The sequence below is a fragment of the Rutidosis leptorrhynchoides genome, unplaced genomic scaffold, assembly GCF_046630445.1.
Source record: "Rutidosis leptorrhynchoides isolate AG116_Rl617_1_P2 unplaced genomic scaffold, CSIRO_AGI_Rlap_v1 contig1, whole genome shotgun sequence".
NCBI lineage: Eukaryota > Viridiplantae > Streptophyta > Magnoliopsida > Asterales > Asteraceae > Rutidosis > Rutidosis leptorrhynchoides.
In genome coordinates, this window is record NW_027266355.1 from 45,947 (window position 1) to 190,125 (window position 144,179).

Genomic DNA, 144,179 nt, shown 5'->3' on the forward strand with positions numbered 1-144,179 from the left:
TTAATTTTACTCGTCATTGACACCATTGTACCATTCTTGCAATAGTTATGCCACTTTTACTCAATTCCCACACATTATTGACATTCACCTTTTGCAACATTGTACCATTTGTACAATATTAATGATATTATGATTGACACCAGTGTGCCATTCGTGCAATAGTAATGTCATTATTTCTCGAATCCCACACATTATTGACATTTACCATTGACACCATTACAACATTTGTACAATAGAAATGTGAACTTTACTCGTGATTGACACCATTGTACTATTTGTACGATAGACAAGTCATTATTTTCTCTAATCCCACACATTATTGGCATTCACCATTGAAACCATTACACCATTTATACAATAGTAATGTCAATTTTATTCGTGGTTGAAGCCGTTGTACCATTCCTGCAGTACTAGTGTCATTATCTTCTCGAATCCCACACATCATTCACATTCATGATTGACACCATTGTACCATTTGTACAACATGAATGCTAATTTTACTCGTCATTGACACTATTGTACCATTATTGCAATAGCAATGCCATTTGTTTCTCCAATCCCACACATTATTAACATTCACGATTGACACCATTGTACAATTTGAACAACAGTTATGTTAATTTTACTCGTCATTGACACCATTGCACCATTCTTGCAATAGTTATGCCACTTTTAGTCAATTCCCACACATTATTGACATTCACCTTTTACAACATTGTACCATTCGTACAATATTAATGATATTATGATTGACACCTGTGTGCCATTCGTGCAATAGTAATGTCATTATTTCTCGAATCCCACACATTATTGACATTTACCATTGACACCATTACAACATTTGTACAATAGAAATGTGAACTTTACTCGTGATTGACACCATTGTACCATTTGTACGATAGAAATGTCATTATTTTCTTTCATCCCACACATTATTGACATTCACCATTGTAACCATTACACCATTTATACAATAGTAATGTCAATTTTATTCGTGGTTGAAGCCGTTGTACCATTCCTGCAATAGTAGTGTCATTATTTTCTAGAATCCCACACATCATTCACAGTCACGATTGACACCATTGTACCATTTGTACAACAGTAATGTTAATTTTACTCGTCACTGACACCATTGTACCATTCTTGCAACATTAATGTTAATTGTTTCTCCATCCCACACATTATTGACATCCACCATTGACAACATTGTACCATTTGTAGAATATTAATGATATTTTACTCGTGATTGACACCATTGTACCATTCGTGCAATAGTAGTGTCATTATTTTCTCGAATCCCACACATTATTCACATTCACGATTGACATCATTGTTCAATTTTTACAATAGTAATGTTAATTTTACACGTCATTGACACCATTGTACCATTCTTTTAATAGTAATGCCATTTGTTTCTCCAATCCCACACATTATTAACATTCACGATTGACACCATTGTACAATTTGAAGAACAGTTATGTTAATTTTACTCGTCATTGACACCATTGTACCATTCTTGCAATAGTTATGCCACTTTTACTCAATTCCCACACATTATTGACATTCACCTTTTACAACATTGTACCATTTGTACAATATTAATGATATTTTACTCATGATTGACACCAGTGTGCCATTCGTGCAATAGTAATGTCATTATTTCTCCAATCCCACACATTATTGACATTCACCATTGACACCATTACAACATTTGTACAATAGAAATGTGAACTTTACTCGTGATTGCCACCATTGTACCATTTGTACGATAGAAATGTCATTATTTTCTCTAATCCCAGACATTATTGACATTCACCATTGTAACCATTACACAATTTATACAATAGCAATGTCAATTTTATTCGTGGTTGAAGCCGTTGTACCATTCCTGCAATAGTAGTGTCATTATTTTCTCGAATCCCACACATCATTCACAGTCACGATTGACACCATTGTACCATTTGTACAACAGTAATGTTAATTTTACTCGTCACTGACACCATTGTACCATTCTTGCAACATTAATGTTAATTGTTTCTCCATCCCACACATTATTGACATCCACCATTGACAACATTATACCATTTGTAGAATATTAATGATATTTTACTCGTGATTGACACCATTGTACCATTCGTGCAATAGTAGTGTCATTATTTTCTCGAATCCCACACATTATTCACATTCACGATTGACATCATTGTTCAATTTTTACAATAGTAATGTTAATTTTACACGTCATTGACACCATTGTACCATTCTTTTAATAGTAATGCCATTTGTTTTTCCAATCCCACACATTATTCACATTCACGATTGACACCATTGTACCATTCTTTTAATAGTAATGCCATTTGTTTCTCCAATCCCACACATTATTAACATTCACGATTGACACCATTGTACAATTTGAAGAACAGTTATGTTAATTTTACTCGTCATTGACACCATTGTACCATTCTTGCAATAGTTATGCCACCTTTACTCAATTCCCCACACATTATTGACATTCACCTTTTACAACATTGTACCATTTGTACAATATTAATGATATTTTACTCATGATTGACACCAGTGTGCCATTCGTGCAATAGTAATGTCATTATTTCTCCAATCCACACATTATTGACATTCACCATTGACACCATTACAACATTTGTACAATAGAAATGTGAACTTTACTCGTGATTGCCACCATTGTACCATTTGTACGATAGAAATGTCATTATTTTCTCTAATCCCAGACATTATTGACATTCACCATTGTAACCATTACACAATTTATACAATAGCAATGTCAATTTTATTCGTGGTTGAAGCCGTTGTACCATTCCTGCAATAGTAGTGTCATTATTTTCTCGAATCCCACACATCATTCACAGTCACGATTGACACCATTGTACCATTTGTACAACAGTAATGTTAATTTTACTCGTCACTGACACCATTGTACCATTCTTGCAACATTAATGTTAATTGTTTCTCCATCCCACACATTATTGACATCCACCATTGACAACATTATACCATTTGTAGAATATTAATGATATTTTACTCGTGATTGTCACCATTGTACCATTCGTGCAATAGTAGTGTCATTATTTTCTCGAATCCCACACATTATTCACATTCACGATTGACACCATTGTTCAATTTTTACAATAGTAATGTTAATTTTACACGTCATTGACACCATTGTACCATTCTTTTAATTTTAATGCCATTTGTTTCTCCAATCCCACACATTATTAACATTCACGATTGACACCATTATACAATTTGAACAACAGTTATGTTAATTTTACTCGTCATTGACACCATTGTACCATTCTTGCAATAGTTATGCCACTTTTACTCCAATCCCACACATTATTGACATTCTCCTTTTACAACATTGTACCATTTGTACAATATTAATGATATTTTATTCGTGATTGACACCATTGTACCATTTGTACGATAGAAATGTCATTATTTTCTCTAATCCCAGACATTATTGACATTCACCATTGAAACCCTTACACCATTTATACAATAGTAATGTCAATTTTATTCGTGGTTGAAGCCGTTGTACCATTCCTGCAATAGTAGTGTCATTATTTTCTCGAATCCCACACATCATTCACAGTCACGATTGACACCATTGTACCATTTGTACAACAGTAATGTTAATTTTACTCGTCACTGACACCATTGTACCATTCTTGCAACTTTAATGTTAATTGTTTCTCCATCCCACACATTATTGACATCCACCGTTGACAACATTGTACCATTTGTAGAATATTAATGATATTTTACTCGTGATTGACACCATTGTACCATTCGTGCAATAGTAGTGTCATTATTTTCTCGAATCCCACACATTATTCACATTCACGATTGACATCATTGTTCAATTTTTACAATAGTAATGTTAATTTTACACGTCATTGACACCATTGTACCATTCTTTTAATAGTAATGCCATTTGTTTTTCCAATCCCACACATTATTCACATTCACGATTGACACCATTGTACCATTCTTTTAATAGTAATGCCATTTGTTTCTCCAATCCCACACATTATTAACATTCACGATTGACACCATTGTACAATTTGAAGAACAGTTATGTTAATTTTACTCGTCATTGACACCATTGTACCATTCTTGCAATAGTTATGCCACTTTTACTCAATTCCCACACATTATTGACATTCACCTTTTACAACATTGTACCATTTGTACAATATTAATGATATTTTACTCATGATTGACACCAGTGTGCCATTCGTGCAATAGTAATGTCATTATTTCTCCAATCCCACACATTATTGACATTCACCATTGACACCATTACAACATTTGTACAATAGAAATGTGAACTTTACTCGTGATTGCCACCATTGTACCATTTGTACGATAGAAATGTCATTATTTTCTCTAATCCCAGACATTATTGACATTCACCATTGTAACCATTACACAATTTATACAATAGCAATGTCAATTTTATTCGTGGTTGAAGCCGTTGTACCATTCCTGCAATAGTAGTGTCATTATTTTCTCGAATCCCACACATCATTCACAGTCACGATTGACACCATTGTACCATTTGTACAACAGTAATGTTAATTTTACTCGTCACTGACACCATTGTACCATTCTTGCAACATTAATGTTAATTGTTTCTCCATCCCACACATTATTGACATCCACCATTGACAACATTATACCATTTGTAGAATATTAATGATATTTTACTCGTGATTGTCACCATTGTACCATTCGTGCAATAGTAGTGTCATTATTTTCTCGAATCCCACACATTATTCACATTCACGATTGACACCATTGTTCAATTTTTACAATAGTAATGTTAATTTTACACGTCATTGACACCATTGTACCATTCTTTTAATTTTAATGCCATTTGTTTCTCCAATCCCACACATTATTAACATTCACGATTGACACCATTATACAATTTGAACAACAGTTATGTTAATTTTACTCGTCATTGACACCATTGTACCATTCTTGCAATAGTTATGCCACTTTTACTCCAATCCCACACATTATTGACATTCTCCTTTTACAACATTGTACCATTTGTACAATATTAATGATATTTTATTCGTGATTGACACCATTGTACCATTTGTACGATAGAAATGTCATTATTTTCTCTAATCCCAGACATTATTGACATTCACCATTGAAACCCTTACACCATTTATACAATAGTAATGTCAATTTTATTCGTGGTTGAAGCCGTTGTACCATTCCTGCAATAGTAGTGTCATTATTTTCTCGAATCCCACACATCATTCACAGTCACGATTGACACCATTGTACCATTTGTACAACAGTAATGTTAATTTTACTCGTCACTGACACCATTGTACCATTCTTGCAACTTTAATGTTAATTGTTTCTCCATCCCACACATTATTGACATCCACCGTTGACAACATTGTACCATTTGTAGAATATTAATGATATTTTACTCGTGATTGACACCATTGTACCATTCGTGCAATAGTAGTGTCATTATTTTCTCGAATCCCACACATTATTCACATTCACGATTGACATCATTGTTCAATTTTTACAATAGTAATGTTAATTTTACACGTCATTGACACCATTGTACCATTCTTTTAATAGTAATGCCATTTGTTTTTCCAATCCCACACATTATTCACATTCACGATTGACACCATTGTACAATTTGAAGAACAGTTATGTTAATTTTACTCGTCATTGACACCATTGTACCATTCTTGCAATAGTTATGCCACTTTTACTCAATTCCCACACATTATTAACATTCACCTTTTACAACATTGTACCAGTTGTACAATGGTAATGTCAGTTTTACTCGTGATTGACACCAGTGTGCCATTCGTGCAATAGTAATGTCATTATTTTCTTCAATCCCACACATTATTGACATTCACCATTGAAACCATTGTACCAGTTGTACAATGGTAATGTCAATTTTACTCTTTATTGACACCATTGTACCATTCGTGCAATGGTAATGTCATTATTTCTCCAATCCCACACATTATTGACATTCACCATTGACACCATTGCACCATTTGTACAATAGAAATGTAAACTTTACTCGTGATTGACACCATTGTACCATTTGTACGATAGACAAGTCATTATTTTCTCTAATCCCACACATTATTGGCATTCACCATTGAAACCATTACACCATTTATACAATAGTAAGGTCAATTTTATTCGTGGTTGAAGCCGTTGTACCATTCCTGCAGTACTAGTGTCATTATCTTCTCGAATCCCACACATCATTCACATTCATGATTGACACCATTGTACCATTTGTACAACATGAATGCTAATTTTACTCGTCATTGACACTATTGTACCATTATTGCAATAGCAATGCCATTTGTTTCTCCAATCCCACACATTATTAACATTCACGATTGACACCATTGTACAATTTGAACAACGGTTATGTTAATTTTACTCGTCATTGACACCATTGTACCATTCTTGCAATAGTTATGCCACTTTTACTCAATTCCCACACATTATTGACATTCACCTTTTGCAACATTGTACCATTTGTACAATATTAATGATATTATGATTGACACCAGTGTGCCATTCGTGCAATAGTAATGTCATTATTTCTCGAATCCCACACATTATTGACATTTACCATTGACACCATTACAACATTTGTACAATAGAAATGTGAACTTTACTCGTGATTGACACCATTGTACTATTTGTACGATAGACAAGTCATTATTTTCTCTAATCCCACACATTATTGGCATTCACCATTGAAACCATTACACCATTTATACAATAGTAATGTCAATTTTATTCGTGGTTGAAGCCGTTGTACCATTCCTGCAGTACTAGTGTCATTATCTTCTCGAATCCCACACATCATTCACATTCATGATTGACACCATTGTACCATTTGTACAACATGAATGCTAATTTTACTCGTCATTGACACTATTGTACCATTATTGCAATAGCAATGCCATTTGTTTCTCCAATCCCACACATTATTAACATTCACGATTGACACCATTGTACAATTTGAACAACAGTTATGTTAATTTTACTCGTCATTGACACCATTGCACCATTCTTGCAATAGTTATGCCACTTTTAGTCAATTCCCACACATTATTGACATTCACCTTTTACAACATTGTACCATTTGTACAATATTAATGATATTATGATTGACACCTGTGTGCCATTCGTGCAATAGTAATGTCATTATTTCTCGAATCCCACACATTATTGACATTTACCATTGACACCATTACAACATTTGTACAATAGAAATGTGAACTTTACTCGTGATTGACACCATTGTACCATTTGTACGATAGAAATGTCATTATTTTCTCTAATCCCACACATTATTGACACTAACCATTGAAACCACTACACCATTTATACAATAGTAATGTCAATTTTATTCGTGGTTGAAGCCGTTGTACCATTCCTGCAATAGTAGTGTCATGATTTTCTAGAATCCCACACATCATTCACAGTCACGATTGACACCATTGTACCATTTGTACAACAGTAATGTTAATTTTACTCGTCACTGACACCATTGTACCATTCTTGCAACATTAATGTTAATTGTTTCTCCATCCCACACATTATTGACATCCACCATTGACAACATTGTACCATTTGTAGAATATTAATGATATTTTACTCGTGATTGACACCATTGTACCATTCGTGCAATAGTAGTGTCATTATTTTCTCGAATCCCACACATTATTCACATTCACGATTGACATCATTGTTCAATTTTTACAATAGTAATGTTAATTTTACACGTCATTGACACCATTGTACCATTCTTTTAATAGTAATGCCATTTGTTTCTCCAATCCCACACATTATTAACATTCACGATTGACACCATTGTACAATTTGAAGAACAGTTATGTTAATTTTACTCGTCATTGACACCATTGTACCATTCTTGCAATAGTTATGCCACCTTTACTCAATTCCCACACATTATTGACATTCACCTTTTACAACATTGTACCATTTGTACAATATTAATGATATTTTACTCATGATTGACACCAGTGTGCCATTCGTGCAATAGTAATGTCATTATTTCTCCAATCCCACACATTATTGACATTCACCATTGACACCATTACAACATTTGTACAATAGAAATGTGAACTTTACTCGTGATTGCCACCATTGTACCATTTGTACGATAGAAATGTCATTATTTTCTCTAATCCCAGACATTATTGACATTCACCATTGTAACCATTACACAATTTATACAATAGCAATGTCAATTTTATTCGTGGTTGAAGCCGTTGTACCATTCCTGCAATAGTAGTGTCATTATTTTCTCGAATCCCACACATCATTCACAGTCACGATTGACACCATTGTACCATTTGTACAACAGTAATGTTAATTTTACTCGTCACTGACACCATTGTACCATTCTTGCAACATTAATGTTAATTGTTTCTCCATCCCACACATTATTGACATCCACCATTGACAACATTATACCATTTGTAGAATATTAATGATATTTTACTCGTGATTGTCACCATTGTACCATTCGTGCAATAGTAGTGTCATTATTTTCTCGAATCCCACACATTATTCACATTCACGATTGACACCATTGTTCAATTTTTACAATAGTAATGTTAATTTTACACGTCATTGACACCATTGTACCATTCTTTTAATTTTAATGCCATTTGTTTCTCCAATCCCACACATTATTAACATTCACGATTGACACCATTATACAATTTGAACAACAGTTATGTTAATTTTACTCGTCATTGACACCATTGTACCATTCTTGCAATAGTTATGCCACTTTTACTCCAATCCCACACATTATTGACATTCTCCTTTTACAACATTGTACCATTTGTACAATATTAATGATATTTTATTCGTGATTGACACCATTGTACCATTTGTACGATAGAAATGTCATTATTTTCTCTAATCCCAGACATTATTGACATTCACCATTGAAACCCTTACACCATTTATACAATAGTAATGTCAATTTTATTCGTGGTTGAAGCCGTTGTACCATTCCTGCAATAGTAGTGTCATTATTTTCTCGAATCCCACACATCATTCACAGTCACGATTGACACCATTGTACCATTTGTACAACAGTAATGTTAATTTTACTCGTCACTGACACCATTGTACCATTCTTGCAACTTTAATGTTAATTGTTTCTCCATCCCACACATTATTGACATCCACCATTGACAACATTGTACCATTTGTAGAATATTAATGATATTTTACTCGTGATTGACACCATTGTACCATTCGTGCAATAGTAGTGTCATTATTTTCTCGAATCCCACACATTATTCACATTCACGATTGACATCATTGTTCAATTTTTACAATAGTAATGTTAATTTTACACGTCATTGACACCATTGTACCATTCTTTTAATAGTAATGCCATTTGTTTTTCCAATCCCACACATTATTCACATTCACGATTGACACCATTGTACAATTTGAAGAACAGTTATGTTAATTTTACTCGTCATTGACACCATTGTACCATTCTTGCAATAGTTATGCCACTTTTACTCAATTCCCACACATTATTAACATTCACCTTTTACAACATTGTACCAGTTGTACAATGGTAATGTCAGTTTTACTCGTGATTGACACCAGTGTGCCATTCGTGCAATAGTAATGTCATTATTTTCTTCAATCCCACACATTATTGACATTCACCATTGAAACCATTGTACCAGTTGTACAATGGTAATGTCAATTTTACTCTTTATTGACACCATTGTACCATTCGTGCAATGGTAATGTCATTATTTCTCCAATCCCACACATTATTGACATTCACCATTGACACCATTGCACCATTTGTACAATTGAAATGTAAACTTTACTCGTGATTGACACCATTGTACCATTTGTACGATAGAAATCTCATTATTTTCTCCAATCCCACACATTATTGGCATTCACCATTGAAACCATTACAACATTTATACAATAGTAAGGTCAATTTTATTCGTGGTTGAAGCCGTTGTACCATTCCTGCAGTACTAGTGTCATTATCTTCTCGAATCCCACACATCATTCACATTCATGATTGACACCATTGTACCATTTGTACAACATGAATGCTAATTTTACTCGTCATTGACACTATTGTACCATTATTGCAATAGCAATGCCATTTGTTTCTCCAATCCCACACATTATTAACATTCACGATTGACACCATTGTACAATTTGAACAACAGTTATGTTAATTTTACTCGTCATTGACACCATTGTACCATTCTTGCAATAGTTATGCCACTTTTACTCAATTCCCACACATTATTGACATTCACCTTTTACAACATTGTACCATTTGTACAATATTAATGATATTATGATTGACACCAGTGTGCCATTCGTGCAATAGTAATGTCATTATTTCTCGAATCCCACACATTATTGACATTTACCATTGACACCATTACAACATTTGTACAATAGAAATGTGAACTTTACTCGTGATTGACACCATTGTACTATTTGTACGATAGACAAGTCATTATTTTCTCTAATCCCACACATTATTGTCATTCACCATTGAAACCATTACACCATTTATACAATAGTAATGTCAATTTTATTCGTGGTTGAAGCCGTTGTACCATTCCTGCAGTACTAGTGTCATTATCTTCTCGAATCCCACACATCATTCACATTCATGATTGACACCATTGTACCATTTGTACAACATGAATGCTAATTTTACTCGTCATTGACACTATTGTACCATTATTGCAATAGCAATGCCATTTGTTTCTCCAATCCCACACATTATTAACATTCACGATTGACACCATTGTACAATTTGAACAACAGTTATGTTAATTTTACTCGTCATTGACACCATTGTACCATTCTTGCAATAGTTATGCCACTTTTAGTCAATTCCCACACATTATTGACATTCACCTTTTACAACATTGTACCATTTGTACAATATTAATGATATTATGATTGACACCTGTGTGCCATTCGTGCAATAGTAATGTCATTATTTCTCGAATCCCACACATTATTGACATTTACCATTGACACCATTACAACATTTGTACAATAGAAATGTGAACTTTACTCGTGATTGACACCATTGTACCATTTGTACGATAGAAATGTCATTATTTTCTTTCATCCCACACATTATTGACATTCACCATTGTAACCATTACACCATTTATACAATAGTAATGTCAATTTTATTCGTGGTTGAAGCCGTTGTACCATTCCTGCAATAGTAGTGTCATGATTTTCTAGAATCCCACACATCATTCACAGTCACGATTGACACCATTGTACCATTTGTACAACAGTAATGTTAATTTTACTCGTCACTGACACCATTGTACCATTCTTGCAACATTAATGTTAATTGTTTCTCCATCCCACACATTATTGACATCCACCATTGACAACATTGTACCATTTGTAGAATATTAATGATATTTTACTCGTGATTGACACCATTGTACCATTCGTGCAATAGTAGTGTCATTATTTTCTCGAATCCCACACATTATTCACATTCACGATTGACATCATTGTTCAATTTTTACAATAGTAATGTTAATTTTACACGTCATTGACACCATTGTACCATTCTTTTAATAGTAATGCCATTTGTTTATCCAATCCCACACATTATTAACATTCACGATTGACACCATTGTACAATTTGAAGAACAGTTATGTTAATTTTACTCGTCATTGACACCATTGTACCATTCTTGCAATAGTTATGCCACTTTTACTCAATTCCCACACATTATTGACATTCACCTTTTACAACATTGTACCATTTGTACAATATTAATGATATTTTACTCATGATTGACACCAGTGTGCCATTCGTGCAATAGTAATGTCATTATTTCTCCAATCCCACACATTATTGACATTCACCATTGACACCATTACAACATTTGTACAATAGAAATGTGAACTTTACTCGTGATTGCCACCATTGTACCATTTGTACGATAGAAATGTCATTATTTTCTCTAATCCCAGACATTATTGACATTCACCATTGTAACCATTACACAATTTATACAATAGCAATGTCAATTTTATTCGTGGTTGAAGCCGTTGTACCATTCCTGCAATAGTAGTGTCATTATTTTCTCGAATCCCACACATCATTCACAGTCACGATTGACACCATTGTACCATTTGTACAACAGTAATGTTAATTTTACTCGTCACTGACACCATTGTACCATTCTTGCAACATTAATGTTAATTGTTTCTCCATCCCACACATTATTGACATCCACCATTGACAACATTATACCATTTGTAGAATATTAATGATATTTTACTCGTGATTGTCACCATTGTACCATTCGTGCAATAGTAGTGTCATTATTTTCTCGAATCCCACACATTATTCACATTCACGATTGACACCATTGTTCAATTTTTACAATAGTAATGTTAATTTTACACGTCATTGACACCATTGTACCATTCTTTTAATTTTAATGCCATTTGTTTCTCCAATCCCACACATTATTAACATTCACGATTGACACCATTATACAATTTGAACAACAGTTATGTTAATTTTACTCGTCATTGACACCATTGTACCATTCTTGCAATAGTTATGCCTTTTTTACTCCAATCCCACACATTATTGACAATTTCCTTTTACAACATTGTACCATTTGTACAATATTAATGATATTTTATTCGTGATTGACACCATTGTACCATTTGTACGATAGAAATGTCATTATTTTCTCTAATCCCAGACATTATTGACATTCACCATTGAAACCCTTACACCATTTATACAATAGTAATGTCAATTTTATTCGTGGTTGAAGCCGTTGTACCATTCCTGCAATAGTAGTGTCATTATTTTCTCGAATCCCACACATCATTCACAGTCACGATTGACACCATTGTACCATTTGTACAACAGTAATGTTAATTTTACTCGTCACTGACACCATTGTACCATTCTTGCAACATTAATGTTAATTGTTTCTCCATCCCACACATTATTGACATCCACCATGATGGCGGACCATCCCGGTCGATTTCTCAGATTCGTTTAAGGAAAATAGAGCCAAGGACGTCGCACATGAAAAAGCAAGAGTTAGAGGATCAAACTGTCAGCCGCAGAAAGTGTTCAGTTCTACGGCAAGGACGTCAGCCAGCATGCACAAGTATTCAGGGACCTAAAAGGAAATTCGCTCAAACTTATGCCTGCTTCACAGTTTTACCTAATTTCGTCTTGGTCCTTCATTTACATGTTTTTCAGTTTAGTCCCTAGACTTTATTTATGTATTTACGAGGGCTTGTCCTCTTCTACTACTATATATATGTTATGTAATGAACAATTAAGGGGAGACTTTCATGAAATTAAAATATGGGATTGCTTGTTACGAGCTTCGTGTAAAATGTGTGCTTTGTGCCCTTTGTATCATTAATTTCGTGTAGCATACAAAATACAACAAACCCTAGTTTCTTTCATCTTCTGCCGTCACCCTCATCCCCACAACACCTTCTCTGCCACTGACCCTCTTCTTTGACAGCCACCACCACCCTTCACCTCTGCTCTACCTCTTCTCCGACCACCATCAAACCCCAGCTCCCTCTCGTCACTCCCTGCCTCTCACACGCCCAGCCACACACACAAACACAAGCCATCCCCTCTATCTCTGCCACCAGTCCATCTCCAACCACCACCCACAATCCGCCACTCTCAGCCCTCCCAAAGCATCTCTTCTCCCCAAAAGCTCTATCCTTTCACGCTTGAATCAGTCGGAATCCGAGCTCCACCTGCTTTTCCGACCAAGCTTCGTCGACGGCGACTCCGTGCGCCATCACACCATTGACAACATTGTACCATTTGTAGAATATTAATGATATTTTACTCGTGATTGACACCATTGTACCATTCGTGCAATAGTAGTGTCATTATTTTCTCGAATCCCACACATTATTCACATTCACGATTGACATCATTGTTCAATTTTTACAATAGTAATGTTAATTTTACACGTCATTGACACCATTGTACCATTCTTTTAATAGTAATGCCATTTGTTTTTCCAATCCCACACATTATTCACATTCACGATTGACACCATTGTACAATTTGAAGAACAGTTATGTTAATTTTACTCGTCATTGACACCATTGTACCATTCTTGCAATAGTTATGCCACTTTTACTCAATTCCCACACATTATTAACATTCACCTTTTACAACATTGTACCAGTTGTACAATGGTAATGTCAGTTTTACTCGTGATTGACACCAGTGTGCCATTCGTGCAATAGTAATGTCATTATTTTCTTCAATCCCACACATTATTGACATTCACCATTGAAACCATTGTACCAGTTGTACAATGGTAATGTCAATTTTACTCTTTATTGACACCATTGTACCATTCGTGCAATGGTAATGTCATTATTTCTCCAATCCCACACATTATTGACATTCACCATTGACACCATTGCACCATTTGTACAATAGAAATGTAAACTTTACTCGTGATTGACACCATTGTACCATTTGTACGATAGAAATCTCATTATTTTCTCCAATCCCACACATTATTGGCATTCACCATTGAAACCATTACACCATTTATACAATAGTAAGGTCAATTTTATTCGTGGTTGAAGCCGTTGTACCATTCCTGCAGTACTAGTGTCATCATCTTCTCGAATCCCACACATCATTCACATTCATGATTGACACCATTGTACCATTTGTACAACATGAATGCTAATTTTACTCGTCATTGACACTATTGTACCATTATTGCAATAGCAATGCCATTTGTTTCTCCAATCCCACACATTATTAACATTCACGATTGACACCATTGTACAATTTGAACAACAGTTATGTTAATTTTACTCGTCATTGACACCATTGTACCATTCTTGCAATAGTTATGCCACTTTTACTCAATTCCCACACATTATTGACATTCACCTTTTACAACATTGTACCATTTGTACAATATTAATGATATTATGATTGACACCAGTGTGCCATTCGTGCAATAGTAATGTCATTATTTCTCGAATCCCACACATTATTGACATTTACCATTGACACCATTACAACATTTGTACAATAGAAATGTGAACTTTACTCGTGATTGACACCATTGTACTATTTGTACGATAGACAAGTCATTATTTTCTCTAATCCCACACATTATTGGCATTCACCATTGAAACCATTACACCATTTATACAATAGTAATGTCAATTTTATTCGTGGTTGAAGCCGTTGTACCATTCCTGCAGTACTAGTGTCATTATCTTCTCGAATCCCACACATCATTCACATTCATGATTGACACCATTGTACCATTTGTACAACATGAATGCTAATTTTACTCGTCATTGACACTATTGTACCATTATTGCAATAGCAATGCCATTTGTTTCTCCAATCCCACACATTATTAACATTCACGATTGACACCATTGTACAATTTGAACAACAGTTATGTTAATTTTACTCGTCATTGACACCATTGTACCATTCTTGCAATAGTTATGCCACTTTTAGTCAATTCCCACACATTATTGACATTCACCTTTTACAACATTGTACCATTTGTACAATATTAATGATATTATGATTGACACCTGTGTGCCATTCGTGCAATAGTAATGTCATTATTTCTCGAATCCCACACATTATTGACATTTACCATTGACACCATTACAACATTTGTACAATAGAAATGTGAACTTTACTCGTGATTGACACCATTGTACCATTTGTACGATAGAAATGTCATTATTTTCTTTCATCCCACACATTATTGACATTCACCATTGTAACCATTACACCATTTATACAATAGTAATGTCAATTTTATTCGTGGTTGAAGCCGTTGTACCATTCCTGCAATAGTAGTGTCATGATTTTCTAGAATCCCACACATCATTCACAGTCACGATTGACACCATTGTACCATTTGTACAACAGTAATGTTAATTTTACTCGTCACTGACACCATTGTACCATTCTTGCAACATTAATGTTAATTGTTTCTCCATCCCACACATTATTGACATCCACCATTGACAACATTGTACCATTTGTAGAATATTAATGATATTTTACTCGTGATTGACACCATTGTACCATTCGTGCAATAGTAGTGTCATTATTTTCTCGAATCCCACACATTATTCACATTCACGATTGACATCATTGTTCAATTTTTACAATAGTAATGTTAATTTTACACGTCATTGACACCATTGTACCATTCTTTTAATAGTAATGCCATTTGTTTTTCCAATCCCACACATTATTCACATTCACGATTGACACCATTGTACAATTTGAAGAACAGTTATGTTAATTTTACTCGTCATTGACACCATTGTACCATTCTTGCAATGGTTATGCCACTTTTACTCAATTCCCACACATTATTAACATTCACCTTTTACAACATTGTACCAGTTGTACAATGGTAATGTCAGTTTTACTCGTGATTGACACCAGTGTGCCATTCGTGCAATAGTAATGTCATTATTTTCTTCAATCCCACACATTATTGACATTCACCATTGAAACCATTGTACCAGTTGTACAATGGTAATGTCAATTTTACTCTTTATTGACACCATTGTACCATTCGTGCAATGGTAATGTCATTATTTCTCCAATCCCACACATTATTGACATTCACCATTGACACCATTGCACCATTTGTACAATAGAAATGTAAACTTTACTCGTGATTGACACCATTGTACCATTTGTACGATAGACAAGTCATTATTTTCTCTAATCCCACACATTATTGGCATTCACCATTGAAACCATTACACCATTTATACAATAGTAAGGTCAATTTTATTCGTGGTTGAAGCCGTTGTACCATTCCTGCAGTACTAGTGTCATTATCTTCTCGAATCCCACACATCATTCACATTCATGATTGACACCATTGTACAATTTGAACAACGGTTATGTTAATTTTACTCGTCATTGACACCATTGTACCATTCTTGCAATAGTTATGCCACTTTTACTCAATTCCCACACATTATTGACATTCACCTTTTACAACATTGTACCATTTGTACAATATTAATGATATTATGATTGACACCATTGTACCATTCGTGCAATGGTAATGTCATTATTTCTCCAATCCCACACATTATTGACATTCACCATTGACACCATTGCACCATTTGTACAATAGAAATGTAAACTTTACTCGTGATTGACACCATTGTACCATTTGTACGATAGAAATCTCATTATTTTCTCCAATCCCACACATTATTGGCATTCACCATTGAAACCATTACACCATTTATACAATAGTAAGGTCAATTTTATTCGTGGTTGAAGCCGTTGTACCATTCCTGCAGTACTAGTGTCATCATCTTCTCGAATCCCACACATCATTCACATTCATGATTGACACCATTGTACCATTTGTACAACATGAATGCTAATTTTACTCGTCATTGACACTATTGTACCATTATTGCAATAGCAATGCCATTTGTTTCTCCAATCCCACACATTATTAACATTCACGATTGACACCATTGTACAATTTGAACAACAGTTATGTTAATTTTACTCGTCATTGACACCATTGTACCATTCTTGCAATAGTTATGCCACTTTTACTCAATTCCCACACATTATTGACATTCACCTTTTACAACATTGTACCATTTGTACAATATTAATGATATTATGATTGACACCAGTGTGCCATTCGTGCAATAGTAATGTCATTATTTCTCGAATCCCACACATTATTGACATTTACCATTGACACCATTACAACATTTGTACAATAGAAATGTGAACTTTACTCGTGATTGACACCATTGTACTATTTGTACGATAGACAAGTCATTATTTTCTCTAATCCCACACATTATTGGCATTCACCATTGAAACCATTACACCATTTATACAATAGTAATGTCAATTTTATTCGTGGTTGAAGCCGTTGTACCATTCCTGCAGTACTAGTGTCATTATCTTCTCGAATCCCACACATCATTCACATTCATGATTGACACCATTGTACCATTTGTACAACATGAATGCTAATTTTACTCGTCATTGACACTATTGTACCATTATTGCAATAGCAATGCCATTTGTTTCTCCAATCCCACACATTATTAACATTCACGATTGACACCATTGTACAATTTGAACAACAGTTATGTTAATTTTACTCGTCATTGACACCATTGTACCATTCTTGCAATAGTTATGCCACTTTTAGTCAATTCCCACACATTATTGACATTCACCTTTTACAACATTGTACCATTTGTACAATATTAATGATATTATGATTGACACCTGTGTGCCATTCGTGCAATAGTAATGTCATTATTTCTCGAATCCCACACATTATTGACATTTACCATTGACACCATTACAACATTTGTACAATAGAAATGTGAACTTTACTCGTGATTGACACCATTGTACCATTTGTACGATAGAAATGTCATTATTTTCTTTCATCCCACACATTATTGACATTCACCATTGTAACCATTACACCATTTATACAATAGTAATGTCAATTTTATTCGTGGTTGAAGCCGTTGTACCATTCCTGCAATAGTAGTGTCATGATTTTCTAGAATCCCACACATCATTCACAGTCACGATTGACACCATTGTACCATTTGTACAACAGTAATGTTAATTTTACTCGTCACTGACACCATTGTACCATTCTTGCAACATTAATGTTAATTGTTTCTCCATCCCACACATTATTGACATCCACCATTGACAACATTGTACCATTTGTAGAATATTAATGATATTTTACTCGTGATTGACACCATTGTACCATTCGTGCAATAGTAGTGTCATTATTTTCTCGAATCCCACACATTATTCACATTCACGATTGACATCATTGTTCAATTTTTACAATAGTAATGTTAATTTTACACGTCATTGACACCATTGTACCATTCTTTTAATTTTAATGCCATTTGTTTCTCCAATCCCACACATTATTAACATTCACGATTGACACCATTATACAATTTGAACAACAGTTATGTTAATTTTACTCGTCATTGACACCATTGTACCATTCTTGCAATAGTTATGCCACTTTTACTCCAATCCCACACATTATTGACATTCTCCTTTTACAACATTGTACCATTTGTACAATATTAATGATATTTTATTCGTGATTGACACCATTGTACCATTTGTACGATAGAAATGTCATTATTTTCTCTAATCCCAGACATTATTGACATTCACCATTGAAACCCTTACACCATTTATACAATAGTAATGTCAATTTTATTCGTGGTTGAAGCCGTTGTACCATTCCTGCAATAGTAGTGTCATTATTTTCTCGAATCCCACACATCATTCACAGTCACGATTGACACCATTGTACCATTTGTACAACAGTAATGTTAATTTTACTCGTCACTGACACCATTGTACCATTCTTGCAACTTTAATGTTAATTGTTTCTCCATCCCACACATTATTGACATCCACCATTGACAACATTGTACCATTTGTAGAATATTAATGATATTTTACTCGTGATTGACACCATTGTACCATTCGTGCAATAGTAGTGTCATTATTTTCTCGAATCCCACACATTATTCACATTCACGATTGACATCATTGTTCAATTTTTACAATAGTAATGTTAATTTTACACGTCATTGACACCATTGTACCATTCTTTTAATAGTAATGCCATTTGTTTTTCCAATCCCACACATTATTCACATTCACGATTGACACCATTGTACAATTTGAAGAACAGTTATGTTAATTTTACTCGTCATTGACACCATTGTACCATTCTTGCAATGGTTATGCCACTTTTACTCAATTCCCACACATTATTAACATTCACCTTTTACAACATTGTACCAGTTGTACAATGGTAATGTCAGTTTTACTCGTGATTGACACCAGTGTGCCATTCGTGCAATAGTAATGTCATTATTTTCTTCAATCCCACACATTATTGACATTCACCATTGAAACCATTGTACCAGTTGTACAATGGTAATGTCAATTTTACTCTTTATTGACACCATTGTACCATTCGTGCAATGGTAATGTCATTATTTCTCCAATCCCACACATTATTGACATTCACCATTGACACCATTGCACCATTTGTACAATAGAAATGTAAACTTTACTCGTGATTGACACCATTGTACCATTTGTACGATAGACAAGTCATTATTTTCTCTAATCCCACACATTATTGGCATTCACCATTGAAACCATTACACCATTTATACAATAGTAAGGTCAATTTTATTCGTGGTTGAAGCCGTTGTACCATTCCTGCAGTACTAGTGTCATTATCTTCTCGAATCCCACACATCATTCACATTCATGATTGACACCATTGTACAATTTGAACAACGGTTATGTTAATTTTACTCGTCATTGACACCATTGTACCATTCTTGCAATAGTTATGCCACTTTTACTCAATTCCCACACATTATTGACATTCACCTTTTACAACATTGTACCATTTGTACAATATTAATGATATTATGATTGACACCATTGTACCATTCGTGCAATGGTAATGTCATTATTTCTCCAATCCCACACATTATTGACATTCACCATTGACACCATTGCACCATTTGTACAATAGAAATGTAAACTTTACTCGTGATTGACACCATTGTACCATTTGTACGATAGAAATCTCATTATTTTCTCCAATCCCACACATTATTGGCATTCACCATTGAAACCATTACACCATTTATACAATAGTAAGGTCAATTTTATTCGTGGTTGAAGCCGTTGTACCATTCCTGCAGTACTAGTGTCATCATCTTCTCGAATCCCACACATCATTCACATTCATGATTGACACCATTGTACCATTTGTACAACATGAATGCTAATTTTACTCGTCATTGACACTATTGTACCATTATTGCAATAGCAATGCCATTTGTTTCTCCAATCCCACACATTATTAACATTCACGATTGACACCATTGTACAATTTGAACAACAGTTATGTTAATTTTACTCGTCATTGACACCATTGTACCATTCTTGCAATAGTTATGCCACTTTTACTCAATTCCCACACATTATTGACATTCACCTTTTACAACATTGTACCATTTGTACAATATTAATGATATTATGATTGACACCAGTGTGCCATTCGTGCAATAGTAATGTCATTATTTCTCGAATCCCACACATTATTGACATTTACCATTGACACCATTACAACATTTGTACAATAGAAATGTGAACTTTACTCGTGATTGACACCATTGTACTATTTGTACGATAGACAAGTCATTATTTTCTCTAATCCCACACATTATTGGCATTCACCATTGAAACCATTACACCATTTATACAATAGTAATGTCAATTTTATTCGTGGTTGAAGCCGTTGTACCATTCCTGCAGTACTAGTGTCATTATCTTCTCGAATCCCACACATCATTCACATTCATGATTGACACCATTGTACCATTTGTACAACATGAATGCTAATTTTACTCGTCATTGACACTATTGTACCATTATTGCAATAGCAATGCCATTTGTTTCTCCAATCCCACACATTATTAACATTCACGATTGACACCATTGTACAATTTGAACAACAGTTATGTTAATTTTACTCGTCATTGACACCATTGTACCATTCTTGCAATAGTTATGCCACTTTTAGTCAATTCCCACACATTATTGACATTCACCTTTTACAACATTGTACCATTTGTACAATATTAATGATATTATGATTGACACCTGTGTGCCATTCGTGCAATAGTAATGTCATTATTTCTCGAATCCCACACATTATTTACATTTACCATTGACACCATTACAACATTTGTACAATAGAAATGTGAACTTTACTCGTGATTGACACCATTGTACCATTTGTACGATAGAAATGTCATTATTTTCTTTCATCCCACACATTATTGACATTCACCATTGTAACCATTACACCATTTATACAATAGTAATGTCAATTTTATTCGTGGTTGAAGCCGTTGTACCATTCCTGCAATAGTAGTGTCATGATTTTCTAGAATCCCACACATCATTCACAGTCACGATTGACACCATTGTACCATTTGTACAACAGTAATGTTAATTTTACTCGTCACTGACACCATTGTACCATTCTTGCAACATTAATGTTAATTGTTTCTCCATCCCACACATTATTGACATCCACCATTGACAACATTGTACCATTTGTAGAATATTAATGAAATTTTACTCGTGATTGACACCATTGTACCATTCGTGCAATAGTAGTGTCATTATTTTCTCGAATCCCACACATTATTCACATTCACGATTGACATCATTGTTCAATTTTTACAATAGTAATGTTAATTTTACACGTCATTGACACCATTGTACCATTCTTTTAATAGTAATGCCATTTGTTTCTCCAATCCCACACATTATTAACATTCACGACTGACACCATTGTACAATTTGAAGAACAGTTATGTTAATTTTACTCGTCATTGACACCATTGTACCATTCTTGCAATAGTTATGCCACTTTTACTCAATTCCCACACATTATTGACATTCACCTTTTACAACATTGTACCATTTGTACAATATTAATGATATTTTACTCATGATTGACACCAGTGTGCCATTCGTGCAATAGTAATGTCATTATTTCTCCAATCCCACACATTATTGACATTCACCATTGACACCATTACAACATTTGTACAATAGAAATGTGAACTTTACTCGTGATTGACACCATTGTACCATTTGTACGATAGAAATGTCATTATTTTCTCTAATCCCACACATTATTGACATTCACCATTGTAACCATTACACCATTTATACAATAGTAATGTCAATTTTATTCGTGGTTGAAGCCGTTGTACCATTCCTGCAATAGTAGTGTCATTATTTTCTTGAATCCCACACATCATTCACAATCACGATTGACACCATTGTACCATTTGTACAACAGTAATGTTAATTTTACTCGTCATTGACACCATTGTACCATTCTTGCAACATTATTGTTAATGATTTCTCCATCCCACACATTATTGACATCCACCATTGACAACATTGTACCATTTGTAGAATATTAATGATATTTTACTCGTGATTGACACCATTATACCATTCGTGCAATAGTAGTGTCATTATTTTCTCGAATCCCACACATTATTCACATTCACGATTGACATCGTTGTTCAATTTTTACAATAGTAATGTTAATTTTACACGTCATTGACACCATTGTACCATTCTTTTAATAGTAATGCCATTTGTTTCTCCAATCCCACACATTATTAACATTCACGATTGACACCATTGTACGATTTGAAGAACAGTTATGTTAATTTTACTCGTCATTGACACCATTGTACCATTCTTGCAATAGTTATGCCACCTTTACTCAATTCCCACACATTATTAACATTCACCTTTTACAACATTCTACCAGTTGTACAATGGTAATGTCAGTTTTACTCGTGATTGACACCAGTGTGCCATTCGTGCAATAGTAATGTCATTATTTTCTTCAATCCCACACATTATTGACATTCACCGTTGAAACCATTGTACCATTTGTACAATAGTAATGTCAATTTTACTCATGATTGACACCATTGTACCATTAGTACAATAGTAGTGTCATTATTTTTTCCAATCCCACACATTATTCATATTCACGATTGACACCATTGTACCATTTGTACAATAGTAATGTCAATTTTACTCGTGATTGACACCGTCGTAGCATTCTTGCAACAGTAATGCCACTTTTTTCTCCAATCCCACACATTATTGAAATTCACGATTGACACCATTGTACCAGTTGTACAATGGTAATGTCAGTTTTACTCGTGATTGACACCAGTGTGCCATTCGTGCAATAGTAATGTCATTATTTTCTTCAATCCCACGCATTATTGACATTCACCGTTGAAACCATTGTACCAGTTGTACAATGGTAATGTCAATTTTACTCTTTATTGACACCATTGTACCATTCTTTTAATAGTAATGCCATTTGTTTCTCCAATCCCACACATTATTAACATTCACGGTTGACACCATTGTACAATTTGAACAACAGTTATGTTAATTTTACTCGTCATTGACACCATTGTACCATTCTTGCAATAGTTATGCCACTTTTACTTAATTCCCACACATTATTGACATTCACCTTTTACAACATTGTACCATTTGTACAATATTAATGATATTTTACTCATGATTGACACCAGTGTGCCATTCGTGCAATAGTAATGTCATTATTTCTCGAATCCCACACATTATTGACATTTACCATTGACACCATTACATTATTTGTACAATAGAAATGTGAACTTTACTCGTGATTCACACCATTGTACCATTTGTACGATAGAAATGTCATTATTTTCTCTAATCCGACACATTATTGACATTCACCATTGTAACCATTACACCATTTATACAATAGTAATGTCAATTTTATTCGTGGTTGAAGCCGTTGTACCATTCCTGCAATAGTAGTGTCATTATTTTCTCGAATCCCACACATCATTCACATTCATGATTGACACCATTGTACCATTTGTACAACATGAATGTTAATTTTACTCGTCATTGACACCATGGTACAATTCTTGCAACATTAATGTTAATTTTTTCTCCATCCCACACATTATTGACATTCACCATTGACAACATTGCACCATTTGTAGAATATTAATGATATTTTACTCGGGATTGATACCATTGTACCATTCCTGCAATAGTAGTGTCATTATTTTCTCGAATCCCACACATTATTCACATTCACGATTGACATCGTTGTTCAATTTTTACAATAGTAATGTTAATTTTACACGTCATTGACACCATTGTACCATTCTTTTAATAGTAATGCAATTTGTTTCTCCAATCCCACACATTATTAACATTCACGATTGACACCATTGTACAATTTGAAGAACAGTTATGTTAATTTTACTCGTCATGGACACCATTGTACCATTCTTGCAATAGTTATGCCACTTTTACTCAATTCCCACACATTATTAACATTTACCTTTTACAACATTGTACCAGTTGTACAATGGTAATGTCAGTTTTACTCGTGATTGACACCAGTGTGCCATTCCTGCAATAGTAATGTCATTATTTTCTTCAATCCCACACATTATTGACATTCACCGTTGAAACCATTGTACCAGTTGTACAATGGTAATGTCAATTTTACTCTTTATTGACACCATTGTACCATTCTTTTAATAGTAATGCCATTTGTTTCTCCAATCCCACACATTATTAACATTCACGGTTGACACCATTGTACAATTTGAACAACAGTTATGTTAATTTTACTCGTCTTTGACACCATTGTACCATTCTTGCAATAGTTATGCCACTTTTACTCAATTCCCACACATTATTGACATTCACCTTTTACAACATTGTACCATTTGTACAATATTAATGATATTTTACTCATGATTGACACCAGTGTGCCATTCGTGCAATAGTAATGTCATTATTTCTCCAATCCCACACATTATTTACATTCACCATTGACACCATTACAACATTTGTACAATAGAAATGTGAACTTTACTCGTGATTGACACCATTGTACCATTTGTATGATAGAAATGTTATTATTTTCTCTAATCCCAAACATTATTGACATTCACCATTGTAACCATTACACCATTTATACAATAGTAATGTCAATTTTATTCGTGGTTGAAGCCGTTGTACCATTCCTGCAATAGTAGTGTCATTATTTTCTCGAATCCCACACATCATTCACATTCATGATTGACACCATTGTACCATTTGTACAACATGAATGTTAATTTTACTCGTCATTGACACCATGGTACCATTCTTGCAACATTAATGTTAATTTTTTCTCCATCCCACACATTATTGACATTCACCATTGACAACATTGCACCATTTGTAGAATATTAATGATATTTTACTCGGGATTGATACCATTGTACCATTCCTGCAATAGTAGTGTCATTATTTTCTCGAATCCCACACATTATTCACATTCACGATTGACATCGTTGTTCAATTTTTACAATAGTAATGTTAATTTTACACGTCATTGACACCATTGTACCATTCTTTTAATAGTAATGCCATTTGTTTCTCCAATCCCACACATTATTAACATTCACGATTGACACCATTGTACAATTTGAAGAACAGTTATGTTAATTTTACTCGTCATTGACACCATTGTACCATTCTTACAATAGTTATGCCACTTTTACTCAATTCCCACACATTATTAACATTTACCTGTTACAACATTGTACCAGTTGTACAATGGTAATGTCAGTTTTACTCGTGATTGACACCAGTGTGCCATTCCTGCAATAGTAATGTCATTATTTTCTTCAATCCCACACATTATTGACATTCACCGTTGAAACCATTGTACCAGTTGTACAATGGTAATGTCAATTTTACTCTTTATTGACACCATTGTACCATTCTTTTAATAGTAATGCCATTTGTTTCTCCAATCCCACACATTATTAACATTCACGGTTGACACCATTGTACAATTTGAACAACAGTTATGTTAATTTTACTCGTCTTTGACACCATTGTACCATTCTTGCAATAGTTATGCCACTTTTACTCAATTCCCACACATGATTGACATTCACCTTTTACAACATTGTACCATTTGTACAATATTAATGATATTTTACTCATGATTGACACCAGTGTGCCATTCGTGCAATAGTAATGTCATTATTTCTCCAATCCCACACATTATTTACATTCACCATTGACACAATTACAACATTTGTACAATAGAAATGTGAACTTTACTCGTGATTGACACCATTGTACCATTTGTACGATAGAAATGTCATTATTTTCTCTAATCCCAAACATTATTGACATTCACCATTGTAACCATTACACCATTTATACAATAGTAATGTCAATTTTATTCGTGGTTGAAGCCGTTGTACCATTCCTGCAATAGTAGTGTCATTATTTTCTCGAATCCCACACATCATTCACATTCACGATTGACACCATTGTACCATTTGTACAACAGTAATGTTAATTTTACTCGTCATTGACACCATTGTACCATTCTTGCAACATTAATGTTAATTGTTTCTCCATCCCACACATTATTGACATCCACCATTGACAACATTGTACCATTTGTAGAATATTAATGATATTTTACTCTTGATTGACACCATTGTACCATTCCTGCAATAGTAGTGTCATTATTTTCTCGAATCCCACACATTATTCACATTCACGATTGACATCGTTGTTCAATTTTTACAATAGTAATGTTAATTTTACACGTCATTGACACCATTGTATCATTCTTTTAATAGTAATGCCATTTGTTTCTCCAATCCCACACATTATTAACATTCACGATTGACACCATTGTACAATTTGAAGAACAGTTATGTTAATTTTACTCGTCATTGACACCATTGTACCATTCTTGCAATAGTTATGCCACCTTTACTCAATTCCCACACATTATTAACATTCACCTTTTACAACATTGTACCATTTGTACAATATTAATGATATTTTACTCATGATTGACACCAGTGTGCCATTCGTGCAATAGTAATGTCATTATTTCTCGAATCCCACACATTATTGACATTTACCATTGACACCATTACATTATTTGTACAATAGAAATGTGAACTTTACTCGTGATTCACACCATTGTACCATTTGTACGATAGAAATGTCATTATTTTCTCTAATCCGACACATTATTGACATTCACCATTGTAACCATTACACCATTTATACAATAGTAATGTCAATTTTATTCGTGGTTGAAGCCGTTGTACAATTCCTGCAATAGTAGTGTCATTATTTTCTCGAATCCCACACGTCATTCACATTCATGATTGACACCATTGTACCATTTGAACAACATGAATGTTAATTTTACTCGTCATTGACACCATGGTACCATTCTTGCAACATTAATGTTAATTTTTTCTGACCATTCTTGCAATAGTTATGCCACTTTTACTCAATTCCCACACATTATTGACATTCACCATTGACAACATTGTACCATTTGTAGAATATTAATGATATTTTACTCGTGATTGATACCATTGTACCATTCGTGCAATAGTAGTGTCATTATTTTCTCGAATCCCACACATTATTCACATTCACGATTGACATCGTTGTTCAATTTTTACAATAGTAATGTTAATTTTACACGTCATTGACACCATTGTACCATTCTTTTAATAGTAATGCCATTTGTTTCTCCAATCCCACACATTATTAACATTCACGATTGACACCATTGTACAATTTGAACAACAGTTATGTTAATTTTACTCGTCATTGACACCATTGTACCATTCTTGAAATAGTTATGCCACTTTTACTCAATTCCCACACATTATTGACATTCACCTTTTACAACATTGTACCATTTGTACAATATTAATGATATTTTACTCATGATTGACACCAGTGTGCCATTCGTGCAATAGTAATGTCATTATTTGTCGAATCCCACACATTATTGACATTTACCATTGACACCATTACATTATTTGTACAAAAGAAATGTGAACTTTACTCTTGATTGACACCATTGTACCATTTGTACGATAGAAATGTCATTATTTTCTCTAATCCGACACATTATTGACATTCACCATTGTAACCATTACACCATTTATACAATAGTAATGTCAATTTTATTCGTGGTTGAAGCCGTTGTACCATTCCTGCAATAGTAGTGTCATTATTTTCTCGAATCCCACACGTCATTCACATTCATGATTGACACCATTGTACCATTTGTACAACATGAATGTTAATTTTACTCGTCATTGACACCATGGTACCATTCTTGCAACATTAATGTTAATTTTTTCTGACCATTCTTGCAATAGTTATGCCACTTTTACTCAATTCCCACACATTATTGACATTCACCATTGACAACATTGTACCATTTGTAGAATATTAATGATATTTTACTCGTGATTGATACCATTGTACCATTCGTGCAATAGTAGTGTCATTATTTTCTCGAATCCCACACATTATTCACATTCACGATTGACATCGTTGTTCAATTTTTACAATAGTAATGTTAATTTTACACGTCATTGACACTATTGTACCATTCTTTTAATAGTAATGCCATTTGTTTCTCCAATCCCACACATTATTAACATTCACGATTGACACCATTGTACAATTTGAAGAACAGTTATGTTAATTTTACTCGTCATGGACACCATTGTACCATTCTTGCAATAGTTATGCCACTTTTACTCAATTCCCACACATTATTAACATTCACCTTTTACAACATTGTACCAGTTGTACAATGGTAATGTCAGTTTTACTCATGATTGACACCAGTGTGCCATTCGTGCAATAGTAATGTCATTATTTTCTTCAATCCCACACATTATTAACATTCACCGTTGAAACCATTGTACCAGTTGTACAATGGTAATGTCAATTTTACTCTTTATTGACACCATTGTATCATTCTTTTAATAGTAATGCCATTTGTTTCTCCAATCCCACACATTATTAACATTCACGATTGACACCATTGTACAATTTGAACAACAGTTATGTATATTTTACTCGTCATTGACACCATTGTACCATTCTTGCAATAGTTATGCCACTTTTACTCAATTCCCACACATTATTGACATTCACCTTTTACAACATTGTACCATTTGTACAATATTAATGATATTTTACTCATGATTGACACCAGTGTGCCATTCGTGCAATAGTAATGTCATTATTTCTCGAATCCCACACATTATTGACATTTACCATTGATACCATTACATTATTTGTACAATAGAAATGTGAACTTTACTCGTGATTGAAACCATTGTACCATTTGTACGATAGAAATGTCATTATTTTCTCTAATCCGACACATTATTGACATTCACCATTGTAACCATTACACCATTTATATAATAGTAATGTCAATTTTATTCGTGGTTGAAGCCGTTGTACCATTCCTGCAATAGTAGTGTCATTATTTTCTCGAATCCCACACGTCGTTCACATTCACGATTGACACCATTGTACCATTTGTACAACATGAATGTTAATTTTACTCGTCATTGACACCATGGTCCCATTCTTGCAACATTAATGTTAATTGTTTCACCATCCCACACATTATTGACATCCACCATTGACAACATTGTACCATTTGTAGAATATTAATGATATTTTACTCGTGATTGACACCATTGTACCATTCGTGCAATAGTAGTGTCATTATTTTCTCGAATCCCACACATTATTCACATTCACGATTGACATCGTTGTTCAATTTTTACAATAGTAATGTTAATTTTACACGTCATTGACACCATTGTACCATTCTTTTAATAGTAATGCCATTTGTTTCTCCAATCCCACACATTATTAACATTCACGATTGACACCATTGTACAATTTGAACAGCAGTTATGTTAATTTTACTCGTCATTGACACCATTGTACCATTCTTACAATAGTTATGCCACTTTTACTCAAATCCCACACATTATTGACATTCACCTTTTACAACATTCTACCATTTGTAGAATATTAATGATATTTTACTCGTGATTGACACCATTGTACCATTCGTGCAATAGTAGTGTCATTATTTTCTCGAATCCCACACATTATTCACATTCACGATTGACACCATTGTTCAATTTTTACAATAGTAATGTTAATTTTACACGTCATTGACACCATTGTACCATTCTTTTAATAGTAATGCCATTTGTTTCTCCAATCCCAAACATTATGAACATTCACGATTGACACCATTGTACAATTTGAACAGTTATGTTTATTTTACTCGTCATTGACACCATTGTACCATTCTTGCAATAGTTATGCCACTTTTACTCCAATCCCACACATTATTTACATTCACCTTTTACAACATTGTACCATTTGTACAATATTAATGATATTTTACTCGTGATTGACACCATTGTACCATTCGTGCAATAGTAGAGTCATTATTTTCTCGAATCCCACACATTATTCACATTCACGATTGACACCATTGTTAAATTTTTACAATAGTAATGTTAATTTTACACGTCATTGACACCATTGTACCATTCTTTTAATAGTAATGCCTTTTGTTTCTCCAATCCCAAACATTATTAACATTCACGATTGACACCTTTGTACAATTTGAACAACAGTTATGTTTATTTTACTCGTCATTGACACCATTGTACCATTCTTGCAATAGTTATGCCACTTTTACTCCAATCCCACACATTATTGACATTCACCTTTTACCACATTCTACCATTTGTATTATATTAATGATATTTTACTCGTGATTGACACCATTGTACCATTCGTGCAATAGTAGAGTCATTATTTTCTCGAATCCCACACATTATTCACATTCACGATTGACACCATTGTACAATTTTTACAATAGTAATGTTAATTTTACACGTCATTGACACCATTGTACCATTCTTTTAATAGTAATGCCTTTTGTTTCTCCAATCCCAAACATTATGAACATTCACGATTGACACCATTGTACAATTTGAACAGTTATGTTTATTTTACTCGTCATTGACACCATTGTACCATTCTTGCAATAGTTATGCCACTTTTACTCCAATCCCACACATTATTTACATTCACCTTTTACAACATTGTACCATTTGTACAATATTAATGATATTTTACTCGTGATTGACACCATTGTACCATTCGTGCAATAGTAGAGTCATTATTTTCTCGAATCCCACACATTATTCACATTCACGATTGACACCATTGTTAAATTTTTACAATAGTAATGTTAATTTTACACGTCATTGACACCATTGTACCATTCTTTTAATAGTAATGCCATTTGTTTCTCCAATCCCAAACATTATGAACATTCACGATTGACACCATTGTACAATTTGAACAGTTATGTTTATTTTACTCGTCATTGACACCATTGTACCATTCTTGCAATAGTTATGCCACTTTTACTCCAATCCCACACATTATTCACATTCACCTTTTACAACATTCTACCATTTGTACAATATTAATGATATTTTACTCGTGATTGACACCATTGTACCATTCGTGCAATAGAAGTGTCATTATTTTCTCGAATCCCACACATTATTCACATTCACGATTGACACCATTGTTCAATTTTTACAATAGTAATGTTAATTTTACACGTCATTGACACCATTGTACCATTCTTTTAATAGTAATGCCATTTGTTTCTCCAATCCCAAACATTATTAACATTCACGATTGACACCATTGTACAATTTGAACAACAGTTATGTTTATTTTACTCGTCACTGACACCATTGTACCATTCTTGCAATAGTTATGCCACTTTTACTCAACTCCCACACATTATTGACATTCACCTTTTACAACATTGTACCATTTGTAGAATATTAATGATATTTTACTCGTGATTGACACCATTGTACCATTCGTGCAATAGTAGTGTCATTATTTTCTCGAATCCCACACATTATTCACATTCACGATTGACACCATTGTTCAATTTTTACAATAGTAATGTTAATTTTACACGTCATTGACACCCTTGTACCATTCTTTTAATAGTAATGCCATTTGTTTCTCCAATCCCAAACATTATTAACATTCACGATTGACACCATTGTACAATTTGAACAACAGTTATGTTTATTTGACTCGTCATTGACACCATTGTACCATTCTTGCAATAGTTATGCCACTTTTACTCAAATCCCACACATTATTGACATTCACCTTTTACAACATTCTACCATTTGTACAATATTAATGATATTTTACTCGTGATTGACACCATTGTACCATTCGTGCAATAGTAGTGTCATTATTTTCTCGAATCCCACACATTATTCACATTCACGATTGACACCATTGTTCAATTTTTACAATAGTAATGTTAATTTTACACGTCATTGACACCCTTGTACCATTCTTTTAATAGTAATGCCATTTGTTTCTCCAATCCCAAACATTATTAACATTCACGATTGACACCATTGTACAATTTGAACAACAGTTATGTTTATTTTACTCGTCATTGACACCATTGTACCATTCTTGCAATAGTTATGCCACTTTTACTCAAATCCCACACATTATTGACATTCACCTTTTACAACATTCTACCATTTGTACAATATTAATGATATTTTACTCGTGATTGACACCATTGTACCATTCGTGCAATAGTAGTGTCATTATTTTCTCGAATCCCACACATTATTAACATTCACAATTGACACCATTGTTCAATTTTTACAATAGTAATGTTAATTTTACACGTCATTGACACCATTGTACCATTCTTTTAATAGTAATGCCATTTGTTTCTCCAATCCCAAACATTATTAACATTCACGATTGACACCATTGTACAATTTGAACAACAGTTATGTTTATTTTACTCGTCATTGACACCATTGTACCATTCTTGCAATAGTTATGCCACTTTTACTCAAATCCCACACATTATTGACATTCACCTTTTACAACATTCTACCATTTGTACAATATTAATGATATTTTACTCGTGATTGACACCATTGTACCATTCGTGCAATAGTAGTGTCATTATTTTCTCGAATCCCACACATTATTCACATTCACAATTGACACCATTGTTCAATTTTTACAATAGTAATGTTAATTTTACACGTCATTGACTCCATTGTACCATTCTTTTAATAGTAATGCCATTTGTTTCTCCAATCCCAAACATTATTAACATTCACGATTGACACCATTGTACAATTTGAACAACAGTTATGTTAATTTTACTCGTCATTGACACCATTGTACCATTCTTGCAATAGTTATGCCACTTTTACTCAAATCCCACACATTATTGACATTCACCTTTTACAACATTCTACCATTTGTACAATATTAATGATATTTTACTCGTGATTGACACCATTGTACCATTCGTGCAATAGTAGTGTCATTATTTTCTCGAATCCCACACATTATTCACATTCACGATTGACACCATTGTTCAATTTTTACAATAGTAATGTTAATTTTACACGTCATTGACACCCTTGTACCATTCTTTTAATAGTAATGCCATTTGTTTCTCCAATCCCAAACATTATTAACATTCACGATTGACACCATTGTACAATTTGAACAACAGTTATGTTTATTTTACTCGTCATTGACACCATTGTACCATTCTTGCAATAGTTATGCCACTTTTACTCAAATCCCACACATTATTGACATTCACCTTTTACAACATTCTACCATTTGTACAATATTAATGATATTTTACTCGTGATTGACACCATTGTACCATTCGTGCAATAGTAGTGTCATTATTTTCTCGAATCCCACACATTATTAACATTCACAATTGACACCATTGTTCAATTTTTACAATAGTAATGTTAATTTTACACGTCATTGACACCATTGTACCATTCTTTTAATAGTAATGCCATTTGTTTCTCCAATCCCAAACATTATTAACATTCACGATTGACACCATTGTACAATTTGAACAACAGTTATGTTTATTTTACTCGTCATTGACACCATTGTACCATTCTTGCAATAGTTATGCCACTTTTACTCAAATCCCACACATTATTGACATTCACCTTTTACAACATTCTACCATTTGTACAATATTAATGATATTTTACTCGTGATTGACACCATTGTACCATTCGTGCAATAGTAGTGTCATTATTTTCTCGAATCCCACACATTATTCACATTCACAATTGACACCATTGTTCAATTTTTACAATAGTAATGTTAATTTTACACGTCATTGACTCCATTGTACCATTCTTTTAATAGTAATGCCATTTGTTTCTCCAATCCCAAACATTATTAACATTCACGATTGACACCATTGTACAATTTGAACAACAGTTATGTTAATTTTACTCGTCATTGACACCATTGTACCATTCTTGCAATAGTTATGCTACTTTTACTCCAATCCCACACATTATTGACATTCACCTTTTACAACATTCTACCATTTGTACAATATTAATGATATTTTACTCATGATTGACACCAATGTGCCATTCGTGCAATAGTAATGTCTTTATTTTCTTCAATCCCACATATTATTGACATTCACCTTTTACAACATTGTACCATTTGTACAATAATAATGATATTTTACTCATGATTGACAACAGTGTGCCATTCGTGCAATGGTAATGTCATTATTTCTCCAATCCTACACATTATTGACATTCACCATTGACAACATTGTACCATTTGTAGAATATTAATGATATTTTACTCGTGATTGACACCATTGTACCATTCGTGCAATAGTAGTATCATTATTTTCTCGAATCCCACACATTATTCACATTCACGATTGACACCATTGTTAAATTTTTACAATAGTAATGTTAATTTTACACGTCATTGACACCATTGTACCATTCTTTTAATAGTAATGCCATTTGTTTCTCCAATCCCACACATTATCAACATTCACGATTGACACCATTGTACAATTTGAACAGTTATTTTTATTTTACTCGTCATTGACACCATTGTACCATTCTTGCAATAGTTATGCCACTTTTACTCCAATCCCACACATTATTGACATTCACCTTTTACAACATTGTACCATTTGTACAATATTAATGATATTTTACTCGTGATTGACACCATTGTACCATTCGTGCAATAGTAGAGTCATTATTTTCTCGAATCCCACACATTATTCACATTCACGATTGACACCATTGTTAAATTTTTACAATAGTAATGTTAATTTTACACGTCATTGACACCATTGTACCATTCTTTTAATAGTAATGCCTTTTGTTTCTCCAATCCCAAACATTATTAACATTCACGATTGACACCATTGTACAATTTGAACAACAGTTATGTTTATTTTACTCGTCATTGACACCATTGTACCATTCTTGCAATAGTTATGCCACTTTTACTCCAATCCCACACATTATTGACATTCACCTTTTACAACATTCTACCATTTGTATTATATTAATGATATTTTACTCGTGATTGACACCATTGTACCATTTGTGCAATAGTAGTGTCATTATTTTCTGGAATCCCACACATTATTCACATTCACGATTGACACCATTGTTCAATTTTTACAATAGTAATGTTAATTTTACACGTCATTGACACCTTTGTACCATTCTTTTAATAGTAATGCCATTTGTTTCTCCAATCCCAAACATTATTAACATTCACGATTGACACCATTGTACAATTTGAACAACAGTTATGTTTATTTGACTCGTCATTGACACCATTGTACCATTCTTGCAATAGTTATGCCACTTTTACTCAAATCCCACACATTATTGACATTCACCTTTTACAACATTCTACCATTTGTACAATATTAATGATATTTTACTCGTGATTGACACCATTGTACCATTCGTGCAATAGTAGTGTCATTATTTTCTCGAATCCCACACATTATTCACATTCACGATTGACAGCATTGTAAAATTTTTACAATAGTAATGTTAATTTTACACGTCATTGACACCCTTGGACCATTCTTTTAATAGTAATGCCATTTGTTTCTCCAATCCCACACATTATTAACATTCACGATTGACACCATTGTACAATTTGAACAACAGTTATGATAATTTTACTCGTCATTGACACCATTGTACCATTCTTGCAATAGTTATGCCACTTTTACTCAACTCCCACACATTATTGACATTCACCTTTTACAACATTGTACCATTTGTACAATATTAATGATATTTTACTCGTGATTGACACCATTGTACCATTCGTGCAATAGTAGTATCATTATTTTCTCGAATCCCACACATTATTCACATTCACGATTGACACCATTGTTAAATTTTTACAATAGTAATGTTAATTTTACACGTCATTGACACCATTGTACCATTCTTTTAATAGTAATGCCATTTGTTTCTCCAATCCCAAACATTATTAACATTCACGATTGACACCATTGTACAATTTGAACAACAGTTATGCTAATTTTACTCGTCATTGACACCATTGTACCATTCTTGCAATAGTTATGCCACTTTTACTCAACTCCCACACATTATTGACATTCACCTTTTACAACATTGTACCATTTGTACAATATTAATGATAGTTTACTCGTGATTGACACCATTGTACCATTCGTGCAATAGTAGTGTCATTATTTTCTCGAATCCCACACATTATTCACATTCACGATTGACACCATTGTACAATTTTTACAATAGTAATGTTAATTTTACACGTCATTGCCACCCTTGGACCATTCTTTTAATAGTAATGCCATTTGTTTCTCCAATCCCACACATTATTAACATTCACGATTGACACCATTGTACAATTTGAACAACAGTTATGCTAATTTTACTCGTCATTGACACCATTGTACCATTCTTGCAATAGTTATGCCACTTTTACTCCAATCCCACACATTATTGACATTCACCTTTTACAACATTCTACCATTTGTAGAATATTAATGATATTTTACTCGTGATTGACACCATTGTACCATTCGTGCAATAGTAGTGTCATTATTTTCTCGAATCCCACACATTATTCACATTCACGATTGACACCGTTGTACAATTTTTACAATAGTAATGTTAATTTTACACGTCATTGACACCCTTGGACCATTTTTTTAATAGTAATGCCATTTGTTTCTCCAATCCCACACATTATTAACATTCACGATTGACACCATTGTACAATTTGAACAACAGTTATGCTAATTTTACTCGTCATTGACACCATTGTACCATTCTTGCAATAGTTATGCCACTTTTACTCAACTCCCACACATTATTGACATTCACCTTTTACAACATTGTACCATTTGTACAATATTAATGATATTTTACTCGTGATTGACACCATTGTACCATTCGTGCAATAGTAGTGTCATTATTTTCTCGAATCCCACACATTATTCACATTCACGATTGACACCATTGTACAATTTTTACAATAGTAATGTTAATTTTACACGTCATTGACACCCTTGGACCATTTTTTTAATAGTAATGCCATTTGTTTCTCCAATCCCACACATTATTAACATTCACGATTGACACCATTGTACAATTTGAACAACAGTTATGCTAATTTTACTCGTCATTGACACCATTGTACCATTCTTGCAATAGTTATGCCACTTTTACTCAACTCCCACACATTATTGACATTCACCTTTTACAACATTGTACCATTTGTACAATATTAATGATATTTTACTCGTGATTGACACCATTGTACCATTCGTGCAATAGTAGTATCATTATTTTCTCGAATCCCACACATTATTCACATTCACGATTGACACCATTGTTAAATTTTTACAATAGTAATGTTAATTTTACACGTCATTGACACCATTGTACCATTCTTTTAATAGTAATGCCATTTGTTTCTCCAATCCCAAACATTATTAACATTCACGATTGACACCATTGTACAATTTGAACAACAGTTATGCTAATTTTACTCGTCATTGACACCATTGTACCATTCTTGCAATAGTTATGCCACTTTTACTCAACTCCCACACATTATTGACATTCACCTTTTACAACATTGTACCATTTGTACAATATTAATGATAGTTTACTCGTGATTGACACCATTGTACCATTCGTGCAATAGTAGTGTCATTATTTTCTCGAATCCCACACATTATTCACATTCACGATTGACACCATTGTACAATTTTTACAATAGTAATGTTAATTTTACACGTCATTGCCACCCTTGGACCATTCTTTTAATAGTAATGCCATTTGTTTCTCCAATCCCACACATTATTAACATTCACGATTGACACCATTGTACAATTTGAACAACAGTTATGCTAATTTTACTCGTCATTGACACCATTGTACCATTCTTGCAATAGTTATGCCACTTTTACTCCAATCCCACACATTATTGACATTCACCTTTTACAACATTCTACCATTTGTAGAATATTAATGATATTTTACTCGTGATTGACACCATTGTACCATTCGTGCAATAGTAGTGTCATTATTTTCTCGAATCCCACACATTATTCACATTCACGATTGACACCGTTGTACAATTTTTACAATAGTAATGTTAATTTTACACGTCATTGACACCCTTGGACCATTTTTTTAATAGTAATGCCATTTGTTTCTCCAATCCCACACATTATTAACATTCACGATTGACACCATTGTACAATTTGAACAACAGTTATGCTAATTTTACTCGTCATTGACACCATTGTACCATTCTTGCAATAGTTATGCCACTTTTACTCAACTCCCACACATTATTGACATTCACCTTTTACAACATTGTACCATTTGTACAATATTAATGATATTTTACTCGTGATTGACACCATTGTACCATTCGTGCAATAGTAGTGTCATTATTTTCTCGAATCCCACACATTATTCACATTCACGATTGACACCATTGTACAATTTTTACAATAGTAATGTTAATTTTACACGTCATTGACACCCTTGGACCATTCTTTTAATAGTAATGCCATTTGTTTCTCCAATCCCACACATTATTAACATTCACGATTGACACCATTGTACAATTTGAACAACAGTTATGCTAATTTTACTCGTCATTGACACCATTGTACCATTCTTGCAATAGTTATGCCACTTTTACTCAACTCCCACACATTATTGACATTCACCTTTTACAACATTGTACCATTTGTACAATATTAATGATATTTTACTCGTGATTGACACCATTGTACCATTCGTGCAATAGTAGTATCATTATTTTCTCGAATCCCACACATTATTCACATTCACGATTGACACCATTGTTAAATTTTTACAATAGTAATGTTAATTTTACACGTCATTGACACCATTGTACCATTCTTTTAATAGTAATGCCATTTGTTTCTCCAATCCCAAACATTATTAACATTCACGATTGACACCATTGTACAATTTGAACAACAGTTATGCTAATTTTACTCGTCATTGACACCATTGTACCATTCTTGCAATAGTTATGCCACTTTTACTCAACTCCCACACATTATTGACATTCACCTTTTACAACATTGTACCATTTGTACAATATTAATGATAGTTTACTCGTGATTGACACCATTGTACCATTCGTGCAATAGTAGTGTCATTATTTTCTCGAATCCCACACATTATTCACATTCACGATTGACACCATTGTACAATTTTTACAATAGTAATGTTAATTTTACACGTCATTGCCACCCTTGGACCATTCTTTTAATAGTAATGCCATTTGTTTCTCCAATCCCACACATTATTAACATTCACGATTGACACCATTGTACAATTTGAACAACAGTTATGCTAATTTTACTCGTCATTGACACCATTGTACCATTCTTGCAATAGTTATGCCACTTTTACTCCAATCCCACACATTATTGACATTCACCTTTTACAACATTCTACCATTTGTAGAATATTAATGATATTTTACTCGTGATTGACACCATTGTACCATTCGTGCAATAGTAGTGTCATTATTTTCTCGAATCCCACACATTATTCACATTCACGATTGACACCGTTGTACAATTTTTACAATAGTAATGTTAATTTTACACGTCATTGACACCCTTGGACCATTTTTTTAATAGTAATGCCATTTGTTTCTCCAATCCCACACATTATTAACATTCACGATTGACACCATTGTACAATTTGAACAACAGTTATGCTAATTTTACTCGTCATTGACACCATTGTACCATTCTTGCAATAGTTATGCCACTTTTACTCAACTCCCACACATTATTGACATTCACCTTTTACAACATTGTACCATTTGTACAATATTAATGATATTTTACTCGTGATTGACACCATTGTACCATTCGTGCAATAGTAGTGTCATTATTTTCTCGAATCCCACACATTATTCACATTCACGATTGACGCCATTGTACAATTTTTACAATAGTAATGTTAATTTTACACGTCATTGACACCCTTGGACCATTCTTTTAATAGTAATGCCATTTGTTTCTCCAATCCCACACATTATTAACATTCACGATTGACACCATTGTACAATTTGAACAACAGTTATGCTAATTTTACTCGTCATTGACACCATTGTACCATTCTTGCAATAGTTATGCCACTTTTACTCAACTCCCACACATTATTGACATTCACCTTTTACAACATTGTACCATTTGTACAATATTAATGATATTTTACTCGTGATTGACACCATTGTACGATTCGTGCAATAGTAGTGTCATTATTTTCTCGAATCCCACACATTATTCACATTCACCATTGACACCATTGTACAATTTTTACAATAGTAATGTTAATTTTACACGTCATTGACACCCTTGGACCATTCTTTTAATAGTAATGCCATTTGTTTCTCCAATCCCACACATTATTAACATTCACGATTGACACCATTGTACAATTTGAACAACAGTTATGATAATTTTACTCGTCATTGACACCATTGTACCATTCTTGCAATAGTTATGCCACTTTTACTCAACTCCCACACATTATTGACATTCACCTTTTACAACATTGTACCATTTGTACAATATTAATGATATTTTACTCGTGATTGACACCATTGTACCATTCGTGCAATAGTAGTATCATTATTTTCTCGAATCCCACACATTATTCACATTCACGATTGACACCATTGTTAAATTTTTACAATAGTAATGTTAATTTTACACGTCATTGACACCATTGTACCATTCTTTTAATAGTAATGCCATTTGTTTCTCCAATCCCAAACATTATTAACATTCACGATTGACACCATTGTACAATTTGAACAACAGTTATGCTAATTTTACTCGTCATTGACACCATTGTACCATTCTTGCAATAGTTATGCCACTTTTACTCAACTCCCACACATTATTGACATTCACCTTTTACAACATTGTACCATTTGTACAATATTAATGATATTTTACTCGTGATTGACACCATTGTACCATTCGTGCAATAGTAGTGTCATTATTTTCTCGAATCCCACACATTATTCACATTCACGATTGACACCATTGTACAATTTTTACAATAGTAATGTTAATTTTACACGTCATTGCCACCCTTGGACCATTCTTTTAATAGTAATGCCATTTGTTTCTCCAATCCCACACATTATTAACATTCACGATTGACACCATTGTACAATTTGAACAACAGTTATGCTAATTTTACTCGTCATTGACACCATTGTACCATTCTTGCAATAGTTATGCCACTTTTACTCCAATCCCACACATTATTGACATTCACCATTTACAACATTCTACCATTTGTAGAATATTAATGATATTTTACTCGTGATTGACACCATTGTACCATTCGTGCAATAGTAGTGTCATTATTTTCTCGAATCCCACACATTATTCACATTCACGATTGACACCGTTGTACAATTTTTACAATAGTAATGTTAATTTTACACGTCATTGACACCCTTGGACCATTTTTTTAATAGTAATGCCATTTGTTTCTCCAATCCCACACATTATTAACATTCACGATTGACACCATTGTACAATTTGAACAACAGTTATGCTAATTTTACTCGTCATTGACACCATTGTACCATTCTTGCAATAGTTATGCCACTTTTACTCAACTCCCACACATTATTGACATTCACCTTTTACAACATTGTACCATTTGTACAATATTAATGATATTTTACTCGTGATTGACACCATTGTACGATTCGTGCAATAGTAGTATCATTATTTTCTCGAATCCCACACATTATTCACATTCACGATTGACACCGTTGTACAATTTTTACAATAGTAATGTTAATTTTACACGTCATTGACACCCTTGGACCATTTTTTTAATAGTAATGCCATTTGTTTCTCTAATCCCACACATTATTAACATTCACGATTGACACCATTGTACAATTTGAACAACAGTTATGCTAATTTTACTCGTCATTGACACCATTGTACCATTCTTGCAATAGTTATGCCACTTTTACTCAACTCCCACACATTATTGACATTCACCTTTTACAACATTGTACCATTTGTACAATATTAATGATATTTTACTCGTGATTGACACCATTGTACCATTCGTGCAATAGTAGTGTCATTATTTTCTCGAATCCCACACATTATTCACATTCACGATTGACACCATTGTACAATTTTTACAATAGTAATGTTAATTTTACACGTCATTGACACCCTTGGACCATTCTTTTAATTGTAATGCCATTTGTTTCTCCAATCCCACACATTATTAACATTCACGATTGACACCATTGTACAATTTGAACAACAGTTATGCTAATTTTACTCGTCATTGACACCATTGTACCATTCTTGCAATAGTTATGCCACTTTTACTCCAATCCCACACATTATTGACATTCACCTTTTACAACATTCTACTATTTGTAGAATATTAATGATATTTTACTCGTGATTGACACCATTGTACCATTCGTGCAATAGTAGTGTCATTATTTTCTCGAATCCCACACATTATTCACATTCACGATTGACACCATTGTACAATTTTTACAATAGTAATGTTAATTTTACACGTCATTGACACCCTTGGACCATTCTTTTAATAGTAATGCCATTTGTTTCTCCAATTCACACATTATTAACATTCACGATTGACACCATTGTACAATTTGAACAACAGTTATGCTAATTTTACTCGTCATTGACACCATTGTACCATTCTTGCAATAGTTATGCCACTTTTACTCAACTCCCACACATTATTGACATTCACCTTTTACAACATTGTACCATTTGTACAATATTAATGATATTTTACTCGTGATTGACACCATTGTACCATTCGTGCAATAGTAGTGTCATTATTTTCTCGAATCCCACACATTATTCACATTCACGATTGACACCATTGTACAATTTTTACAATAGTAATGTTAATTTTACACGTCATTGCCACCCTTGGACCATTCTTTTAATAGTAATGCCATTTGTTTCTCCAATCCCACACATTATTAACATTCACGATTGACACCATTGTACAATTTGAACAACAGTTATGCTAATTTTACTCGTCATTGACACCATTGTACCATTCTTGCAATAGTTATGCCACTTTTACTCAACTCCCACACATTATTGACATTCACCTTTTACAACATTGTACCATTTGTACAATATTAATGATATTTTAGTCGTGATTGACACCATTGTACCATTCGTGCAATAGTAGTATCATTATTTTCTCGAATCCCACACATTATTCACATTCACGATTGACACCATTGTTAAATTTTTACAATAGTAATGTTAATTTTACACGTCATTGACACCATTGTACCATTCTTTTAATAGTAATGCCATTTGTTTCTCCAATCCCAAACATTATTAACATTCACGATTGACACCATTGTACAATTTGAACAACAGTTATGCTAATTTTACTCGTCATTGACACCATTGTACCATTCTTGCAATAGTTATGCCACTTTTACTCAACTCCCACACATTATTGACATTCACCTTTTACAACATTATACCATTTGTACAATATTAATGATATTTTACTCGTGATTGACACCATTGTACCATTCGTGCAATAGTAGTGTCATTATTTTCTCGAATCCCACACATTATTCACATTCACGATTGACACCATTGTACAATTTTTACAATAGTAATGTTAATTTTACACGTCATTGACACCCTTGGACCATTCTTTTAATAGTAATGCCATTTGTTTCTCCAATCCCACACATTATTAACATTCACGATTGACACCATCGTACAATTTGAACAACAGTTATGCTAATTTTTACAATAGTAATGTTAATTTTACACGTCATTGACACCCTTGGACCATTCTTTTAATAGTAATGCCATTTGTTTCTCCAATCCCACACATTATTAACATTCACGATTGACACCATTGTACAATTTGAACAACAGTTATGCTAATTTTACTCGTCATTGACACCACTGTACCATTCTTGCAATAGTTATGCCACTTTTACTCAAATCCCACACATTATTGACATTCACCTTTTACAACATTCTACTATTTGTAGAATATTAATGATATTTTACTCGTGATTGACACCATTGTACCATTCGTGCAATAGTAGTGTCATTATTTTCTCGAATCCCACACATTATTCACATTAACAATTGACACCGTTGTACAATTTTTACAATAGTAATGTTAATTTTACACGTCATTGACACCCTTGGACCATTCTTTTAATTGTAATGCCATTTGTTTCTCCAATCCCACACATTATTAACATTCACGATTGACACCATTGTACAATTTGAACAACAGTTATGCTAATTTTACTCGTCATTGACACCATTGTACCATTCTTGCAATAGTTATGCCACTTTTACTCCAATCCCACACATTATTGACATTCACCTTTTACAACATTCTACTATTTGTAGAATATTAATGATATTTTACTCGTGATTGACACCATTGTACCATTCGTGCAATAGTAGTGTCATTATTTTCTCGAATCCCACACATTATTCACATTCACGATTGACACCATTGTACAATTTTTACAATAGTAATGTTAATTTTACACGTCATTGACACCCTTGGACCATTCTTTTAATAGTAATGCCATTTGTTTCTCCAATCCCACACATTATTAACATTCACGATTGACACCATTGTACAATTTGAACAACAGTTATGCTAATTTTACTCGTCATTGACACCATTGTACCATTCTTGCAATAGTTATGCCACTTTTACTCAAATCCCACACATTATTGACATTCACCTTTTACAACATTGTACCATTTGTACAATATTAATGATATTTTACTCGTGATTGACACCATTGTACCATTCGTGCAATAGTAGTGTCATTATTTTCTCGAATCCCACACATTATTCACATTCACGATTGACACCATTGTACAATTTTTACAATAGTAATGTTAATTTTACACGTCATTGACACCCTTGGACCATTCTTTTAATAGTAATGCCATTTGTTTCTCCAATCCCACACATTATTAACATTCACGATTGACACCATTGTATAATTTGAACAACAGTTATGCTAATTTTTACAATAGTAATGTTAATTTTACTCGTCATTGACACCATTGTACCATTCTTGCAATAGTTATGCCACTTTTACTCAACTCCCACACATTATTGACATTCACCTTTTACAACATTGTACCATTTGTACAATATTAATGATATTTTACTCGTGATTGACACCATTGTACCATTCGTGCAATAGTAGTATCATTATTTTCTCGAATCCCACACATTATTCACATTCACGATTGACACCATTGTTAAATTTTTACAATAGTAATGTTAATTTTACACGTCATTGACACCATTGTACCATTCTTTTAATAGTAATGCCATTTGTTTCTCCAATCCCAAACATTATTAACATTCACGATTGACACCATTGTACAATTTGAACAACAGTTATGCTAATTTTACTCGTCATTGACACCATTGTACCATTCTTGCAATAGTTATGCCACTTTTACTCAACTCCCACACATTATTGACATTCACCTTTTACAACATTATACCATTTGTACAATATTAATGATATTTTACTCGTGATTGACACCATTGTACCATTCGTGCAATAGTAGTATCATTATTTTCTCGAATCCCACACATTATTCACATTCACGATTGACACCATTGTTCAATTTTTACAATAGTAATGTTAATTTTACACGTCATTGACACCATTGTACCATTCTTTTAATAGTAATGCCATTTGTTTCTCCAATCCCAAACATTATTAACATTCACGATTGACACCATTGTACAATTTGAACAACAGTTATGCTAATTTTACTCGTCATTGACACCATTGTACCATTCTTGCAATAGTTATGCCACTTTTACTCAACTCCCACACATTATTGACATTCACCTTTTACAACATTGTACCATTTGTACAATATTAATGATATTTTACTCGTGATTGACACCATTGTACCATTCGTGCAATAGTAGTATCATTATTTTCTCGAATCCCACACATTATTCACATTCACGATTGACACCATTGTTCAATTTTTACAATAGTAATGTTAATTTTACACGTCATTGACACCATTGTACCATTCTTTTAATAGTAATGCCATTTGTTTCTCCAATCCCAAACATTATTAACATTCACGATTGACACCATTGTACAATTTGAACAACAGTTATGTTTATTTTACTCGTCATTGACACCATTGTACCATTCTTGCAATAGTTATGCCACTTTTACTCCAATCCCACACATTATTGACATTCACCATTTACAACATTCTACCATTTGTAGAATATTAATGATATTTTACTCGTGATTGACACCATTGTACCATTCGTGCAATAGTAGTGTCATTATTTTCTCGAATCCCACACATTATTCACATTCACGATTGACACCGTTGTACAATTTTTACAATAGTAATGTTAATTTTACACGTCATTGACACCCTTGGACCATTTTTTTAATAGTAATGCCATTTGTTTCTCCAATCCCACACATTATTAACATTCACGATTGACACCATTGTACAATTTGAACAACAGTTATGCTAATTTTACTCGTCATTGACACCATTGTACCATTCTTGCAATAGTTATGCCACTTTTACTCCAATCCCACACATTATTGACATTCACCTTTTACAACATTGTACCATTTGTACAATATTAATGATATTTTACTCGTGATTGACACCATTGTACCATTCGTGCAATAGTAGTGTCATTATTTTCTCGAATCCCACACATTATTCACATTCACGATTGACACCATTGTACAATTTTTACAATAGTAATGTTAATTTTACACGTCATTGCCACCCTTGGACCATTCTTTTAATAGTAATGCCATTTGTTTCTCCAATCCCACACATTATTAACATTCACGATTGACACCATTGTACAATTTGAACAACAGTTATGCTAATTTTACTCGTCATTGACACCATTGTACCATTCTTGCAATAGTTATGCCACTTTTACTCAAATCCCACACATTATTGACATTCACCTTTTACAACATTGTACCATTTGTACAATATTAATGATATTTTACTCGTGATTGACACCATTGTACCATTCGTGCAATAGTAGTGTCATTATTTTCTCGAATCCCACACATTATTCACATTCACGATTGACACCATTGTACAATTTTTACAATAGTAATGTTAATTTTACACGTCATTGACACCCTTGGACCATTCTTTTAATAGTAATGCCATTTGTTTCTCCAATCCCACACATTATTAACATTCACGATTGACACCATTGTACAATTTGAACAACAGTTATGCTAATTTTACTCGTCATTGACACCATTGTACCATTCTTGCAATAGTTATGCCACTTTTACTCAAATCCCACACATTATTGACATTCACCTTTTTCAACATTGTACCATTTGTACAATATTAATGATATTTTACTCGTGATTGACACCATTGTACCATTCGTGCAATAGTAGTGTCATTATTTTCTCGAATCCCACACATTATTCACATTCACGATTGACACCATTGTACAATTTTTACAATAGTAATGTTAATTTTACACGTCATTGACACCATTGGACCATTCTTTTAATAGTAATGCCATTTGTTTCTCCAATCCCACACATTATTAACATTCACGATTGACACCATTGTACAATTTGAACAACAGTTATGCTAATTTTACTCGTCATTGACACCATTGTACCATTCTTGCAATAGTTATGCCACTTTTACTCAACTCCCACACATTATTGACATTCACCTTTTACAACATTGTACCATTTGTACAATATTAATGATATTTTACTCGTGATTGACACCATTGTACCATTCGTGCAATAGTAGTATCATTATTTTCTCGAATCCCACACATTATTCACATTCACGATTGACACCATTGTTAAATTTTTACAATAGTAATGTTAATTTTACACGTCATTGACACCATTGTACCATTCTTTTAATAGTAATGCCATTTGTTTCTCCAATCCCAAACATTATTAACATTCACGATTGACACCATTGTACAATTTGAACAACAGTTATGCTAATTTTACTCGTCATTGACACCATTGTACCATTCTTGCAATAGTTATGCCACTTTTACTCAACTCCCACACATTATTGACATTCACCTTTTACAACATTGTACCATTTGTACAATATTAATGATATTTTACTCGTGATTGACACCATTGTACCATTCGTGCAATAGTAGTATCATTATTTTCTCGAATCCCACACATTATTCACATTCACGATTGACACCATTGTTCAATTTTTACAATAGTAATGTTAATTTTACACGTCATTGACACCATTGTACCATTCTTTTAATAGTAATGCCATTTGTTTCTCCAATCCCAAACATTATTAACATTCACGATTGACACCATTGTACAATTTGAACAACAGTTATGTTTATTTTACTCGTCATTGACACCATTGTACCATTCTTGCAATAGTTATGCCACTTTTACTCCAATCCCACACATTATTGACATTCACCATTTACAACATTCTACCATTTGTAGAATATTAATGATATTTTACTCGTGATTGACACCATTGTACCATTCGTGCAATAGTAGTGTCATTATTTTCTCGAATCCCACACATTATTCACATTCACGATTGACACCGTTGTACAATTTTTACAATAGTAATGTTAATTTTACACGTCATTGACACCCTTGGACCATTTTTTTAATAGTAATGCCATTTGTTTCTCCAATCCCACACATTATTAACATTCACGATTGACACCATTGTACAATTTGAACAACAGTTATGCTAATTTTACTCGTCATTGACACCATTGTACCATTCTTGCAATAGTTATGCCACTTTTACTCCAATCCCACACATTATTGACATTCACCTTTTACAACATTCTACTATTTGTAGAATATTAATGATATTTTACTAGTGATTGACACCATTGTACCATTCGTGCAATAGTAGTGTCATTATTTTCTCGAATCCCACACATTATTCACATTCACGATTGACACCATTGTACAATTTTTACAATAGTAATGTTAATTTTACACGTCATTGACACCATTGGACCATTCTTTTAATAGTAATGCCATTTGTTTCTCCAATCCCACACATTATTAACATTCACGATTGACACCATTGTACAATTTGAACAACAGTTATGCTAATTTTACTCGTCATTGACACCATTGTACCATTCTTGCAATAGTTATGCCAGTTTTACTCAAATCCCACACATTATTGACATTCACCTTTTACAACATTGTACCATTTGTACAATATTAATGATATTTTACTCGTGATTGACACCATTGTACCATTCGTGCAATAGTAGTGTCATTATTTTCTCGAATCCCACACATTATTCACATTCACGATTGACACCATTGTACAATTTTTACAATAGTAATGTTAATTTTACACGTCATTGACACCCTTGGACCATTCTTTTAATAGTAATGCCATTTGTTTCTCCAATCCCACACATTATTAACATTCACGATTGACACCATCGTACAATTTGAACAACAGTTATGCTAATTTTTACAATAGTAATGTTAATTTTACACGTCATTGACACCCTTGGACCATTCTTTTAATAGTAATGCCATTTGTTTCTCCAATCCCACACATTATTAACATTCACGATTGACACCATTGTACAATTTGAACAACAGTTATGCTAATTTTACTCGTCATTGACACCACTGTACCATTCTTGCAATAGTTATGCCACTTTTACTCAAATCCCACACATTATTGACATTCACCTTTTACAACATTCTACTATTTGTAGAATATTAATGATATTTTACTCGTGATTGACACCATTGTACCATTCGTGCAATAGTAGTGTCATTATTTTCTCGAATCCCACACATTATTCACATTAACAATTGACACCGTTGTACAATTTTTACAATAGTAATGTTAATTTTACACGTCATTGACACCCTTGGACCATTCTTTTAATTGTAATGCCATTTGTTTCTCCAATCCCACACATTATTAACATTCACGATTGACACCATTGTACAATTTGAACAACAGTTATGCTAATTTTACTCGTCATTGACACCATTGTACCATTCTTGCAATAGTTATGCCACTTTTACTCCAATCCCACACATTATTGACATTCACCTTTTACAACATTCTACTATTTGTAGAATATTAATGATATTTTACTCGTGATTGACACCATTGTACCATTCGTGCAATAGTAGTGTCATTATTTTCTCGAATCCCACACATTATTCACATTCACGATTGACACCATTGTACAATTTTTACAATAGTAATGTTAATTTTACACGTCATTGACACCCTTGGACCATTCTTTTAATAGTAATGCCATTTGTTTCTCCAATTCACACATTATTAACATTCACGATTGACACCATTGTACAATTTGAACAACAGTTATGCTAATTTTACTCGTCATTGACACCATTGTACCATTCTTGCAATAGTTATGCCACTTTTACTCAACTCCCACACATTATTGACATTCACCTTTTACAACATTGTACCATTTGTACAATATTAATGATATTTTACTCGTGATTGACACCATTGTACCATTCGTGCAATAGTAGTGTCATTATTTTCTCGAATCCCACACATTATTCACATTCACGATTGACACCATTGTACAATTTTTACAATAGTAATGTTAATTTTACACGTCATTGCCACCCTTGGACCATTCTTTTAATAGTAATGCCATTTGTTTCTCCAATCCCACACATTATTAACATTCACGATTGACACCATTGTACAATTTGAACAACAGTTATGCTAATTTTACTCGTCATTGACACCATTGTACCATTCTTGCAATAGTTATGCCACTTTTACTCAACTCCCACACATTATTGACATTCACCTTTTACAACATTGTACCATTTGTACAATATTAATGATATTTTACTCGTGATTGACACCATTGTACCATTCGTGCAATAGTAGTATCATTATTTTCTCGAATCCCACACATTATTCACATTCACGATTGACACCATTGTTAAATTTTTACAATAGTAATGTTAATTTTACACGTCATTGACACCATTGTACCATTCTTTTAATAGTAATGCCATTTGTTTCTCCAATCCCAAACATTATTAACATTCACGATTGACACCATTGTACAATTTGAACAACAGTTATGCTAATTTTACTCGTCATTGACACCATTGTACCATTCTTGCAATAGTTATGCCACTTTTACTCAACTCCCACACATTATTGACATTCACCTTTTACAACATTATACCATTTGTACAATATTAATGATATTTTACTCGTGATTGACACCATTGTACCATTCGTGCAATAGTAGTATCATTATTTTCTCGAATCCCACACATTATTCACATTCACGATTGACACCATTGTTCAATTTTTACAATAGTAATGTTAATTTTACACGTCATTGACACCATTGTACCATTCTTTTAATAGTAATGCCATTTGTTTCTCCAATCCCAAACATTATTAACATTCACGATTGACACCATTGTACAATTTGAACAACAGTTATGCTAATTTTACTCGTCATTGACACCATTGTACCATTCTTGCAATAGTTATGCCACTTTTACTCAACTCCCACACATTATTGACATTCACCTTTTACAACATTGTACCATTTGTACAATATTAATGATATTTTACTCGTGATTGACACCATTGTACCATTCGTGCAATAGTAGTATCATTATTTTCTCGAATCCCACACATTATTCACATTCACGATTGACACCATTGTTCAATTTTTACAATAGTAATGTTAATTTTACACGTCATTGACACCATTGTACCATTCTTTTAATAGTAATGCCATTTGTTTCTCCAATCCCAAACATTATTAACATTCACGATTGACACCATTGTACAATTTGAACAACAGTTATGTTTATTTTACTCGTCATTGACACCATTGTACCATTCTTGCAATAGTTATGCCACTTTTACTCCAATCCCACACATTATTGACATTCACCATTTACAACATTCTACCATTTGTAGAATATTAATGATATTTTACTCGTGATTGACACCATTGTACCATTCGTGCAATAGTAGTGTCATTATTTTCTCGAATCCCACACATTATTCACATTCACGATTGACACCGTTGTACAATTTTTACAATAGTAATGTTAATTTTACACGTCATTGACACCCTTGGACCATTTTTTTAATAGTAATGCCATTTGTTTCTCCAATCCCACACATTATTAACATTCACGATTGACACCATTGTACAATTTGAACAACAGTTATGCTAATTTTACTCGTCATTGACACCATTGTACCATTCTTGCAATAGTTATGCCACTTTTACTCCAATCCCACACATTATTGACATTCACCTTTTACAACATTGTACCATTTGTACAATATTAATGATATTTTACTCGTGATTGACACCATTGTACCATTCGTGCAATAGTAGTGTCATTATTTTCTCGAATCCCACACATTATTCACATTCACGATTGACACCATTGTACAATTTTTACAATAGTAATGTTAATTTTACACGTCATTGCCACCCTTGGACCATTCTTTTAATAGTAATGCCATTTGTTTCTCCAATCCCACACATTATTAACATTCACGATTGACACCATTGTACAATTTGAACAACAGTTATGCTAATTTTACTCGTCATTGACACCATTGTACCATTCTTGCAATAGTTATGCCACTTTTACTCAAATCCCACACATTATTGACATTCACCTTTTACAACATTGTACCATTTGTACAATATTAATGATATTTTACTCGTGATTGACACCATTGTACCATTCGTGCAATAGTAGTGTCATTATTTTCTCGAATCCCACACATTATTCACATTCACGATTGACACCATTGTACAATTTTTACAATAGTAATGTTAATTTTACACGTCATTGACACCCTTGGACCATTCTTTTAATAGTAATGCCATTTGTTTCTCCAATCCCACACATTATTAACATTCACGATTGACACCATCGTACAATTTGAACAACAGTTATGCTAATTTTACTCGTCATTGACACCATTGTACCATTCTTGCAATAGTTATGCCACTTTTACTCAATTCCCACACATTATTGACATTCACCTTTTACAACATTCTACCATTTGTAGAATATTAATGATATTTTACTCGTGATTGACACCATTGTACCATTCGTGCAATAGTAGTGTCATTATTTTCTCGAATCCCACACATTATTCACATTCACTATTGACACCATTGTACAATTTTTACAATAGTAATGTTAATTTTACACGTCATTGACACCCTTGGACCATTCTTTTAATAGTAATGCCATTTGTTTCTCCAATTCACACATTATTAACATTCACGATTGACACCATTGTACAATTTGAACAACAGTTATGCTAATTTTACTCGTCATTGACACCATTGTACCATTCTTGCAATAGTTATGCCACTTTTACTCAACTCCCACACATTATTGACATTCACCTTTTACAACATTGTACCATTTGTACAATATTAATGATATTTTACTCGTGATTGACACCATTGTACCATTCGTGCAATAGTAGTGTCATTATTTTCTCGAATCCCACACATTATTCACATTCACGATTGACACCATTGTACAATTTTTACAATAGTAATGTTAATTTTACACGTCATTGCCACCCTTGGACCATTCTTTTAATAGTAATGCCATTTGTTTCTCCAATCCCACACATTATTAACATTCACGATTGACACCATTGTACAATTTGAACAACAGTTATGCTAATTTTACTCGTCATTGACACCATTGTACCATTCTTGCAATAGTTATGCCACTTTTACTCAACTCCCACACATTATTGACATTCACCTTTTACAACATTGTACCATTTGTACAATATTAATGATATTTTACTCGTGATTGACACCATTGTACCATTCGTGCAATAGTAGTATCATTATTTTCTCGAATCCCACACATTATTCACATTCACGATTGACACCATTGTTAAATTTTTACAATAGTAATGTTAATTTTACACGTCATTGACACCATTGTACCATTCTTTTAATAGTAATGCCATTTGTTTCTCCAATCCCAAACATTATTAACATTCACGATTGACACCATTGTACAATTTGAACAACAGTTATGCTAATTTTACTCGTCATTGACACCATTGTACCATTCTTGCAATAGTTATGCCACTTTTACTCAACTCCCACACATTATTGACATTCACCTTTTACAACATTCTACTATTTGTAGAATATTAATGATATTTTACTAGTGATTGACACCATTGTACCATTCGTGCAATAGTAGTGTCATTATTTTCTCGAATCCCACACATTATTCACATTCACGATTGACACCATTGTACAATTTTTACAATAGTAATGTTAATTTTACACGTCATTGACACCATTGGACCATTCTTTTAATAGTAATGCCATTTGTTTCTCCAATCCCAAACATTATTAACATTCACGATTGACACCATTGTACAATTTGAACAACAGTTATGCTAATTTTACTCGTCATTGACACCATTGTACCATTCTTGCAATAGTTATGCCACTTTTACTCCAATCCCACACATTATTGACATTCACCATTTACAACATTCTACCATTTGTAGAATATTAATGATATTTTACTCGTGATTGACACCATTGTACCATTCGTGCAATAGTAGTGTCATTATTTTCTCGAATCCCACACATTATTCACATTCACGATTGACACCGTTGTACAATTTTTACAATAGTAATGTTAATTTTACACGTCATTGACACCCTTGGACCATTTTTTTAATAGTAATGCCATTTGTTTCTCCAATCCCACACATTATTAACATTCACGATTGACACCATTGTACAATTTGAACAACAGTTATGCTAATTTTACTCGTCATTGACACCATTGTACCATTCTTGCAATAGTTATGCCACTTTTACTCCAATCCCACACATTATTGACATTCACCTTTTACAACATTGTACCATTTGTACAATATTAATGATATTTTACTCGTGATTGACACCATTGTACCATTCGTGCAATAGTAGTGTCATTATTTTCTCGAATCCCACACATTATTCACATTCACGATTGACACCATTGTACAATTTTTACAATAGTAATGTTAATTTTACACGTCATTGCCACCCTTGGACCATTCTTTTAATAGTAATGCCATTTGTTTCTCCAATCCCACACATTATTAACATTCACGATTGACACCATTGTACAATTTGAACAACAGTTATGCTAATTTTACTCGTCATTGACACCATTGTACCATTCTTGCAATAGTTATGCCACTTTTACTCAAATCCCACACATTATTGACATTCACCTTTTACAACATTGTACCATTTGTACAATATTAATGATATTTTACTCGTGATTGACACCATTGTACCATTCGTGCAATAGTAGTGTCATTATTTTCTCGAATCCCACACATTATTCACATTCACGATTGACACCATTGTACAATTTTTACAATAGTAATGTTAATTTTACACGTCATTGACACCCTTGGACCATTCTTTTAATAGTAATGCCATTTGTTTCTCCAATCCCACACATTATTAACATTCACGATTGACACCATCGTACAATTTGAACAACAGTTATGCTAATTTTACTCGTCATTGACACCATTGTACCATTCTTGCAATAGTTATGCCACTTTTACTCAATTCCCACACATTATTGACATTCACCTTTTACAACATTGTACCATTTGTAGAATATTAATGATATTTTACTCGTGATTGACACCATTGTACCATTCGTGCAATAGTAGTGTCATTATTTTCTCGAATCCCACACATTATTCACATTCACTATTGACACCATTGTACAATTTTTACAATAGTAATGTTAATTTTACACGTCATTGACACCCTTGGACCATTCTTTTAATAGTAATGCCATTTGTTTCTCCAATCCCAAACATTATTAACATTCACGATTGACACCATTGTACAATTTGAACAACAGTTATGGTTATTTTACTCGTCATTGACACCATTGTACCATTCTTGCAATAGTTATGCAACTTTTACTCCAATCCCACACATTATTGACATTCACCTTTTACAACATTCTACCATTTGTAGAATATTAATGATATTTTACTCGTGATTGACACCATTGTACCATTCGTGCAATAGTAGTGTCATTATTTTCTCGAATCCCACACATTATTCACATTCACGATTGACACCATTGTACAATTTTTACAATAGTAATGTTAATTTTAAACGTCATTGCCACCCTTGGACCATTCTTTTAATAGTAATGCCATTTGTTTCTCCAATCCCACACATTATTAACATTCACGATTGACACCATTGTACAATTTGAACAACAGTTATGCTAATTTTACTCGTCATTGACACCATTGTACCATTCTTGCAATAGTTATGCCACTTTTACTCAATTCCCACACATTATTGACATTCACCTTTTACAACATTCTACCATTTGTAGAATATTAATGATATTTTACTCGTGATTGACACCATTGTACCATTCGTGCAATAGTAGTGTCATTATTTTCTCGAATCCCACACATTATTCACATTCACTATTGACACCATTGTACAATTTTTACAATAGTAATGTTAATTTTACACGTCATTGACACCATTGGACCATTCTTTTAATAGTAATGCCATTTGTTTCTCCAATCCCACACATTATTAACATTCACGATTGACACCATTGTACAATTTGAACAACAGTTATGTTTATTTTACTCGTCATTGACACCATTGTACCATTCTTGCAATAGTTATGCCACTTTTACTCCAATCCCACACATTATTGACATTCACCTTTTACAACATTCTACTATTTGTAGAATATTAATGATATTTTACTAGTGATTGACACCATTGTACCATTCGTGCAATAGTAGTGTCATTATTTTCTCGAATCCCACACATTATTCACATTCACGATTGACACCATTGTACAATTTTTACAATAGTAATGTTAATTTTACACGTCATTGACACCATTGGACCATTCTTTTAATAGTAATGCCATTTGTTTCTCCAATCCCACACATTATTAACATTCACGATTGACACCATTGTACAATTTGAACAACAGTTATGCTAATTTTACTCGTCATTGACACCATTGTACCATTCTTGCAATAGTTATGCCACTTTTACTCAACTCCCACACATTATTGACATTCACCTTTTACAACATTGTACCATTTGTACAATATTAATGATATTTTACTCGTGATTGACACCATTGTACCATTCGTGCAATAGTAGTGTCATTATTTTCTCGAATCCCACACATTATTCACATTCACGATTGACACCATTGTACAATTTTTACAATAGTAATGTTAATTTTACACGTCATTGCCACCCTTGGACCATTCTTTTAATAGTAATGCCATTTGTTTCTCCAATCCCACACATTATTAACATTCACGATTGACACCATTGTACAATTTGAACAACAGTTATGCTAATTTTACTCGTCATTGACACCATTGTACCATTCTTGCAATAGTTATGCCACTTTTACTCAACTCCCACACATTATTGACATTCACCTTTTACAACATTGTACCATTTGTACAATATTAATGATATTTTACTCGTGATTGACACCATTGTACCATTCGTGCAATAGTAGTATCATTATTTTCTCGAATCCCACACATTATTCACATTCACGATTGACACCATTGTTAAATTTTTACAATAGTAATGTTAATTTTACACGTCATTGACACCATTGTACCATTCTTTTAATAGTAATGCCATTTGTTTCTCCAATCCCAAACATTATTAACATTCACGATTGACACCATTGTACAATTTGAACAACAGTTATGCTAATTTTACTCGTCATTGACACCATTGTACCATTCTTGCAATAGTTATGCCACTTTTACTCAACTCCCACACATTATTGACATTCACCTTTTACAACATTGTACCATTTGTACAATATTAATGATATTTTACTCGTGATTGACACCATTGTACCATTCGTGCAATAGTAGTATCATTATTTTCTCGAATCCCACACATTATTCACATTCACGATTGACACCATTGTTCAATTTTTACAATAGTAATGTTAATTTTACACGTCATTGACACCATTGTACCATTCTTTTAATAGTAATGCCATTTGTTTCTCCAATCCCAAACATTATTAACATTCACGATTGACACCATTGTACAATTTGAACAACAGTTATGTTTATTTTACTCGTCATTGACACCATTGTACCATTCTTGCAATAGTTATGCCACTTTTACTCCAATCCCACACATTATTGACATTCACCATTTACAACATTCTACCATTTGTAGAATATTAATGATATTTTACTCGTGATTGACACCATTGTACCATTCGTGCAATAGTAGTGTCATTATTTTCTCGAATCCCACACATTATTCACATTCACTATTGACACCATTGTACAATTTTTACAATAGTAATGTTAATTTTACACGTCATTGACACCATTGGACCATTCTTTTAATAGTAATGCCATTTGTTTCTCCAATCCCACACATTATTAACATTCACGATTGACACCATTGTACAATTTGAACAACAGTTATGTTTATTTTACTCGTCATTGACACCATTGTACCATTCTTGCAATAGTTATGCCACTTTTACTCCAATCCCACACATGATTGACATTCACCATTTACAACATTCTACCATTTGTAGAATATTAATGATATTTTACTCGTGATTGACACCATTGTACCATTCGTGCAATAGTAGTGTCATTATTTTCTCGAATCCCACACATTATTCACATTCACTATTGACACCATTGTACAATTTTTACAATAGTAATGTTAATTTTACACGTCATTGACACCATTGGACCATTCTTTTAATAGTAATGCCATTTGTTTCTCCAATCCCACACATTATTAACATTCACGATTGACACCATTGTACAATTTGAACAACAGTTATGTTTATTTTACTCGTCATTGACACCATTGTACCATTCTTGCAATAGTTATGCCACTTTTACTCCAATCCCACACATGATTGACATTCACCATTTACAACATTCTACCATTTGTAGAATATTAATGATATTTTACTCGTGATTGACACCATTGTACCATTCGTGCAATAGTAGTGTCATTATTTTCTCGAATCCCACACATTATTCACATTCACAATTGACACCATTGTACAATTTTTACAATAGTAATGTTAATTTTACACGTCATTGACACCCTTGGACCATTCTTTTAATAGTAATGCCATTTGTTTCTCCAATCCCACACATTATTAACATTCACGATTGACACCATTGTACAATTTGAACAACAGTTATGCTAATTTTACTCGTCATTGACACCATTGTACCATTCTTGCAATAGTTATGCCACTTTTACTCAATTCCCACACATTATTGACATTCACCTTTTACAACATTCTACCATTTGTAGAATATTAATGATATTTTACTCGTGATTGACACCATTGTACCATTCGTGCAATAGTAGTGTCATTATTTTCTCGAATCCCACACATTATTCACATTCACGATTGACACCGTTGTACAATTTTTACAATAGTAATGTTAATTTTACACGTCATTGACACCCTTGGACCATTCTTTTAATAGTAATGCCATTTGTTTCTCCAATCCCACACATTATTAACATTCACGATTGACACCATTGTACAATTTGAACAACAGTTATGCTAATTTTACTCGTCATTGACACCATTGTACCATTCTTGCAATAGTTATGCCACTTTTACTCAAATCCCACACATTATTGACATTCACCTTTTACAACATTCTACCATTTGTAGAATATTAATGATATTTTACTCGTGATTGACACCATTGTACCATTCGTGCAATAGTAGTGTCATTATTTTCTCGAATCCCACACATTATTCACATTCACGATTGACAGCATTGTACAATTTTTACAATAGTAATGTTAATTTTACACGTCATTAACACCCTTGGAACATTCTTTTAATAGTAATGCCATTTGTTTCTCCAATCCCACACATTATTAACATTCACGATTGACACCATTGTACAATTTGAACAACAGTTATGCTAATTTTACTCGTCATTGACACCATTGTACCATTCTTGCAATAGTTATGCCACTTTTACTCAATTCCCACACATTATTGACATTCACCTTTTACAACATTGTACCATTTGTACAATATTAATGATATTTTACTCGTGATTGACACCATTGTACCATTCGTGCAATAGTAGTGTCATTATTTTCTCGAATCCCACACATTATTCACATTCACGATTGACACCATTGTACAATTTTTACAATAGTAATGTTAATTTTACACGTCATTGACACCCTTGGACCATTCTTTTAATAGTAATGCCATTTGTTTCTCCAATCCCACACATTATTAACATTCACGATTGACACCATTGTACAATTTGAACAACAGTTATGCTAATTTTACTCGTCATTGACACCATTGTACCATTCTTGCAATAGTTATGCCACTTTTACTCCAATCCCACACATTATTGACATTCACCTTTTACAACATTCTACTATTTGTAGAATATTAATGATATTTTACTCGTGATTGACACCATTGTACCATTCGTGCAATAGTAGTGTCATTATTTTCTCGAATCCCACACATTATTCACATTCACGATTGACACCATTGTACAATTTTTACAATAGTAATGTTAATTTTACACGTCATTGACACCATTGGACCATTCTTTTAATAGTAATGCCATTTGTTTCTCCAATCCCACACATTATTAACATTCACGATTGACACCATTGTACAATTTGAACAACAGTTATGCTAATTTTACTCGTCATTGACACCATTGTACCATTCTTGCAATAGTTATGCCACTTTTACTCAAATCCCACACATTATTGACATTCACCTTTTACAACATTGTACCATTTGTACAATATTAATGATATTTTACTCGTGATTGACACCATTGTACCATTCGTGCAATAGTAGTGTCATTATTTTCTCGAATCCCACACATTATTCACATTCACGATTGACACCATTGTACAATTTTTACAATAGTAATGTTAATTTTACACGTCATTGACACCCTTGGACCATTCTTTTAATAGTAATGCCATTTGTTTCTCCAATCCCACACATTATTAACATTCACGATTGACACCATTGTACAATTTGAACAACAGTTATGCTAATTTTACTCGTCATTGACACCATTGTACCATTCTTGCAATAGTTATGCCACTTTTACTCAATTCCCACACATTATTGACATTCACCTTTTACAACATTGTACCATTTGTACAATTTTAATGATATTTTACTCGTGATTGACACCATTGTACCATTCGTGCAATAGTAGTGTCATTATTTTCTCGAATCCCACACATTATTCACATTCACGATTGACACCGTTGTACAATTTTTACAATAGTAATGTTAATTTTACACGTCATTGACACCCTTGGACCATTCTTTTAATAGTAATGCCATTTGTTTCTCCAATCCCACACATTATTAACATTCACGATTGACACCATTGTACAATTTGAACAACAGTTATGCTAATTTTACTCGTCATTGACACCATTGTACCATTCTTGCAATAGTTATGCCACTTTTACTCAAATCCCACACATTATTGACATTCACCTTTTACAACATTCTACCATTTGTAGAATATTAATGATATTTTACTCGTGATTGACACCATTGTACCATTCGTGCAATAGTAGTGTCATTATTTTCTCGAATCCCACACATTATTCACATTCACGATTGACAGCATTGTACAATTTTTACAATAGTAATGTTAATTTTACACGTCATTAACACCCTTGGAACATTCTTTTAATAGTAATGCCATTTGTTTCTCCAATCCCACACATTATTAACATTCACGATTGACACCATTGTACAATTTGAACAACAGTTATGCTAATTTTACTCGTCATTGACACCATTGTACCATTCTTGCAATAGTTATGCCACTTTTACTCAATTCCCACACATTATTGACATTCACCTTTTACAACATTGTACCATTTGTACAATATTAATGATATTTTACTCGTGATTGACACCATTGTACCATTCGTGCAATAGTAGTGTCATTATTTTCTCGAATCCCACACATTATTCACATTCACGATTGACACCATTGTACAATTTTTACAATAGTAATGTTAATTTTACACGTCATTGACACCCTTGGACCATTCTTTTAATAGTAATGCCATTTGTTTCTCCAATCCCACACATTATTAACATTCACGATTGACACCATTGTACAATTTGAACAACAGTTATGCTAATTTTACTCGTCATTGACACCATTGTACCATTCTTGCAATAGTTATGCCACTTTTACTCCAATCCCACACATTATTGACATTCACCTTTTACAACATTCTACTATTTGTAGAATATTAATGATATTTTACTCGTGATTGACACCATTGTACCATTCGTGCAATAGTAGTGTCATTATTTTCTCGAATCCCACACATTATTCACATTCACGATTGACACCATTGTACAATTTTTACAATAGTAATGTTAATTTTACACGTCATTGCCACCCTTGGACCATTCTTTTAATAGTAATGCCATTTGTTTCTCCAATCCCACACATTATTAACATTCACGATTGACACCATTGTACAATTTGAACAACAGTTATGCTAATTTTACTCGTCATTGACACCATTGTACCATTCTTGCAATAGTTATGCCACTTTTACTCAATTCCCACACATTATTGACATTCACCTTTTACAACATTCTACCATTTGTAGAATATTAATGATATTTTACTCGTGATTGACACCATTGTACCATTCGTGCAATAGTAGTGTCATTATTTTCTCGAATCCCACACATTATTCACATTCACGATTGACACCATTGTACAATTTTTACAATAGTAATGTTAATTTTACACGTCATTGACACCATTGTACCATTCTTTTACTAGTAATGCCATTTGTTTCTCCAATCCCAAACATTATTAACATTCACGATTGACACCATTGTACAATTTGAACAACAGTTATGCTAATTTTACTCGTCATTGACACCATTGTACCATTCTTGCAATAGTTATGCCACTTTTACTCAACTCCCACACATTATTGACATTCACCTTTTACAACATTGTACCATTTGTACAATATTAATGATATTTTACTCGTGATTGACACCATTGTACCATTCGTGCAATAGTAGTATCATTATTTTCTCGAATCCCACACATTATTCACATTCACGATTGACACCATTGTTCAATTTTTACAATAGTAATGTTAATTTTACACGTCATTGACACCATTGTACCATTCTTTTAATAGTAATGCCATTTGTTTCTCCAATCCCAAACATTATTAACATTCACGATTGACACCATTGTACAATTTGAACAACAGTTATGTTTATTTTACTCGTCATTGACACCATTGTACCATTCTTGCAATAGTTATGCCACTTTTACTCCAATCCCACACATTATTGACATTCACCATTTACAACATTCTACCATTTGTAGAATATTAATGATATTTTACTCGTGATTGACACCATTGTACCATTCGTGCAATAGTAGTGTCATTATTTTCTCGAATCCCACACATTATTCACATTCACGATTGACACCGTTGTACAATTTTTACAATAGTAATGTTAATTTTACACGTCATTGACACCCTTGGACCATTTTTTTAATAGTAATGCCATTTGTTTCTCCAATCCCACACATTATTAACATTCACGATTGACACCATTGTACAATTTGAACAACAGTTATGCTAATTTTACTCGTCATTGACACCATTGTACCATTCTTGCAATAGTTATGCCACTTTTACTCCAATCCCACACATGATTGACATTCACCATTTACAACATTCTACCATTTGTAGAATATTAATGATATTTTACTCGTGATTGACACCATTGTACCATTCGTGCAATAGTAGTGTCATTATTTTCTCGAATCCCACACATTATTCACATTCACAATTGACACCATTGTACAATTTTTACAATAGTAATGTTAATTTTACACGTCATTGACACCCTTGGACCATTCTTTTAATAGTAATGCCATTTGTTTCTCCAATCCCACACATTATTAACATTCACGATTGACACCATTGTACAATTTGAACAACAGTTATGCTAATTTTACTCGTCATTGACACCATTGTACCATTCTTGCAATAGTTATGCCACTTTTACTCAATTCCCACACATTATTGACATTCACCTTTTACAACATTGTACCATTTGTACAATTTTAATGATATTTTACTCGTGATTGACACCATTGTACCATTCGTGCAATAGTAGTGTCATTATTTTCTCGAATCCCACACATTATTCACATTCACGATTGACACCATTGTACAATTTTTACAATAGTAATGTTAATTTTACACGTCATTGACACCCTTGGACCATTCTTTTAATAGTAATGCCATTTGTTTCTCCAATCCCACACATTATTAACATTCACGATTGACACCATTGTACAATTTGAACAACAGTTATGCTAATTTTACTCGTCATTGACACCATTGTACCATTCTTGCAATAGTTATGCCACTTTTACTCAAATCCCACACATTATTGACATTCACCTTTTACAACATTCTACCATTTGTAGAATATTAATGATATTTTACTCGTGATTGACACCATTGTACCATTCGTGCAATAGTAGTGTCATTATTTTCTCGAATCCCACACATTATTCACATTCACGATTGACAGCATTGTACAATTTTTACAATAGTAATGTTAATTTTACACGTCATTAACACCCTTGGAACATTCTTTTAATAGTAATGCCATTTGTTTCTCCAATCCCACACATTATTAACATTCACGATTGACACCATTGTACAATTTGAACAACAGTTATGCTAATTTTACTCGTCATTGACACCATTGTACCATTCTTGCAATAGTTATGCCACTTTTACTCAATTCCCACACATTATTGACATTCACCTTTTACAACATTGTACCATTTGTACAATATTAATGATATTTTACTCGTGATTGACACCATTGTACCATTCGTGCAATAGTAGTGTCATTATTTTCTCGAATCCCACACATTATTCACATTCACGATTGACACCATTGTACAATTTTTACAATAGTAATGTTAATTTTACACGTCATTGACACCCTTGGACCATTCTTTTAATAGTAATGCCATTTGTTTCTCCAATCCCACACATTATTAACATTCACGATTGACACCATTGTACAATTTGAACAACAGTTATGCTAATTTTACTCGTCATTGACACCATTGTACCATTCTTGCAATAGTTATGCCACTTTTACTCCAATCCCACACATTATTGACATTCACCTTTTACAACATTCTACTATTTGTAGAATATTAATGATATTTTACTCGTGATTGACACCATTGTACCATTCGTGCAATAGTAGTGTCATTATTTTCTCGAATCCCACACATTATTCACATTCACGATTGACACCATTGTACAATTTTTACAATAGTAATGTTAATTTTACACGTCATTGCCACCCTTGGACCATTCTTTTAATAGTAATGCCATTTGTTTCTCCAATCCCACACATTATTAACATTCACGATTGACACCATTGTACAATTTGAACAACAGTTATGCTAATTTTACTCGTCATTGACACCATTGTACCATTCTTGCAATAGTTATGCCACTTTTACTCAATTCCCACACATTATTGACATTCACCTTTTACAACATTCTACCATTTGTAGAATATTAATGATATTTTACTCGTGATTGACACCATTGTACCATTCGTGCAATAGTAGTGTCATTATTTTCTCGAATCCCACACATTATTCACATTCACGATTGACACCATTGTACAATTTTTACAATAGTAATGTTAATTTTACACGTCATTGACACCATTGTACCATTCTTTTACTAGTAATGCCATTTGTTTCTCCAATCCCAAACATTATTAACATTCACGATTGACACCATTGTACAATTTGAACAACAGTTATGCTAATTTTACTCGTCATTGACACCATTGTACCATTCTTGCAATAGTTATGCCACTTTTACTCAACTCCCACACATTATTGACATTCACCTTTTACAACATTGTACCATTTGTACAATATTAATGATATTTTACTCGTGATTGACACCATTGTACCATTCGTGCAATAGTAGTATCATTATTTTCTCGAATCCCACACATTATTCACATTCACGATTGACACCATTGTTCAATTTTTACAATAGTAATGTTAATTTTACACGTCATTGACACCATTGTACCATTCTTTTAATAGTAATGCCATTTGTTTCTCCAATCCCAAACATTATTAACATTCACGATTGACACCATTGTACAATTTGAACAACAGTTATGTTTATTTTACTCGTCATTGACACCATTGTACCATTCTTGCAATAGTTATGCCACTTTTACTCCAATCCCACACATTATTGACATTCACCATTTACAACATTCTACCATTTGTAGAATATTAATGATATTTTACTCGTGATTGACACCATTGTACCATTCGTGCAATAGTAGTGTCATTATTTTCTCGAATCCCACACATTATTCACATTCACGATTGACACCGTTGTACAATTTTTACAATAGTAATGTTAATTTTACACGTCATTGACACCCTTGGACCATTTTTTTAATAGTAATGCCATTTGTTTCTCCAATCCCACACATTATTAACATTCACGATTGACACCATTGTACAATTTGAACAACAGTTATGCTAATTTTACTCGTCATTGACACCATTGTACCATTCTTGCAATAGTTATGCCACTTTTACTCCAATCCCACACATTATTGACATTCACCTTTTACAACATTCTACTATTTGTAGAATATTAATGATATTTTACTAGTGATTGACACCATTGTACCATTCGTGCAATAGTAGTGTCATTATTTTCTCGAATCCCACACATTATTCACATTCACGATTGACACCATTGTACAATTTTTACAATAGTAATGTTAATTTTACACGTCATTGACACCATTGGACCATTCTTTTAATAGTAATGCCATTTGTTTCTCCAATCCCACACATTATTAACATTCACGATTGACACCATTGTACAATTTGAACAACAGTTATGCTAATTTTACTCGTCATTGACACCATTGTACCATTCTTGCAATAGTTATGCCACTTTTACTCAAATCCCACACATTATTGACATTCACCTTTTACAACATTGTACCATTTGTACAATATTAATGATATTTTACTCGTGATTGACACCATTGTACCATTCGTGCAATAGTAGTGTCATTATTTTCTCGAATCCCACACATTATTCACATTCACGATTGACACCATTGTACAATTTTTACAATAGTAATGTTAATTTTACACGTCATTGACACCCTTGGAACATTCTTTTAATAGTAATGCCATTTGTTTCTCCAATCCCACACATTATTAACATTCACGATTGACACCATTGTACAATTTGAACAACAGTTATGCTAATTTTACTCGTCATTGACACCATTGTACCATTCTTGCAATAGTTATGCCACTTTTACTCAATTCCCACACATTATTGACATTCACCTTTTACAACATTGTACCATTTGTACAATATTAATGATATTTTACTCGTGATTGAATCCATTGTACCATTCGTGCAATAGTAGTATCATTATTTTCTCGAATCCCACACATTATTCACATTCACGATTGACACCATTGTTCAATTTTTACAATAGTAATGTTAATTTTACACGTCATTGACACCCTTGGACCATTCTTTTAATAGTAATGCCATTTGTTTCTCCAATCCCAAACATTATTAACATTCACGATTGACACCATTGTACAATTTGAACAACAGTTATGGTTATTTTACTCGTCATTGACACCATTGTACCATTCTTGCAATAGTTATGCAACTTTTACTCCAATCCCACACATTATTGACATTCACCTTTTACAACATTCTACCATTTGTAGAATATTAATGATATTTTACTCGTGATTGACACCATTGTACCATTCGTGCAATAGTAGTGTCATTATTTTCTCGAATCCCACACATTATTCACATTCACGATTGACACCATTGTACAATTTTTACAATAGTAATGTTAATTTTACACGTCATTGACACCCTTGGAACATTCTTTTAATAGTAATGCCATTTGTTTCTCCAATCCCACACATTATTAACATTCACGATTGACACCATTGTACAATTTGAACAACAGTTATGCTAATTTTACTCGTCATTGACACCATTGTACCATTCTTGCAATAGTTATGCCACTTTTACTCAATTCCCACACATTATTGACATTCACCTTTTACAACATTGTACCATTTGTACAATATTAATGATATTTTACTCGTGATTGAATCCATTGTACCATTCGTGCAATAGTAGTATCATTATTTTCTCGAATCCCACACATTATTCACATTCACGATTGACACCATTGTTCAATTTTTACAATAGTAATGTTAATTTTACACGTCATTGACACCCTTGGACCATTCTTTTAATAGTAATGCCATTTGTTTCTCCAATCCCAAACATTATTAACATTCACGATTGACACCATTGTACAATTTGAACAACAGTTATGGTTATTTTACTCGTCATTGACACCATTGTACCATTCTTGCAATAGTTATGCAACTTTTACTCCAATCCCACACATTATTGACATTCACCTTTTACAACATTCTACCATTTGTAGAATATTAATGATATTTTACTCGTGATTGACACCATTGTACCATTCGTGCAATAGTAGTGTCATTATTTTCTCGAATCCCACACATTATTCACATTCACGATTGACACCATTGTACAATTTTTACAATAGTAATGTTAATTTTACACGTCATTGCCACCCTTGGACCATTCTTTTAATACTAATGCCATTTGTTTCTCCAATCCCAAACATTATTAACATTCACGATTGACACCATTGTACAATTTGAACAACAGTTATGCTAATTTTACTCGTCATTGACACCATTGTACCATTCTTGCAATAGTTATGCCACTTTTACTCAACTCCCACACATTATTGACATTCACCTTTTACAACATTGTACCATTTGTACAATATTAATGATATTTTACTCGTGATTGACACCATTGTACCATTCGTGCAATAGTAGTGTCATTATTTTCTCGAATCCCACACATTATTCACATTCACGATTGACACCATTGTACAATTTTTACAATAGTAATGTTAATTTTACACGTCATTAACACCCTTGGAACATTCTTTTAATAGTAATGCCATTTGTTTCTCCAATCCCACACATTATTAACATTCACGATTGACACCATTGTACAATTTGAACAACAGTTATGCTAATTTTACTCGTCATTGACACCATTGTACCATTCTTGCAATAGTTATGCCACTTTTACTCAATTCCCACACATTATTGACATTCACCTTTTACAACATTGTACCATTTGTACAATATTAATGATATTTTACTCGTGATTGACACCATTGTACCATTCGTGCAATAGTAGTGTCATTATTTTCTCGAATCCCACACATTATTCACATTCACGATTGACACCATTGTACAATTTTTACAATAGTAATGTTAATTTTACACGTCATTGACACCCTTGGACCATTCTTTTAATAGTAATGCCATTTGTTTCTCCAATCCCACACATTATTAACATTCACGATTGACACCATTGTACAATTTGAACAACAGTTATGCTAATTTTACTCGTCATTGACACCATTGTACCATTCTTGCAATAGTTATGCCACTTTTACTCAAATCCCACACATTATTGACATTCACCTTTTACAACATTCTACCATTTGTAGAATATTAATGATATTTTACTCGTGATTGACACCATTGTACCATTCGTGCAATAGTAGTGTCATTATTTTCTCGAATCCCACACATTATTCACATTCACGATTGACACCATTGTACAATTTTTACAATAGTAATGTTAATTTTACACGTCATTGCCACCCTTGGACCATTCTTTTAATACTAATGCCATTTGTTTCTCCAATCCCACACATTATTAACATTCACGATTGACACCATTGTACAATTTGAACAACAGTTATGCTAATTTTACTCGTCATTGACACCATTGTACCATTCTTGCAATAGTTATGCCACTTTTACTCAATTCCCACACATTATTGACATTCACCTTTTACAACATTCTACCATTTGTAGAATATTAATGATATTTTACTCGTGATTGACACCATTGTACCATTCGTGCAATAGTAGTGTCATTATTTTCTCGAATCCCACACATTATTCACATTCACGATTGACACCATTGTACAATTTTTACAATAGTAATGTTAATTTTACACGTCATTGACACCATTGTACCATTCTTTTACTAGTAATGCCATTTGTTTCTCCAATCCCAAACATTATTAACATTCACGATTGACACCATTGTACAATTTGAACAACAGTTATGCTAATTTTACTCGTCATTGACACCATTGTACCATTCTTGCAATAGTTATGCCACTTTTACTCAACTCCCACACATTATTGACATTCACCTTTTACAACATTGTACCATTTGTACAATATTAATGATATTTTACTCGTGATTGACACCATTGTACCATTCGTGCAATAGTAGTATCATTATTTTCTCGAATCCCACACATTATTCACATTCACGATTGACACCATTGTTCAATTTTTACAATAGTAATGTTAATTTTACACGTCATTGACACCATTGTACCATTCTTTTAATAGTAATGCCATTTGTTTCTCCAATCCCAAACATTATTAACATTCACGATTGACACCATTGTACAATTTGAACAACAGTTATGTTTATTTTACTCGTCATTGACACCATTGTACCATTCTTGCAATAGTTATGCCACTTTTACTCCAATCCCACACATTATTGACATTCACCATTTACAACATTCTACCATTTGTAGAATATTAATGATATTTTACTCGTGATTGACACCATTGTACCATTCGTGCAATAGTAGTGTCATTATTTTCTCGAATCCCACACATTATTCACATTCACGATTGACACCGTTGTACAATTTTTACAATAGTAATGTTAATTTTACACGTCATTGACACCCTTGGACCATTTTTTTAATAGTAATGCCATTTGTTTCTCCAATCCCACACATTATTAACATTCACGATTGACACCATTGTACAATTTGAACAACAGTTATGCTAATTTTACTCGTCATTGACACCATTGTACCATTCTTGCAATAGTTATGCCACTTTTACTCCAATCCCACACATTATTGACATTCACCTTTTACAACATTCTACTATTTGTAGAATATTAATGATATTTTACTAGTGATTGACACCATTGTACCATTCGTGCAATAGTAGTGTCATTATTTTCTCGAATCCCACACATTATTCACATTCACGATTGACACCATTGTACAATTTTTACAATAGTAATGTTAATTTTACACGTCATTGACACCATTGGACCATTCTTTTAATAGTAATGCCATTTGTTTCTCCAATCCCACACATTATTAACATTCACGATTGACACCATTGTACAATTTGAACAACAGTTATGCTAATTTTACTCGTCATTGACACCATTGTACCATTCTTGCAATAGTTATGCCACTTTTACTCAAATCCCACACATTATTGACATTCACCTTTTACAACATTCTACCATTTGTAGAATATTAATGATATTTTACTCGTGATTGACACCATTGTACCATTCGTGCAATAGTAGTGTCATTATTTTCTCGAATCCCACACATTATTCACATTCACGATTGACACCATTGTACAATTTTTACAATAGTAATGTTAATTTTACACGTCATTAACACCCTTGGAACATTCTTTTAATAGTAATGCCATTTGTTTCTCCAATCCCACACATTATTAACATTCACGATTGACACCATTGTACAATTTGAACAACAGTTATGCTAATTTTACTCGTCATTGACACCATTGTACCATTCTTGCAATAGTTATGCCACTTTTACTCAATTCCCACACATTATTGACATTCACCTTTTACAACATTGTACCATTTGTACAATATTAATGATATTTTACTCGTGATTGACACCATTGTACCATTCGTGCAATAGTAGTGTCATTATTTTCTCGAATCCCACACATTATTCACATTCACGATTGACACCATTGTACAATTTTTACAATAGTAATGTTAATTTTACACGTCATTGACACCCTTGGACCATTCTTTTAATAGTAATGCCATTTGTTTCTCCAATCCCACACATTATTAACATTCACGATTGACACCATTGTACAATTTGAACAACAGTTATGCTAATTTTACTCGTCATTGACACCATTGTACCATTCTTGCAATAGTTATGCCACTTTTACTCCAATCCCACACATTATTGACATTCACCTTTTACAACATTCTACTATTTGTAGAATATTAATGATATTTTACTCGTGATTGACACCATTGTACCATTCGTGCAATAGTAGTGTCATTATTTTCTCGAATCCCACACATTATTCACATTCACGATTGACACCATTGTACAATTTTTACAATAGTAATGTTAATTTTACACGTCATTGCCACCCTTGGACCATTCTTTTAATAGTAATGCCATTTGTTTCTCCAATCCCACACATTATTAACATTCACGATTGACACCATTGTACAATTTGAACAACAGTTATGCTAATTTTACTCGTCATTGACACCATTGTACCATTCTTGCAATAGTTATGCCACTTTTACTCAATTCCCACACATTATTGACATTCACCTTTTACAACATTCTACCATTTGTAGAATATTAATGATATTTTACTCGTGATTGACACCATTGTACCATTCGTGCAATAGTAGTGTCATTATTTTCTCGAATCCCACACATTATTCACATTCACGATTGACACCATTGTACAATTTTTACAATAGTAATGTTAATTTTACACGTCATTGACACCATTGTACCATTCTTTTACTAGTAATGCCATTTGTTTCTCCAATCCCAAACATTATTAACATTCACGATTGACACCATTGTACAATTTGAACAACAGTTATGCTAATTTTACTCGTCATTGACACCATTGTACCATTCTTGCAATAGTTATGCCACTTTTACTCAACTCCCACACATTATTGACATTCACCTTTTACAACATTGTACCATTTGTACAATATTAATGATATTTTACTCGTGATTGACACCATTGTACCATTCGTGCAATAGTAGTATCATTATTTTCTCGAATCCCACACATTATTCACATTCACGATTGACACCATTGTTCAATTTTTACAATAGTAATGTTAATTTTACACGTCATTGACACCATTGTACCATTCTTTTAATAGTAATGCCATTTGTTTCTCCAATCCCAAACATTATTAACATTCACGATTGACACCATTGTACAATTTGAACAACAGTTATGTTTATTTTACTCGTCATTGACACCATTGTACCATTCTTGCAATAGTTATGCCACTTTTACTCCAATCCCACACATTATTGACATTCACCATTTACAACATTCTACCATTTGTAGAATATTAATGATATTTTACTCGTGATTGACACCATTGTACCATTCGTGCAATAGTAGTGTCATTATTTTCTCGAATCCCACACATTATTCACATTCACGATTGACACCGTTGTACAATTTTTACAATAGTAATGTTAATTTTACACGTCATTGACACCCTTGGACCATTTTTTTAATAGTAATGCCATTTGTTTCTCCAATCCCACACATTATTAACATTCACGATTGACACCATTGTACAATTTGAACAACAGTTATGCTAATTTTACTCGTCATTGACACCATTGTACCATTCTTGCAATAGTTATGCCACTTTTACTCCAATCCCACACATTATTGACATTCACCTTTTACAACATTCTACTATTTGTAGAATATTAATGATATTTTACTAGTGATTGACACCATTGTACCATTCGTGCAATAGTAGTGTCATTATTTTCTCGAATCCCACACATTATTCACATTCACGATTGACACCATTGTACAATTTTTACAATAGTAATGTTAATTTTACACGTCATTGACACCATTGGACCATTCTTTTAATAGTAATGCCATTTGTTTCTCCAATCCCACACATTATTAACATTCACGATTGACACCATTGTACAATTTGAACAACAGTTATGCTAATTTTACTCGTCATTGACACCATTGTACCATTCTTGCAATAGTTATGCCACTTTTACTCAAATCCCACACATTATTGACATTCACCTTTTACAACATTCTACCATTTGTAGAATATTAATGATATTTTACTCGTGATTGACACCATTGTACCATTCGTGCAATAGTAGTGTCATTATTTTCTCGAATCCCACACATTATTCACATTCACGATTGACACCATTGTACAATTTTTACAATAGTAATGTTAATTTTACACGTCATTAACACCCTTGGAACATTCTTTTAATAGTAATGCCATTTGTTTCTCCAATCCCACACATTATTAACATTCACGATTGACACCATTGTACAATTTGAACAACAGTTATGCTAATTTTACTCGTCATTGACACCATTGTACCATTCTTGCAATAGTTATGCCACTTTTACTCAATTCCCACACATTATTGACATTCACCTTTTACAACATTGTACCATTTGTACAATATTAATGATATTTTACTCGTGATTGACACCATTGTACCATTCGTGCAATAGTAGTGTCATTATTTTCTCGAATCCCACACATTATTCACATTCACGATTGACACCATTGTACAATTTTTACAATAGTAATGTTAATTTTACACGTCATTGACACCCTTGGACCATTCTTTTAATAGTAATGCCATTTGTTTCTCCAATCCCACACATTATTAACATTCACGATTGACACCATTGTACAATTTGAACAACAGTTATGCTAATTTTACTCGTCATTGACACCATTGTACCATTCTTGCAATAGTTATGCCACTTTTACTCCAATCCCACACATTATTGACATTCACCTTTTACAACATTCTACTATTTGTAGAATATTAATGATATTTTACTCGTGATTGACACCATTGTACCATTCGTGCAATAGTAGTGTCATTATTTTCTCGAATCCCACACATTATTCACATTCACGATTGACACCATTGTACAATTTTTACAATAGTAATGTTAATTTTACACGTCATTGCCACCCTTGGACCATTCTTTTAATAGTAATGCCATTTGTTTCTCCAATCCCACACATTATTAACATTCACGATTGACACCATTGTACAATTTGAACAACAGTTATGCTAATTTTACTCGTCATTGACACCATTGTACCATTCTTGCAATAGTTATGCCACTTTTACTCAATTCCCACACATTATTGACATTCACCATTTACAACATTCTACCATTTGTAGAATATTAATGATATTTTACTCGTGATTGACACCATTGTACCATTCGTGCAATAGTAGTGTCATTATTTTCTCGAATCCCACACATTATTCACATTCACGATTGACACCGTTGTACAATTTTTACAATAGTAATGTTAATTTTACACGTCATTGACACCCTTGGACCATTTTTTTAATAGTAATGCCATTTGTTTCTCCAATCCCACACATTATTAACATTCACGATTGACACCATTGTACAATTTGAACAACAGTTATGCTAATTTTACTCGTCATTGACACCATTGTACCATTCTTGCAATAGTTATGCCACTTTTACTCAATTCCCACACATTATTGACATTCACCTTTTACAACATTGTACCATTTGTACAATTTTAATGATATTTTACTCGTGATTGACACCATTGTACCATTCGTGCAATAGTAGTGTCATTATTTTCTCGAATCCCACACATTATTCACATTCACGATTGACAGCATTGTACAATTTTTACAATAGTAATGTTAATTTTACACGTCATTAACACCCTTGGAACATTCTTTTAATAGTAATGCCATTTGTTTCTCCAATCCCACACATTATTAACATTCACGATTGACACCATTGTACAATTTGAACAACAGTTATGCTAATTTTACTCGTCATTGACACCATTGTACCATTCTTGCAATAGTTATGCCACTTTTACTCAATTCCCACACATTATTGACATTCACCTTTTACAACATTGTACCATTTGTACAATATTAATGATATTTTACTCGTGATTGACACCATTGTACCATTCGTGCAATAGTAGTGTCATTATTTTCTCGAATCCCACACATTATTCACATTCACGATTGACACCATTGTACAATTTTTACAATAGTAATGTTAATTTTACACGTCATTGACACCCTTGGACCATTCTTTTAATAGTAATGCCATTTGTTTCTCCAATCCCACACATTATTAACATTCATGATTGACACCATTGTACAATTTGAACAACAGTTATGCTAATTTTACTCGTCATTGACACCATTGTACCATTCTTGCAATAGTTATGCCACTTTTACTCCAATCCCACACATTATTGACATTCACCTTTTACAACATTCTACTATTTGTAGAATATTAATGATATTTTACTCGTGATTGACACCATTGTACCATTCGTGCAATAGTAGTGTCATTATTTTCTCGAATCCCACACATTATTCACATTCACGATTGACACCATTGTACAATTTTTACAATAGTAATGTTAATTTTACACGTCATTGCCACCCTTGGACCATTCTTTTAATAGTAATGCCATTTGTTTCTCCAATCCCACACATTATTAACATTCACGATTGACACCATTGTACAATTTGAACAACAGTTATGCTAATTTTACTCGTCATTGACACCATTGTACCATTCTTGCAATAGTTATGCCACTTTTACTCAATTCCCACACATTATTGACATTCACCTTTTACAACATTCTACCATTTGTAGAATATTAATGATATTTTACTCGTGATTGACACCATTGTACCATTCGTGCAATAGTAGTGTCATTATTTTCTCGAATCCCACACATTATTCACATTCACGATTGACACCATTGTTCAATTTTTACAATAGTAATGTTAATTTTACACGTCATTGACACCATTGTACCATTCTTTTACTAGTAATGCCATTTGTTTCTCCAATCCCAAACATTATTAACATTCACGATTGACACCATTGTACAATTTGAACAACAGTTATGCTAATTTTACTCGTCATTGACACCATTGTACAATTTGAACAACAGTTATGCTAATTTTACTCGTCATTGACACCATTGTACCATTCTTGCAATAGTTATGCCACTTTTACTCAACTCCCACACATTATTGACATTCACCATTTACAACATTGTACCATTTGTACAATATTAATGATATTTTACTCGTGATTGACACCATTGTACCATTCGTGCAATAGTAGTGTCATTATTTTCTCGAATCCCACACATTATTCACATTCACGATTGACACCGTTGTACAATTTTTACAATAGTAATGTTAATTTTACACGTCATTGACACCCTTGGACCATTCTTTTACTAGTAATGCCATTTGTTTCTCCAATCCCAAACATTATTAACATTCACGATTGACACCATTGTACAATTTGAACAACAGTTATGCTAATTTTACTCGTCATTGACACCATTGTACCATTCTTGCAATAGTTATGCCACTTTTACTCAACTCCCACACATTATTGACATTCACCATTTACAACATTGTACCATTTGTACAATATTAATGATATTTTACTCGTGATTGACACCATTGTACCATTCGTGCAATAGTAGTGTCATTATTTTCTCGAATCCCACACATTATTCACATTCACGATTGACACCGTTGTACAATTTTTACAATAGTAATGTTAATTTTACCCGTCATTGACACCCTTGGACCATTCTTTTAATAGTAATGCCATTTGTTTCTCCAATCCCACACATTATTAACATTCACGATTGACACCATTGTACAATTTGAACAACAGTTATGCTAATTTTACTCGTCATTGACACCATTGTACCATTCTTGCAATAGTTATGCCACTTTTACTCAACTCCCACACATTATTGACATTCACCTTTTACAACATTGTACCATTTGTACAATATTAATGATATTTTACTCGTGATTGACACCATTGTACCATTCGTGCAATAGTAGTGTCATTATTTTCTCGAATCCCACACATTATTCACATTCACGATTGACACCATTGTTCAATTTTTACAATAGTAATGTTAATTTTACACGTCATTGACACCATTGTACCATTCTTTTAATAGTAATGCCATTTGTTTCTCCAATCCCAAACATTATTAACATTCACGATTGACACCATTGTACAATTTGAACAACAGTTATGTTTATTTTACTCGTCATTGACACCATTGTACCATTCTTGCAATAGTTATGCCACTTTTACTCCAATCCCACACATTATTGACATTCACCATTTACAACATTCTACCATTTGTAGAATATTAATGATATTTTACTCGTGATTGACACCATTGTACCATTCGTGCAATAGTAGTGTCATTATTTTCTCGAATCCCACACATTATTCACATTCACGATTGACACCGTTGTACAATTTTTACAATAGTAATGTTAATTTTACACGTCATTGACACCCTTGGACCATTTTTTTAATAGTAATGCCATTTGTTTCTCCAATCCCACACATTATTAACATTCACGATTGACACCATTGTACAATTTGAACAACAGTTATGCTAATTTTACTCGTCATTGACACCATTGTACCATTCTTGCAATAGTTATGCCACTTTTACTCAATTCCCACACATTATTGACATTCACCTTTTACAACATTGTACCATTTGTACAATTTTAATGATATTTTACTCGTGATTGACACCATTGTACCATTCGTGCAATAGTAGTGTCATTATTTTCTCGAATCCCACACATTATTCACATTCACGATTGACAGCATTGTACAATTTTTACAATAGTAATGTTAATTTTACACGTCATTAACACCCTTGGAACATTCTTTTAATAGTAATGCCATTTGTTTCTCCAATCCCACACATTATTAACATTCACGATTGACACCATTGTACAATTTGAACAACAGTTATGCTAATTTTACTCGTCATTGACACCATTGTACCATTCTTGCAATAGTTATGCCACTTTTACTCAATTCCCACACATTATTGACATTCACCTTTTACAACATTGTACCATTTGTACAATATTAATGATATTTTACTCGTGATTGACACCATTGTACCATTCGTGCAATAGTAGTGTCATTATTTTCTCGAATCCCACACATTATTCACATTCACGATTGACACCATTGTACAATTTTTACAATAGTAATGTTAATTTTACACGTCATTGACACCCTTGGACCATTCTTTTAATAGTAATGCCATTTGTTTCTCCAATCCCACACATTATTAACATTCACGATTGACACCATTGTACAATTTGAACAACAGTTATGCTAATTTTACTCGTCATTGACACCATTGTACCATTCTTGCAATAGTTATGCCACTTTTACTCCAATCCCACACATTATTGACATTCACCTTTTACAACATTCTACTATTTGTAGAATATTAATGATATTTTACTCGTGATTGACACCATTGTACCATTCGTGCAATAGTAGTGTCATTATTTTCTCGAATCCCACACATTATTCACATTCACGATTGACACCATTGTACAATTTTTACAATAGTAATGTTAATTTTACACGTCATTGACACCCTTGGACCATTCTTTTAATAGTAATGCCATTTGTTTCTCCAATCCCACACATTATTAACATTCACGATTGACACCATTGTACAATTTGAACAACAGTTATGCTAATTTTACTCGTCATTGACACCATTGTACCATTCTTGCAATAGTTATGCCACTTTTACTCAATTCCCACACATTATTGACATTCACCTTTTACAACATTCTACCATTTGTAGAATATTAATGATATTTTACTCGTGATTGACACCATTGTACCATTCGTGCAATAGTAGTGTCATTATTTTCTCGAATCCCACACATTATTCACATTCACGATTGACACCATTGTACAATTTTTACAATAGTAATGTTAATTTTACACGTCATTGACACCATTGTACCATTCTTTTACTAGTAATGCCATTTGTTTCTCCAATCCCAAACATTATTAACATTCACGATTGACACCATTGTACAATTTGAACAACAGTTATGCTAATTTTACTCGTCATTGACACCATTGTACAATTTGAACAACAGTTATGCTAATTTTACTCGTCATTGACACCATTGTACCATTCTTGCAATAGTTATGCCACTTTTACTCAACTCCCACACATTATTGACATTCACCATTTACAACATTCTACCATTTGTAGAATATTAATGATATTTTACTCGTGATTGACACCATTGTACCATTCGTGCAATAGTAGTGTCATTATTTTCTCGAATCCCACACATTATTCACATTCACGATTGACACCGTTGTACAATTTTTACAATAGTAATGTTAATTTTACACGTCATTGACACCCTTGGACCATTCTTTTACTAGTAATGCCATTTGTTTCTCCAATCCCAAACATTATTAACATTCACGATTGACACCATTGTACAATTTGAACAACAGTTATGCTAATTTTACTCGTCATTGACACCATTGTACCATTCTTGCAATAGTTATGCCACTTTTACTCAACTCCCACACATTATTGACATTCACCATTTACAACATTGTACCATTTGTACAATATTAATGATATTTTACTCGTGATTGACACCATTGTACCATTCGTGCAATAGTAGTGTCATTATTTTCTCGAATCCCACACATTATTCACATTCACGATTGACACCGTTGTACAATTTTTACAATAGTAATGTTAATTTTACACGTCATTGACACCCTTGGACCATTCTTTTAATAGTAATGCCATTTGTTTCTCCAATCCCACACATTATTAACATTCACGATTGACACCATTGTACAATTTGAACAACAGTTATGCTAATTTTACTCGTCATTGACACCATTGTACCATTCTTGCAATAGTTATGCCACTTTTACTCAACTCCCACACATTATTGACATTCACCTTTTACAACATTGTACCATTTGTACAATATTAATGATATTTTACTCGTGATTGACACCATTGTACCATTCGTGCAATAGTAGTGTCATTATTTTCTCGAATCCCACACATTATTCACATTCACGATTGACACCATTGTTCAATTTTTACAATAGTAATGTTAATTTTACACGTCATTGACACCATTGTACCATTCTTTTAATAGTAATGCCATTTGTTTCTCCAATCCCAAACATTATTAACATTCACGATTGACACCATTGTACAATTTGAACAACAGTTATGTTTATTTTACTCGTCATTGACACCATTGTACCATTCTTGCAATAGTTATGCCACTTTTACTCCAATCCCACACATTATTGACATTCACCATTTACAACATTCTACCATTTGTAGAATATTAATGATATTTTACTCGTGATTGACACTATTGTACCATTCGTGCAATAGTAGTGTCATTATTTTCTCGAATCCCACACATTATTCACATTCACAATTGACACCATTGTACAATTTTTACAATAGTAATGTTAATTTTACACGTCATTGACACCCTTGGACCATTCTTTTAATAGTAATGCCATTTGTTTCTCCAATCCCACACATTATTAACATTCACGATTGACACCATTGTACAATTTGAACAACAGTTATGCTAATTTTACTCGTCATTGACACCATTGTACCATTCTTGCAATAGTTATGCCACTTTTACTCCAATCCCACACATTATTGACATTCACCTTTTACAACATTCTACTATTTGTAGAATATTAATGATATTTTACTCGTGATTGACACCATTGTACCATTCGTGCAATAGTAGAGTCATTATTTTCTCGAATCCCACATATTATTCACATTCACGATTGACACCATTGTACAATTTTTACAATAGTAATGTTAATTTTACACGTCATTGACACCATTGTACCATTCTTTTACTAGTAATGCCATTTGTTTCTCCAATCCCAAACATTATTAACATTCACGATTGACACCATTGTACAATTTGAACAACAGTTATGCTAATTTTACTCGTCATTGACACCATTGTACCATTCTTGCAATAGTTATGCCACTTTTACTCAACTCCCACACATTATTGACATTCACCATTTACAACATTGTACCATTTGTACAATATTAATGATATTTTACTCGTGATTGACACCATTGTACCATTCGTGCAATAGTAGTGTCATTATTTTCTCGAATCCCACACATTATTCACATTCACGATTGACACCGTTGTACAATTTTTACAATAGTAATGTTAATTTTACACGTCATTGACACCCTTGGACCATTCTTTTAATAGTAATGCCATTTGTTTCTCCAATCCCAAACATTATTAACATTCACGATTGACACCATTGTACAATTTGAACAACAGTTATGCTAATTTTACTCGTCATTGACACCATTGTACCATTCTTGCAATAGGTATGCCACTTTTACTCCAATCCCACACATTATTGACATTCACCTTTTACAACATTGTACTATTTGTAGAATATTAATGATATTTTACTCGTGATTGACACCATTGTACCATTCGTGCAATAGTAGTGTCATTATTTTCTCGAATCCCACACATTATTCACATTCACGATTGACACCATTGTTCAATTTTTACAATAGTAATGTTAATTTTACACGTCATTGACACCATTGGACCATTCTTTTAATAGTAATGCCATTTGTTTCTCCAATCCCACACATTATTAACATTCACGATTGACACCATTGTACAATTTGAACAACAGTTATGCTAATTTTACTCGTCATTGACACCATTGTACCATTCTTGCAATAGTTATGCCACTTTTACTCAACTCCCACACATTATTGACATTCACCATTTACAACATTGTACCATTTGTACAATATTAATGATATTTTACTCGTGATTGACACCATTGTACCATTCGTGCAATAGTAGTGTCATTATTTTCTCGAATCCCACACATTATTCACATTCACGATTGACACCGTTGTACAATTTTTACAATAGTAATGTTAATTTTACACGTCATTGACACCCTTGGACCATTCTTTTACTAGTAATGCCATTTGTTTCTCCAATCCCAAACATTATTAACATTCACGATTGACACCATTGTACAATTTGAACAACAGTTATGCTAATTTTACTCGTCATTGACACCATTGTACCATTCTTGCAATAGTTATGCCACTTTTACTCAACTCCCACACATTATTGACATTCACCATTTACAACATTGTACCATTTGTACAATATTAATGATATTTTACTCGTGATTGACACCATTGTACCATTCGTGCAATAGTAGTGTCATTATTTTCTCGAATCCCACACATTATTCACATTCACGATTGACACCGTTGTACAATTTTTACAATAGTAATGTTAATTTTACACGTCATTGACACCCTTGGACCATTCTTTTAATAGTAATGCCATTTGTTTCTCCAATCCCACACATTATTAACATTCACGATTGACACCATTGTACAATTTGAACAACAGTTATGCTAATTTTACTCGTCATTGACACCATTGTACCATTCTTGCAATAGTTATGCCACTTTTACTCAACTCCCACACATTATTGACATTCACCTTTTACAACATTGTACCATTTGTACAATATTAATGATATTTTACTCGTGATTGACACCATTGTACCATTCGTGCAATAGTAGTGTCATTATTTTCTCGAATCCCACACATTATTCACATTCACGATTGACACCGTTGTACAATTTTTACAATAGTAATGTTAATTTTACACGTCATTGACACCCTTGGACCATTCTTTTAATAGTAATGCCATTTGTTTCTCCAATCCCAAACATTATTAACATTCACGATTGACACCATTGTACAATTTGAACAACAGTTATGCTAATTTTACTCGTCATTGACACCATTGTACCATTCTTGCAATAGGTATGCCACTTTTACTCCAATCCCACACATTATTGACATTCACCTTTTACAACATTGTACTATTTGTAGAATATTAATGATATTTTACTCGTGATTGACACCATTGTACCATTCGTGCAATAGTAGTGTCATTATTTTCTCGAATCCCACACATTATTCACATTCACGATTGACACCATTGTTCAATTTTTACAATAGTAATGTTAATTTTACACGTCATTGACACCATTGGACCATTCTTTTAATAGTAATGCCATTTGTTTCTCCAATCCCACACATTATTAACATTCACGATTGACACCATTGTACAATTTGAACAACAGTTATGCTAATTTTACTCGTCATTGACACCATTGTACCATTCTTGCAATAGTTATGCCACTTTTACTCAACTCCCACACATTATTGACATTCACCATTTACAACATTGTACCATTTGTACAATATTAATGATATTTTACTCGTGATTGACACCATTGTACCATTCGTGCAATAGTAGTGTCATTATTTTCTCGAATCCCACACATTATTCACATTCACGATTGACACCGTTGTACAATTTTTACAATAGTAATGTTAATTTTACACGTCATTGACACCCTTGGACCATTCTTTTACTAGTAATGCCATTTGTTTCTCCAATCCCAAACATTATTAACATTCACGATTGACACCATTGTACAATTTGAACAACAGTTATGCTAATTTTACTCGTCATTGACACCATTGTACCATTCTTGCAATAGTTATGCCACTTTTACTCAACTCCCACACATTATTGACATTCACCATTTACAACATTGTACCATTTGTACAATATTAATGATATTTTACTCGTGATTGACACCATTGTACCATTCGTGCAATAGTAGTGTCATTATTTTCTCGAATCCCACACATTATTCACATTCACGATTGACACCGTTGTACAATTTTTACAATAGTAATGTTAATTTTACACGTCATTGACACCCTTGGACCATTCTTTTAATAGTAATGCCATTTGTTTCTCCAATCCCACACATTATTAACATTCACGATTGACACCATTGTACAATTTGAACAACAGTTATGCTAATTTTACTCGTCATTGACACCATTGTACCATTCTTGCAATAGTTATGCCACTTTTACTCAACTCCCACACATTATTGACATTCACCTTTTACAACATTGTACCATTTGTACAATATTAATGATATTTTACTCGTGATTGACACCATTGTACCATTCGTGCAATAGTAGTGTCATTATTTTCTCGAATCCCACACATTATTCACATTCACGATTGACACCGTTGTACAATTTTTACAATAGTAATGTTAATTTTACACGTCATTGACACCCTTGGACCATTCTTTTAATAGTAATGCCATTTGTTTCTCCAATCCCACACATTATTAACATTCACGATTGACACCATTGTACAATTTGAACAACAGTTATGCTAATTTTACTCGTCATTGACACCATTGTACCATTCTTGCAATAGTTATGCCACTTTTACTCCAATCCCACACATTATTGACATTCACCTTTTACAACATTCTACTATTTGTAGAATATTAATGATATTTTACTCGTGATTGACACCATTGTACCATTCGTGCAATAGTAGTGTCATTATTTTCTCGAATCCCACACATTATTCACATTCACGATTGACACCGTTGTACAATTTTTACAATAGTAATGTTAATTTTACACGTCATTGACACCCTTGGACCATTCTTTTAATAGTAATGCCATTTGTTTCTCCAATCCCACACATTATTAACATTCACGATTGACACCATTGTACAATTTGAACAACAGTTATGCTAATTTTACTCGTCATTGACACCATTGTACCATTCTTGCAATAGTTATGCCACTTTTACTCCAATCCCACACATTATTGACATTCACCTTTTACAACATTCTACTATTTGTAGAATATTAATGATATTTTACTCGTGATTGACACCATTGTACCATTCGTGCAATAGTAGTGTCATTATTTTCTCGAATCCCACACATTATTCACATTCACGATTGACACCATTGTAGAATTTTTACAATAGTAATGTTAATTTTACACGTCATTGACACCCTTGGACCATTCTTTTAATAGTAATGCCATTTGTTTCTCCAATCCCACACATTATTAACATTCACGATTGACACCATTGTACAATTTGAACAACAGTTATGCTAATTTTACTCGTCATTGACACCATTGTACCATTCTTGCAATAGTTATGCCACTTTTACTCCAATCCCACACATTATTGACATTCACCTTTTACAACATTGTACCATTTGTACAATATTAATGATATTTTACTCGTGATTGACACCATTGTACCATTCGTGCAATAGTAGTGTCATTATTTTCTCGAATCCCACACATTATTCACATTCACGATTGACACCATTGTAGAATTTTTACAATAGTAATGTTAATTTTACACGTCATTGACACCATTGTACCATTCTTTTACTAGTAATGCCATTTGTTTCTCCAATCCCAAACATTATTAACATTCACGATTGACACCATTGTACAATTTGAACAACAGTTATGTTTATTTTACTCGTCATTGACACCATTGTACCATTCTTGCAATAGTTATGCCACTTTTACTCAACTCCCACACATTATTGACATTCACCTTTACAACATTGTACCATTTGTACAATATTAATGATATTTTACTCGTGATTGACACCAGTGTACCATTCGTGCAATAGTAGTGTCATTATTTTCTCGAATCCCACATATTATTCACATTCACGATTGACAACATTGTACCATTTTTACAATAGTAATGTAAAATTTACACGTCATTGACACCATTGGACCATTCTTTTACTAGTAATGCCATTTGTTTCTCCAATCCCACACATTATTAACATTCACGATTGACACCATTGTACAATTTGAACAACAGTTATGCTAATTTTACTCGTCATTGACACCATTGTACCATTCTTGCAATAGTTATGCCACTTTTACTCCAATCCCACACATTATTGACATTCACCTTTTACAACATTCTACCATTTGTAGAATATTAATGATATTTTACTCGTGATTGACACCATTGTACCATTCGTGCAATAGTAGTGTCATTATTTTCTCGAATCCCACACATTATTCACATTCACAATTGACACCATTGTACAATTTTTACAATAGTAATGTTAATTTTACACGTCATTGACACCATTGGACCATTCTTTTAATAGTAATGCCATTTGTTTCTCCAATCCCACACATTATTAACATTCACGATTGACACCATTGTACAATTTGAACAACAGTTATGCTAATTTTACTCGTCATTGACACCATTGTACCATTCTTGCAATAGTTATGCCACTTTTACTCAACTCCCACACATTATTGACATTCACCATTTACAACATTCTACCATTTGTAGAATATTAATGATATTTTACTCGTGATTGACACCATTGTACCATTCGTGCAATAGTAGTGTCATTATTTTCTCGAATCCCACACATTATTCACATTCACGATTGACACCGTTGTACAATTTTTACAATAGTAATGTTAATTTTACACGTCATTGACACCCTTGGACCATTCTTTTAATAGTAATGCCATTTGTTTCTCCAATCCCACACATTATTAACATTCACGATTGACACCATTGTACAATTTGAACAACAGTTATGCTAATTTTACTCGTCATTGACACCATTGTACCATTCTTGCAATAGTTAAGCCACTTTTACTCCAATCCCACACATTATTGACATTCACCTTTTACAACATTCTACCATTTGTAAATATTAATGATATTTTACTCGTGATTGACACCATTGTACCATTCGTGCAATAGTAGTGTCATTATTTTCTCGAATCCCACACATTATTCACATTCACCATTGACACCATTGTACAATTTTTACAATAGTAATGTTAATTTTACACGTCATTGACACCATTGGACCATTCTTTTAATAGTAATGCCATTTGTTTCTCCAATCCCACACATTATTAACATTCACGATTGACACCATTGTACAATTTGAACAACAGTTATGCTAATTTTACTCGTCATTGACACCATTGTACCATTCTTGCAATAGTTACGCCACTTTTACTCCAATCCCACACATTATTGACATTCACCTTTTACAACATTCTACCATTTGTAGAATATTAATGATATTTTACTCGTGATTGACACCATTGTACCATTCGTGCAATAGTAGTGTCATTATTTTCTCGAATCCCACACATTATTCACATTCACCATTGACACCATTGTTCAATTTTTACAATAGTAATGTTAATTTTACACGTCATTGACACCATTGTACCATTCTTTTAATAGTAATGCCATTTGTTTCTCCAATCCCACACATTATTAACATTCACGATTGACACCATTGTACAATTTGAACAACAGTTATGTTTATTTTACTCGTCATTGACACCATTGTACCATTCTTGCAATAGTTATGCCACTTTTACTCAAATCCCACACATTATTGGCATTCACCTTTTACAACATTGTACCATTTGTAGAATATTAATGATATTTTACTCGTGATTGACACCATTGTACCATTCGTGCAATAGTAGTGTCATTATTTTCTCGAATCCCACACATTATTCACATTCACAATTGACACCATTGTACAATTTTTACAATAGTAATGTTAAATTTACACGTCATTGACACCCTTGGACCATTCTTTTAATAGTAATGCCATTTGTTTCTCCAATCCCACACATTATTAAAATTCACGATTGACACCATTGTACAATTTGAACAACAGTTATGCTAATTTTACTCGTCATTGACACCATTGTACCATTCTTGCAATAGTTATGCCACTTTTACTCCAATCCCACACATTATTGACATTCACCTTTTACAACATTCTACTATTTGTAGAATATTAATGATATTTTACTCGTGATTGACACCATTGTACCATTCGTGCAATAGTAGAGTCATTATTTTCTCGAATCCCACATATTATTCACATTCACGATTGACACCATTGTACAATTTTTACAATAGTAATGTTAATTTTACACGTCATTGACACCATTGTACCATTCTTTTACTAGTAATGCCATTTGTTTCTCCAATCCCAAACATTATTAACATTCACGATTGACACCATTGTACAATTTGAACAACAGTTATGCTAATTTTACTCGTCATTGACACCATTGTACCATTCTTGCAATAGTTATGCCACTTTTACTCAACTCCCACACATTATTGACATTCACCATTTACAACATTGTACCATTTGTACAATATTAATGATATTTTACTCGTGATTGACACCATTGTACCATTCGTGCAATAGTAGTGTCATTATTTTCTCGAATCCCACACATTATTCACATTCACGATTGACACCGTTGTACAATTTTTACAATAGTAATGTTAATTTTACACGTCATTGACACCCTTGGACCATTCTTTTAATAGTAATGCCATTTGTTTCTCCAATCCCAAACATTATTAACATTCACGATTGACACCATTGTACAATTTGAACAACAGTTATGCTAATTTTACTCGTCATTGACACCATTGTACCATTCTTGCAATAGGTATGCCACTTTTACTCCAATCCCACACATTATTGACATTCACCTTTTACAACATTGTACTATTTGTAGAATATTAATGATATTTTACTCGTGATTGACACCATTGTACCATTCGTGCAATAGTAGTGTCATTATTTTCTCGAATCCCACACATTATTCACATTCACGATTGACACCATTGTTCAATTTTTACAATAGTAATGTTAATTTTACACGTCATTGACACCATTGGACCATTCTTTTAATAGTAATGCCATTTGTTTCTCCAATCCCACACATTATTAACATTCACGATTGACACCATTGTACAATTTGAACAACAGTTATGCTAATTTTACTCGTCATTGACACCATTGTACCATTCTTGCAATAGTTATGCCACTTTTACTCAACTCCCACACATTATTGACATTCACCATTTACAACATTGTACCATTTGTACAATATTAATGATATTTTACTCGTGATTGACACCATTGTACCATTCGTGCAATAGTAGTGTCATTATTTTCTCGAATCCCACACATTATTCACATTCACGATTGACACCGTTGTACAATTTTTACAATAGTAATGTTAATTTTACACGTCATTGACACCCTTGGACCATTCTTTTACTAGTAATGCCATTTGTTTCTCCAATCCCAAACATTATTAACATTCACGATTGACACCATTGTACAATTTGAACAACAGTTATGCTAATTTTACTCGTCATTGACACCATTGTACCATTCTTGCAATAGTTATGCCACTTTTACTCAACTCCCACACATTATTGACATTCACCATTTACAACATTGTACCATTTGTACAATATTAATGATATTTTACTCGTGATTGACACCATTGTACCATTCGTGCAATAGTAGTGTCATTATTTTCTCGAATCCCACACATTATTCACATTCACGATTGACACCGTTGTACAATTTTTACAATAGTAATGTTAATTTTACACGTCATTGACACCCTTGGACCATTCTTTTAATAGTAATGCCATTTGTTTCTCCAATCCCACACATTATTAACATTCACGATTGACACCATTGTACAATTTGAACAACAGTTATGCTAATTTTACTCGTCATTGACACCATTGTACCATTCTTGCAATAGTTATGCCACTTTTACTCAACTCCCACACATTATTGACATTCACCTTTTACAACATTGTACCATTTGTACAATATTAATGATATTTTACTCGTGATTGACACCATTGTACCATTCGTGCAATAGTAGTGTCATTATTTTCTCGAATCCCACACATTATTCACATTCACGATTGACACCGTTGTACAATTTTTACAATAGTAATGTTAATTTTACACGTCATTGACACCCTTGGACCATTCTTTTAATAGTAATGCCATTTGTTTCTCCAATCCCACACATTATTAACATTCACGATTGACACCATTGTACAATTTGAACAACAGTTATGCTAATTTTACTCGTCATTGACACCATTGTACCATTCTTGCAATAGTTATGCCACTTTTACTCCAATCCCACACATTATTGACATTCACCTTTTACAACATTCTACTATTTGTAGAATATTAATGATATTTTACTCGTGATTGACACCATTGTACCATTCGTGCAATAGTAGTGTCATTATTTTCTCGAATCCCACACATTATTCACATTCACGATTGACACCATTGTAGAATTTTTACAATAGTAATGTTAATTTTACACGTCATTGACACCCTTGGACCATTCTTTTAATAGTAATGCCATTTGTTTCTCCAATCCCACACATTATTAACATTCACGATTGACACCATTGTACAATTTGAACAACAGTTATGCTAATTTTACTCGTCATTGACACCATTGTACCATTCTTGCAATAGTTATGCCACTTTTACTCCAATCCCACACATTATTGACATTCACCTTTTACAACATTCTACTATTTATAGAATATTAATGATATTTTACTCGTGATTGACACCATTGTACCATTCGTGCAATAGTAGTGTCATTATTTTCTCGAATCCCACACATTATTCACATTCACAATTGACACCATTGTACAATTTTTACAATAGTAATGTTAATTTTACACGTCATTGACACCCTTGGACCATTCTTTTAATAGTAATGACATTTGTTTCTCCAATCCCACACATTATTAACATTCACGATTGACACCATTGTACAATTTGAACAACAGTTATGCTAATTTTACTCGTCATTGACACCATTGTAACATTCTTGCAATAGTTATGCCACTTTTACTCCAATCCCACACATTATTGACATTCACCTTTTACAACATTCTACCATTTGTACAATATTAATGATATTTTACTCGTGATTGACACCATTGTACCATTCGTGCAATAGTAGTGTCATTATTTTCTCGAATCCCACACATTATTCACATTCACGATTGACACCGTTGTACAATTTTTACAATAGTAATGTTAATTTTACACGTCATTGACACCCTTGGACCATTCTTTTAATAGTAATGCCATTTGTTTCTCCAATCCCACACATTATTAACATTCACGATTGACACCATTGTACAATTTGAACAACAGTTATGCTAATTTTACTCGTCATTGACACCATTGTACCATTCTTGCAATAGTTAAGCCACTTTTACTCCAATCCCACACATTATTGACATTCACCTTTTACAACATTCTACCATTTGTAAATATTAATGATATTTTACTCGTGATTGACACCATTGTACCATTCGTGCAATAGTAGTGTCATTATTTTCTCGAATCCCACACATTATTCACATTCACCATTGACACCATTGTACAATTTTTACAATAGTAATGTTAATTTTACACGTCATTGACACCATTGGACCATTCTTTTAATAGTAATGCCATTTGTTTCTCCAATCCCACACATTATTAACATTCACGATTGACACCATTGTACAATTTGAACAACAGTTATGCTAATTTTACTCGTCATTGACACCATTGTACCATTCTTGCAATAGTTACGCCACTTTTACTCCAATCCCACACATTATTGACATTCACCTTTTACAACATTCTACCATTTGTAGAATATTAATGATATTTTACTCGTGATTGACACCATTGTACCATTCGTGCAATAGTAGTGTCATTATTTTCTCGAATCCCACACATTATTCACATTCACCATTGACACCATTGTACAATTTTTACAATAGTAATGTTAATTTTACACGTCATTGACACCATTGGACCATTCTTTTAATAGTAATGCCATTTGTTTCTCCAATCCCACACATTATTAACATTCACGATTGACACCATTGTACAATTTGAACAACAGTTATGCTAATTTTACTCGTCATTGACACCATTGTACCATTCTTGCAATAGTTATGCCACTTTTACTCAAATCCCACACATTATTGGCATTCACCTTTTACAACATTGTACCATTTGTAGAATATTAATGATATTTTACTCGTGATTGACACCATTGTACCATTCGTGCAATAGTAGTGTCATTATTTTCTCGAATCCCACACATTATTCACATTCACAATTGACACCATTGTACAATTTTTACAATAGTAATGTTAAATTTACACGTCATTGACACCATTGGACCATTCTTTTAATAGTAATGCCATTTGTTTCTCCAATCCCACACATTATTAAAATTCACGATTGACACCATTGTACAATTTGAACAACAGTTATGCTAATTTTACTCGTCATTGACACCATTGTACCATTCTTGCAATAGTTATGCCACTTTTACTCAAATCCCACACATTATTGACATTTACCTTTTACAACATTCTACCATTTGTAGAATATTAATGATATTTTACTCGTGATTGACACCATTGTACCATTCGTGCAATAGTAGTGTCATTATTTTCTCGAATCCCACACATTATTCACATTCACGATTGACACCGTTGTACAATTTTTACAATAGTAATGTTAATTTTACACGTCATTGACACCCTTGGACCATTCTTTTAATAGTAATGCCATTTGTTTCTCCAATCCCACACATTATTAACATTCACGATTGACACCATTGTACAATTTGAACAACAGTTATGCTAATTTTACTCGTCATTGACACCATTGTACCATTCTTGCAATAGTTACGCCACTTTTACTCCAATCCCACACATTATTGACATTCACCTTTTACAACATTCTACCATTTGTAAATATTAATGATATTTTACTCGTGATTGACACCATTGTACCATTCGTGCAATAGTAGTGTCATTATTTTCTCGAATCCCACACATTATTCACATTCACCATTGACACCATTGTACAATTTTTACAATAGTAATGTTAATTTTACACGTCATTGACACCATTGGACCATTCTTTTAATAGTAATGCCATTTGTTTCTCCAATCCCACACATTATTAACATTCACGATTGACACCATTGTACAATTTGAACAACAGTTATGCTAATTTTACTCGTCATTGACACCATTGTACCATTCTTGCAATAGTTACGCCACTTTTACTCCAATCCCACACATTATTGACATTCACCTTTTACAACATTGTACCATTTGTAGAATATTAATGATATTTTACTCGTGATTGACACCATTGTACCATTCGTGCAATAGTAGTGTCATTATTTTCTCGAATCCCACACATTATTCACATTCACAATTGACACCATTGTACAATTTTTACAATAGTAATGTTAAATTTACACGTCATTGACACCATTGGACCATTCTTTTAATAGTAATGCCATTTGTTTCTCCAATCCCACACATTATTAACATTCACGATTGACACCATTGTACAATTTGAACAACAGTTATGCTAATTTTACTCGTCATTGACACCATTGTACCATTCTTGCAATAGTTATGCCACTTTTACTCAAATCCCACACATTATTGACATTTACCTTTTACAACATTCTACCATTTGTAGAATATTAATGATATTTTACTCGTGATTGACACCATTGTACCATTCGTGCAATAGTAGTGTCATTATTTTCTCGAATCCCACACATTATTCACATTCACAATTGACACCATTGTACAATTTTTACAATAGTAATGTTAATTTTACACGTCATTGACACCATTGGACCATTCTTTTAATAGTAATGCCATTTGTTTCTCCAATCCCACACATTATTAACATTCACGATTGACACCATTGTACAATTTGAACAACAGTTATGCTAATTTTACTCGTCATTGACACCATTGTACCATTCTTGCAATAGTTATGCCACTTTTACTCAACTCCCACACATTATTGACATTCACCATTTACAACATTCTACCATTTGTAGAATATTAATGATATTTTACTCGTGATTGACACCATTGTACCATTCGTGCAATAGTAGTGTCATTATTTTCTCGAATCCCACACATTATTCACATTCACGATTGACACCGTTGTACAATTTTTACAATAGTAATGTTAATTTTACACGTCATTGACACCATTGGACCATTCTTTTAATAGTAATGCCATTTGTTTCTCCAATCCCACACATTATTAACATTCACGATTGACACCATTGTACAATTTGAACAACAGTTATGCTAATTTTACTCGTCATTGACACCATTGTACCATTCTTGCAATAGTTACGCCACTTTTACTCCAATCCCACACATTATTGACATTCACCTTTTACAACATTCTACCATTTGTAGAATATTAATGATATTTTACTCGTGATTGACACCATTGTACCATTCGTGCAATAGTAGTGTCATTATTTTCTCGAATCCCACACATTATTCACATTCACCATTGACACCATTGTACAATTTTTACAATAGTAATGTTAATTTTACACGTCATTGACACCATTGGACCATTCTTTTAATAGTAATGCCATTTGTTTCTCCAATCCCAAACATTATTAACATTCACGATTGACACCATTGTACAATTTGAACAACAGTTATGTTTATTTTACTCGTCATTGACACCATTGTACCATTCTTGCAATAGTTATGCCACTTTTACTCCAATCCCACACATTATTGACATTCACCTTTTACAACATTCTACAATTTGTAGAATATTAATGATATTTTACTCGTGATTGACACCATTGTACCATTCGTGCAATAGTAGTGTCATTATTTTCTCGAATCCCACACATTATTCACATTCACCATTGACACCATTGTACAATTTTTACAATAGTAATGTTAATTTTACACGTCATTGACACCATTGGACCATTCTTTTAATAGTAATGCCATTTGTTTCTCCAATCCCACACATTATTAACATTCACGATTGACACCATTGTACAATTTGAACAACAGTTATGCTAATTTTACTCGTCATTGACACCATTGTACCATTCTTGCAATAGTTATGCCACTTTTACTCAAATCCCACACATTATTGACATTCACCTTTTACAACATTCTACCATTTGTAGAATATTAATGATATTTTACTCGTGATTGACACCATTGTACCATTCGTGCAATAGTAGTGTCATTATTTTCTCGAATCCCACACATTATTCACATTCACCATTGACACCATTGTACAATTTTTACAATAGTAATGTTAATTTTACACGTCATTGACACCATTGGACCATTCTTTTAATAGTAATGCCATTTGTTTCTCTAATCCCACACATTATTAACATTCACGATTGACACCATTGTACAATTTGAACAACAGTTATGCTAATTTTACTCGTCATTGACACCATTGTACCATTCTTGCAATAGTTATGCCACTTTTACTCAAATCCCACACATTATTGGCATTCACCTTTTACGACATTCTACCATTTGTAGAATATTAATGATATTTTACTCGTGATTGACACCATTGTACCATTCGTGCAATAGTAGTGTCATTATTTTCTCGAATCCCACACATTATTCACATTCACAATTGACACCATTGTACAATTTTTACAATAGTAATGTTAATTTTACACGTCATTGACACCATTGGACCATTCTTTTAATAGTAATGCCATTTGTTTCTCCAATCCCACACATTATTAACATTCACGATTGACACCATTGTACAATTTGAACAACAGTTATGCTAATTTTACTCGTCATTGACACCATTGTACCATTCTTGCAATAGTTATGCCACTTTTACTCAAATCCCACACATTATTGACATTCACCTTTTACAACATTCTACCATTTGTAGAATATTAATGATATTTTACTCGTGATTGACACCATTGTACCATTCGTGCAATAGTAGTGTCATTATTTTCTCGAATCCCACACATTATTCACATTCACAATTGACACCATTGTACAATTTTTACAATAGTAATGTTAATTTTACACGTCATTGACACCATTGGACCATTCTTTTAATAGTAATGCCATTTGTTTCTCCAATCCCACACATTATTAACATTCACGATTGACACCATTGTACAATTTGAACAACAGTTATGCTAATTTTACTCGTCATTGACACCATTGTACCATTCTTGCAATAGTTATGCCACTTTTACTCAAATCCCACACATTATTGACATTCACCTTTTACAACATTGTACAATTTGTACAATATTAATGATATTTTACTCGTGATTGACACCAGTGTACCATTCGTGCAATAGTAGTGTCATTATTTTCTCGAATCCCACATATTATTCACATTCACGATTGACACCATTGTTCAATTTTTACAATAGTAATGTAAATTTTACACGTCATTGACACCATTGGACCATTCTTTTAATAGTAATGCCATTTGTTTCTCCAATCCCACACATTATTAACATTCACGATTGACACCATTGTACAATTTGAACAACAGTTATGCTAATTTTACTCGTCATTGACACCATTGTACCATTCTTGCAATAGTTATGCCACTTTTACTCAACTCCCACACATTATTGACATTCACCTTTTACAACATTGTACCATTTGTACAATATTAATGATATTTTACTCGTGATTGACACCATTGTACCATTCGTGCAATAGTAGTGTCATTATTTTCTCGAATCCCACACATTATTCACATTCACGATTGACACCATTGTACAATTTTTACAATAGTAATGTTAATTTTACACGTCATTGACACCATTGACCATTCTTTTAATAGTAATGCCATTTGTTTCTCTAATCCACACATTATTAACATTCACGATTGACACCATTGTACAATTTGAACAACAGTTATGCTAATTTTACTCGTCATTGAAACCATTGTACCATTCTTGCAATAGTTATGCCACTTTTACTCAAATCCCACACATTATTAACATTCACCTTTTACAACATTCTACCATTTGTAGAATATTAATGATATTTTACTCGTGATTGACACCATTGTACCATTCGTGCAATAGTAGTGTCATTATTTTCTCGAATCCCACACATCATTCACATTCATGATTGACACCATTGTACCATTTGTACAACAGTAATGTTAATTTTACTCGTCATTGACACCACGGTAACATTCTTGCAACATTAATGTTAATTTTTTCTCCATCCCACACATTATTGACATTCACCATTGACAATATTGTACCATTTGTAGAATATTAATGATACTTTACTCGTGATTGACACCATTGTACCATTCGTGCAATAGTAGTATCATTATTTTCTCGAATCCCACACATTATTCACGTTCATGATTGACACCATTGTTCAATTTTTACAAGAGTAATGTTAATTTTACACGTCATTGACACCATTGTACCATTCTTTTAATAGTAATGCCATTTGTTTCTCCAATCCCAAACATTATTAACATTCAAGATTGACACCATTGTACAATTTGAACAACAGTTATGTTTATTTTACTCGTCATTGACACCATTGTACCATTCTTGCAATAGTTATGCCACTTTTACTCCAATCCCACACATTATTGACATTCACCTTTTACAACATTCTACAATTTGTAGAATATTAATGATATTTTACTCGTGATTGACACCATTGTACCATTCGTCAATAGTAGTGTCATTATTTTCTCGAATCCCACACATTATTCACATTCACCATTGACACCATTGTACAATTTTTACAATAGTAATGTTAATTTTACACGTCATTGACACCATTGGACCATTCTTTTAATAGTAATGCCATTTGTTTCTCCAATCCCACACATTATTAACATTCACGATTGACACCATTGTACAATTTGAACAACAGTTATGCTAATTTTACTCGTCATTGACACCATTGTACCATTCTTGCAATAGTTATGCCACTTTTACTCAAATCCCACACATTATTGACATTCACCTTTTACAACATTCTACCATTTGTAGAATATTAATGATATTTTACTCGTGATTGACACCATTGTACCATTCGTGCAATAGTAGTGTCATTATTTTCTCGAATCCCACACATCATTCACATTCATGATTGACACCATTGTACCATTTGTACAACAGTAATGTTAATTTTACTCGTCATTGACACCACGGTACCATTCTTGCAACATTAATGTTAATTTTTTCTCCATCCCACACATTATTGACATTCACCATTGACAATATTGTACCATTTGTAGAATATTAATGATACTTTACTCGTGATTGACACCATTGTACCATTCGTGCAATAGTAGTATCATTATTTTCTCGAATCCCACACATTATTCACGTTCATGATTGACACCATTGTTCAATTTTTACAAGAGTAATGTTAATTTTACACGTCATTGACACCATTGTACCATTCTTTTAATAGTAATGCCATTTGTTTCTCCAATCCCAAACATTATTAACATTCACGATTGACACCATTGTACAATTTGAACAACAGTTTTGTTTATTTTACTCGTCATTGACACCATTGTACCATTCTTGCAATAGTTATGCCACTTTTACTCCAATCCCACACATTATTGACATTCACCTTTTACAACATTCTACAATTTGTAGAATATTAATGATATTTTACTCGTGATTGACACCATTGTACCATTCGTGCAATAGTAGTGTCATTATTTTCTCGAATCCCACACATTATTCACATTCACCATTGACACCATTGTACAATTTTTACAATAGTAATGTTAATTTTACACGTCATTGATACCATTGGACCATTCTTTTAATAGTAATGCCATTTGTTTCTCCAATCCCACACATTATTAACATTCACGATTGACACCATTGTACAATTTGAACAACAGTTATGCTAATTTTACTCGTCATTGACACCATTGTACCATTCTTGCAATAGTTATGCCACTTTTACTCAAATCCCACACATTATTGACATTCACCTTTTACAACATTCTACCATTTGTAGAATATTAATGATATTTTACTCGTGATTGACACCATTGTACCATTCGTGCAATAGTAGTGTCATTATTTTCTCGAATCCCACACATTATTCACATTCACCATTGACACCATTGTACAATTTTTACAATAGTAATGTTAATTTTACACGTCATTGACACCATTGGACCATTCTTTTAATAGTAATGCCATTTGTTTCTCCAATCCCACACATTATTAACATTCACGATTGACACCATTGTACAATTTGAACAACAGTTATGCTAATTTTACTCGTCATTGACACCATTGTACCATTCTTGCAATAGTTATGCCACTTTTACTCAAATCCCACACATTATTGGCATTCACCTTTTACGACATTCTACCATTTGTAGAATATTAATGATATTTTACTCGTGATTGACACCATTGTACCATTCGTGCAATAGTAGTGTCATTATTTTCTCGAATCCCACACATTATTCACATTCACAATTGACACCATTGTACAATTTTTACAATAGTAATGTTAATTTTACACGTCATTGACACCATTGGACCATTCTTTTAATAGTAATGCCATTTGTTTCTCCAATCCCACACATTATTAACATTCACGATTGACACCATTGTACAATTTGAACAACAGTTATGCTAATTTTACTCGTCATTGACACCATTGTACCATTCTTGCAATAGTTATGCCACTTTTACTCAAATCCCACACATTATTGACATTCACCTTTTACAACATTCTACCATTTGTAGAATATTAATGATATTTTACTCGTGATTGACACCATTGTACCATTCGTGCAATAGTAGTGTCATTATTTTCTCGAATCCCACACATTATTCACATTCACCATTGACACCATTGTACAATTTTTACAATAGTAATGTTAATTTTACACGTCATTGACACCATTGGACCATTCTTTTAATAGTAATGCCATTTGTTTCTCTAATCCCACACATTATTAACATTCACGATTGACACCATTGTACAATTTGAACAACAGTTATGCTAATTTTACTCGTCATTGACACCATTGTACCATTCTTGCAATAGTTATGCCACTTTTACTCAAATCCCACACATTATTGGCATTCACCTTTTACGACATTCTACCATTTGTAGAATATTAATGATATTTTACTCGTGATTGACACCATTGTACCATTCGTGCAATAGTAGTGTCATTATTTTCTCGAATCCCACACATTATTCACATTCACAATTGACACCATTGTACAATTTTTACAATAGTAATGTTAATTTTACACGTCATTGACACCATTGGACCATTCTTTTAATAGTAATGCCATTTGTTTCTCCAATCCCACACATTATTAACATTCACGATTGACACCATTGTACAATTTGAATAACAGTTATGCTAATTTTACTCGTCATTGACACCATTGTACCATTCTTGCAATAGTTATGCCACTTTTACTCAAATCCCACACATTATTGACATTCACCTTTTACGACATTCTACCATTTGTAGAATATTAATGATATTTTACTCGTGATTGACACCATTGTACCATTCGTGCAATAGTAGTGTCATTATTTTCTCGAATCCCACACATTATTCACATTCACAATTGACACCATTGTACAATTTTTACAATAGTAATGTTAATTTTACACGTCATTGACACCATTGGACCATTCTTTTAATAGTAATGCCATTTGTTTCTCCAATCCCACACATTATTAACATTCACGATTGACACCATTGTACAATTTGAACAACAGTTATGCTAATTTTACTCGTCATTGACACCATTGTACCATTCTTGCAATAGTTATGCCACTTTTACTCAAATCCCACACATTATTGACATTCACCTTTTACAACATTGTACCATTTGTACAATATTAATGATATTTTACTCGTGATTGACACCAGTGTACCATTCGTGCAATAGTAGTGTCATTATTTTCTCGAATCCCACATATTATTCACATTCACGATTGACACCATTGTTCAATTTTTACAATAGTAATGTAAATTTTACACGTCATTGACACCATTGGACCATTCTTTTAATAGTAATGCCATTTGTTTCTCCAATCCCACACATTATTAACATTCACGATTGACACCATTGTACAATTTAAACAACAGTTATGCTAATTTTACTCGTCATTGACACCATTGTACTATTCTTGCAATAGTTATGCCACTTTTACTCAACTCCCACACATTATTGACATTCACCTTTTACGACATTGTACCATTTGTACAATATTAATGATATTTTACTCGTGATTGACACCATTGTACCATTCGTGCAATAGTAGTGTCATTATTTTCTCGAATCCCACACATTATTCACATTCACCATTGACACCATTGTACAATTTTTACAATAGTAATGTTAATTTTACACGTCATTGACACCATTGGACCATTCTTTTAATAGTAATGCCATTTGTTTCTCTAATCCCACACATTATTAACATTCACGATTGACACCATTGTACAATTTGAACAACAGTTATGCTAATTTTACTCGTCATTGAAACCATTGTACCATTCTTGCAATAGTTATGCCACTTTTACTCAAATCCCACACATTATTGACATTCACCTTTTACAACATTCTACCATTTGTAGAATATTAATGATATTTTACTCGTGATTGACACCATTGTACCATTCGTGCAATAGTAGTGTCATTATTTTCTCGAATCCCACACATCATTCACATTCATGATTGACACCATTGTACCATTTGTACAACAGTAATGTTAATTTTACTCGTCATTGACACCACGGTAACATTCTTGCAACATTAATGTTAATTTTTTCTCCATCCCACACATTATTGACATTCACCATTGACAATATTGTACCATTTGTAGAATATTAATGATACTTTACTCGTGATTGACACCATTGTACCATTCGTGCAATAGTAGTATCATTATTTTCTCGAATCCCACACATTATTCACGTTCATGATTGACACCATTGTTCAATTTTTACAAGAGTAATGTTAATTTTACACGTCATTGACACCATTGTACCATTCTTTTAATAGTAATGCCATTTGTTTCTCCAATCCCAAACATTATTAACATTCAAGATTGACACCATTGTACAATTTGAACAACAGTTATGTTTATTTTACTCGTCATTGACACCATTGTACCATTCTTGCAATAGTTATGCCACTTTTACTCCAATCCCACACATTATTGACATTCACCTTTTACAACATTCTACAATTTGTAGAATATTAATGATATTTTACTCGTGATTGACACCATTGTACCATTCGTCAATAGTAGTGTCATTATTTTCTCGAATCCCACACATTATTCACATTCACCATTGACACCATTGTACAATTTTTACAATAGTAATGTTAATTTTACACGTCATTGACACCATTGGACCATTCTTTTAATAGTAATGCCATTTGTTTCTCCAATCCCACACATTATTAACATTCACGATTGACACCATTGTACAATTTGAACAACAGTTATGCTAATTTTACTCGTCATTGACACCATTGTACCATTCTTGCAATAGTTATGCCACTTTTACTCAAATCCCACACATTATTGACATTCACCTTTTACAACATTCTACCATTTGTAGAATATTAATGATATTTTACTCGTGATTGACACCATTGTACCATTCGTGCAATAGTAGTGTCATTATTTTCTCGAATCCCACACATCATTCACATTCATGATTGACACCATTGTACCATTTGTACAACAGTAATGTTAATTTTACTCGTCATTGACACCACGGTACCATTCTTGCAACATTAATGTTAATTTTTTCTCCATCCCACACATTATTGACATTCACCATTGACAATATTGTACCATTTGTAGAATATTAATGATACTTTACTCGTGATTGACACCATTGTACCATTCGTGCAATAGTAGTATCATTATTTTCTCGAATCCCACACATTATTCACGTTCATGATTGACACCATTGTTCAATTTTTACAAGAGTAATGTTAATTTTACACGTCATTGACACCATTGTACCATTCTTTTAATAGTAATGCCATTTGTTTCTCCAATCCCAAACATTATTAACATTCACGATTGACACCATTGTACAATTTGAACAACAGTTTTGTTTATTTTACTCGTCATTGACACCATTGTACCATTCTTGCAATAGTTATGCCACTTTTACTCCAATCCCACACATTATTGACATTCACCTTTTACAACATTCTACAAATTGTAGAATATTAATGATATTTTACTCGTGATTGACACCATTGTACCATTCGTGCAATAGTAGTGTCATTATTTTCTCGAATCCCACACATTATTCACATTCACCATTGACACCATTGTACAATTTTTACAATAGTAATGTTAATTTTACACGTCATTGATACCATTGGACCATTCTTTTAATAGTAATGCCATTTGTTTCTCCAATCCCACACATTATTAACATTCACGATTGACACCATTGTACAATTTGAACAACAGTTATGCTAATTTTACTCGTCATTGACACCATTGTACCATTCTTGCAATAGTTATGCCACTTTTACTCAACTCCCACACATTATTGACATTCACCTTTTACGACATTGTACCATTTGTACAATATTAATGATATTTTACTCGTGATTGACACCATTGTACCATTCGTGGAATAGTAGTGTCATTATTTTCTCGAATCCCACACATTATTCACATTCACGATTGACACCATTGTACAATTTTTACAATAGTAATGTTAATTTTACACGTCATTGACACCATTGGACCATTCTTTTAATAGTAATGCCATTTGTTTCTCCAATCCCACACATTATTAACATTCACGATTGACACCATTGTACAATTTGAACAACAGTTATGCTAATTTTACTCGTCATTGACACCATTGTACCATTCTTGCAATAGTTATGCCACTTTTACTCAAATCCCACACATTATTGGCATTCACCTTTTACGACATTCTACCATTTGTAGAATATTAATGATATTTTACTCGTGATTGACACCATTGTACCATTCGTGCAATAGTAGTGTCATTATTTTCTCGAATCCCACACATTATTCACATTCACAATTGACACCATTGTACAATTTTTACAATAGTAATGTTAATTTTACACGTCATTGACACCATTGGACCATTCTTTTAATAGTAATGCCATTTGTTTCTCCAATCCCACACATTATTAACATTCACGATTGACACCATTGTACAATTTGAACAACAGTTATGCTAATTTTACTCGTCATTGACACCATTGTACCATTCTTGCAATAGTTATGCCACTTTTACTCAAATCCCACACATTATTGACATTCACCTTTTACAACATTCTACCATTTGTAGAATATTAATGATATTTTACTCGTGATTGACACCATTGTACCATTCGTGCAATAGTAGTGTCATTATTTTCTCGAATCCCACACATTATTCACATTCACAATTGACACCATTGTACAATTTTTACAATAGTAATGTTAATTTTACACGTCATTGACACCATTGGACCATTCTTTTAATAGTAATGCCATTTGTTTCTCCAATCCCACACATTATTAACATTCACGATTGACACCATTGTACAATTTGAACAACAGTTATGTTTATTTGACTCGTCATTGACACCATTGTACCATTCTTGCAATAGTTATGCCACTTTTACTCCAATCCCACACATTATTGACATTCACCTTTTACAACATTCTACAATTTGTAGAATATTAATGATATTTTACTCGTGATTGACACCATTGTACCATTCGTGCAATAGTAGTGTCATTATTTTCTCGAATCCCACACATTATTCACATTCACCATTGACACCATTGTACAATTTTTACAATAGTAATGTTAATTTTACACGTCATTGATACCATTGGACCATTCTTTTAATAGTAATGCCATTTGTTTCTCCAATCCCACACATTATTAACATTCACGATTGACACCATTGTACAATTTGAACAACAGTTATGCTAATTTTACTCGTCATTGACACCATTGTACCATTCTTGCAATAGTTATGCCACTTTTACTCAACTCCCACACATTATTGACATTCACCTTTTACGACATTGTACCATTTGTACAATATTAATGATATTTTACTCGTGATTGACACCACTGTACCATTCGTGCAATAGTAGTGTCATTATTTTCTCGAATCCCACACATTATTCACATTCACGATTGACACCATTGTACAATTTTTACAATAGTAATGTTAATTTTACACGTCATTGACACCATTGGACCATTCTTTTAATAGTAATGCCATTTGTTTCTCCAATCCCACACATTATTAACATTCACGATTGACACCATTGTACAATTTGAACAACAGTTATGCTAATTTTACTCGTCATTGACACCATTGTACCATTCTTGCAATAGTTATGCCACTTTTACTCCAATCCCACACATTATTAACATTCACCTTTTACAACATTCTACAATTTGTAGAATATTAATGATATTTTACTCGTGATTGACACCACTGTACCATTCGTGCAATAGTAGTGTCATTATTTTCTCGAATCCGACACATTATTCACATTCACAATTGACACCATTGTACAATTTTTACAATAGTAATGTTAATTTTACACGTCATTGACACCATTGGACCATTCTTTTAATAGTAATGCCATTTGTTTCTCCAATCCCACACATTATTAACATTCACGATTGACACCATTGTACAATTTGAACAACAGTTATGCTAATTTTACTCGTCATTGACACCATTGTACCATTCTTGCAATAGTTATGCCACTTTTACTCAACTCCCACACATTATTGACATTCACCTTTTACAACATTCTACAATTTGTAGAATATTAATGATATTTTACTCGTGATTGACACCATTGTACCATTCGTGCAATAGTAGTGTCATTATTTTCTCGAATCCCACACATTATTCACTTTCACCATTGACACCATTGTACAATTTTTACAATAGTAATGTTAATTTTACACGTCATTGATACCATTGGACCATTCTTTTAATAGTAATGCCATTTGTTTCTCCAATCCCACACATTATTAACATTCACGATTGACACCATTGTACAATTTGAACAACAGTTATGCTAATTTTACTCGTCATTGACACCATTGTACCATTCTTGCAATAGTTATGCCACTTTTACTCAACTCCCACACATTATTGACATTCACCTTTTACGACATTGTACCATTTGTACAATATTAATGATATTTTACTCGTGATTGACACCATTGTACCATTCGTGCAATAGTAGTGTCATTATTTTCTCGAATCCCACACATTATTCACATTCACGATTGTCACCATTGTACAATTTTTACAATAGTAATGTTAATTTTACACGTCATTGACACCATTGGACCATTCTTTTAATAGTAATGCCATTTGTTTCTCCAATCCCACACATTATTAACATTCACGATTGACACCATTGTACAATTTGAACAACAGTTATGCTAATTTTACTCGTCATTGACACCATTGTACCATTCTTGCAATAGTTATGCCACTTTTACTCCAATCCCATACATTATTGACATTCACCTTTTACAACATTCTACAATTTGTAGAATATTAATGATATTTTACTCGTGATTGACACCACTGTACCATTCGTGCAATAGTAGTGTCATTATTTTCTCGAATCCGACACATTATTCACATTCACAATTGACACCATTGTACAATTTTTACAATAGTAATGTTAATTTTACACGTCATTGACACCATTGGACCATTCTTTTAATAGTAATGCCATTTGTTTCTCCAATCCCACACATTATTAACATTCACGATTGACACCATTGTACAATTTGAACAACAGTTATGCTAATTTTACTCGTCATTGACACCATTGTACCATTCTTGCAATAGTTATGCCACTTTTACTCAACTCCCACACATTATTGACATTCACCTTTTACAACATTCTACAATTTGTAGAATATTAATGATATTTTACTCGTGATTGACACCATTGTACCATTCGTGCAATAGTAGTGTCATTATTTTCTCGAATCCCACACATTATTCACATTCACCATTGACACCATTGTACAATTTTTACAATAGTAATGTTAATTTTACACGTCATTGATACCATTGGACCATTCTTTTAATAGTAATGCCATTTGTTTCTCCAATCCCACACATTATTAACATTCACGATTGACACCATTGTACAATTTGAACAACAGTTATGCTAATTTTACTCGTCATTGACACCATTGTACCATTCTTGCAATAGTTATGCCACTTTTACTCAACTCCCACACATTATTGACATTCACCTTTTACGACATTGTACCATTTGTACAATATTAATGATATTTTACTCGTGATTGACACCATTGTACCATTCGTGCAATAGTAGTGTCATTATTTTCTCGAATCCCACACATTATTCACATTCACGATTGACACCATTGTACAATTTTTACAATAGTAATGTTAATTTTACACGTCATTGACACCATTGGACCATTCTTTTAATAGTAATGCCATTTGTTTCTCCAATCCCACACATTATTAACATTCACGATTGACACCATTGTACAATTTGAACAACAGTTATGCTAATTTTACTCGTCATTGACACCATTGTACCATTCTTGCAATAGTTATGCCACTTTTACTCCAATCCCACACATTATTGACATTCACCTTTTACAACATTCTACAATTTGTAGAATATTAATGATATTTTACTCGTGATTGACACCACTGTACCATTCGTGCAATAGTAGTGTCATTATTTTCTCGAATCCGACACATTATTCACATTCACAATTGACACCATTGTACAATTTTTACAATAGTAATGTTAATTTTACACGTCATTGACACCATTGGACCATTCTTTTAATAGTAATGCCATTTGTTTCTCCAATCCCACACATTATTAACATTCACGATTGACACCATTGTACAATTTGAACAACAGTTATGCTAATTTTACTCGTCATTGACACCATTGTACCATTCTTGCAATAGTTATGCCACTTTTACTCAACTCCCACACATTATTGACATTCACCTTTTACGACATTGTACCATTTGTACAATATTAATGATATTTTACTCGTGATTGACACCATTGTACCATTCGTGCAATAGTAGTGTCATTATTTTCTCGAATCCCACACATTATTCACATTCACGATTGACACCATTGTACAATTTTTACAATAGTAATGTTAATTTACACGTCATTGACACCATTGGACCATTCTTTTAATAGTAATGCCATTTGTTTCTCTAATCCCACACATTATTAACATTCACGATTGACACCATTGTACAATTTGAACAACAGTTATGCTAATTTTACTCGTCATTGAAACCATTGTACCATTCTTGCAATAGTTATGCCACTTTTACTCAACTCCCACACATTATTGACATTCACCTTTTACGACATTGTACCATTTGTACAATATTAATGATATTTTACTCGTGATTGACACCATTGTACCATTCGTGCAATAGTAGTGTCATTATTTTCTCGAATCCCACACATTATTCACATTCACGATTGACACCATTGTACAATTTTTACAATAGTAATGTTAATTTTACACGTCATTGACACCATTGGACCATTCTTTTAATAGTAATGCCATTTGTTTCTCCAATCCCACACATTATTAACATTCACGATTGACACCATTGTACAATTTGAACAACAGTTATGCTAATTTTACTCGTCATTGACACCATTGTACCATTCTTGCAATAGTTATGCCACTTTTACTCCAATCCCACACATTATTGACATTCACCTTTTACAACATTCTACAATTTGTAGAATATTAATGATATTTTACTCGTGATTGACACCACTGTACCATTCGTGCAATAGTAGTGTCATTATTTTCTCGAATCCCACACATTATTCACATTCACAATTGACACCATTGTACAATTTTTACAATAGTAATGTTAATTTTACACGTCATTGACACCATTGGACCATTCTTTTAATAGTAATGCCATTTGTTTCTCCAATCCCACACATTATTAACATTCACGATTGACACCATTGTACAATTTGAACAACAGTTATGCTAATTTTACTCGTCATTGACACCATTGTACCATTCTTGCAATAGTTATGCCACTTTTACTCAACTCCCACACATTATTGACATTCACCTTTTACGACATTGTACCATTTGTACAATATTAATGATATTTTACTCGTGATTGACACCATTGTACCATTCGTGCAATAGTAGTGTCATTATTTTCTCGAATCCCACACATTATTCACATTCACGATTGACACCATTGTACAATTTTTACAATAGTAATGTTAATTTTACACGTCATTGACACCATTGGACCATTCTTTTAATAGTAATGCCATTTGTTTCTCTAATCCCACACATTATTAACATTCACGATTGACACCATTGTACAATTTGAACAACAGTTATGCTAATTTTACTCGTCATTGAAACCATTGTACCATTCTTGCAATAGTTATGCCACTTTTACTCAAATCCCACACATTATTGACATTCACCTTTTACAACATTCTACCATTTGTAGAATATTAATGATATTTTACTCGTGATTGACACGACCATTCTTTTAATAGTAATGCCATTTGTTTCTCCAATCCCACACATTATTAACATTCACGATTGACACCATTGTACAATTTGAACAACAGTTATGCTAATTTTACTCGTCATTGACACCATTGTACCATTCTTGCAATAGTTATGCCACTTTTACTCAAATCCCACACATTATTGGCATTCACCTTTTACTACATTCTACCATTTGTAGAATATTAATGATATTTTACTCGTGATTGACACCATTGTACCATTCGTGCAATAGTAGTGTCATTATTTTCTCGAATCCCACACATTATTCACATTCACGATTGACACCATTGTACAATTTTTACAATAGTAATGTTAATTTTACACGTCATTGACACCATTGGACCATTCTTTTAATAGTAATGCCATTTGTTTCTCCAATCCCACACATTATTAACATTCACGATTGACACCATTGTACAATTTGAACAACAGTTATGCTAATTTTTACTCGTCATTGACACCATTGTACCATTCTTGCAATAGTTATGCCACTTTTACTCAAATCCCACACATTATTGGCATTCACCTTTTACGACATTCTACCATTTGTAGAATATTAATGATATTTTACTCGTGATTGACACCATTGTACCATTCGTGCAATAGTAGTGTCATTATTTTCTCGAATCCCACACATTATTCACATTCACAATTGACACCATTGTACAATTTTTACAATAGTAATGTTAATTTTACACGTCATTGACACCATTGGACCATTCTTTTAATAGTAATGCCATTTGTTTCTCCAATCCCACACATTATTAACATTCACGATTGACACCATTGTACAATTTGAACAACAGTTATGCTAATTTTACTCGTCATTGACACCATTGTACCATTCTTGCAATAGTTTATGCCACTTTTACTCAAAATCCCACACATTATTGGGCATTCACCTTTTACGACATTCTACCATTTGAAGAATATTAATGATATTTTACTCGTGATTGACACCATTGTACCATTCGTGCAATAGTAGTGTCATTATTTTCTCGAATCCACACATCATTCACATTCATGATTGACACCATTGTACAAGTTTTACAATAGTAATGTTAATTTTACACGTCATTGACACCATTGGACCATTCTTTTAATAGTAATGCCATTTGTTTCTCCAATCCCACACATTATTAACATTCACGATTGACACCATTGTACAATTTGAACAACAGTTATGCTAATTTTACTCGTCATTGACACCATTGTACCATTCTTGCAATAGTTATGCCACTTTTTACTCAACTCCCACACATTATTGACATTCACCTTTTACGACATTGTACCATTTGTACAATATTAATGATATTTTACTCGTGATTGACACCATTGTACCATTCGTGCAATAGTAGTGTCATTATTTTCTCTGGAATCCCACACATTATTCACATTCACGATTGACACCATGTACAATTTTTACAATAGTAATGTTAATTTTACACGTCATTGACACATTGGACCATTCTTTTAATAGTAATGCCATTTGTTTCTCTAATCCCACACATTATTAACATTCACGATTGACACCATTGTACAATTTGAACAACAGTTATGCTAATTTTACTCGTCATTGAAACCATTGTACCATTCTTGCAATAGTTATGCCACTTTTACTCAAATCCCACACATTATTGACATTCACCTTTTACAACATTCTACCATTTGAAGAATATTAATGATATTTTACTCGTGATTGACACCATTGTACCATTCGTGCAATAGTAGTGTCATTATTTTCTCGAATCCCACACATCATTCACATTCATGATTGACACCATTGTACCATTTGTAAAACAGTAATGTTAATTTCACTCGTCATTGACACACGGTACCATTCTTGCAACATTAATGTTAATTTTTTCTCCATCCCACACATTATTGACATTCACCATTGACAATATTGTACCATTTGTAGAATATTAATGATACTTTACTCGTGATTGACACCATTGTACCATTCGTGCAATAGTAGTATCATTATTTTCTCGAATCCCACACATTATTCACGTTCATGATTGACACCATTGTTCAATTTTTACAAGAGTAATGTTAATTTTACACGTCATTGACACCATTGGACCATTCTTTTAATAGTAATGCCATTTGTTTCTCCAATCCCACACATTATTAACATTCACGATTGACACCATTGTACAATTTGAACAACAGTTATGCTAATTTTACTCGTCATTGACACCATTGTACCATTCTTGCAATAGTTATGCCACTTTTACTCAACTCCCACACATTATTGACATTCACCTTTTACGACATTGTACCATTTGTACAATATTAATGATATTTTACTCGTGATTGACACCATTGTACCATTCGTGCAATAGTAGTGTCATTATTTTCTCGAATCCCACACATTATTCACATTCACGATTGACACCATTGTACAATTTTTACAATAGTAATGTTAATTTTACACGTCATTGACACCATTGGACCATTCTTTTAATAGTAATGCCATTTGTTTCTCTAATCCCACACATTATTAACATTCACGATTGACACCATTGTTACAATTTGAACAACAGTTATGCTAATTTTACTCGTCATTGAAACCATTGTACCATTCTTGCAATAGTTATGCCACTTTTACTCAAATCCCACACATTATTGACATTCACCTTTTACAACATTCTACCATTTGAAGAATATTAATGATATTTTACTCGTGATTGACACCATTGTACCATTCGTGCAATAGTAGTGTCATTATTTTCTCGAATCCCACACATCATTCACATTCATGATTGACACCATTGTACCATTTGTACAACAGTAATGTTAATTTTACTCGTCATTGACACCACGGTACCATTCTTGCAACATTAATGTTAATTTTTCTCCATCCCACACATTATTGACATTCACCATTGACAATATTGTACCATTTGTAGAATATTAATGATACTTTACTCGTGATTGACACCATTGTACCATTTCGTGCAATAGTAGTATCATTATTTTCTCGAATCCCACACATTATTCACGTTCATGATTGACACCATTGTTCAATTTTTACAAGAGTAATGTTAATTTTACACGTCATTGACACCATTTGGACCATTCTTTTAATAGTAATGCCATTTGTTTCTCCAATCCCACACATTATTAACATTCACGATTGACACCATTGTACAATTTGAACAACAGTTATGCTAATTTACTCGTCATTGACACCATTGTACCATTCTTGCAATAGTTATGCCACTTTTACTCAACTCCCACACATTATTGACATTCACCTTTTACGACATTGTACCATTTGTACAATATAATGATATTTTACTCGTGATTGACACCATTGTACATTCGTGCAATAGTAGTGTCATATTTTCTCGAATCCCACACATCATTCACATTCACGATTGACACCATTGTACAATTTTTACAATAGTAATGTTAATTTTACACGTCATTGACACCATTGGACCATTCTTTTAATAGTAATGCCATTTGTTTCTCTAATCCCACACATTATTAACATTCACGATTGAACACCATTGTACAATTTGAACAACAGTTATGCTAATTTTACTCGTCATTGAAACCATTGTACCATTCTTGCAATAGTTATGCCACTTTTACTCCAAATCCCACACATTATTGACATTCACCTTTTACAACATTCTACCATTTGAAGAATATTAATGATATTTTACTCGTGATTGACACCATTGTACCATTCGTGCAATAGTAGTGTCATTATTTTCTCGAATCCCCACACATCATTCACATTCATGATTGACACCATTGTACCATTTGTAGAACAGTAATGTTAATTTTACTCGTCATTGACACCACGGCACCATTCTTGCAACATTAATGTTAATTTTTTCTCCATCCACACATTATTGACATTCACCATTTGACAATATTGTACCATTTGTAGAATATTAATGATACTTTACTCGTGATTGACACCATTGTACCATTCGTGCAATAGTAGTATCATTATTTTCTCGAATCCCACACATTATTCACGTTCATGATTGACACCATTGTTCAATTTTTACAAGAGTAATGTTAATTTTACACGTCATTGACACCATTGGACCCATTCTTTTAATAGTAATGCCATTTGTTTCTCCAATCCCACACATTATTAACATTCACGATTGACACCATTGTACAATTTGAACAACAGTTATGCTAATTTTACTCGTCATTGACACCATTGTACCATTCTTGCAATAGTTATGCCACTTTTACTCAACTCCCACACATTATTGACATTCACCTTTTACGACATTGTACCATTTGTACAATATTAATGATATTTTACTCGTGATTGACACCATTGTACCATTCGTGCAATAGTAGTGTCATTATTTTCTCGAATCCCACACATCATTCACATCACGATTGACACCATTGTACAATTTTTACAATAGTAATGTTAATTTTACACGTCATTGACACCATTGGACCATTCTTTTAATAGTAATGCCATTTGTTTCTCTAATCCCACACATTATTAACATTTCACGATTGACACCATTGTACAATTTGAACAACAGTTATGCTAATTTTACTCGTCATTGAAACCATTGTACCATTCTTGCAATAGTTATGCCACTTTTACTCAAATCCCACACATTATTGACATTCACCTTTTACAACATTCTACCATTTGAAGAATATTAATGATATTTTACTCGTGATTGACACCATTGTACCATTCGTGCAATAGTAGTGTCATTATTTTCTCGAATCCCACACATCATTCACATTCATGATTGACACCATTGTACCATTTGTAGAACAGTAATGTTAATTTTACTCGTCATTGACACCACGGCACCATTCTTGCAACATTAATGTTAATTTTTTCTCCATCCCACACATTATTGACATTCACCATTGACAATATTGTACCATTTGTAGAATATTAATGATACTTTACTCGGTGATTGACACCATTGTACCATTCGTGCAATAGTAGTATCATTATTTTCTCGAATCCACACATTATTCACGTTCATGATTGACACCATTGTTCAATTTTTACAAGAGTAATGTTAATTTTACACGTCATTGACACCATTGGACCATTCTTTTAATAGTAATGCCATTTGTTTCTCCAATCCCACACATTATTAACATTCACGATTGACACCATTGTACATTTGAACAACAGTTATGCTAATTTTACTCGTCATTGACACCATTGTACCATTCTTGCAATAGTTATGCCACTTTTACTCAACTCCCACACATTATTGACATTCACCTTTTACGACATTGTACCATTTGTACAATATTAATGATATTTACTCGTGATTGACAACCATTGTACCATTCGTGCAATAGTAGTGTCATTATTTTCTCGAATCCCACACATTATTCACATTCACGATTGACACCATTGTACAATTTTACAATAGTAATGTTAATTTTACACGTCATTGACACCATTGGACCATTCTTTTAATAGTAATGCCATTTGTTTCTCTAATCCCACACATTATTAACATTCACGATTGACACCATTGTACAATTTGAACAACAGTTATGCTAATTTTACTCGTCATTGACACCATTGTACCATTCTTGCAATAGTTATGCCACTTTTACTCAAATCCCACACATTATTGACATTCACCTTTTACAACATTCTACCATTTGTAGAATATTAATGATATTTTACTCGTGATTGACACCATTGTACCATTCGTGCAATAGTAGTGTCATTATTTTCTCGAATCCCACACATTTATTCACATTCACAATTGACACCATTGTTCAATTTTACAATAGTAATGTTAATTTTACACGTCATTGACACCATTGTACATTCTTTTAATAGTAATGCCATTTGTTTCTCCAATCCCAAACATTATTAACATTCACGATTGACACCATTGTACAATTTGAACAACAGTTATGTTTATTTGACTCGTCATTGACACCATTGTACCATTCTTGCAATAGTTATGCCACTTTTACTCCAATCCCACACATTATTGACATTCACCTTTTACAACATTCTACAATTTGTAGAATATTAATGATATTTTACTCGTGATTGACACCATTGTACCATTCGTGCAATAGTAGTGTCATTATTTTCTCGAATCCCACACATTATTCACATTCACAATTGACACCATTGTACAATTTTTACAATAGTAATGTTAATTTTACACGTCATTGACACCATTGGACCATTCTTTTAATAGTAATGCCATTTGTTTCTCCAATCCCACACATTATTAACATTCACGATTGACACCATTGTACAATTTGAACAACAGTTATGCTAATTTTACTCGTCATTGACACCATTGTACCATTCTTGCAATAGTTATGCCACTTTTTACTCAAATCCCACACATTATTGGCATTCACCTTTTACGACATTCTACCATTTGTAGAATATTAATGATATTTTACTCGTGATTGACACCATTGTACCATTCGTGCAATAGTAGTGTCATTATTTCTCGAATCCCACACATTATTCACATTCACAATTGACACCATTGTACAATTTTTACAATAGTAATGTTAATTTTACACGTCATTGACACCATTGGACCATTCTTTTAATAGTAATGCCATTTGTTTCTCCAATCCCACACATTATTAACATTCACGATTGACACCATTGTACAATTTGAACAACAGTTATGCTAATTTTACTCGTCATTGACACCATTGTACCATTCTTGCAATAGTTATGCCACTTTTTACTCAAATCCCACACATTATTGGCATTCACCTTTTACTACATTCTACCATTTGTAGAATATTAATGATATTTTACTCGTGATTGACACCATTGTACATTCGTGCAATAGTAGTGTCATTATTTTCTCGAATCCCACACATTATTCACATTCACGATTGACACCATTGTACAATTTTTACAATAGTAATGTTAATTTTACACGTCATTGACACCATTGGACCATTCTTTAATAGTAATGCCATTTGTTTCTCCAATCCCACACATTATTAACATTCACGATTGACACCATTGTACAATTTGAACAACAGTTATGCTAATTTTACTCGTCATTGACACCATTGTACCATTCTTGCAATAGTTATGCCACTTTTACTCAAATCCCACACATTATTGGCATTCACCTTTTACGACATTCTACCATTTGTAGAATATTAATGATATTTTACTCGTGATTGACACCATTGTACCATTCGTGCAATAGTAGTGTCATTATTTTCTCGAATCCCACACATTAATTCACATTCACAATTGACACCATTGTACAATTTTTACAATAGTAATGTTAATTTTACACGTCATTGACACCATTGGACCATTCTTTTAATAGTAATGCCATTTGTTTCTCCAATCCCACACATTATTAACATTCACGATTGACACCATTGTACAATTTGAACAACAGTTATGCTAATTTTACTCGTCATTGACACCATTGTACCATTCTTGCAATAGTTATGCCACTTTTACTCAAATCCCACACATTATTGGCATTCACCTTTTACGACATTCTACCATTTGAAGAATATTAATGATATTTTACTCGTGATTGACACCATTGTACCATTCGTGCAATAGTAGTGTCATTATTTTCTCGAATCCCACACATCATTCACATTCATGATTGACACCATTGTACAAGTTTTACAATAGTAATGTTAATTTTACACGTCATTGACACCATTGGACCATTCTTTTAATAGTAATGCCATTTGTTTCTCAATCCCACACATTATTAACATTCACGATTGACACCATTGTACAATTTGAACAACAGTTATGCTAATTTTACTCGTCATTGACACCATTGTACCATTCTTGCAATAGTTATGCCACTTTTTACTCAACTCCCACACATTATTGACATTCACCTTTTACGACATTGTACCATTTGTACAATATTAATGATATTTACTCGTGATTGACACCATTGTACCATTCGTGCAATAGTAGTGTCATTATTTTCTCGAATCCCACACATTATTCACATTCACGATTGACACCATTGTACAATTTTTACAATAGTAATGTTAATTTTACACGTCATTGACACCATTGGACCCATTCTTTTAATAGTAATGCCATTTGGTTTCTCTAATCCCACACATTATTAACATTCACGATTGACACCATTGTACAATTTGAACAACAGTTATGCTAATTTTACTCGTCATTGAAACCATTGTACCATTCTTGGCAATAGTTATGCCACTTTTACTCAAATCCCACACATTATTGACATTCCCTTTTACAACATTCTACCATTTGAAGAATATTAATGATATTTTACTCGTGATTGACACCATTGTACCATTCGTGCAATAGTAGTGTCATTATTTTCTCGAATCCCACACATCATTCACATTCATGATTGACACCATTGTACCATTTGTAAAACAGTAATGTTAATTTCACTCGTCATTGACACCACGGTACCATTCTTGCAACATTAATGTTAATTTTTTCTCCATCCCACACATTATTGACATTCACCATTGACAATATTGTACCATTTGTAGAATATTAATGATACTTTACTCGTGATTGACACCATTGTACCATTCGTGCAATAGTAGTATCATTATTTTCTCGAATCCCACACATTATTCACGTTCATGATTGACACCATTGTTCAATTTTTACAAGAGTAATGTTAATTTTACACGTCATTGACACCATTGGACCATTCTTTTAATAGTAATGCCATTTGTTTCTCCAATCCCACACATTATTAACATTCACGATTGACACCATTGTACAATTTGAACAACAGTTATGCTAATTTTACTCGTCATTGACACCATTGTACCATTCTTGCAATAGTTATGCCACTTTTACTCAACTCCCACACATTATTGACATTCACCTTTTACGACATTGTACCATTTGTACAATATTAATGATATTTTACTCGTGATTGACACCATTGTACCATTCGTGCAATAGTAGTGTCATTATTTTCTCGAATCCACACATTATTCACATTCACGATTGACACCATTGTACAATTTTTACAATAGTAATGTTAATTTTACACGTCATTGACACCATTGGACCATTCTTTTAATAGTAATGCCATTTGTTTCTCTAATCCCACACATTATTAACATTCACGATTGACACCATTGTACAATTTGAACAACAGTTATGCTAATTTTACTCGTCATTGAAACCATTGTACCATTCTTGCAATAGTTTATGCCACTTTTACTCAAATCCCACACATTATTGACATTCACCTTTTACAACATTCTACCATTTGAAGAATATTAATGATATTTTACTCGTGATTGACACCATTGTACCATTCGTGCAATAGTAGTGTCATTATTTTCTCGAATCCCACACATCATTCACATTCATGATTGACACCATTGTACCATTTGTACAACAGTAATGTTAATTTTACTCTTCATTGACACCACGGTACCATTCTTGCAACATTAATGTTAATTTTTTCTCCATCCCACACATTATTGACATTCACCATTGACAATATTGTACCATTTGTAGAATATTAATGATACTTTACTCGTGATTGACACCATTGTACCATTCGTGCAATAGTAGTATCATTATTTTCTCGAATCCCACACATTATTCACGTTCATGATTGACACCATTGTTCAATTTTTACAAGAGTAATGTTAATTTTACACGTCATTGACACCATTGGACCATTCTTTTAATAGTAATGCCATTTGTTTCTCCAATCCCACACATTATTAACATTCACGATTGACACCATTGTACAATTTGAACAACAGTTATGCTAATTTTACTCGTCATTGACACCATTGTACCATTCTTGCAATAGTTATGCCACTTTTACTCAACTCCCACACATTATTGACATTCACCTTTTACGACATTGTACCATTTGTACAATATTAATTGATATTTTACTCGTGATTGACACCATTGTACCATTCGTGCAATAGTAGTGTCATTATTTTCTCGAATCCCACACATCATTCACATTCACGATTGACACCATTGTACAATTTTTACAATAGTAATGTTAATTTTACACGTCATTGACACCATTGGACCATTCTTTTAATAGTAATGCCATTTGTTTCTCTAATCCCACACATTATTAACATTCACGATTGACACCATTGTACAATTTGAACAACAGTTATGCTTCGTCATTGAAACCATTGTACCATTCTTGCAATAGTTATGCCACTTTTACTCAAATCCCACACATTATTGACATTCACCTTTTACAACATTCTACCATTTGAAGAATATTAATGATATTTTACTCGTGATTGACACCATTGTACCATTCGTGCAATAGTAGTGTCATTATTTTCTCGAATCCCACACATCATTCACATTCATGATTGACACCATTGTACCATTTGTAGAACAGTAATGTTAATTTTACTCGTCATTGACACCACGGCACCATTCTTGCAACATTAATGTTAATTTTTTCTCCATCCCACACATTATTGACATTCACCATTGACAATATTGTACCATTTGTAGAATATTAATGATACTTTACTCGTGATTGACACCATTGTACCATTCGTGCAATAGTAGTATCATTATTTTCTCGAATCCCACACATTATTCACGTTCATGATTGACACCATTGTTCAATTTTTACAAGAGTAATGTTAATTTTACACGTCATTGACACCATTGGACCATTCTTTTAATAGTAATGCCATTTGTTTCTCCAATCCCACACATTATTAACATTCACGATTGACACCATTGTACAATTTGAACAACAGTTATGCTAATTTTACTCGTCATTGACACCATTGTACCATTCTTGCAATAGTTATGCCACTTTTACTCAACTCCCACACATTATTGACATTCACCTTTTACGACATTGTACCATTTGTACAATATTAATGATATTTTACTCGTGATTGACACCATTGTACCATTCGTGCAATAGTAGTGTCATTATTTTCTCGAATCCCACACATTATTCACATTCACGATTGACACCATTGTACAATTTTTACAATAGTAATGTTAATTTTACACGTCATTGACACCATTGGACCATTCTTTTAATAGTAATGCCATTTGTTTCTCCAATCCCAAACATTATTAACATTCACGATTGACACCATTGTACAATTTGAACAACAGTTATGTTTATTTGACTCGTCATTGACACCATTGTACCATTCTTGCAATAGTTATGCCACTTTTACTCCAATCCCACACATTATTGACATTCACCTTTTACAACATTCTACAATTTGTAGAATATTAATGATATTTTACTCGTGATTGACACCATTGTACCATTCGTGCAATAGTAGTGTCATTATTTTCTCGAATCCCACACATTATTCACATTCACAATTGACACCATTGTACAATTTTTACAATAGTAATGTTAATTTTACACGTCATTGACACCATTGGACCATTCTTTTAATAGTAATGCCATTTGTTTCTCCAATCCCACACATTATTAACATTCACGATTGACACCATTGTACAATTTGAACAACAGTTATGCTAATTTTACTCGTCATTGACACCATTGTACCATTCTTGCAATAGTTATGCCACTTTTACTCAAATCCCACACATTATTGGCATTCACCTTTTACGACATTCTACCATTTGTAGAATATTAATGATATTTTACTCGTGATTGACACCATTGTACCATTCGTGCAATAGTAGTGTCATTATTTTCTCGAATCCCACACATTATTCACATTCACAATTGACACCATTGTACAATTTTTACAATAGTAATGTTAATTTTACACGTCATTGACACCATTGGACCATTCTTTTAATAGTAATGCCATTTGTTTCTCCAATCCCACACATTATTAACATTCACGATTGACACCATTGTACAATTTGAACAACAGTTATGCTAATTTTACTCGTCATTGACACCATTGTACCATTCTTGCAATAGTTATGCCACTTTTACTCAACTCCCACACATTATTGACATTCACCTTTTACGACATTGTACCATTTGTACAATATTAATGATATTTTACTCGTGATTGACACCATTGTACCATTCGTGCAATAGTAGTGTCATTATTTTCTCGAATCCCACACATTATTCACATTCACGATTGACACCATTGTACAATTTTTACAATAGTAATGTTAATTTTACACGTCATTGACACCATTGGACCATTCTTTTAATAGTAATGCCATTTGTTTCTCTAATCCCACACATTATTAACATTCACGATTGACACCATTGTACAATTTGAACAACAGTTATGCTAATTTTACTCGTCATTGACACCATTGTACCATTCTTGCAATAGTTATGCCACTTTTACTCAAATCCCACACATTATTGACATTCACCTTTTACAACATTCTACCATTTGTAGAATATTAATGATATTTTACTCGTGATTGACACCATTGTACCATTCGTGCAATAGTAGTGTCATTATTTTCTCGAATCCCACACATTATTCACATTCACGATTGACACCATTGTACAATTTTTACAATAGTAATGTTAATTTTACACGTCATTGACACCATTGGACCATTCTTTTAATAGTAATGCCATTTGTTTCTCTAATCCCACACATTATTAACATTCACGATTGACACCATTGTACAATTTGAACAACAGTTATGCTAATTTTACTCGTCATTGACACCATTGTACCATTCTTGCAATAGTTATGCCACTTTTACTCAAATCCCACACATTATTGACATTCACCTTTTACAACATTCTACCATTTGTAGAATATTAATGATATTTTACTCGTGATTGACACCATTGTACCATTCGTGCAATAGTAGTGTCATTATTTTCTCGAATCCCACACATTATTCACATTCACAATTGACACCATTGTACAATTTTTACAATAGTAATGTTAATTTTACACGTCATTGACACCATTGGACCATTCTTTTAATAGTAATGCCATTTGTTTCTCCAATCCCACACATTATTAACATTCACGATTGACACCATTGTACAATTTGAACAACAGTTATGCTAATTTTACTCGTCATTGACACCATTGTACCATTCTTGCAATAGTTATGCCACTTTTACTCCAATCCCACACATTATTGACATTCACCTTTTACAACATTCTACAATTTGTAGAATATTAATGATATTTTACTCGTGATTGACACCACTGTACCATTCGTGCAATAGTAGTGTCATTATTTTCTCGAATCCCACACATTATTCACATTCACAATTGACACCATTGTACAATTTTTACAATAGTAATGTTAATTTTACACGTCATTGACACCATTGGACCATTCTTTTAATAGTAATGCCATTTGTTTCTCCAATCCCACACATTATTAACATTCACGATTGACACCATTGTACAATTTGAACAACAGTTATGCTAATTTTACTCGTCATTGACACCATTGTACCATTCTTGCAATAGTTATGCCACTTTTACTCAACTCCCACACATTATTGACATTCACCTTTTACGACATTGTACCATTTGTACAATATTAATGATATTTTACTCGTGATTGACACCATTGTACCATTCGTGCAATAGTAGTGTCATTATTTTCTCGAATCCCACACATTATTCACATTCACGATTGACACCATTGTACAATTTTTACAATAGTAATGTTAATTTTACACGTCATTGACACCATTGGACCATTCTTTTAATAGTAATGCCATTTGTTTCTCTAATCCCACACATTATTAACATTCACGATTGACACCATTGTACAATTTGAACAACAGTTATGCTAATTTTACTCGTCATTGACACCATTGTACCATTCTTGCAATAGTTATGCCACTTTTACTCAAATCCCACACATTATTGACATTCACCTTTTACAACATTCTACCATTTGTAGAATATTAATGATATTTTACTCGTGATTGACACCATTGTACCATTCGTGCAATAGTAGTGTCATTATTTTCTCGAATCCCACACATTATTCACATTCACAATTGACACCATTGTTCAATTTTTACAATAGTAATGTTAATTTTACACGTCATTGACACCATTGTACCATTCTTTTAATAGTAATGCCATTTGTTTCTCCAATCCCAAACATTATTAACATTCACGATTGACACCATTGTACAATTTGAACAACAGTTATGTTTATTTGACTCGTCATTGACACCATTGTACCATTCTTGCAATAGTTATGCCACTTTTACTCCAATCTCACACATTATTGACATTCACCTTTTACAACATTCTACAATTTGTAGAATATTAATGATATTTTACTCGTGATTGACACCATTGTACCATTCGTGCAATAGTAGTGTCATTATTTTCTCGAATCCCACACATTATTCACATTCACAATTGACACCATTGTACAATTTTTACAATAGTAATGTTAATTTTACACGTCATTGACACCATTGGACCATTCTTTTAATAGTAATGCCATTTGTTTCTCCAATCCCACACATTATTAACATTCACGATTGACACCATTGTACAATTTGAACAACAGTTATGCTAATTTTACTCGTCATTGACACCATTGTACCATTCTTGCAATAGTTATGCCACTTTTACTCAAATCCCACACATTATTGGCATTCACCTTTTACGACATTCTACCATTTGTAGAATATTAATGATATTTTACTCGTGATTGACACCATTGTACCATTCGTGCAATAGTAGTGTCATTATTTTCTCGAATCCCACACATTATTCACATTCACAATTGACACCATTGTACAATTTTTACAATAGTAATGTTAATTTTACACGTCATTGACACCATTGGACCATTCTTTTAATAGTAATGCCATTTGTTTCTCCAATCCCACACATTATTAACATTCACGATTGACACCATTGTACAATTTGAACAACAGTTATGCTAATTTTACTCGTCATTGACACCATTGTACCATTCTTGCAATAGTTATGCCACTTTTACTCAAATCCCACACATTATTGGCATTCACCTTTTACTACATTCTACCATTTGTAGAATATTAATGATATTTTACTCGTGATTGACACCATTGTACCATTCGTGCAATAGTAGTGTCATTATTTTCTCGAATCCCACACATTATTCACATTCACGATTGACACCATTGTACAATTTTTACAATAGTAATGTTAATTTTACACGTCATTGACACCATTGGACCATTCTTTTAATAGTAATGCCATTTGTTTCTCCAATCCCACACATTATTAACATTCACGATTGACACCATTGTACAATTTGAACAACAGTTATGCTAATTTTACTCGTCATTGACACCATTGTACCATTCTTGCAATAGTTATGCCACTTTTACTCAAATCCCACACATTATTGGCATTCACCTTTTACGACATTCTACCATTTGTAGAATATTAATGATATTTTACTCGTGATTGACACCATTGTACCATTCGTGCAATAGTAGTGTCATTATTTTCTCGAATCCCACACATTATTCACATTCACAATTGACACCATTGTACAATTTTTACAATAGTAATGTTAATTTTACACGTCATTGACACCATTGGACCATTCTTTTAATAGTAATGCCATTTGTTTCTCCAATCCCACACATTATTAACATTCACGATTGACACCATTGTACAATTTGAACAACAGTTATGCTAATTTTACTCGTCATTGACACCATTGTACCATTCTTGCAATAGTTATGCCACTTTTACTCAACTCCCACACATTATTGACATTCACCTTTTACGACATTGTACCATTTGTACAATATTAATGATATTTTACTCGTGATTGACACCATTGTACCATTCGTGCAATAGTAGTGTCATTATTTTCTCGAATCCCACACATTATTCACATTCACGATTGACACCATTGTACAATTTTTACACTAGTAATGTTAATTTTACACGTCATTGACACCATTGGACCATTCTTTTAATAGTAATGCCATTTGTTTCTCCAATCCCACACATTATTAACATTCACGATTGACACCATTGTACAATTTGAACAACAGTTATGCTAATTTTACTCGTCATTGACACCATTGTACCATTCTTGCAATAGTTATGCCACTTTTACTCAACTCCCACACATTATTGACATTCACCTTTTACAACATTCTACCATTTGAAGAATATTAATGATATTTTACTCGTGATTGACACCATTGTACCATTCGTGCAATAGTAGTGTCATTATTTTCTCGAATCCCACACATTATTCACATTCACGATTGACACCATTGTACCATTTGTACAACAGTAATGTTAATTTTACTCGTCATTGACACCACGGTACCATTCTTGCAACATTAATGTTAATTTTTTCTCCATCCCACACATTATTGACATTCACCTTTTACGACATTGTACCATTTGTACAATATTAATGATATTTTACTCGTGATTGACACCATTGTACCATTCGTGCAATAGTAGTGTCATTATTTTCTCGAATCCCACACATTATTCACATTCACGATTGACACCATTGTACAATTTTTACACTAGTAATGTTAATTTTACACGTCATTGACACCATTGGACCATTCTTTTAATAGTAATGCCATTTGTTTCTCTAATCCCACACATTATTAACATTCACGATTGACACCATTGTACAATTTGAACAACAGTTATGCTAATTTTACTCGTCATTGACTCCATTGTACCATTCTTGCAATAGTTATGCCACTTTTACTCAAATCCCACACATTATTGGCATTCACCTTTTACAACATTCTACCATTTGTAGAATATTAATGATATTTTACTCGTGATTGACACCATTGTACCATTCGTGCAATAGTAGTGTCATTATTTTCTCGAATCCCACACATTATTCACATTCACAATTGACACCATTGTACAATTTTTACAATAGTAATGTTAATTTTACACGTCATTGACACCATTGGACCATTCTTTTAATAGTAATGCCATTTGTTTCTCCAATCCCACACATTATTAACATTCACGATTGACACCATTGTACAATTTGAACAACAGTTATGCTAATTTTACTCGTCATTGACACCATTGTACCATTCTTGCAATAGTTATGCCACTTTTACTCAACTCCCACACATTATTGACATTCACCTTTTACAACATTGTACCATTTGTACAATATTAATGATATTTTACTCGTGATTGACACAAGTGTACCATTCGTGCAATAGTATTGTCATTATTTTCTCGAATCCCACACATTATTCACATTCACAATTGACACCATTGTTCAATTTTTACAATAGTAATGTTAATTTTACACGTCATTGACACCATTGTACCATTCTTTTAATAGTAATGCCATTTGTTTCTCCAATCCCAAACATTATTAACATTCACGATTGACACCATTGTACAATTTGAACAACAGTTATGCTAATTTTACTCGTCATTGACACCATTGTACCATTCTTGCAATAGTTATGCCACTTTTACTCAACTCCCACACATTATTGACATTCACCTTTTACGACATTGTACCATTTGTACAATATTAATGATATTTTACTCGTGATTGACACCATTGTACCATTCGTGCAATAGTAGTGTCATTATTTTCTCGAATCCCACACATTATTCACATTCACGATTGACACCATTGTACAATTTTTACACTAGTAATGTTAATTTTACACGTCATTGACACCATTGGACCATTCTTTTAATAGTAATGCCATTTGTTTCTCTAATCCCACACATTATTAACATTCACGATTGACACCATTGTACAATTTGAACAACAGTTATGCTAATTTTACTCGTCATTGACACCATTGTACCATTCTTGCAATAGTTATGCCACTTTTACTCAAATCCCACACATTATTGGCATTCACCTTTTACAACATTCTACCATTTGTAGAATATTAATGATATTTTACTCGTGATTGACACCATTGTACCATTCCTGCAATAGTAGTGTCATTATTTTCTCGAATCCCACACATTATTCACATTCACAATTGACACCATTGTACAATTTTTACAATAGTAATGTTAATTTTACACGTCATTGACACCATTGGACCATTCTTTTAATAGTAATGCCATTTGTTTCTCCAATCCCACACATTATTAACATTCACGATTGACACCATTGTACAATTTGAACAACAGTTATGCTAATTTTACTCGTCATTGACACCATTGTACCATTCTTGCAATAGTTATGCCACTTTTACTCAAATCCCACACATTATTGACATTCACCTTTTACAACATTCTACCATTTGTAGAATATTAATGATATTTTACTAGTGATTGACACCATTGTACCATTCGTGCAATATCCCACACATTATTCACATTCACGATTGACACCATTGTACAATTTTTACAATAGTAATGTTAATTTTACACGTCATTGACACCATTGGACCATTCTTTTAATAGTAATGCCATTTGTTTCTCCAATCCCACACATTATTAACATTCACGATTGACACCATTGTACAATTTGAACAACAGTTATGCTAATTTTACTCGTCATTGACACCATTGTACCATTCTTGCAATAGTTATGCCACTTTTACTCAACTCCCACACATTATTGACATTCACCTTTTACAACATTGTACCATTTGTACAATATTAATGATATTTTACTCGTGATTGACACCAGTGTACCATTCGTGCAATAGTAGTGTCATTATTTTCTCGAATCCCACACATTATTCACATTCACAATTGACACCATTGTTCAATTTTTACAATAGTAATGTTAATTTTACACGTCATTGACACCATTGTACCATTCTTTTAATAGTAATGCCATTTGTTTCTCCAATCCCAAACATTATTAACATTCACGATTGACACCATTGTACAATTTGAACAACAGTTATGTTTATTTGACTCGTCATTGACACCATTGTACCATTCTTGCAATAGTTATGCCACTTTTACTCCAATCCCACACATTATTGACATTCACCTTTTACAACATTCTACAATTTGTAGAATATTAATGATATTTTACTCGTGATTGACACCATTGTACCATTCGTGCAATAGTAGTGTCATTATTTTCTCGAATCCCACACATTATTCACATTCACAATTGACACCATTGTACAATTTTTACAATAGTAATGTTAATTTTACACGTCATTGACACCATTGGACCATTCTTTTAATAGTAATGCCATTTGTTTCTCCAATCCCACACATTATTAACATTCACGATTGACACCATTGTACAATTTGAACAACAGTTATGCTAATTTTACTCGTCATTGACACCATTGTACCATTCTTGCAATAGTTATGCCACTTTTACTCAACTCCCACACATTATTGACATTCACCTTTTACAACATTGTACCATTTGTACAATATTAATGATATTTTACTCGTGATTGACACCAGTGTACCATTCGTGCAATAGTAGTGTCATTATTTTCTCGAATCCCACATATTATTCACATTCACGATTGACACCATTGTTCAATTTTTACAATAGTAATGTAAATTTTACACGTCATTGACACCATTGGACCATTCTTTTAATAGTAATGCCATTTGTTTCTCCAATCCCACACATTATTCACATTCACGATTGACACCATTGTTCAATTTTTACAATAGTAATGTTAATTTTACACGTCATTGACACCATTGGACCATTCTTTTAATAGTAATGCCATTTGTTTCTCCAATCCCACACATTATTAACATTCACGATTGACACCATTGTACAATTTGAACAACAGTTATGCTAATTTTACTCGTCATTGACACCATTGTACCATTCTTGCAATAGTTATGCCACTTTTACTCAACTCCCACACATTATTGACATTCACCTTTTACGACATTGTACCATTTGTACAATATTAATGATATTTTACTCGTGATTGACACCATTGTACCATTCGTGCAATAGTAGTGTCATTATTTTCTCGAATCCCACACATTATTCACATTCACAATTGACACCATTGTACAATTTTTACAATAGTAATGTTAATTTTACACGTCATTGACACCATTGGACCATTCTTTTAATAGTAATGCCATTTGTTTCTCCAATCCCACACATTATTAACATTCACGATTGACACCATTGTACAATTTGAACAACAGTTATGCTAATTTTACTCGTCATTGACACCATTGTACCATTCTTGCAATAGTTATGCCACTTTTACTCCAATCCCACACATTATTGACATTCACCTTTTACAACATTCTACAATTTGTAGAATATTAATGATATTTTACTCGTGATTGACACCACTGTACCATTCGTGCAATAGTAGTGTCATTATTTTCTCGAATCCCACACATTATTCACATTCACAATTGACACCATTGTACAATTTTTACAATAGTAATGTTAATTTTACACGTCATTGACACCATTGGACCATTCTTTTAATAGTAATGCCATTTGTTTCTCCAATCCCACACATTATTAACATTCACGATTGACACCATTGTACAATTTGAACAACAGTTATGCTAATTTTACTCGTCATTGACACCATTGTACCATTCTTGCAATAGTTATGCCACTTTTACTCAACTCCCACACATTATTGACATTCACCTTTTACGACATTGTACCATTTGTACAATATTAATGATATTTTACTCGTGATTGACACCATTGTACCATTCGTGCAATAGTAGTGTCATTATTTTCTCGAATCCCACACATTATTCACATTCACGATTGACACCATTGTACAATTTTTACAATAGTAATGTTAATTTTACACGTCATTGAAACCATTGTACCATTCTTGCAATAGTTATGCCACTTTTACTCAAATCCCACACATTATTGACATTCACCTTTTACAACATTCTACCATTTGTAGAATATTAATGATATTTTACTCGTGATTGACACCATTGTACCATTCGTGCAATAGTAGTGTCATTATTTTCTCGAATCCCACACATCATTCACATTCATGATTGACACCATTGTACCATTTGTACAACAGTAATGTTAATTTTACTCGTCATTGACACCACGGTACCATTCTTGCAACATTAATGTTAATTTTTTCTCCATCCCACACATTATTGACATTCACCATTGACAATATTGTACCATTTGTAGAATATTAATGATACTTTACTCGTGATTGACACCATTGTACCATTCGTGCAATAGTAGTATCATTATTTTCTCGAATCCCACACATTATTCACGTTCATGATTGACACCATTGTTCAATTTTTACAAGAGTAATGTTAATTTTACACGTCATTGACACCATTGTACCATTCTTTTAATAGTAATGCCATTTGTTTCTCCAATCCCAAACATTATTAACATTCACGATTGACACCATTGTACAATTTGAACAACAGTTTTGTTTATTTTACTCGTCATTGACACCATTGTACCATTCTTGCAATAGTTATGCCACTTTTACTCCAATCCCACACATTATTGACATTCACCTTTTACAACATTCTACAATTTGTAGAATATTAATGATATTTTACTCGTGATTGACACCATTGTACCATTCGTGCAATAGTAGTGTCATTATTTTCTCGAATCCCACACATTATTCACATTCACAATTGACACCATTGTACAATTTTTACAATAGTAATGTTAATTTTACACGTCATTGACACCATTGGACCATTCTTTTAATAGTAATGCCATTTGTTTCTCCAATCCCACACATTATTAACATTCACGATTGACACCATTGTACAATTTGAACAACAGTTATGCTAATTTTACTCGTCATTGACACCATTGTACCATTCTTGCAATAGTTATGCCACTTTTACTCAACTCCCACACATTATTGACATTCACCTTTTACAACATTGTACCATTTGTACAATATTAATGATATTTTACTCGTGATTGACACCAGTGTACCATTCGTGCAATAGTAGTGTCATTATTTTCTCGAATCCCACACATTATTCACATTCACAATTGACACCATTGTTCAATTTTTACAATAGTAATGTTAATTTTACACGTCATTGACACCATTGTACCATTCTTTTAATAGTAATGCCATTTGTTTCTCCAATCCCAAACATTATTAACATTCACGATTGACACCATTGTACAATTTGAACAACAGTTATGTTTATTTGACTCGTCATTGACACCATTGTACCATTCTTGCAATAGTTATGCCACTTTTACTCCAATCCCACACATTATTGACATTCACCTTTTACAACATTCTACAATTTGTAGAATATTAATGATATTTTACTCGTGATTGACACCATTGTACCATTCGTGCAATAGTAGTGTCATTATTTTCTCGAATCCCACACATTATTCACATTCACAATTGACACCATTGTACAATTTTTACAATAGTAATGTTAATTTTACACGTCATTGACACCATTGGACCATTCTTTTAATAGTAATGCCATTTGTTTCTCCAATCCCACACATTATTAACATTCACGATTGACACCATTGTACAATTTGAACAACAGTTATGCTAATTTTACTCGTCATTGACACCATTGTACCATTCTTGCAATAGTTATGCCACTTTTACTCAACTCCCACACATTATTGACATTCACCTTTTACAACATTGTACCATTTGTACAATATTAATGATATTTTACTCGTGATTGACACCAGTGTACCATTCGTGCAATAGTAGTGTCATTATTTTCTCGAATCCCACATATTATTCACATTCACGATTGACACCATTGTTCAATTTTTACAATAGTAATGTAAATTTTACACGTCATTGACACCATTGGACCATTCTTTTAATAGTAATGCCATTTGTTTCTCCAATCCCACACATTATTCACATTCACGATTGACACCATTGTTCAATTTTTACAATAGTAATGTTAATTTTACACGTCATTGACACCATTGGACCATTCTTTTAATAGTAATGCCATTTGTTTCTCCAATCCCACACATTATTAACATTCACGATTGACACCATTGTACAATTTGAACAACAGTTATGCTAATTTTACTCGTCATTGACACCATTGTACCATTCTTGCAATAGTTATGCCACTTTTACTCAACTCCCACACATTATTGACATTCACCTTTTACGACATTGTACCATTTGTACAATATTAATGATATTTTACTCGTGATTGACACCATTGTACCATTCGTGCAATAGTAGTGTCATTATTTTCTCGAATCCCACACATTATTCACATTCACAATTGACACCATTGTACAATTTTTACAATAGTAATGTTAATTTTACACGTCATTGACACCATTGGACCATTCTTTTAATAGTAATGCCATTTGTTTCTCCAATCCCACACATTATTAACATTCACGATTGACACCATTGTACAATTTGAACAACAGTTATGCTAATTTTACTCGTCATTGACACCATTGTACCATTCTTGCAATAGTTATGCCACTTTTACTCCAATCCCACACATTATTGACATTCACCTTTTACAACATTCTACAATTTGTAGAATATTAATGATATTTTACTCGTGATTGACACCACTGTACCATTCGTGCAATAGTAGTGTCATTATTTTCTCGAATCCCACACATTATTCACATTCACAATTGACACCATTGTACAATTTTTACAATAGTAATGTTAATTTTACACGTCATTGACACCATTGGACCATTCTTTTAATAGTAATGCCATTTGTTTCTCCAATCCCACACATTATTAACATTCACGATTGACACCATTGTACAATTTGAACAACAGTTATGCTAATTTTACTCGTCATTGACACCATTGTACCATTCTTGCAATAGTTATGCCACTTTTACTCAACTCCCACACATTATTGACATTCACCTTTTACGACATTGTACCATTTGTACAATATTAATGATATTTTACTCGTGATTGACACCATTGTACCATTCGTGCAATAGTAGTGTCATTATTTTCTCGAATCCCACACATTATTCACATTCACGATTGACACCATTGTACAATTTTTACAATAGTAATGTTAATTTTACACGTCATTGAAACCATTGTACCATTCTTGCAATAGTTATGCCACTTTTACTCAAATCCCACACATTATTGACATTCACCTTTTACAACATTCTACCATTTGTAGAATATTAATGATATTTTACTCGTGATTGACACCATTGTACCATTCGTGCAATAGTAGTGTCATTATTTTCTCGAATCCCACACATCATTCACATTCATGATTGACACCATTGTACCATTTGTACAACAGTAATGTTAATTTTACTCGTCATTGACACCACGGTACCATTCTTGCAACATTAATGTTAATTTTTTCTCCATCCCACACATTATTGACATTCACCATTGACAATATTGTACCATTTGTAGAATATTAATGATACTTTACTCGTGATTGACACCATTGTACCATTCGTGCAATAGTAGTATCATTATTTTCTCGAATCCCACACATTATTCACGTTCATGATTGACACCATTGTTCAATTTTTACAAGAGTAATGTTAATTTTACACGTCATTGACACCATTGTACCATTCTTTTAATAGTAATGCCATTTGTTTCTCCAATCCCAAACATTATTAACATTCACGATTGACACCATTGTACAATTTGAACAACAGTTTTGTTTATTTTACTCGTCATTGACACCATTGTACCATTCTTGCAATAGTTATGCCACTTTTACTCCAATCCCACACATTATTGACATTCACCTTTTACAACATTCTACAATTTGTAGAATATTAATGATATTTTACTCGTGATTGACACCATTGTACCATTCGTGCAATAGTAGTGTCATTATTTTCTCGAATCCCACACATTATTCACATTCACAATTGACACCATTGTACAATTTTTACAATAGTAATGTTAATTTTACACGTCATTGACACCATTGGACCATTCTTTTAATAGTAATGCCATTTGTTTCTCCAATCCCACACATTATTAACATTCACGATTGACACCGTTGTACAATTTGAACAACAGTTATGCTAATTTTACTCGTCATTGACACCATTGTACCATTCTTGCAATAGTTATGCCACTTTTACTCAACTCCCACACATTATTGACATTCACCTTTTACAACATTGTACCATTTGTACAATATTAATGATATTTTACTCGTGATTGACACCAGTGTACCATTCGTGCAATAGTAGTGTCATTATTTTCTCGAATCCCACACATTATTCACATTCACAATTGACACCATTGTTCAATTTTTACAATAGTAATGTTAATTTTACACGTCATTGACACCATTGTACCATTCTTTTAATAGTAATGCCATTTGTTTCTCCAATCCCAAACATTATTAACATTCACGATTGACACCATTGTACAATTTGAACAACAGTTATGCTAATTTTACTCGTCATTGACACCATTGTACCATTCTTGCAATAGTTATGCCACTTTTACTCAACTCCCACACATTATTGACATTCACCTTTTACGACATTGTACCATTTGTACAATATTAATGATATTTTACTCGTGATTGACACCATTGTACCATTCGTGCAATAGTAGTGTCATTATTTTCTCGAATCCCACACATTATTCACATTCACGATTGACACCATTGTACAATTTTTACACTAGTAATGTTAATTTTACACGTCATTGACACCATTGGACCATTCTTTTAATAGTAATGCCATTTGTTTCTCTAATCCCACACATTATTAACATTCACGATTGACACCATTGTACAATTTGAACAACAGTTATGCTAATTTTACTCGTCATTGACACCATTGTACCATTCTTGCAATAGTTATGCCACTTTTACTCAAATCCCACACATTATTGACATTCACCTTTTACAACATTCTACCATTTGTAGAATATTAATGATATTTTACTCGTGATTGACACCATTGTACCATTCGTGCAATAGTAGTGTCATTATTTTCTCGAATCCCACACATCATTCACATTCATGATTGACACCATTGTACCATTTGTACAACAGTAATGTTAATTTTACTCGTCATTGACACCACGGTACCATTCTTGCAACATTAATGTTAATTTTTTCTCCATCCCACACATTATTGACATTCACCATTGACAATATTGTACCATTTGTAGAATATTAATGATACTTTACTCGTGATTGACACCATTGTACCATTCGTGCAATAGTAGTATCATTATTTTCTCGAATCCCACACATTATTCACGTTCATGATTGACACCATTGTTCAATTTTTACAAGAGTAATGTTAATTTTACACGTCATTGACACCATTGTACCATTCTTTTAATAGTAATGCCATTTGTTTCTCCAATCCCAAACATTATTAACATTCACGATTGACACCATTGTACAATTTGAACAACAGTTTTGTTTATTTTACTCGTCATTGACACCATTGTACCATTCTTGCAATAGTTATGCCACTTTTACTCCAATCCCACACATTATTGACATTCACCTTTTACAACATTCTACAATTTGTAGAATATTAATGATATTTTACTCGTGATTGACACCATTGTACCATTCGTGCAATAGTAGTGTCATTATTTTCTCGAATCCCACACATTATTCACATTCACAATTGACACCATTGTACAATTTTTACAATAGTAATGTTAATTTTACACGTCATTGACACCATTGGACCATTCTTTTAATAGTAATGCCATTTGTTTCTCCAATCCCACACATTATTAACATTCACGATTGACACCATTGTACAATTTGAACAACAGTTATGCTAATTTTACTCGTCATTGACACCATTGTACCATTCTTGCAATAGTTATGCCACTTTTACTCAACTCCCACACATTATTGACATTCACCTTTTACAACATTGTACCATTTGTACAATATTAATGATATTTTACTCGTGATTGACACCAGTGTACCATTCGTGCAATAGTAGTGTCATTATTTTCTCGAATCCCACACATTATTCACATTCACAATTGACACCATTGTTCAATTTTTACAATAGTAATGTTAATTTTACACGTCATTGACACCATTGTACCATTCTTTTAATAGTAATGCCATTTGTTTCTCCAATCCCAAACATTATTAACATTCACGATTGACACCATTGTACAATTTGAACAACAGTTATGCTAATTTTACTCGTCATTGACACCATTGTACCATTCTTGCAATAGTTATGCCACTTTTACTCAACTCCCACACATTATTGACATTCACCTTTTACGACATTGTACCATTTGTACAATATTAATGATATTTTACTCGTGATTGACACCATTGTACCATTCGTGCAATAGTAGTGTCATTATTTTCTCGAATCCCACACATTATTCACATTCACGATTGACACCATTGTACAATTTTTACACTAGTAATGTTAATTTTACACGTCATTGACACCATTGGACCATTCTTTTAATAGTAATGCCATTTGTTTCTCTAATCCCACACATTATTAACATTCACGATTGACACCATTGTACAATTTGAACAACAGTTATGCTAATTTTACTCGTCATTGACACCATTGTACCATTCTTGCAATAGTTATGCCACTTTTACTCAAATCCCACACATTATTGGCATTCACCTTTTACAACATTCTACCATTTGTAGAATATTAATGATATTTTACTCGTGATTGACACCATTGTACCATTCGTGCAATAGTAGTGTCATTATTTTCTCGAATCCCACACATTATTCACATTCACAATTGACACCATTGTACAATTTTTACAATAGTAATGTTAATTTTACACGTCATTGACACCATTGGACCATTCTTTTAATAGTAATGCCATTTGTTTCTCCAATCCCACACATTATTAACATTCACGATTGACACCATTGTACAATTTGAACAACAGTTATGCTAATTTTACTCGTCATTGACACCATTGTACCATTCTTGCAATAGTTATGCCACTTTTACTCAAATCCCACACATTATTGACATTCACCTTTTACAACATTCTACCATTTGTAGAATATTAATGATATTTTACTCGTGATTGACACCATTGTACCATTCGTGCAATATCCCACACATTATTCACATTCACGATTGACACCATTGTACAATTTTTACAATAGTAATGTTAATTTTACACGTCATTGACACCATTGGACCATTCTTTTAATAGTAATGCCATTTGTTTCTCCAATCCCACACATTATTAACATTCACGATTGACACCATTGTACAATTTGAACAACAGTTATGCTAATTTTACTCGTCATTGACACCATTGTACCATTCTTGCAATAGTTATGCCACTTTTACTCAACTCCCACACATTATTGACATTCACCTTTTACAACATTGTACCATTTGTACAATATTAATGATATTTTACTCGTGATTGACACCAGTGTACCATTCGTGCAATAGTAGTGTCATTATTTTCTCGAATCCCACACATTATTCACATTCACAATTGACACCATTGTTCAATTTTTACAATAGTAATGTTAATTTTACACGTCATTGACACCATTGTACCATTCTTTTAATAGTAATGCCATTTGTTTCTCCAATCCCAAACATTATTAACATTCACGATTGACACCATTGTACAATTTGAACAACAGTTATGCTAATTTTACTCGTCATTGACACCATTGTACCATTCTTGCAATAGTTATGCCACTTTTACTCAACTCCCACACATTATTGACATTCACCTTTTACGACATTGTACCATTTGTACAATATTAATGATATTTTACTCGTGATTGACACCATTGTACCATTCGTGCAATAGTAGTGTCATTATTTTCTCGAATCCCACACATTATTCACATTCACGATTGACACCATTGTACAATTTTTACACTAGTAATGTTAATTTTACACGTCATTGACACCATTGGACCATTCTTTTAATAGTAATGCCATTTGTTTCTCTAATCCCACACATTATTAACATTCACGATTGACACCATTGTACAATTTGAACAACAGTTATGCTAATTTTACTCGTCATTGACACCATTGTACCATTCTTGCAATAGTTATGCCACTTTTACTCAAATCCCACACATTATTGGCATTCACCTTTTACAACATTCTACCATTTGTAGAATATTAATGATATTTTACTCGTGATTGACACCATTGTACCATTCGTGCAATAGTAGTGTCATTATTTTCTCGAATCCCACACATTATTCACATTCACAATTGACACCATTGTACAATTTTTACAATAGTAATGTTAATTTTACACGTCATTGACACCATTGGACCATTCTTTTAATAGTAATGCCATTTGTTTCTCCAATCCCACACATTATTAACATTCACGATTGACACCATTGTACAATTTGAACAACAGTTATGCTAATTTTACTCGTCATTGACACCATTGTACTATTCTTGCAATAGTTATGCCACTTTTACTCAAATCCCACACATTATTGACATTCACCTTTTACAACATTCTACCATTTGTAGAATATTAATGATATTTTACTCGTGATTGACACCATTGTACCATTCGTGCAATATCCCACACATTATTCACATTCACGATTGACACCATTGTACAATTTTTACAATAGTAATGTTAATTTTACACGTCATTGACACCATTGGACCATTCTTTTAATAGTAATGCCATTTGTTTCTCCAATCCCACACATTATTAACATTCACGATTGACACCATTGTACAATTTGAACAACAGTTATGCTAATTTTACTCGTCATTGACACCATTGTACCATTCTTGCAATAGTTATGCCACTTTTACTCAACTCCCACACATTATTGACATTCACCTTTTACGACATTGTACCATTTGTACAATATTAATGATATTTTACTCGTGATTGACACCATTGTACCATTCGTGCAATAGTAGTGTCATTATTTTCTCGAATCCCACACATTATTCACATTCACGATTGACACCATTGTACAATTTTTACACTAGTAATGTTAATTTTACACGTCATTGACACCATTGGACCATTCTTTTAATAGTAATGCCATTTGTTTCTCTAATCCCACACATTATTGACATTCACCTTTTACAACATTCTACCATTTGTAGAATATTAATGATATTTTACTCGTGATTGACACCATTGTACCATTCGTGCAATATCCCACACATTATTCACATTCACGATTGACACCATTGTACAATTTTTACAATAGTAATGTTAATTTTACACGTCATTGACACCATTGGACCATTCTTTTAATAGTAATGCCATTTGTTTCTCCAATCCCACACATTATTAACATTCACGATTGACACCATTGTACAATTTGAACAACAGTTATGCTAATTTTACTCGTCATTGACACCATTGTACCATTCTTGCAATAGTTATGCCACTTTTACTCAACTCCCACACATTATTGACATTCACCTTTTACGACATTGTACCATTTGTACAATATTAATGATATTTTACTCGTGATTGACACCATTGTACCATTCGTGCAATAGTAGTGTCATTATTTTCTCGAAATCCCACACATTATTCACATTCACGATTGACACCATTGTACAATTTTTACAATAGTAATGTTAATTTTACACGTCATTGACACCATTGTACCATTCTTTTAATAGTAATGCCATTTGTTTCTCCAATCCCAAACATTATTAACATTCACGATTGACACCATTGTACAATTTGAACAACAGTTATGTTTATTTGACTCGTCATTGACACCATTGTACCATTCTTGCAATAGTTATGCCACTTTTACTCCAATCCCACACATTATTGACATTCACCTTTTACAACATTCTACAATTTGTAGAATATTAATGATATTTTACTCGTGATTGACACCATTGTACCATTCGTGCAATAGTAGTGTCATTATTTTCTCGAATCCCACACATTATTCACATTCACAATTGACACCATTGTACAATTTTTACAATAGTAATGTTAATTTTACACGTCATTGACACCATTGGACCATTCTTTTAATAGTAATGCCATTTGTTTCTCCAATCCCACACATTATTAACATTCACGATTGACACCATTGTACAATTTGAACAACAGTTATGCTAATTTTACTCGTCATTGACACCATTGTACCATTCTTGCAATAGTTATGCCACTTTTACTCAACTCCCACACATTATTGACATTCACCTTTTACAACATTGTACCATTTGTACAATATTAATGATATTTTACTCGTGATTGACACCAGTGTACCATTCGTGCAATAGTAGTGTCATTATTTTCTCGAATCCCACATATTATTCACATTCACGATTGACACCATTGTTCAATTTTTACAATAGTAATGTAAATTTTACACGTCATTGACACCATTGGACCATTCTTTTAATAGTAATGCCATTTGTTTCTCCAATCCCACACATTATTCACATTCACGATTGACACCATTGTTCAATTTTTACAATAGTAATGTTAATTTTACACGTCATTGACACCATTGGACCATTCTTTTAATAGTAATGCCATTTGTTTCTCCAATCCCACACATTATTAACATTCACGATTGACACCATTGTACAATTTGAACAACAGTTATGCTAATTTTACTCGTCATTGACACCATTGTACCATTCTTGCAATAGTTATGCCACTTTTACTCAACTCCCACACATTATTGACATTCACCTTTTACGACATTGTACCATTTGTACAATATTAATGATATTTTACTCGTGATTGACACCATTGTACCATTCGTGCAATAGTAGTGTCATTATTTTCTCGAATCCCACACATTATTCACATTCACAATTGACACCATTGTACAATTTTTACAATAGTAATGTTAATTTTACACGTCATTGACACCATTGGACCATTCTTTTAATAGTAATGCCATTTGTTTCTCCAATCCCACACATTATTAACATTCACGATTGACACCATTGTACAATTTGAACAACAGTTATGCTAATTTTACTCGTCATTGACACCATTGTACCATTCTTGCAATAGTTATGCCACTTTTACTCCAATCCCACACATTATTGACATTCACCTTTTACAACATTCTACAATTTGTAGAATATTAATGATATTTTACTCGTGATTGACACCACTGTACCATTCGTGCAATAGTAGTGTCATTATTTTCTCGAATCCCACACATTATTCACATTCACAATTGACACCATTGTACAATTTTTACAATAGTAATGTTAATTTTACACGTCATTGACACCATTGGACCATTCTTTTAATAGTAATGCCATTTGTTTCTCCAATCCCACACATTATTAACATTCACGATTGACACCATTGTACAATTTGAACAACAGTTATGCTAATTTTACTCGTCATTGACACCATTGTACCATTCTTGCAATAGTTATGCCACTTTTACTCAACTCCCACAC